The sequence below is a fragment of the Balaenoptera physalus genome (assembly GCF_965194825.1).
Source record: "Balaenoptera physalus genome assembly, chromosome: 14".
Taxonomy (NCBI): domain Eukaryota; kingdom Metazoa; phylum Chordata; class Mammalia; order Artiodactyla; family Balaenopteridae; genus Balaenoptera; species Balaenoptera physalus.
In genome coordinates, this window is record NC_138893.1 from 55,600,941 (window position 1) to 55,745,119 (window position 144,179).

At 37.5% G+C, this 144,179-nt stretch overlaps 2 protein-coding genes and 1 long non-coding RNA gene across 7 annotated transcripts in view; 2 read left to right on the plus strand and 1 right to left on the minus strand.

The window, feature by feature from the left end:
• Nucleotides 1–5,749: 5,749 nt before the first annotated feature.
• TBC1D12 (TBC1 domain family member 12) lies at nt 5,750–91,498 on the minus strand. 2 transcript variants are annotated; one of them, XM_082423682.1, is made up of 13 exons: nt 90,377–91,496; nt 51,822–51,945; nt 30,975–31,090; nt 26,215–26,297; nt 25,751–25,868; nt 24,414–24,520; nt 17,890–17,970; nt 14,878–14,966; nt 13,913–13,984; nt 11,169–11,297; nt 10,796–10,905; nt 8,412–8,670; nt 5,750–7,635 (listed from the first exon to the last, which is right to left on the minus strand). In XM_082423682.1, the coding sequence occupies exons 1-13, from the start codon at nt 91,321–91,323 to the stop codon at nt 7,567–7,569; spliced, it is 2,304 nt and encodes a 767-aa protein (XP_082279808.1). In that variant the 5' UTR covers nt 91,324–91,496; the 3' UTR covers nt 5,750–7,566. The 2 variants fall into 2 exon arrangements, with proteins under 2 accessions (XP_082279808.1, XP_082279809.1); XM_082423683.1 differs by lacking the exons at nt 5,750–7,635; nt 10,796–10,905 and having other exon boundaries at nt 8,514–8,670; nt 90,377–91,498.
• Nucleotides 51,952–58,983, plus strand: LOC309642412. Its single transcript, XR_014253174.1, has 2 exons — nt 51,952–56,809; nt 57,127–58,983. It is a non-coding gene; the product is annotated as an uncharacterized lncRNA (long non-coding RNA).
• Nucleotides 91,499–122,400: 30,902 nt separating the features above from the next.
• The window catches only part of NOC3L (NOC3 like DNA replication regulator), a 47,733-nt gene continuing 25,954 nt past the window's right edge, over nt 122,401–144,179 (plus strand). For all 4 annotated transcript variants that reach the window (XM_082423678.1, XM_082423677.1, XM_082423676.1 and 1 more), the window contains exons 1-13: nt 122,401–122,557; nt 123,545–123,752; nt 127,147–127,279; nt 128,033–128,190; nt 128,778–128,831; nt 130,654–130,784; nt 133,322–133,483; nt 134,244–134,337; nt 136,707–136,882; nt 137,290–137,418; nt 141,302–141,433; nt 143,063–143,143; nt 143,804–143,904. In XM_082423678.1, coding sequence (XP_082279804.1) covers nt 122,549–122,557; nt 123,545–123,752; nt 127,147–127,279; nt 128,033–128,190; nt 128,778–128,831; nt 130,654–130,784; nt 133,322–133,483; nt 134,244–134,337; nt 136,707–136,882; nt 137,290–137,418; nt 141,302–141,433; nt 143,063–143,143; nt 143,804–143,904 — 1,568 coding nt within the window. In that variant the 5' untranslated portion in view covers nt 122,401–122,548. The remainder of the gene's footprint in view (nt 122,558–123,544; nt 123,753–127,146; nt 127,280–128,032; nt 128,191–128,777; nt 128,832–130,653; nt 130,785–133,321; nt 133,484–134,243; nt 134,338–136,706; nt 136,883–137,289; nt 137,419–141,301; nt 141,434–143,062; nt 143,144–143,803; nt 143,905–144,179) is intronic.

Genomic DNA, 144,179 nt, shown 5'->3' on the forward strand with positions numbered 1-144,179 from the left:
CAATTTTATATACTCCACATCTATATTAGTTTATCATTTACACTTTTATTACAAAAATGATTTTTCCAAGTATATTGCAATAGTACATGTCATTTTACCTTAAATAAAATAATGGAAGTACTGTTTACTTAAACGTTCAAAGAATGAAACACTTTCAAAAAATTTTTATTTATTTATTTTTGGCTGCGTTGGGTCTTCGTTGAGCATGTGGGCTTTCTTCTCTAGTTGCGGTGAGCGGGGGCTACTCTTCGTTGCAGTGCGTGGCTTCTCTTGTTGCGGAGCACAGGCTCTAGGCACGCGGGCTTCAGTAGTTGTAGTACACGGGCTCCAGAGTGCAGACTCAGTAGTTGTGGCACACGGGCTTAGTTGCTCTGTGGCATGTGGGATCTTCCCGGATCAGGGTTCGAAACCGTGTCCCCTTCATTGGCAGGCGGATTCTTAACCACTGCGCCACCAGGGAAGCCCAGAACACTTTTTAAATTTTATTTATTTATTTATTTAATGTATTTATATTTTGGCTGCGTTGGGTTTTCCTTGCTGCATGCTGGCTTTCTCTAGTTGCGGCGAGCGGGGGCTACTGTTCGCTGCAGTGCGTGGGCTTCCCATTGTGGTGGCTTCTCTTGTTGTGGAGCATGGGCTTTAGGCGCACGGGCTTCAGTAGTTGTGGCACACGGGCTCAGTAGTTGTGGCTCGCAGGCTCTAGAGCACAGACTCAGTAGTTGTGGCGCACGGGCTTAGTTGCTCCGTAGCATGTGGGATCTTCCCGGACCAGGGCTTGAACCTGTGTCCCCTACATTGGCAGGCGGATTCCTAACCACTGTGCCACCAGGGAAGCCCCCAATGCACTTTTTGTAAAGCCAAATTTCCTTCTTGGAGTATTTTAGAAAATAAACCCAACTCACAGAATAAAATGCACAAAATAAAACCTCATTAATTGGAACCAAGAGAAGATCAATATGAATGGGAGAATGTTTATAAAGAAATGCAGTTTTGCTAACTTCCCAAGCCTTGTAACTTTACGTAGCCTATCAAAATATTAAGAGGCAGTGCTTGGCACATAATCAGGGCTTAACGAGTGCTCCTGCATTCATTCAAAGTACCAAGTAGGTCACTTCTTCTGCAATTACACTGTTAGTAAATAAGCAATATGTTTTTTATTGAAGTATAGTTGATTTACAGTGTTGTGTTAGTTTCAGATGTACAACAAAATGATTCAGTTATACATATATATGTATATATATATATATATTTTTCAGATTCTTTTCCATTATAGATTATAAGATATTCACTATAGTTCCCCATGCTATACAGTAGGTCCTAGTTGTTTATCCATTTTATATATAGTAGTGGGTATCTGTTAATCCCAAACTCCTAATTTATCCTCCCCCCTTCCCCCTTTGGTAACCATAAGTTTGTTTTCTATGTCTGTGAGTCTATTTCTGTTTTATAAATAAGTTCATTTGTATCACTTCTTTTAGATTCCACATATAAGTGATATCATGTATTTGTATTTCTCTGATTTACTTCACTTAGTATGATAATCTCTAGGTCCATCCATGTTGCTACAAATGGCATTATTTCATTCTTTTTTTATGGCTGAGTAATATTCCATTGTATACATATTCCACATCTTCTTTATCCATTCATCTGTCTATGGACATTTAGGTTGCTTCCATGTAAATAGGGCTGCTATGAACATTGGAGTGCATGTATCTTTTCAAATTAGAGTTTTCATCTTTTCTGAATATATGGCCAGGAGTGGGATTGCTGGATCACATGGTAATTCTATTTTTAGTTTTTTAAGGAACCTCCATACTGTTCTCCACAGCAGTTATATCAATTTACATTCCCACCAACAGTGTAGGAGGGTTCCCTCTTCTCCACACCTTCTCCAGCATTTATTATATGTAGACTTTTTGATGATGGCCATTCACACCTCATTGTAGTTTTGATTTGCATTTCTAGCAAACAATATTTTTAAAGGGCAAGGCTATCTTCTCTCTCTGAAGTGGCTAATTTCCCTGAAATTAAAAAAAAATTTTTTTAAATCTTTTTAAAAATTATTTTTCATTTTTACATGTTGTGAAACAGTGAAGTCCAAATTAATAGTTTTACCACTGTAGGGAAGCAAAATTTGTCACCCCAAAATGTGTGTCTTCGGCATGAGGATTAATTTAGCCTGATTATTTTTAAGAAACAGAAGACTCAGCAAGTTTTTCTTGTTACTGCCCCCTTTACTGCCAAAAAGAATTTTGACAAAGGGCCTGTTCTGGAATAGAGCTAAGAATATGGGCTAGGTGAGGTGGGGAACACTCGGCAGGGCCTAGAGATCAGAGTCCACTCAGTGTACTGCAAGGCCCAGCAAACATTTGTTTACCAAACATTTGCTTTTCATCTCCACATGCATTGCCTCCCCCTTTGAAGTCTCAAACCACTACCCCCAACATCCTCTTTTGTTTTCAGCTGAAGACAGTATTTAAGGTGAGCGTTTCAGTCATTTTGGTGAGTTACTCAGTTTTCCTGGTCCTCTCCCACAATACATGTTATTAAACTCTTGTCTTCTCCTGTTAATCTGTTAATGTGTCTCATGTCAATTTAATTCTTAAACCTGCCAGAAAAACTTAGAAGGGTATAGGAAAATTTCTTCCTCCCTGACACTACATTTGGAAATTCATATTTTGGACACTGCTTCGACAAAATCAAAATAATATGAATTCAATACAAAAATCACTTTTCCCCCCAGAGGTAAGACTTTGTTTTCTGACACTATATATGTCAGATAAACTATAAAACAATCGTGGCAAATTAAAATCTGATTTTCCATTGCTACCTCACATGATTTTTGCCTCTTTTATACCAAACTCTGCTGTCTGAATATGCTCATGAAATACAAAATAATTTTACCTTATCCAAACAAAAATAGGAAATGAAAAATCATAATAAACCATATGGCATTTTAAGACAAATTATTCCATGATTATATTCTTTAGTATTATACCCTCCAACAATGCAGACTCTAAAAAGTTGACTGTTCTAGATAAAAATAGCCTTAGTTCCTAAGCTACAATGAAAGCTGTTATCCTGAAGTCAGAAGCTCTGAAAATCTCAATGCCCTTTTGCCAATGCTACCTAACTTTTGTAGAGTCAAAAAATATACTCAAACCAAATCTGTTGTGTTTCTTTACAATAACAATGAAATATCAGAAAGGGAAAGTAAACAAAAAATCCCTTTTAAAATCTCATCAAAAAAATAAAATAAAATACTTAGGAATAAACCTGACCAAGGAGGTGAAAGACTTATATGCTGAGAACTATAAAACACTGATAAAGGAAACTGAAGATGATCAAAGAAACAGAAAAATATCCCATGCTCTTGGATTGGAAGAATTCATATAGTTAAAATGGCCATACTACCCAAAGCAATCTACAGTTTTAATGAGATCCCTATCAAATTACCCATGACATTTTTCACAGAATGAGAACAAATAATCCTAAAATTTATATGGAACCATAAAAGACACAGAATTGCCAAAGCAATCCTGAGGAAAACAAACAAAGCTGGAGGCAAAGTCCCAGACTTCAGACAACACTACAAGGCTACAGTAATCAAAACAGCATGGTATTGGCACAAAAACAGACACATGGATCAATGGAACAGAATAGAGAGCCCAGAAATAAACCCATACAACTATGGTCAATCTTTGACAAAGGAAGCAAGAATATACAATGGAGAAAAGACAGTCTCTTCAACAAGTGGCATTGGGAAAGTTGGACAGCTGCATGCAAATCAATGAAGTTAGAACACACCCTCACACCATACACAAAAATAAACTCAAAATAGCTTGAATACTTAAATATAAGACATGATACCATAAAACTCCTAGAAGAGAACATAGGCAAAACATTCTCTGACATAAATGGTACCAGTGTATTCTTAGGTCAGTCTCCCAAGGCACTAGAAATAAAAGCAAAAATAAACAAATGGGACCTAATCAAAACTTATAAGCTTTAGCACAGCAAAGGAAACCATTACCAAAACAAAAAGACAACCTACAGACTGGGAGAAGATATTTGCAAATGATTCGACCTACAAGGGCTTAATTTCCAAAATATACAAACATCTCATACAACTCAATAACAAAAAAACAAGCAACCAAACCAAAAAATGGGCAGAAGATCTAAAGAGACATTTCTCCAAAGAAGACATACAGATGGCCAAAAGGCACATGAAAAGATGCTCAACATCACTAATCATTAGAGAAATGCAAATCAAAACTACAATGCGGTATCACCTCACACCAGTCAGAATGACCATCATCATCAAAAAGTCTACAAATAGGGGACTTTCCGGGCAGTCCAGTGGTTAAGAATCTGCACTTCCACTTCGGGGGAACGGTTTCGATCCCTGGTTGGGGAACTAAGATCCCACATGCCACACAGTATGGCCAAAAAAAAAAAAAAAAGTCTACAAATAATAAATGCTGAAGAGGGTGTGGAGAAAAGGGAACCCTCCTACACTGTTGGTGGGAATGTAAATTGGTACAGCCACTCTGGAAAACAGTATGGAGGTTCCTTAAAAAACTAAAAACAGAGTTACCACATGATCCGGCAATCCCACTCCTGGACATAGATCTGGAGAAAACTCTAATTTGAAAAGATACATGCACCCCAATGTTCATAGCAGCACTATTCACAATAGCCAAGACATGGAAGCAACCTAAATGTCCATCAACATGTGAATGGATAAAGATGTGGTATATATACACAGTGGAATACTACTCAGACATAAAAAAGAATGAAATAATGCCATTTGCAGCAACATGGATGGACCTAGAAATTATCATACTACGTGAAGTCAGAAAGAGAAAGACAAATACTGTATGATACCACTTATATGTGGAATCTAAAATATGACACAAATGAACTTATTTACAAAACAGAAACAGACTCACAGACATAGAGAACAGACTTGTGGTTACCAAAGAGGAAAAGCCAGGGGGTGGGGGTGGCGGATAAATTAGGAGTTTGGGATTAGCAGATATAAACTACTATATATAAAACAGATAAACAACAAGGACCTGCTGTATAGCACAGGGAACTATATTCAGTATCTTGTAACAAGCTATAATGGAAAAGAATATGAAAAATATATATATATGTGTATGTATGTATAACTGAATTGAATCACCTTGCTCTACACCAGAAACTAACAAACATTGTAAATCAACTATACTTCAATTAAAAATATATATACTCAAACCAACAACATTATATGAAGGTCATCACTGCAAAAGAAATCAGCAAAAACTATGACTATGTTCTCTGACTTTAGAAAACTATGCTAGTTGCTGGAGTCTTCCAGTAGCATTTAAATAATACAATGTAGACCTGCGCTAAAAGGACAATGAAGTGAGAAATACTGATTAAGTAGACAAACAAATAAAACACCATATTAAATTTCACATTATCTTGAGGCTTTTAGGAAAGTTATTTTTTAATTGAATATATACTTTAACCAAAAAAACTGTCATACAACTGACCATGCGAATAATGAGTAACTCCATACTGCCTGTGTAAGAGGTTCAAGGGCAAAGACAGTAACAATATTTTAGCTGCCAGTACTGTCAGTCTCAAGAGGCTAAAGGCCCAGTGCATCCCAGGAAGAGAAATTTGGCAAAAAAGTTTATTCCCTTTTTATCTCCACATGTAGTTAAATATCCCCAAAATAATGAAGACTCACTTCAAGTAATTACTCTGTTTACGAGTTTTATTTACACAGTAATTGTTAATAGTGGTTTTTAATAAATTCCTTGTATTTACATTTTATATACACATTTATACTTGAAAGGTAAAAGAAACTGTACAATAATAAAAATGAGAAAAAGAAATACAGTAACTTAGGTCCAACTCTGGAAACAAATACACAAAAGTAAGATTAAGTTTAGGCAGGTAGTATAACCTCAATGAGATTACTGCCAGGGGTTACATTCCCTTTATCAGGGCCACCAATACCAAGGAAGTAGTTACCAGAGTTAAAATGTCATTCTAAAACCTGTTAAGACCCTGGGTACTCCCTCAATATTTTATTACACTACTAGTTTCCACTAAGCAAGCTCCTAGGAGAGGAGTTAACTTCTGAGGGTTCCATTAGTGGTCCCTAGGCTAGAATGACCCACGGGGTAAAAATACATAGGTACCGTCTGGTCCCATACTCCTAAAGAGGCAGGTGCTACACTAACAAGGTTCTCAGGCTTGTTAGTTTGAAGACTATATACCACTAACAGAAATAGTGTGCTTAATTGTTGTTTCAAACCTAATTGCAACATAAAAGCACATTATAAATCTAATTATTAACCAAATACCTTTTTATATAGATATCACTCATGATATTCAAGTGATTTACTTTAGGTTTAAGAATTAAACATATTATAATAAATTTAATGGCAATTTACCAATAATTAATCATTCCTTTATCCACTATATCATCAAAGTTACTCATTAGAAAAAAATTAATTTTACCTTTTACTCTTATTTCCTTTGATTAGAAAATTATACACAGTGTTTTACAAGTCATGGACTTGGCTACATATTAAGATTTCCAATTTCAAACTGGAATTAACAAATTTTGTTTCTACAATGAAAGAATTTTAACTAACATATTTAAAGTCTTGCCAAGTAGCATTCTAATTAAGAACTCTCAAAATTCATTACTTTTTACTCTTACCAGTGAAAAACCTCATTTATATTTATGGACTTACTCCCCCCAAAAAGCCTTCAGTCCATTAAAGTGCAAAGAAATTTCCTTCTACCAGTTAGCTTTCTTAAATTACTAGATGAACAATTTCTTAGACTAGAAACAGAGAGGATAAAATGCTCTGAGTGATAGGAATTCCTTGAGAAAATGAAACAATTTCCTTTCAAAAACAAATAGACATGATACTGTGGAAAAACACCTACACAAATGCTAAACAATCTCCTACCAATATTTCCAGTTCCCAGATAACCTAAATTTGCCCCAACCTGTGAGTGAAGATAAACAACTTCAGTGACGTAAATAATTTATAATCAACATTGCTTATTCTTGGTCTATAATATCTTCAAAAGTTTGGAACTGGAGATAATATCTGTACTCAGGTGTTTATTTCCAATAGTATTTTGGAAGTTAAAGTAGTATTTAACAATCCTGTTCTGACCTCCAAAGTGCTAATTGTCATGCTCCTCTTTTATGCTAAATGTTAAAAAAGAAAAGATGTAAAAATTTGAACTATCTCCAAAGCTGTTAAAAAAATTTATTGCATTAAACTGTTCACTCCAAATTACGGAGTATGAACTAGCCATTTAAACTTTTTTCTTTGTAAAATGGCTCTCCCTATAAAATACTTTTTTATTAATACTGTCAATAGGTACTCATTTACTTCAGCCATGGAATTCAAAATCAGCGGTTTTCCAAGTCTTGATTCTTTTAGCTTTCTTCAACATTTTCTTCCATGCTTTTTACATAGGAAACAAAATACTTTTATCAAAAACATTTTTTTAATATTGCAATTAGTCTGTTAATTTTGAAGATTAGCTTTTCAGAGCTGGACTATTATTCTTGTCTCCTTCTTTAATATCCTTCATCACAGATGCAAAGACCTGGAAATTATATAAAGTAAACATTAATCCTCAAAAAAACTACCATGCAGATTAAAGAGATTTTAAAAACTATAGTTTATTAACATGAAAAAGCTTTAGTATACATAACTCTGTCCCCTGAAAGACTGCCATTCTCAAATCCTCTTGTTTGTTTCAACCCAACTTTATGATATATAGTTAGATTCCAGTTTTCATCACTTGCCAAATATTATAAAATTACTGTTAGGTAACAAAACATCCTCTGGACCAATATTCTTATATTTTCATTTTCATAAGCAATAAAACTTGAGAGCTTATAATGCCTACTGGCTATCATTCATGGAGCAAGTGTTAACACTATTTTTTATGTCATTTAACTTTCGACTGCCAATGTATTTGCTTCCCTAACAAGACTAAGCATCTAAAAAGTCAGGATCATACATTATATTCTTTTTATTGCAAACCCTTAGTACACATCAGGTATTTAAAACAATTGTTGTCTATCTGAAATACCAAGGTAATTATACAGTTGCCCTGGCAAATACATGACTATTGTAGGCTGTACTTCACTAAATTCATAAAATATTACTGGACTTACATAAAGATAAAGCCATAAGTCTGGAGAGGTGAAAGCGGAGCAATTCATTTTTTTTTTTCAAAGTCAAAAATTATTTTTGTAAGTTTTTTAAAAATTTAAGCACTAACATTTGAGAAATACATGACTTTTTTTTTTTTTTTTTTTACAAGAAATAAACTGTTTTTATACATCTATTACAAGTAGGAAAATGTCACTCTACCTGAGTCCATTTTTTGGTACTATTCTGCATCTGAATGGCTGCAATACAGGTGAACAGCTTTTCTGATGTGATATCTTCTGGCAATTTAGTTAGAAACTGTGCTATATGAATAAAGTCCATCTGTAGGAGAATATCTTCATATAATCGGAGGATTCCTAATCCAGTCCTAAATAAAAATTCCTCCCCATCTCTGCAAAATACATCCCAGACTCGACAGGCCAGATCAAGTGGTAGTGATCTGCTATATAGTGTGAAGATCCTAAAATTAGGGGAAAAAGTCATTGGAATTTTTCATTCATTTATTCATTCACTCATTAAGTATCTATATATAAAAAGAACAGTGCTTAACTAGGGTGAAAAAGGCAAATAAGATATGGCTCCTTCGCTCAAAGAACGTGAGTAGTTGGAAATGAAGTAATAAATAACAAAAGTATGTGAATTTACAACCTTACATTGAGATATGGCCTAATACAAACTAGAGTGGCAGAAACACCTCATGGTTAAGGGTATGGGCTCTGAAATCAGAACACCTGAGTTTGAATCTTAGATTCGCAACTTACTGGTTGTGTTACCTTGAGTAAGATACTCATCCTTGCTGTGCCTCAGTTTCCTCATTAGTAAACAAAATAAAATTACCTAACTCTCAGAATTGTTTTGAAAATTAAAGGAGTTAATAAATGTAAAGTATTTTGAATAGTGCCAGGCACATAAGAAATGCTCAATAAAAGTTACTTCTTACTACTGTATGAGGAAACCAAGTACCATCTTTTAGTAACCTAAATACAAAACCATAAATTCTGACTTTCCTCTTTTCTCTTTCCACAAACATCCACTCTTTTGTTTTCCCTTCACCAAACTTTACTTACTACTTCTTTTGGAGCATGTATACCCTCCAATAGAATCACCAAAATGGTTTTTCACATCCTTTCTGATAATGTTTGATCATGTAAGTCTTTATCCAGTGGTACTCTGGGGTAGCACTCTGGTTGAGGAAGGAGGGAGAATAGGTGCTAGAGAACTTCTCTTGATGTTGCCTTGGCAAAGAAGGTACACATTTTTACACAGACTGTGTTTATCTGAGGTACTGCTGATGAAACGTGTGTGAACAAGGGAACTAAAGGCTCTCCCGCTAAAAAATGAAAAAAATTCCCTTTAGCACTGCCACTCATTTATTCCTCTTTTTTCTTGCACCACTGATCCTGGGATTCATATGTTATAAGCTCAACAGAGGCAGTGAAACAAAAATCCGTGTCTACTTCTTAAGTTATAAACATATATTTAATTGCATAACAAAAAACATACTCTTGGTAGTACAGAGAATACTAATTCACTGTTCAAAATGAGGAAGGGTACCAGTAGTGCCTAGGGAATTTCTAGCATACAGTACTACTCAGTACTAATTCCATCCCGCTCCCTTTATCAACTGTGATCCTGCTGTGCCTCATGCTCACAGTCCTTAAGAGGGACAGTTGAGTTTTTTCCCCCTTCTTTACAGATTTGATCTTGGTCCCTTGCGTCCCATATTATAAAACCCTTCTCCCCATGATCTTGGGTCCTACTCAAAGGAATTCTAATGTTCCTAATGGGAATGGAAGAGAATACACTGAAAAATAACTTAGTTTTTTTTTAAAGCCTAAATAAAAGAAACCTCAAACAACTGGAAAGATATTTGATCAATGCCATTATTAATTTATTTTTCCATACTAAAACAGTATCATTTATATGAAACCCACTGATGTTTAATGATTAGGATTTAAGGTTTAAATATTTCACATGTACTCCTAACAGTCTATCTTAAGATCAAATGCTCCATCTCTTGGGCAAAGTTCACCCCCCTCTCTGTAATCGATTTTACTGCTCACCAGAGTCCTAGGCAAAATTTCCAACTTCAAACAGAAGAGCTAGAATTGTAAAGGTGAAAAAAAGACATTAGCACCTAAATAAGGCATCATTACTCGGTCAGAAAGCTGGATAAGGCCTTGGAAAAAAAACAAAGCCCTCGATAAAGAAACACTATCATAACTATCATAAACCCTTGGTGTTAAGAATATTAAAGGAACAGCAACTAACTCTTTCTGAGAGCTCACTATGTACCGGGCATTGAATGAGATAATCCATGCAAAACACTCTCAGTACAACTCAAGATACAGATATTATTATTCCCATTTTATAGTTAGGAAACTGAGACACAAACTGAGGGATTCTGACTTCAACCCAGAGTCCATGCTCTTAATCAAATGCCTCCCCACAAAGATGTGAGAGTTTCTCTACATGCAAGCGAAGAGTTTTTTATATGTATGATCCTGTGCATGAAATTTACTCTCGGCAAAAAGTTACACTTTGTTTCCTTTTAATAATTATATTTTACATATGTTATGACTTACCAGTCTATCAAGTATATGTCTGGTGTAAGACTGTAAGATTTGAAATGAAGAAACAGTTTGGAGAGATTTTCTTCAAAAAATACTTCAAACGTTGCAAAATATCTCAACATCTAAAGATAGAAATTTCAACAAAATTATTTAAGAGTATACTCTAGAAATAGAGAAAATAAATCCTTAATCGTAATAGAAAATCTTGCTTAACACCTCTGAGTCTTTTCATCAAGCATTCATAGAACTATAATAATTCAATGAAAAGCTTATTTTAGATCAGATTATCTTAGTCTTCTAATTACTGTTTTTCACTCTAAAAGGGCATTCAGACTATAGAAACTGACAGTCAAAGAAAAACACAATTCATTCCAAATGTCCATACCATGCTGTGATCCACACGAAAAAAGGCTAACTGGCATGGCTTATTCAGGAGATTTGCAAATGCAATGAAGGCATCTGCCTCTTCCAAGTTGAGAATGAGAACTGCTGCTATGAAGGACATCCCTTGGACCTTCAAAGGAAAAGAAATTAATCAAAATGTGCTTACAATAATAAATCTATACAGTTTATTTTATTGTATTGTATTCCTGAAAAATTACAAAGTGACATTACAAAGTAGAATTAACCAAGTTTTAAAATTTCTTTTTATCTTCCAACAAAGGTAAATACAGAGAACCACTAAAAATTATGAATCTCCCTAATTTTACTTTTCTTTCTTGCTCATGTGGTTTAAAAAGTATTAGGGAAAATTTTGGAAAAAAGAAAAAAGTATCAGCTTTTACTTGCTACAAAAGTCTATCTCAGTATCCTACCTAGTTTTCATTTTCTCTCAGTCTGAAGTATTTCAGAGTATAAACTCACAAAATTTAATGAAAATTAGGTGACTGTCTTCATTGTTATAACACATCTGTCTGAGGTAGAAAGTGAAGAACTAGGAGCAAAAGAGATCTATGAGAAGTGCCGCTGAAATTCCAAGAAAGAAGAGACTATGGGGGTTAGGATAGTGGGGCTGGATTCCCGGAAGAGCAGCTGGAAAAATGAGGAAAAACCATTCTAAGAGGGAAAAGACACGTCAGCAAAGACATATAGGGTCAGCACAGTTGGAGCAAGCGATTTATAATGGGATTAATGGGAAAAATTAGAAAAAGTAGGATGCATTTACAAATTATGAAAGGTCTTCAGTAAAAGGCTAAGCTATACAGATGTTTGCTTGTGAGTTATGAGCAGCTATTGCACATTTTTTAGCAGATAAGTAATTGGAAACTGCTGTTGTAAAAATATTCATTCTTTCATTAAAAAAACAGTTTACAGAGCACTTCTGATAGAGATTTGTACAACAGACTTACACAGAGAGACCAGGAGAACAAATAAAAGAGCAATACAGATTGGTGTCCTTGGTTATTTTAAATATAACTGGAATGTGAACCATTACCAACTTTTTACAAGATATACTGAAGAAATTCCACAGATAAAACTTCTGTGTGATTTACTTATAGATTAAGTATGTATTATTCATTAATGCAGTTAAAAACCTATTTTATCAAACCACATCATGAAATATGTATTCCAATATAGTTTATACTACTCTTATCACATATTATAAAACAAGTCTGATTTGACTGGCTGGCTTGCCAGTGAGGCTTGTCATCACCAGTTAGGTTCTAAGGTGGTCATTTTACATAAATACAATGAGCCAATAAATCTGTGTATTCTGTAGAGTATTAACGAAGAACTTGTTCATATATTTTTCTTTAAATGATGATGACATATATAAACTCATTACAGTGTTAAAATTCTACTGGCTACACTTTTTAAAAGAAGCATGAATTTTATTTTAAAATACCAATATTTAACAAGTGCTAAAAATTAAATCCTTTACAATTAAACTTACAATAAAAAAATTTAAATGAATGTCAACTTAAAAATGTGAAGGGGTTACATAATGTCTTTCCAGTTCTATTACAGAACACATGAGCAAGAGGGATTCTCTGTTCAAATTTTACTTCCTTCATATGGACATATCCTTTAATACTACAACCTGCCGCATACCCAAACCTTCACTCCCCCTCAACCCACGCCATACTTTTTCCATAGCACTTATCACCTTTTAATGTAACATATGATTTACTTATTTGTTGTTATTTATTGTCTGTCTCTTCCTTCTAAATTATAAGCATCAAAACGGGAAGAATCTTTCTTTTGTTCACTGAGGTGAACAAAATGCCTAGAACAAAGCCCGGCATACAGCAATAAGCACACAATAAATATTTGTTAAGTGGATCAATAAACAAATATACAAATGAACATGCAACAAAATAGGGTAAATTGTACCACACAGCCACCCTATTGTGAGATCTCTAAAATTCTTCTTTTTAAGACAAAGGCAAGAAGATGAAGGTTTAATGATTTCTAGTTAAACATGACAAATTGAACATACAGTTTTCTTTGTTCCCTCCCAAATCCAACTAAAATAACAGTAAATAAAATGATAAATATTAACTTAGGAGGACGAAAAGAATGGAAAGTAATATAAACAGTAGATAAAAGATGTCAACAGCATTTTAGAAATTTTAATTTAACTAAATGGAGAATGTTGAAACTAAACTATGTGCAGAGGAGGAAGCCAATGAGCAGCAAGCCAATTCAGCCACAAAATCTGGAAAGCTCAGGAAGTGAGGTTATCAGGTTCCTCTAAAATTGAAAGGTAGGGCTAAAACTAGGATTGGCTGAAAATCTGTGAAAGGAGCAAATCCCCTCCTCTATCCTGTATGGACAGGTATCTATCTACCTTTCCCTCAACCCAGCAGAACATAAGAGGTTTATCTCTGAAGGGACAGTCAGGAAAAGGAGAGTTAGGGAGAAGGCAAGAAGGCACCACAGCAGGAACAATAAATAAAAGTTTACAAATTGAATGGTAAAATCCCCAGCTGCTCTCCGAGAAAGCTGGCTATCAGTCTCATAAGCCTCTGGTAGGAGATGGGAAGATTCCTCTCCGGGTAAGTTAATATGACCAAGAAAAAAAAACATAAAGATACCGACATTTGGGAGCTAATACAACATAAGATACTATGAGATAAGAGAGATAAAATGTTTATATTCAAAAAACAGACTGAAACAAATACTTACATAACCAACATCAGGTCTGTAACATGTATATGCCCCTAATATACTATGTAAGACATCATGATATGGGCCACCCTTAGAGGAGAGAAAAATGAAATGTCAAGCTATACAAATAATTGTCTCTAAGTTAATTCTCAAAAAACATGTTAATAAACTTTACATTTCCTAAATGACTAGTTTTAGTCAGTATACTTTATCACTCCACAAAGATGTTTTCTAAAGTATGAATAAAAAAAATTATGAAAAACCAAAAAAGCCAAATAAACTCACTTGATGGATGGATACAAGCTATGTAGTTTGCGTGCAATTTTAAAGATGTCTAAATTTGGTACAATAAAATTATAATGAAAATAGATTCTTTCATTTGCTATAATACAGTTTCAGCAAGAGAAAACCATCAAGCTACACGAAATTAAGTTTACTAATAATTTTAATCTTAATGGTAAAATTTTTAATCTCATTTTATCAATATAAAGATAGAAGAATTCCATGAATAAAGACTTGAGTCATATAGATATATAAAATGTAATCATTTCTCTCCTCATAAAATATAAACAACTTCATAACAGCCTCTGCACAAAAAATAAACTGTTTCTTCCTATTTCGATAGTACTATAATTCTGAAAAATTTTAAAGTTTTGGAACAAACTTCTTTATCTTTTAACAATTTACTAGGCAAAAATGTTAAAATTTAAATATTTTACAGAATAGAAAGTAAAACAAAGAAATTCACTTCAGTGGAAACTCATCAAGTACCTTTATGTGCTATGCTAACTGCAATGCATTCAATCAGTGGAATAAAATAACAGAAATGCCTTTACTATTTTCCTACTAGTTTTACATTTTTTATATAAAGGTCTACAATTTTTATAGTTTTGCCTTTTAAAAAATAATAGCTATGCATTTAGAGAATTTGTTCCCTTGGATTAAAAAAAAAAAGTTGTTACAAGCTGGTTAGAAACCCTTACCTTCTGAAAGATGTAGAGAGATGGAAATGTACGGGATATGTCCAACTTAATTAATTCCAGACTGGCCTCCCGATCAGCAACAGATACACCTGCATTTGCCAGTTAGATAAAATTGAAATGATTACTTGACTATACCAAGTTCAATCTTACCAACACAGAATGATCACACAGCATATATGTTACTTAAGGAAAGTTAAAAGCTGAATAATTAAGAAATTTAAAGAAATGCCATATAGCTTTTGCTGGAATTTAGAGCCTCTAATATGAAGAAAGTATCTATACATTTATCAGAAAGTTGTTTTTTTTTTTTTTAATTTATTTTTATTTATTTATGGCTGTGTTGGGTCTTCGTTTCTGCGCGAGGGCTTTCCCTAGTTGCGGCAAGCGGGGGCCACTCTTCATCGCGGTGCGCGGGCCTCTCACTATCGCGGCCTCTCATGTTGCGGAGCACAGGCTCCAGACGCGCAGGCTCAGTAATTGCGGCTCACGGGCCCAGTTACTCCGTGGCATGTGGGATCCTCCCAGACCAGGGCTCGAGCCCGTGTCCCCTGCATTGACAGGCAGATTCTCAACCACTGTGCCACCAGGGAAGCCCTATCAGAAAGTTTTATGGTGAAAGATTTCTGCTTCTAGGTTTCATAGAAGGTAGGGGAAGACTACTGCTCCCACAATAAAAACTAGGAAAAAGGACGAATTTCAAATACCACTTGTTTTAAAAAAGGCATAAGAGGGAATTCCCGGGTGGTCCAGTGGTTAGGACTCCATGTTCTCACTGCTGAGGGCCAGGAAAGCGGTCTAAAGGATTTAAATCCCAGAAAGAGACGAGCCTTCCCTTTCCTAGGTGAGTGGATACCAGTGGCCATTTTTCTTCCTAGGGGCATCTGCCAAGTCTCAGAATGGGCTCAGGATTGAGCCTCCAGAGACAAAGGTACTCTGCTTAGGGAAAGAGAAACCAGAAGAGCTTTTCATGGCCACATAAGACTGATGTGACAGAAAGGATCTGGAGGGGCCTGAATGTATATTTGGTTTTACCCTGTGGGACTTTTGCTGAGTGCTAGTGTAGTGCAGAAGGCCAAGCTGGAAAGACATAATGAAATCACTCATAAGCACATGGCCCTTGGGAGAATGTCTCATTGAAGAGGGGAGCCTGTAGTCAAAATAGGACAGTTCTTCCTATCAACAAATTTGAAACCCAAGATTAACTAAGTCTATCTAAAGCTGGAATCTTGCCCAACCTAGCTCAGTTACTAACTGAATTGAGGCAATAACCCAATGGCCTAACAGAAAAGAGCATAATTCCTCTGAGGGGAAACACCAGCTTCAATTTATACCTTTTTTATTTATAATAACTGACATACAATTTAAATTTTTAAGATATGCAAAGAATCAGGAAAATATGACGTATGATCAAGGGAAAAACCAGCCAATAGAAGCAGACCTGCAGATGATCCAGGAATGGAATTAAACAAGAATATTAACTGCTATAAATATGTTAAAGAAAATAGAGAAAATGATTGAGGAAATGTGTGGGATGGAAAGATAAAGAATTTCCCCAGAAAAATAGAATCTATAAAAAGAACCAGGTAGACATTCTAGAATTATAAAGTGTAATTTCTGAAATTAAAGATATATATTGGATAAATAGGATATATTTAATAGACTGGATATAAAATAAGAGAGGGTTCATGAACTTGATTACAAAAATCATCTAAACTGACACACAGAAAGAAAACAAATTTAAAAAAATAGTATAAGAGACTTATGGGACACTGTTAAATGGTCTAACATACACGTAATTGAAGTCCTAGAAGGAGAGGAAAGATGAGGCAGAAGTAATATTTGAAAAGATAATGGCCAAAAAAGTTTAATGACAACTACAAATTATAAACACCCAGGAAATAAGAAATCAGTAATTTAAACAGTTCTTCTGATTGAAGCAATTCTTCATTTACATTTAATTTCTACTAAAATATAACTTTTACCATTTATTAATCATGAGAAAATGTCTCTGAAGTAAATGCTCATAATTTTAATTCTTACGCTTCCAATATTTCATAAAAGTGAGTTTAAAACTCAGGCTGAGGCCCTGCCAATTAAAACTTCTTACATCTTCTTCCTTGCACTTTTAGTTTCCCACAAATAGCTGACATAGCTAACAGGTCTTGGGATGATACTTACACGAACCCTTCTGCAAATCAAATCTTCTTTCTAACCTTGTTTAGTCAATTTTCCCCACCATACTGTTCACTTTTCTAAATTAGAAAAAAGAGTATTCAAGGAATTTAAGAGTTGTTTACATACTCATGAAAACCACTATGAGATATGCACCATTTCTCTACCCTAAACCATGCTCATTTTTAGAGTTTTACTTATAGGGAAGAGAAAAAGTTGCTTCTTATGAAGTAGAAAGAAAAGTGACTGGCAGATAAACAGCTCCCCATTATTCAAGGACAAGAAATATTTAAATAAATTTACCTAAATTTAATAAACTATGATGACAGGAAAAAAAAGTGTTCCTGTTTTCGCCAAAATGATCAGGAGAAAAACTGATGAGAGTGGAGGGAAAGATGAGGTCTATGCGTGAAATGAACAAAGGTTAAGGCACAATAAGAATTATAAATAATACATTAGGGAGTGAATGAAAGTCAGTGAGAGTCAGGGGAGACAACAGGTCACAAGTGAGGTGTGCAGATCATCTATCTTTAAGTTAAGAGTTGGCCTAAAAATACTGCACCCCATTAGTCTTACTGTTATGATTAAATCCTGGACTCTGGGGTCCAACAACCTGGGTTTACATTACAGCTTCACTGTTCCCAAGTTAAATACTCTGAGCCTCAGTTTCCTCTTATATCATTCAGTATAATACCATCTACTTAAAGGGTTATAACATTAAAGGAGATAATGTATGTGAAGAATTACTACAGTTCCTGATACATTGTAAAAATCACACTAGTATCTCAGCGACTGGATTTTGAGAAATTTTTATTAACCACAACAACAAAAAAATCACACCTTCTACATCATTCTCTGAATTTGTTTCACTGAAGCTTTTCCACCGTTCCTTTGCTCTTGAGAGGAAGATTTCATAAAGTTCTGGGGGAAAAAAAGAACAAAAATTCATAAATAATAGGAAAGAAATTTATTCTCTTATTTTCTATTTTTACTCTTACTTAAAAATAAAGAGAAAAAATCCTATTATAAGGTCAGATTTTTCTTATGTAGCAGGCATCAAAAATGTGGCAAATTGAAGTACCTGATTCTATCAAAACTATTCATTACTCAACCAGAAAGACAGCAAAGAAAATACTGCAGAGTGGTCATCCAAATAGCTACAATATAGAATGAATGTTAAGAGGCAGGAAGAGATGCTTCTGCTGAAGAAGTATCACTGTAGAATAGCAGAGACATGATTTTCTTGGAGTCAGTCAGATCTAGATTCAAATTCCAGCTCTGCCACTTACTACCTGTGGGACTTCAAGAAAGGTACTTGATCACTCTGGAACTTGGCTTTCTTCATCTGTAAACCGGAGAAAAACACCACCTACTCATGGGGTTACTGATGATTAAATAATTTACATACAGCTCCTGACACCTTACAGACCCTCAGTAAATGCAAATGCTACTTCTTGCTTTCCTTCTCTCTTGAAACTGGTTTCTCCATTATGATATTGCTGTCTAAGGCTACCTAAGCTATCCAAAGCTACCAAACTTCACACATTTCGCCAGAAGGGCTACATACAAAAATCTCAACCCCTATCTTTTTACTTTAATTGTCCAATCACTTTTTGAGACTACCACTCTGTGCTTCCATATACAGCATCTCATTAAAACTTCAAGAACAAAAGAAATTGAAAATTTTTCTCAATTCTTAAATTTTAATTGTTTCTACTTTCTATTATAGATATTTAAAAATACATAAAAATAGTAAATTTCCATGACAAAACAGCAAAAAGTACTTCTTGCCAAATAACAACGTTTATATATTGCCCAAAATACCAAGAACATTTTTTACTTCAATTAATCTTTTTTAAAAAATGTATTTAGGGAATTCCCTGGTGGTCCATTGGTTAGAACTTGGCACTTTCACTGCTGAGGGTGTGGGTTCAATCCCTGGTTGGGGGACTAAGATACCACAAGCTGCACGGCACGGCCAAAAATTTATTTTTAATTAAAATATAAAAATAAAAAATGTATTTGTTTTTAAAGGTAATATATGAATGTGATTTTCTAAAAAATTCAAACAGTACAAAACAGTACAGAGTGAAAAATAAATTTCCTTCCCTCCAATGCACTTCGTGCTTACCAAAACTCTAAAGATAAAAATATGCAAACACAAGCATATACATATATATTTTCCTTTAAAAAAAAAGTGGCAACATATTACATGCATTGATTTGCATCTTGCTTTATCACATTGGAAGTTGGTCCATATTAGTAGACCTACCTACTTTAGGTTTGCGGGTTTTTTTTAACAACTGCACAGTATCCCAATGTATGACTGTACCATAGTAAGTATACATAATACTGGGTTGGCCAAAAAGTGCCTTTGGTTTTTAAGTAAAAATAAAAGACACATTTTTCATTTTCATCAAGAACTCTATTGAACAATGTATTCACCCTTTTGTTCCACTACCTTCTGCCATTTTTCAGGCATCTTCGTAATTCCATCTTCCCAAAACTTTTTATCTTTTTGAGCAAAGAACTGTTCCAGGTGCCTTTTACAGCCTTGGGAATTGAAATTTTTTCCATTAAGAGAATTTTGTAAAGACCGAAATAAATGGAAATCCAAAGGTGCAATGTCTGGTGAATACAGCGGATGAATCAGAACTTCCCAGCCAAGCTGTAACAGTTTTTGCCTGGTCATCAAAGAAACATGCGGTCTTGCATTAGCCTGATGGAAGACTATGCGTTTTCTGTTGACTAATTCTGGACGCTTTTCGCTGAGTACCACTTTCAGTTGGTCTAATTGGGAGCAGTACTTGCTGGAGTTAATCGTTTCGTTTTCCAGAAGAAGCACATAATGGAGGACTCCCTTCCAATCCCACCATATACACAACATCACCTTCTTTGGATGAAGACCGGCCTTTGGTGTGGTTGGTGATAGTTCATTTCACTTGCCCCATGATCTTTTCTGTTCTACATTATCGTATGGTATCCACTTTTCATCGCCTGTCACAATTTGTTTTAAAGGGAACTTTATTATGTATGTATGTATGTATGTATGGCTGGGTCTTCGTTGCTGTGTGGGCTTTCTTTAGTTGTGGTGAGCGGGGGCTACTCTTCGTCGCGGTGCGCGGGCTTCTCATTGCAGTGGCTTCTCTTGTTGCAGAGCACGGGCTTTAGTAGTTGTAGCTCACAGGCTCTAGAGCACAGGCTCAGTAGTTGTGGCGTACGGGCTTAGCTGCTCTGCAGCATGTGGGATCTTCCCAGACCAGGGCACGAACTTGTGTCCCCTGCATTGGCAGGCGGATTCTTAACCGCTGCGCCACCAGGAAACCCCCACAATTTGTTTTAAAAACATAACATTTTCATTACGTTTCAGTAGAGAATCGCATGTGGAAATACGGTCAAGGTTTTTTTTTTTTTAGCTTAACGTATGTGGAAACCAAACATTAAAGTGATTCACATAACCAAACTGGTGCAAATGATTTTCAATACTTGATTTGGATTTTTTGAGTATGTTGGCTATCTCCCTTGTGGTATAACATTCGATTGTTCTCAATTAATGTCTCAGTTTGATCGCTATCAACTTCAACTGGTCTACCTGACCGTGGAGCATCGTCCAGCGAGAAATCTCCAGCACGAAACTTCACAAACCACTTTTGACACGTTCGATCAATCAAAGCACCTTCTCCATACACTGAACAAATCTCTTTTTGCCATTTCGGTTGCATTTTTACCTTTCTTGAAATAATAAAGCATAATATGCTGAAAATGTTGGTTTTTTTCTTCCATCTTCAATATTAAAATGGCTACACAAAAATTCACCAATTTTGATAAGTCTTTTTTAAAATGCACGCTGATATGACAGCTGTCACATACACTCTAACAAAAGTGTTTTGAATGAAGTTAAAGACAACTAAGTGCTACGAGCCATCTTACAGATAAAAACGAACGAATCTTTTGGCTAACCCAATATATATACTAACAAGAACCAGATCATTATAAAATTGCTGACTTTTACATTTCAAATAGACTCTTACTATTCTGATCCCTTCTCCCTTCTGTTTACTTCTTGTTACTACTCATGGTTTGGAAAGAAGAATTTTAAAAAGAACAAAAAACTTAAAATTTCTATTATTTGTGCCCAACTCCATCAATGTTTTGATATAAGATGTAGATATAATCTTAAAATTTAGATATATAATTTTTTTTCAATTCTTAAACTGAGGTTTGCACTTTTTCATTTCAAACTGATTCCAAGCTAGGAATTCCAGTTTCACTGTTCTACTCAAACTTCAAAACTGTCTTGGAAAAAGAAAGGCTCACCAAATAAATACATCACTTTTGAAAGTCACAAAATTGATCCAATAATAAAAATGTAGCAATGCATTTCCAAACATCAAAAGATATCTCTTGGGGCTTCCCTGGTGGCGCAGTGGTTGAGAATCTGCCTGCCAATGCAGGGGACACGGGTTCGAGCCCTGGTCTGGGAAGATCCCACATGCCGTGGAGCAACTAGGCCCGTGAGCCACAACTACTGAGCCTGAGCATCTGGAGCCTGTGCTCCGCAACAAGACAGGCCGCGATAGTGAGAGGTCCGTGCACCGTGATGAAGAGTGGCCCCCGCTTGCCGAAACTAGAGAAAGCCCTTGCACAGAAACGAAGACCCAACACAGCTAAAAATAAATAAATAAATAAATAAATAAATAAATAAATAAATAAAAATAAAGGAATTCCTTAAAAAAAAAAAAAAAGATATCTCTTCAGGGAAGAGTTACAGTGCTCATCTATAATAAGATGACCTGCATCTCAGTTCAATTCCATGCTTGACTGGGCATGTCACACATTTTATTCTGTATGTACAAACGTAGAGCTTGAAGCAGACTAAAGAAGTATCTTGGATTTGAGCATAGAATACTTTGAGATCAGTGTATGTTTCACTTTCTTGTTTTCTGACAGTAATGATACTGTATGCATTCTCAGTAAATTTCACTTTCACTATAATTTGATATTCATCATCACAAATAACTGTTAGAACACTACTTTGAGATAGCTGATTATCTTATCCCCATTTACAGATGAAGAAAACTAAGACCTCTAGATGTTAAGTAATTTGCCCAAGGTCATAAACCTAATACATAGTGGAACCAAGATTTGAACCATATTTGACTGACTTTAGAACCCCTATTCTTAGTTACTATTCTCTAATGGTTATAAATTTCATGATTAAAACAAATACAACAGGAAAAGAGTCAAACTATTAGAGCCCCTAAAAGTAAACAAAGTTATCAAAACTAAATTTACTTCCACTGAAATTTAGCTTTCTTCCCACCACTGATGAAAAAGAAGAGAATGAGTACCCATTTCACTCCTGAATACATAACTGTTTAGTAGAGAGAAGCTAAAATGACTTTGAAAATAAATGATCCAGTTATTTTACAAACCTTACAAATTTCAAGCTTAAAAAATAACTTTTTGATTAGAGAATCACAAAAGATTAATACCAACTTAACCAATGTTTTAATGTCTAAGTTGTCAGGATACCTAAAAGTGTAAAGCCAAAGTTCTCAAAAAAAACCCCAAAACTGCAAACAAAACTTCAAATAGCCACCAATACTTCTTCATCTCACCTATATGCAAAACTGATTCCTAAGACTTTAACCAATACAATACCTTTTCTAGGCTTAATTTAAAACTCAATTCTTGCTCTAAATTCTGATTTTTTAATTAAAAAAAAAGTCAAGTTAAAATGACATGTTCATTATAGGATTTTTGTGAAAATCAATTTTATAAACCATACATGATCATGCTATTCAAAGCTGGCATCACTTTTAAGACTAAAGATAAACATTTAGATTTTTGTTATAAATTCTGTACAACTATATATAATGCTGATTGCTGTAATGAATATCCTTGTAGAAAAGCTTTTGAAACCAGTCGTGATTATTTACTTAAAGTGTTAGAACTGGAATTAATGCATCAAAGGTTACATTTTTTGATGCTTTTGGTAAATATTTCTAAATTATTTTCAGTCATACTCTATGTGGGTAATTTTCATTAATTTTAATCACTTTTGAGGAGTAAAAAAACAGGTACCTTGATTTTTTTTATTTTTTATTTTATTTTATTTTTTGGCTGCACCGCACGCATGTGGGATTTTAGTTCCCTGACCAGGGATTGAACCTGCACCCCATATATTGGAACCTTGGAGTCTTAACCACTGGACCACCAGGGAAGTCCCGATGTTGTTTTAATATATATGTCTTTGATTTAGCGATCACTAGGAAAATGGTTAAATAAATTATACTACAGCCAAACCGTGGAATACAGTGCAGCTACAGTACATATAAGTGCCCCTTTTATGCACTGACATAGAGGGATGTTCGGATGGTTTGTGGGAAAAAAAAAATAAAAGGAAGAAAAAGAGAAGGCTTAAAAATTATCATATGTAGATGTACACTTTTTTATGTGCATAGAAAAAAGATCTGGAAGAACATACACCAAATTGCTAACTGGTACCTAGAGTAGGATCAAGAGCAGAAGTTTGGGTGGAAGAGGGGGACGAAACATGCAGTTTGTACTTTACTATTGTTTGACTTTTTTTCAATAAATATGTAAATAAAAAATTTTAAGTAACAATGTATTATTTATATTATTATACTAGAGTCCCTAAGTCTTTCTGTGGTACCTTTATCTGGCATTATCATTATCACTCAGACCATTTAGTATCTTTTATTACTAATTATTTTACCCTACTGATAATATCCTTATTGTATGTAATTTTTTTTAGTTCATCAAAACTACACTACATTTTACTCCTATCTACATTTTACTCCTATGCATCAAGGTTTTAAGAAATTTAAGAAAATAAAAACAATGAGAATCTTACTTCTTTTTGTTTTTTAAACTTTAAAATTTTTAAATAAAAAATTCAAAATGACTGGTTTGGGTAGAAAGATAGGAAAAGAAATTTCTAGCTTTCCCTCAATATTTATGGCTTTTTGAAAAAAGAGGAAACTTTTCCACAGCTATTTTATTTTTCCTTGTATATGTTTATTCACCTATTGGTACCTAGACCCAGAAGTTTTTGAAGTTACCTACAGTTAAGATATTTAGATGTCAAGATTATTATTGATGGTTGTAAACTAAAGGAAAACCCACAAACCTTATTTATATAATATGAAATATAGTAACTTACTTATTAAATCTTATCAGGTTTTAGAAGGGGGTAGGGAATGAAGCATGCTCTTAAAATGACATATATGGTATATGGCCATATATGGCCTTTTCAAATGACCAATCTACTAATCTGCTTTGGAAGGCTGAAGATGGCTGTTTGCATGTGTGGGAGTAACTGAATATAGAATACAAACCAGGAGTGATATTTAGTTCATTTCCTACAGCTAGACTCCAAACTTTCCCACGGACACTAGGGGGCAATCCCTGCCACCACAATTCTCGAACTCTTCTTGTACTACGCCTAGAATTAAAGGGGGAGAAAAAAAGGAGAAAGTTACATTTTATACCAAAAACACTAGTTGCATGATGGTTTATCTAGTCTATGACCAAGTGACTTAATGATTTTTCAGAACATAGAGAGTTAAGTATGTGATGCACTCTTTTCTTGGGTTCATGTATGCAGGCAAAAAAAGCCTAAAAATATATAGCAATTTAAAGGGAACTGCCTTCTACAACTGCCGCTTATACTAAGAATACAATGAGAGAATCAGAAATATGGGGACAATTATGAAAAAAGAAGATAAAAGGAACATAAAAATGCATTGTCAATTCAGTACCAAAAACAAAATCACAACATATTTACTATGTGTAAAGCCCTAGTCTTTGAGAGGCAGCACAGTCTACTGAAAGAAGTGTGGGCTTTAAAATCAGATAGACTTGAGTTCAAATCTGGTTAACCGTTCATTAATTGTACAACCCTGGGCAAATCACTTAACCTCTCTGACTTTGAGCTTCCCTATAAAATAAATGGGAGTAAAGGTTATAAGAATCAAATGTGATTACTTGTATAAAGAGCCTAATATAGTATCTGTCACACTGTGACAATATTCAACAAATTCCCAATGCACATCCTACACTGGCATTGCAGAAGACATCTCCTACCGTCCAGTCTAGAGGAAAAATAAGGTATGTATAAAAATACTGTCAAAAAATAAAAGGCAAAGTAAGGCAAGAAGTGTATTAGTCTCAAAGTATAATGAGACATTACAGAAGGGAAAGATCATATGTATCTTACTATCTTGATTATGAGAGAAGCATATTAGAAGTCACTTTAATATTTAACATTTAATAAGTGCATATTACAATGAATGTACATATTTAACATTTTCTTTGCCAAAAAACCTGCTATTACATCAATAGTGCATCTTGCAATAGATGGTATGTTAGAATTAAGAAAATATGGTAACTGAGGAAATTAGAAGTTTCATGGATCAACTAATATTTCAGATGGGACTCAAATGATAGGTAAAATTCTGACAGGCACAGAGGGTGGTCAGTAAGGGAAGTAGGCATTAGAGACTGAGGGATTTACAAAAGCAAAGCACAGAGATAAGCATGAAAATTTTCGAACATTGGTTAATAGTATAATTTAGTCAAAACATAAGATACATGCTGGAAGTCATAAAAATACAAAATTGGAAACGAGATCTTTGGAGACAGACTGAAATTCAGGAAAAGTCTGCTTACTTACATTACTTCCCAGTTGGGTAGTACTTCATTGATCCAAATTACCATTGCACTTGCAATATTTTCTTCCTGTTTAAATCGTTCTTTCATTATTTTTTTTCTTTTATGTGCTTCTTTAATTTCTGTTTTAAACAAGTAAAAATTATTTCATGAATAGATTCATGAATAATATCTTCATTTATAAATTAAGATACTAGTAGTCCCAGGTTTATGACACAATTACAGAGTCTCTCATAGACAGTCTGCTGCCTTTCTCCTCATAATAGTTTTGTAAAAGTACTTACAGAAAAACTGTGATTCTAGAATGATATTTTATTTCTCTTTAAGAACAAATTTAGTTAGAAAAATAAGAAATCAGCATCATCTTAAAGACAGGCTTGGTCAATTTCACCATCTTCCATCCTACTGAAATTAATTTCCTATTGATACCAATAAATTAAATATACCAATTGGAGTTAAATTTTATACCTCGTTTTTTAGCCTCAGCCACCATCTCATCATATTCTTGTCGGTGACGTAAAGCTTCTTCCACAGATTTGGCAGGAAGATTTCTGAGGAAAAACAAGTTTTACATCAACTTTTAAAAGACTAACTTAAGTTTATTGACTTCTTTTCTTTTTATAGCTGGATACAAAGAATTTCTAACCCAACCTTCACATTTCATACATTAAGAAAGTCTAAGGTTGAAAAGAACTCTGCATCTTAGAAAAGAATCAGAATCCAGGTTGCTAATATTTGTTATACATATGTGTGTATATAAATTTATATATCATATATATTTGTTTATATATCATTTAAACATGTCCAATTTTAGCCAATAATCCTAGGTTATTTGTTAAACCCACTTACTATAGTTTTTTTTTTTTAGTCGACTTTTTTTTTTTTAATATTTATTTATTTATTTGGCTGGGTCAGGTCTTAGTTGCAGCCTGAGGGATCTATTTCCCTGACCAGGGATCGAACCCAGGCCCCTTGCATTGGGAACGTGGAGTCTTAACCACTGGACCACCAGGGAAATCCCTAGTCAACGTTTTTGAGGTATAATTTCACACAACAAAACGGAAAAACATATTTTAAGAGTACTGTTTGTTGAGTTTTGACAAATTTATATACCTGTGCAAACAACACACCAATCAAGATATAGAATGTTCCTATCATTCCAGAAAGTTTCTTTTTGACTCCTTTACACTTAATACTTACCTACCTCCTACCTTAAGCAATCACATATCTGATTTCTATCACTACAGATTAGTCAGCTGCCTTTAAAGAATTTTGTATAGATTCTTTTGTACCTGACTTCTTTTGCTCAGCATATATATATATATATATATATGTATTTTTTTTTTTTACGTTTTTATTGGAGTATAATTGCTTTACAATGGTGTGTTAGTTCCTGCTTTATAACAAAGCGAATCAGTTATACATATACATATATCCCCATATCTCTTTCCTCTGCGTCTCCCTCCCTCCCACGTTCCCTATCCCACCCTTCTAGCTGGTCACAAAGCACCGAGCTGATCTCCCTGTGCTATGTGACTGCTTCCCACTAGCTATCTATTTTACATTTGGTAGTGTATATATGTCCATATATACACTACCACTCTCTCACTTTGTCCCAGCCTACCCTTCCCCCTCCCCATGTCCTCAAGTCCATTCTCCAGTAGGTCTGTGTCTTTATTCCCGTCTTGCCCCTAGGTTCTTCATGACCATTTTTTTTTTTTTTTTTTAGATTCCATATATATGTGTTAGCATATGGTATTTGTTTTTCTCTTTCTGACTTACTTCACTCTGTATGACAGACTCTAGGTCCATCCACCTCACTACAAATAACTCAATTTCGTTTCTTTTTATGGCTCAGCATATTTTTGATATTCATCCACATTGTTCTGTGTATTAGTAATGTATTCCTTTTAATTGGTGAATAATGTTCCATTTATTTATGTGGATGGACATTTAGACTGTTTCCAGTTAGGTGCTACTATGAATAAAAACTACTCTAAATATTCAAGTGTGGCTGTCTACATTCATTTCTCTTGGTAAATACCTAAGAGCAGAATTCCTAGATCATAATGTAAGTGTAGGTATATTTTTATAACAAAATGCTTTCCACTTTACTAGAGTTTTAAGATACCATTCTGAATAAAAATTTGATAATCAGTTACTTGCATATACCATATTTTGGTTTATAAAATCAAAGGCTTCACAGAGGCAGTGATTTAGATACATGACTACGCAAGAAGAAACACATTTGAATATTACCATATCTAAATATCATAATAAGGTCCAGTTTTTGGAATTAGATTTTTAAATTATTTTCAACAGGCTAGGTGGAAAAGGTATGTGACAAACTTTCAAATTATACATTCTACTTCTTCTCTTCTTGAGTTAGTCAGATTCCTCAGGTATGTTGTAGCAGGGAGGAATAAAGGTTAAGATTTCTGCTTCAGGCCATAATGGAAAAAGAGAGTCAGGTTTATCCTCTTGTCTTAATTAATTAGAAAAATGAGTTAAATATATTAAACAACATTTTTTAAGATAATTGGACAACAGGCAGCACAAGACAGTGGTCCTTATGAGAAAGGAAATAAACAAGGAAACCCTGCAAGTGCCTGACCTTACAGCCTGTCTCCAGGTCTCAGTGGTAGGAGAGAGTGCCAAAACAGAGCCCACCGGTCTTGCTGAGTAGAGGAAATAGAGTTTGAAGTTGGGGAGTCCAAGACAGACAGAATTTGCATAACAGAGTACCAGAGAGAAGGGAGCTGCAGAGGCTTTGCCTGAACACTGATCTATGCACACGTGTGATTAAACTATGGTGGCCAGGGAAAGAAACACAAGAAATAGGCAGAACAATCTGAAAAATCACACTGGACTGACCCGTCAAAGTAGAAAGACCTCCTAATAGACAGGGTATCAGATAGAGTCCTTAGGGTATTGCCTCAGTAGTAAGGATAAATTAGCCCTAAAGGCTGTTCTGGAAGCACTCTAACAATGCTTATATCAAAAGGATCAAACCAATTCCAAATAACTTAATTGCATACCAAACCAAAAAAATATTTAAAGTAATACAAGAAAGTCCAATATCCAACCATGTAGAAATACAACAGCTGGTATCCAATAAAAATTACCAGGGATGTAAAGAATCAGGAAAATACACTATAATGAGAAGAAAAATCAATCAGCAGAAATAGTGCAGAAATGTCAGATAACAGGATTATAAATCAAGGACGATAAAACTGCTGTTATAAACATACTCAAGAAGGTAGAAGAAAGCAGGAGCATGATAAGAGAAACTTAAGATCCAAATCAAATGTCTACAGATGAAAATTTCTAAAATGATAAATTCAAAAAATGGGATTGACAGCAAATTATATACTGCAGAAGAAAAAAATATAAGTGAACTTTAAGATATAATAATATAAAACTATACAAAATGAAACAGAGAGAAAGAATACCCCTCCAAAAACACAAATGAGCTATGGGACATGGAAAAATATCAAGTAACATGTTTAATGGACATTTCAGAAGAAAGGAGGGAGGGCAGAACAAAAAACTGTTGAAGAAACTAAGGCTAAAATTTTTCCAAAATCGACACAAAACTATAAATGCACAGACACATTAAGCTCAATGAACCCCAAACAGATGGAACATGAGAAAACCACACCAAAGCAACCATAATCTAATTTATGAAAATCACATAAAGGAAAGTCTTAAAAGCATTCAGAAAGTAAAAGAATTCACTGAAGGCTGAAGAAGTCAACAAAGACATGAAAGAAAGGAAAAAGCCTTACTCTTAAAGAATTATGTAGGTGAGGGACTTCCCTGGTGGTCCAGTGGTAAAGAATCCGCCTTCCAGGAACTTCCCTGGTGGCACAGCGGTTAAGAATCTGCCTGCCAATGCAGGGGACACAGGTTCGATCCCTGGTCCGGGAAGATCCCACAGTCCGCGGAGCAACTAAGCCTGTGTGCCACAACTATTCAAGCTCCCGCACCTAGAGCCCATACTCCGCAACAAGAGAAGCCACCATAATGAGAAACCCGCATACCGCAATGAAGAGTAGCCCCGGCTCGCCTCAACTAGAGAAAGCTGGCACGCAGCAACAAAGACCCGATGCAGCCAAAAATAAATAAATAAATAAATTTATTTTTTAAAAAAAGAATCCACCTTCCAATGCAGGAGATACAGGTTCGATCCCTGGTCAGGGAATTAAGATCCCACATGCCGCAGGGCAAGTAAGCCTGTGCACCACAACTAGAGAGCCCGCGCACTGCAACTACCAAGCCCGTGCGCTCTGGAGCCCGCATGCCACAATGAAGAACCTGCGTGCTGCAACAAAAGATCACACGTGCCACAACTAAGACCCGACGCAGCTAAATAAATAAATAAATACTTAAAAAAAGAATATATTCTTAACAGTAAACCAACTGGTTGACAGTCAGTAGTTGCGTGGCATAAAAGGCAAAAAGGACAAATACATCATAAGTGCATATTAAATGTCAAGAAAGGAAAAATAACTGCTCTATCATGTGACGATAAGGCGGGGGGGTGTGTATTGGCAAAATAAGTGAAAAGGATTAAGCAGAACAAACTTCCAGTTATATAATAAATAAGTCACAGCGATGGAATATACAGCATAAGGAATATGGTCAATAATATTGCAATAACTTTGTATCGGGAGGGATGGTTACTAGACTTACTGTGATCATTTCACAATGTATGTAAATGTCAAATCATTATGTAGTAGTATGAGTAGACAAAAATATACTTATGCAGCGACTTTTCCAATTTTCAGTTTGTATTATTAAATCTGTATCATTAAAGATATTATGCTATAATACAGAATATATACAATTCATACATTAATTTGGTAAAAAGATGAGGTAGACAAAAACGTCACTTTTTTTTCCCCTGAAACAATACTGTACATCAACTATGTTTCAATTAAAAAAAAAAAGATAAGGCAGAGGAAGGTTGAAATAGGAACAGATATAAAAAGCCAAGATTTTATGTTTCATACACTGGGTCACAGAGATTCTAGAAAATATGCATAAAGCTTGGAGATCAACAATTCTTCCCTATTAGTGTTAGGATTCATCTCTGGGATTAAAAATAATTTTCTCTAACAAACCCCATTTCTTTAATTTCTTGGTATCTTTTAAATGAAATAGTAATAAGAAAAATTAAAGTTTAAAATTCAAACAGTGTGCCTGATGATCACTAAAATACTTACGATGGTCGATCCTCAAGAATCAGGGCAGTGGTAGAGAGTGGCTCAAATTCAAAATTCTTTCGTCTTGAAGACTGAGGTGGTGGTTTACAGGTTCTCCCTGTTCGTGCTTCATATTCCTAGAGTAGACAAAAATATACATATGCAGCAACTAACTTTTCCAATTTGCAGTTTGCATTATTAAATCTGTATCATTAAAGATATTATGCTATAATAAGGAATATATACAATTCATACATTAATTTGGTAAAAAGATCAGGTAGACAAAAAAAGTCACTTTTTTCCCCCTGAAGCAATATAAACTATGAATTTATATTATATGTAAAGTATGAAAGTATGTTAAAAGAGGAGAAGATATAAATGTACTAGATTAATTAGCTAAGGTTTTAGAAAGATATTCCTGCTTACTTTCTATGGTATCAGTTATCCAAGTCCAGCTTTTAATAATCTACAGCAGATAAGCCTACTTTCTAAACCTTCAGCCAAGATCAATGATGGAAATGTTGACACAAGAAATAGGTAATCCTGCTGCAATGCTCTGAAGATTTCTCTCAAGGGTGACACTGAACCTCTAATCAAACACTGGTTTTGGATTTCAACCTACTCTGAATCTAACTACTATAAATTTACCTACTTACTCTAAATTGAAACAATAATTCACCAACATATCTTATCCAAAAATACAGCCAAAGACTGTCAAATACTTCACTAAAATTAAAAGACTGTTACTACAGTATTTTTCTCATTCAACTGAATTGATAATTCTCTTAAAAGAAGTGAAGTTAATTTAACATGATATGTTTTTGGTGAACACATTTAAATTTCCACATTTGAGCATTTTTTTCATAAATGTTCACAAGCTTCTGAAATTTATTTCTAGAAATTTGCGAAGGATCAGTAACAAGATTATGGTTTGTAATTTCCAGAACCCACATTTTCCCTGTTCTAAAAAAAAAGTCAAGCTAGTGTTTGATCATCTCCAGATAATGAATATATTTGCCATGACATTCTCAAAGATTACTCAGTGATTTCATGAGATCTGCGAGCCCACTGGCTTCTAGAGAAGACATTAATTTAAATGAAGAAAATTAAATGCACTTAAAGTGGTCAAATGTTTCACTTACTAACTAGCTGCTTTCCTACCATGGCCTATAATTCTTTTAATATTGTTATCTCTTCTAACTCAAAGACTGTTTCTCCCTACTGAATCTGACAGTTGCAAAATATGAACTGATGATTCCATCCCTCTTAAAAATCTGATAATCTTGTTGAAGATTCATCTTATTTGATATCACGTTAAAAAACAGTTTATGTTGTCTTAGTCATTTTCTATAAACTTCAAGCTTACTTTATGGTTCCTGCCACTGTTTATAATGGTTTGTACTATTGTTTTATAACTGTCTTTAGTTTTACATCTCTCCTTCCACCTACTAAATCTATGCTGTTAATCTGAGAGTTCCTTTGCATGACTGCATTGGATTTTTAGAGACTTCTTCTCAAATTATTTAGAACTGTGTACTTTCATTTTTATTAATTCCCATTTCAAAGAACTGCATAGCCTTTCAGTGTCAAAAGCCATGGGGTCACTCATTTCTTTTTCTCTTTCGAAATTTTCTTTCCTAATATCTAGGATACACATGTAATTATGATCAATGTTTCTTTTCTTCATTACAAACTCAAGTGTAACAAATCCCCGTTTCTGCTAATGTTTTTCTTATTAAAAACCATAGATGCTAAATACATATGAGGTTTGTTATCACTTAAACAGCACTTTGTCTTCCTACAGTGTGACCAGGTCTCACTGCCAGATAGAATGCAATGAATACTATCCAATAAAGCATGTTCCATGCAAACAAATGCCAGTACATAGATAGCAAAATAAAACCTTTTTCTTTTTGAATTTTATTTATTTTTTTATACAGCAGGTTCTTATTAGTTATCTATTTTATACATATTAGTGTGTATATGTCAATCCCAATCTCCCAATTCATCCCACCACCCCCCCAAAACTTCTAAATCAATATATTAATAACAGCTAGCATTTACTGTCACAATGTACCATGCATTGTTTTAAACACTTAACACATTTAATCCTTGAAACAACCTTGTGAGGCACCTAACTCACAGCAGAGGAAACTGAGGCACAAAGATGTGCAGTCACTTGCCAAAGGTCATAAATTGCAGGCAGGGTAGGCTCCAGAGCTTGGCTTTTTAACGATCTATTATCTTAACTATGTATTAGCAGACAGTCAAGTAACTATCTATGACAATTTAAAATAATGAGACAGATGAAACCATTCAGTGAGAGGCTGATGGAGAACTTTAAAGTGGGAAGATCAAGCTAACAATACCTCAATCACTGATCCATCTAAACATTATTTTAAAAGACCACCAGATAGTATGTGTTTCCTGATGCAATATGAAATACATAGCATCATTCTTGAAGTATTCTTGCCAAAAGAAAAATCAAACAAATATGATTAAGCCTATAGAACTGTACTCTCTGATATGGCAGTCAAAAGAAGTGATAACCAAATAAGTCATATATGCTCAAGTTTACATAGAAAAATATCAAGGAATTTGAACTATAAGGGGTTTTCCTCTGGAGGGTTAGACTAGAAATGAAGTGCATTTGTCTTACTTTAAATTATTCAGTACTGTTTGACTTTTCTTACAAGAAATAAAGTAGTTTGTTTGTAAGAGAGATCATTTTACAGTCACGGTGGATAACTCACAAAGATTTTACTGAAGAGTTGGGATCAGAACTGGGGCAAAAATGATAGGTATTAATTACATAGACAGAAGGGATTGGACAGAACATGCCAGGGGGAGCAAGCAAAGGCATGGATTAGGGAAACACATTAATCTCACTGAATATGAAAAAGGATGAGAAATAAAGTATAGGCTAAATTATGGGGCCTTTCACGGGCAAAAATATTTGGAATTCATGATGAACAAAATGGAGAGCCACTGAAAGTCTGAACAAAAAATGAAAAGTCTTTTATTAAAAATTAACTAAATAAGTACACATTTAATATGAAAGGCAAGACAAAAGCAAGTACATAAATATCATTTATTTATGTATCTACCTTACAAATGAGCTTTATACAGAATTGTCACTCAAATATTTTTCACATGAGAGAGGAAAGAAGTTGTATTCTAGTATTTCCTATCACAGATGCTTAGCATAAAAATGCTTTAAATTTCTAGAGAATAATCATTTTAAAAGCTTAAAACATGACATCAATCCATACTTATCTGAAAGTAGGATAGATTTATACATATTTAATGACTTAAATATTTGCCAAATAACTTAAGATGCTCTTTTAACATGATTAAAATTACAAATTATATTAGAAATAGTAAAATATTAAATATCAGTACTTTCAAAAATAATCACAAAGTGATATCAAATACATTTAGGCAAATGTATCAGACCACAGGACTAATATTCCATATATTTAGCTAACTGTGGTCTCTATTTGACCAAGAGGCTCACAGCACCAATCAGAGACTCCACTTCTCTACTACTCTCTCAGCTATGCCCTCCTCCATGTGTGGGCTTCATCTGGAGGTTGGCTTGCTGCTCAGAGAAATGACTGTAGCAAAGCCAGTTGTCACATCCTCATAGCATAACTTTCAAAGATCCTCTAGTTGCTCTTCTAATAATAACTCTCACAAAATACAAAGAAAGCATCTTTCCTGGAAGGTCCCAGGAAACACCCCATTCAACACGCAATCACAATGACCTGAAAAATAAGCTTTATCAATGAGTTAAAGTTAATTAGGGCTTATCCCTATAGGTGAGGAAAATCACATAATTCTTAAATGAGTCGAAGGCAATAGAGAGAGAAAATAGTGTTCAAGTTATTGATAAGTAGTTGATATACATAATAAGACTTCATTTAAAAATACAACCAAATAATATCTCATGGGAGAAATTCCTGAAGTCATTTTCACTTTAAATCCATGTGGGTCATGTCATAAAAATCCCTTGTATATTCCTTCCATAGAAGTTTAATAAGGAACAAAAAATTGATAATTTTATAAGTTATAAAGAAACTTTACAATATTAAAAAGCAATTGGAAATATCATAGTCCAAGGAAATCAGTAAATAATGCTAGCTATAGCAAATCACCATTTGAAAATATCACATCGATCTACCTCATTTCCTGCCAACAAAGGTCAGTTGTTGTTGTTTGGTTGTTTTTTTTTTTTTTGGCCATGTCGCGCGGCATGTGTGGTCTTAGTTTCCCAACCAGAGATTGAACCCAGGCCCTCGGCAGTGAAAGCGCACAGTACTAACCTCTGGACCGCCAGGGAATTCCAAAGGTCAGTTTTTTTTTTTTTTTTTTTTTCCAAAGGTCAGTTTTAACTGACTTATTTTCATGAGTTGTTGGGAGCTACCTACCAAAGGTTAAGAGGCATTTAGTTTTTCTTTTAACTTAGGGAACGTATTTTTATGGGGTATTGTAATGAAGCCTGTTTATTTTTTTAATTTAACTTATTCTTCATCTTTCACTCAAAATATTGTTCTATGGAATGTTTACTTTAACTGGGGTAACTAGAATAGAAGATGAAACCAGCGCTAGGGGCAGGCTGGCAAATATCTGTAGGATAATTTATTCTAGTTACTGTAAGAAAATTTGAGTCAAACAGGCAATTAATTCTAAGTCTGATCAAAAGATGGTAGGCAATTGCTGTCATCTCCACAAGCATAAAGTAGAAAAAATTACTTACAATTCCAAGGCAAAGAAATACTGGATTCACATAAACGAAAAAGATGTTTTTCCTCAAAATAATCTCTTAGAAAAGAGAAAGCACATTTGCTTAACAACATCTAATTTTATGGGTGCTTTCTCTCTATTAATTTGAACAGCAAAGCACTATTTGGAGAAGGTGCATTATCCTGAAACTATCTCAGTCAACACTAGTTTGGAAGGTGATTTTTTTTTAAAATAATTTTTTAAAATAAATTTATTTATTTTAGGCTGCATTGGGTCTTCATTGCTGCGCACAGGCTTTCTCTAGTTGTGGCAAGTGGGGGCTACTCTTCGTTGCGCCGCGCAGGCTTCTCACTGCTGTGACTTCTCGTTTCAGAGCACGGGCTCTAGGCACGCGGGCTTCAGTAGTTGTGGCACGTGGGCTCACTAGTTGTGGCTTGCGGGCTCTAGAGCACAGGCTCAGTAGTGTGGTGCACGGGCTTGGTTGCTCCGTGGCATGTGGGATCTTCCCGGACCAGGGCTCGAACCCACGTGCCCTGTATTGGCAGGCAGATTCTTAACCACTGCGCCACCAGGGAAGCCCCTGGAAGGTGATTTTTTTTTTTAATAGGTTTTTTTGTTGTGGCTTTGTTAAATTGGAGAAGGAAAGGAAGAAAATGGACACAAAGTAATGAAGGATTCCCGGAGGTATAACCATTCAATTGCAAACTATCATAAAGAGCCTTTTAAACATTACCTTAAAGAACAATATAGTAAGAGATCAGGTTGTAGAGATCATAATTTTATACTTATAGAACAAATAAAAGAAAAAATGTAATGCATCTGGAAACTTGTGGCTTGAGACAAAATTTTAGTAACAAGATAATACACTTAAAAAGCACTATATCTCCTACAACTTTGACGAAAGTGAAGATGATGTGCTCTGGGGTTAAAGACCACAAAAGTGGTCAGTGATGCTGAACGTACTGACATCAAAGATGTATGCAAACAGATCTGAATAAAAAGACACTATTTCTTAATATATTATTATATATGTGAATTGAATATGTAATTAGAAACAAGTAAGTATTTGGTTTTCATCTACATTCCTAAAACTAATATATACATGTTGGACAAAAAAATTCTTCAGAAAGATAGGTAGATTCCCACTTGGTGGACTGGGTAATTCATACCAACTTTCTTGCTGAAAACAACCTCTGGGATCCCAAAGGGGTAACAAACAAGGTGAGCCTATCGATCATCCCATTAGTATGCATGGGGGCAGTTCTGGACATCCAGGGCAGGAAGGGAAAACTTGAAGAAAGCCTGGCTGTTAGTTGGAATGGTCAAGGGGGGCCAGAATTTGTGGGCCAGAGTAGCAGAAAAGCACTCCATTGAGAAAGAGCTCCAGAAATCTGCACAGGAGTCCTCTTGAGTCTTCAGCTGAATACCAAACTGCACATGTGTAAGGCGAAATACTACAAGGCTGGGCAAAAAACAACTTCCGGGGAAAGAACAATTACTGTGGAGTGGTAAGCAAAACAGTTTCCAGAGCTCACCCACGGCTGAGAAGTATTCATATTCCCACCAACCAGAATGGAAAGTCTTCACTGATTACACAGGATATTCAGGAGAGACATGAATGTTCAGACTCACCTGAAACTATGCAAGTCAGAAGACAATGGAAAAACCTTTAAATTGCTGGAAGAAAAAAAATAATAAAATAATGGGGGAAAAAGCCTGTTGATTTAGGACCCTATACCAAAAAAAATATGTATCTTTGAAAAATAAAAGCACAATAGAAATGTTTTCAGACAAACAAAACCTGAGAGAATCTGTTGTCAGTGGACCTGCTCTATATTTTAAAGGAAATCTTTCAGGCAGAAAGAATACATCATATGAAAACACGAATCTACACAAAGAAATAAAAAGCACCAAAAATAGTAAATATGGAAAACATTTTAGAAAAGACATAAATAAGAGACAAAAACATACAAGTCATTTTTAAAAGGATATCTGACTACTTAAAGCAAAAATAATACCAGTGTACTGAGGGGCTTACAGCACAAAATCAGAAGGGAGAGAAAGGCAGTATACTGTTGTAAGGTTATTACATTATGCTCAAAGTGGTATAACATTATTTGAGCATAGATTGTGATAAAGATAAATATCATAAGCCCTACTGCAGCAGTTCTCAACAGTGTCCCAGAGATGGTTTCATGAGGTTTGCAAAGTCAAAACTATAGTCCTAATAGTGCTAATAGTTTGTCAATGTGTTGACATTAGCACTAATTTTGCTAAAGCAATATTGAATAAAACTGTTGATGCCTTAGCACAAATCAAGGCAGAGACACCAAACTGTACTACTAATCACTGTGTTCTTCATGACATGCACTCACAGTTTAAAAAAAAAAAGAGGGGGGGAGGGGAGAAGGGATGGCCAATTTCACTTTTTAAGTGAATTAATAAATATTTCATTCTTTCAGTTTTAATTCTGGGTACAGCAGTAATTGACAGACAATCCCCATAAACAAGAACTCTTTAAGATCCTTCATACCCAGAATCCAAAGCAGTTGTAAAAATAAAACGTTTGAGAACTGTTGGCCAAGAACAACCACTGAAAAACTAAAACAAAGGTATATTGAATAAGCTAACAGTGGAGTTAAAATGGAGTACTAAAAAACTCATTTAATCCAAAAGAGGGCAGGAAATGAGATAAAAAGAAACAAAGACCAGATGGGACAATTTGAAAAGAAATAGCAAGATAGTAAATTTAAAACAAGTCATACCAATAAATGACACTCCATTTAAAAAGAAGAGAGTATTAGACTGCCTACATAGACCCAAATATATGCTACATACAAAAAAACCACTTTAAATATGAAGATGGATAAAAAGTAAATGGATAGAAGAATAAATATCATGTAAACACTAAGTGAAAGCAAGCTTCAGTGGCTAAATTAAAGTTAGACAAAAACTTCATAATAAGAACCATTACCAGGGCAAAAAAGACATTACATTAATGGTAAAAAGGTCGATTCATCTAGAAGACATAAATACGAAGCTTCAAAACAAAAAGAGAAAAAAAAGAGCAAAAGGAGAAATAGCCAAGTAGATTATGGTGGACATTTTATTACTCCTCTCTCAGTAATTCACAGAACAAATAGAAAATCAGCAAAATCATACAAGACTTGAACAACACTGTCATCTAACATGACCTAACTGACATTTATACAACACTAACCCAACATCAGCAGAACATACACATTCTTTTCAAGGACACAAGGAACATTCCCTAAGACAAGCTATATCTAGGACATAAAACAAGTCTCAATATATTGAAAAAGACTAAAATTTCATAATGTATACTGTATGAGCATAATGGAATTAAATTAGAAATTATCTACAGAAACATCTGGGAAAATTCTAAAATATTTGAAAATTAAAACAACACATTTCCAAAGAATCATGACAAAAGAAATAACAGAGAAAACATTTTGAATCGAATGAAAATGAAAATTCTGAAACTTGTAAAATGCAGCTAAAGCATAGTTAGAGGGAAATGTATAGCTTAATCCACATATTAAAAAGATAAAAGGTCTAAAATCAATGATCCATCTTAAAAATCTAGAAAAAACAAATTCGAACCAAGAGGAAAGTAAATAATAAAGAGCAAAAATAAATGCGACAGAAACAGAGAAAGAGGTAAAAATCAGTGAAACAATAGAGGTACACGTTTTTAAAGATCAGTAAAACTGATAACTTCTGGCAAAACTGATCAAGAAAAAAAGACAAATTACTAAAATCAGGAATGTATGAGAGATAATCTGTATCCATTATCACATAACCAGTAGACATTAAAAGGATAAAAAGAGAATATTATTAACAATTTTTTTCCCAATAAGTCCAACAACAGAGGTGAAATGTAAAAATCTCTTAAAAGACATAAGTTAACCAAGTCTGACTCAAGAAAAAATAGAAACAAAAATAAACTCAAAATGGGTTAAAGACCTAAATGTAAGGCCAGACCCTATAAAATTCTTGGAGGAAAACATAGGCAGAGGGCTTCCCTGGTGGCGCAGTGGTTGAGAATCTGCCTGCCAATGCAGGGGACACGGGTTTGAGCCCTAGTCTGGGAAGATCCCACATGCCGCGGAGCAACTAGGCCCGTGAGCCACAACTACTGAGCCTGCGCGTCTGGAGCTTGTGCTCTGCAACAAGAGAGGCCGCGACAGTGAGAGGCCCGCGCACCGCGATGAAGAGTGGCCCCCGCTTGCCGCAACTGGAGAAAGCCCTCACACAGAAACAAAGACCCAACACAGCCAAAAATAAAAATATACAAATAAATAAATAAATAAAATTAAAAAACAAAAACAAAAACATAGGCAGAACACTCTATGACATAAATCACAGCAAGATCTTTTTTGACCCACCTCCTAGAGAAATGGAAATAAAAATAAACAAATGGGACCTAATGAAACTTAAAAGCTTTTGCACAGCAAAGGAAACCATAAACAAGATGAAAAGACTACCCTCAGAATGGGAGAAAATATTTGCAAACGAAGCAACTGACAAAGGATTAATCTCCAAAATATACAAGCAGCTCATGCAGCTCAATATCAAAAAACAGACAACCCAATCCAAAAATGGGCAGAAGACCTAAATAGACATTTCTCCAAAGAAGACATACAGATGGCCAACACATGAAAAGATGCTCAACATCACTAAACATTAGAGAAATGCAAATCAAAACCACAATGAGGTATCACCTCACATGGGTCAGAATGGCCATCATCAACAAATCTAGAAACAATAAATGCTGGAGAGGGTGTAGAGAAAAGGGAACCCTCCTGCACTGTTGGTGGGAATGTAAATTGACAGCCACTATGGAGAACACTATGGAGGTTCCTTAAAAAACTAAAAATAGAACTACCATATGACCCAGCAATTGCACTCCTGGGCATATACCCAGAGAAAACCATAATTCAAAAAGATACACATGTACCACAATGTTCATTGTAGCACAGTTTACAATAGCCAGGACATGCAAACAACCTAAATGTCCATCGACAGATGAGTGGATAAAGAAGATGTGGCACATATATACAATGGAATATTACCCAGCCATAAAAAGGAACAAAATTGAGTTACTTGTAGTGAGGTGGATGGACCTAGAGTCTGTCATACAGAGTGAAGTAAGTCAGAAAGAGAAAAACAAATACCGTATGCTAACGCAGATATATGGAATCTAAAAAAACAGTACTGATGAACCTAGTGGCAGGGCAGGAATAAAGACGCAGATGTAGAGAACAGACTTGAGGATGCAGGGTGGGGAATGGGAAGCTGGGACGAAGTGAGAGAGCAGCATTGACATATATACACTATCAAATGTGAAATGGATTGGTTAGTGGGAAGCTGCTGCATAGCACAGGCAGATCAACTCGACGCTTTGTGACGACCTAGAGGGCTGGGATAGGGAGGGTGGGAAGGAGGCTCAAGAGGGAGGGGATATGGGGATATATGTATACATATATTTGATGCACTTTGTTGTATAGCAGAAACTAACACAACATTGTAAAGCAATTATACTCCAATAAAGATGTGGGAAAAAAAAAGAAAAAATAGAAAATGTCATACCCCTATATCAATTAAAATATTAAATTTATAATTAAAAAGCTATTCAACAATAACAACGAAAACCCCTGCATACTTGTTTTTTTTAAAAATATTTATTTATTTATTTGGCTACGCCGGGTCTTAGTTGCGGCAGGCAGGAGCTTCATTGTAGCATGCAGTATCTTTTTTTTTTTTTTTTCAGTTGCAGCACATGGGATCTTCAGGATCTTCATTGTGGCATGCGGGATCTACTTCCCTGATCAGGGATCGAAATTGGGCCACCTGCATTAGGAGCGCGGAGTCTTAACCACTGGACCACCAGGGAAGTCTCCCCTGCATACGTGGTTTATGTCAGTAATTCTCAATTGGGGTAGACTTTGGCCCCAGGGAATATGTGGCAACATCTAGAGACATTTTTGGTTGCCACAACTGTGCGGGGATGCTACTGGCATCTACTGGGCAGAGGCCAGGGATGCTGCTAAATCCTTCACTGCACAGGAAAGGCCCCCAAGAGCAAAAATTACAAGACCTAAAATATCAATAGCGCTGAGGATGAGAAATCTTGGCTTAGATAATTTCACTGCCAAGTTTCATCAAACATTTAAGGAAAAAAAATACAAATTCTACACAAATTCTTTTAGAATGGAGACGAAGAAAAAACTCTCAATTCATTCAATGATTTCAGCATTATCCCAATACCAAAATCAGACAAAGATATTAAAAGAAAATTACAGACCAATATCTCAAATGAAAATGGAAGCAAAAATCCTCAACAAAGTATTAGTATTTCAACTTCTGTTTTCTGCTCCAGCATGCAAGAAGCTTAAAAGTTGCCAACCCATTCCAATAAGTAAAAAGCTGAACAAACTAAAAAAATCAACAACTCTTCTTAGATTCCTCAGAGAAATGAGGTCACAGGGCAAACTGCTGCCCCAAAATTAGAGAAATAGACAGGTGGATATAGAGAATCACAACTTATCAGAGCAGAAACCTATGAAGAAACCTCTGTGGGAATCAATGCCAGGGTAGGAAAACCTGAACTGTAATTGACAAACCTGAACTGTAATTGAGAGGCTCAATGTTGACAGGTCTGAGCGCTAAGACTCCAAGAGATCCCAGAACCACATACTTTTGCAAGTTTTACCTCCAGGAACTCTATCAGGTACTCACAGTGCATGTCAGAGAAAAATCTCCTTGTGCTTCCAGCAGTAGGAGGGGAAAAGGAACTTTCTTTTTTTAAAGATTTAATTTTATTTATTTTTGGCTGCGTTGGGTCTTCATTGCTGCGTGTGGGCTTTCTCTAGTTGCAGCGAGCAACTAGAGAGAAAATGGAGTAGAAGCAATATTTGAAGGAATGATAACCAGGAATTTCGATACATTAATGTCAACACCAAACCACAGATCATGAAGTGCAGAACACAAAATTTGGCAGGAAACATGCCCAAATAACTATACGTAGGCATATCATATTTAAACTGCAGAAAATCAAAGATTGAAAAAACATTCTTGAAAGAAGCCAGAGGTGAAAAAAATTCCTTCCCTATACAAAAGCAAAGATAACAATTACATTCAACTTCTCAGAAATCATACAAGCAAGGAGAGAGTACAGAGAAATATTTAAAGTGTTGAGGGAAAAAAGGCAAAACCCTCAAATTCTGTACCTTATGAAATTATCCTTCAAAAAAAAAGAAGAAAAAAAGACTTTTCCAAACAAACAAAAAATTGAGAGAATTTGTTGCCAATAGATCTGCCTTGCCAGATCTACTATAAGAAGCTCTTCAGAGAGAGGGAAAATGACACATCAGAAGCTTTTATCTACATCTAGAAAGAAAGAGCATCAGAAAGAAATACATGAAGGTGGAATAAAAATTTTATTTTTATTATTCTTAACTGATCCAACAGATAACAGTTTGTTCAAAATAATAACGATATATTCAGTTACATATGTTTGTGTGTGTGTGTGTGTGTGTGTGTGTGTGTGTGTGTATGTGTGAGAGCATGCTCATGTATAAGTGAAATGAATGACAGCAAAGACACAAGGGATGGAAGGAAGGAATTAGGAGTATTTTGTTATTATAAAGTACTTGCACTACACATGAAGTGGTAAATGTTATTTTAAAGTGGGCTTAGATTAGCTGTAAATGCATATTACAAACTCTAGGATGGAGGGAGGAAGGGAAGGAGAGAGGGAGAAGGAAAGCAGACACAAACTACAAATATCATAAATGAAAGAGGGGACCTCACTACAGATCTGATGTACGTTAAAGTAATATTATGAACAATCAGATGCCCATAAATTTGATAACTTAGATGAAATGGATAAATTCCTTAAAGACACAATCTGTTAAAACTCACAGAAGAAAGAGACAATCTGAACAGTCCTGTTATCTATTTAAAAAATTGAATCAACAATTATACCCCCAATAAAGCTGGAAAAAATGAAAGGAAGAAGGGAGAAAGGGAGGGAGAGAGGGAGGGAAGGAAGAAGGGAAAGAAGGAAGGAGGAAAGGAAAGGAATTGTGTTGATGATTAATTACCTTCCAAAAGAGAAAGCAGTTTGGCTCAGATGGCTTCACCAGTGAATTTTAAGAAACATTTAAGGAAGAAATTATACCAATTCCCTATGATCTCTTCCAGAAGACAGAAGCAGAAGAATACTTCCTAATTTAATCAATGAAGCCAGCATTACCCTAATATTAAAACAGGCAAAGACATTAAAAGAAAACTACAGAACAGTACCTCTCAGAAACATAGCTGCAAACATCCTCAATGAAATATTTGCAAATCGAATCAAATAATGTATAAAAAGGATTATAAACCATGACCAAGTGGGATTTATCCCATGTATGCAAGGCTGGCTCGACATCTGACAATCAATTAATGTAATCCATCACATCAATAAGCTAAGAAAGAAAAATCACAAGATCATATCAATACAGAAAAAGCATTTGACAAAATTAAACTCATTCATTGACAAAAACCCTCATTACAGAAGGAATATAAGGGTACTTCTCAACTTGATAAAGAACATCTACAAAATACCTATAGCTAATATTATATCTAATGGTGAGAAACTCGAAGTTTTCTACGATCAGGAACAAGGCAAGGATGTCCCCTCCCACCACTGCTTGTCAACATTGTATGGGAAGTCCTAGCTAATGCAACAAGACAAGACAAGGAAACACAAGGTATACTGATTGGAAAAGAAAACAATAAAACTGTTTTTGTTTTCAGATGCCATGACTTGTCTGTGTAGAAAATCTGAAAGAACAGTCAAAAAAATTCCTGTAACTAATAAGCAATTACAGCAAGGTTGCAGGATATTAGGAAAGTCAATTGCTTTCCTATATACCAGCTATAAATAAATGGAATTTCAAATTTAAAACACATTAATATTTCCATTAGCATCCCCCAAAATGAAATACTTAGATACAAATCTGACAAAATATATACAATATCTACATGAGGAAAATTACGAAACTCAGATAAAAGATACCAAAGAAGAACTAACTAAAGGAAGAGACAGTCCATGTTCATGGATAGGAAGAGTCAGTATTACCAAGATGTCAGTTCTTCCAAACTTGATCTACAAATTTAACACAATCCCAATCCAAATCCCAGCAAGTAACTTTGTGGATATTGACAAAGTGAGTCTAAAGTTTATATGTAGAGGCAAAAGACCCAGAATAGCAAACTCAGTATTGAAGAAGAAGAATAAAGTTGGAGGACTGACACTACCCGACTTCAAGACTTACTATAAAGCTACAGTAATCAATACAGAGCAGTGTTGACAAAAGACTAGACAAATAAGTCAATGGAACAGAACAGACAGCCCAGAAACAGTTCCACATAAACACAGTCAACTGATCTTTGACAAAGGAGCAGAGGCAATAAAATGGAGCAAAGGTAGTCTTTTCAACAAATGGCATGGAGCAAGTGGACATCCACATGCAAAAAAATGGATCTAGCCATAGAACTTACACTCTTCACAGATATTAACTCAAAATGGATTACAGACCTAAATGTAAAACAAAAAACTATAAAACTATAGAAGACAGGAGAAAACCTAGATTACTTTTGGTATGGTGATGACTTTATTTAGATACAACACCAAAGGCACAATCCATGAAAGAAATAATTGAGAAGCAGGGCTTGATAAAAATTAAAAACCTCTACTCTGTGAAAGACACTGTCAAGAGAATGAGAAAACCAGATATGGACTGGGAGGAAATACTTGCAAAAGATACATCTGGTAAAGGACTGTTATACTAAATATACAAAGAACTCTTAAAACTCTATTGAGTTCTGTTTTTATTATTATAAGAAAATGAATGATTCAATTAAAAATGGCAAAAGATCAGAAAAGACACCTCACTAAATAAGATATACAGATGACAAGTAAACATATGAAAATATGTTCTAATTAATGTTCATTCAGAATTACAAATTAAAACAATCAGATACCACTACACACCTATTAGAATGGTCAAAATTCGAAACACTGACAACACCAAATACTGGTGAAGATGTGGAACAACAGGAATGCTCATTCATTGCTGGTGGGAATGCAAAATGGTACAGTCACTTTGGAAGACAGATTGGCTGTTTCTTACAAAATTAAAATACCATATGATTCAGCAACCAGCCTCCTTGGTATTTACCCAAAAGAAGTGAAAACTTACACCCACAAAAATACTTACATACAGATGTTTATAGCAGCTTTATTCACTGTTGATAAAACTTGGAAGTAACCAAGATGTACTTCAAATTGTTTTCTACATATGATGTTTCAAATATTATATCCAGCACCCAAGCAAAGGTAACCAGGCACACACAGAGATAAAATAGCATCTGCTAACAAAAACTAGCAGAATCAATATTCAATATAAACAGACCTATAGAATTTCCAGACATTGGAATTATGAGACACAGGCTATAAAAACTATACTTACTATGTTTAAGGAGATAAAGGCCAAGCTTGAAATTTCAGCAGGGAACTGTAAACTGCAAAAAGTGATATAGCAGATTTGAAAAAGAAACAACCAGCAACACAAGAATTGAAAAACACAAAACTGACATTAAGAACTCAAAGTAAAGAGCTGAGGGATCTGTATTTTTAACACTTTCCCTACGTAATCCACTATGTTTGAGAACCAGAATCATAGACTACTACAATAAATCTTAATGTCCTTGTTTGCAAACCCACTCTTTTCTAATTTAACTTCTACAATGCTTCCAGAATTTTTCCAGTATATGAATTTGATGTCTCAGTGCCTTATTTAAAAGTATTTTGGTTAAAACCCAACTTTCTAACCTTGTGGCTAATGACCTTCACCATCTACCCTACTTCCCTGAAATACTGACCTAAAATTGAGCTAAACAAGTCTGGTGCATTCCTGCTCGTTCATTCAATTTTCTCTATCTGGAATGGCTTTCCCCATCTTGTCTACCTGGTCAACTCCTACTAGTATACTTCATAACACAGAAACTGCATGTCATCCTGAGCAGAATTAATCACTCTTTCATCTCTACTCTCGTACTTTGGTTCACAACTGTATTACAGCACTCACTACACTATATTAAAACCACATATGAACCTTCCCCCTCCTTCCTACAGTTATACTAGAATAACTGAAAGGCTAGGACTTATATTTATGTATTTCCCAAGAACCTGAACCATGCTTATGGTATTATTCACAGTCAATGTATGTTGAATAAATTACACATTCATTGAAATGAAAGCCAGACAATCTTCGAGAAGAATCTAGGACCAATTAAAGAATTTTGTCCTTCAAGTTCTACTAGAGAAAAGGTTTAGAGCTTGCTAACACGAGGTCACAGAGTAAGATGGTCACAGAATGATATCCTACCACATTCTGATGCCTTGAGCTCTGTATCTAAAGGGATTCACCAGAAAGAAGGTGTACTAGGAGGGAATGTGAGAAAAGATCAGTCTATCGGTTCAAACGGAGGGTGGCAGGAGTCTTTGAACAGCTTCTTGAAGTAAAATATGGGGTCTGGAGAGAAGAAAGAATAGAATAGGAGCTTCTCTTTTAAAGACAATGTAAAAGCCAAAATAGCCTGATGTGTATACAGAGTGACTGAACTTTTGAGTTTCAGTGGACAGTGAGAACACTCTTCCTAAAGGGGTTAGTGCTTTATTCTTTTCGTTTTCTTTACCTAATTTAACCTTCTTTCTTAAGGCTCATACTTCTCCCCTCTCCCCGAAGCACAGGCCCAGAGCTGTTATAAATTCAAGGTGACAATACATTAGGTAAATAAAGGTGAAAAAACATGCAAGTGTGTAACAGTTTTAAGGACTTATCAAAAACAAATTCTGAACTTAGTCCAGCCCCTCCACAATTTAACAACAATGAAGGAAGTAGTTCATTTATTGCAGTGCTCACTCAAATTTTACACCAAAGGTATCCATATTTAAGCATAACTAAAACCAACAAACTGTTTTCAAGTATCCTAATGCTACATACACCAATAAAGTCAGTAACCAGAAAATTAAGCTCTACACTTGCAAAGTGTTATATATTTACTGCTCACAAAGCACATGTATTCTAGTCCTTTCCACAGCGCTCTTGTTCCTGAAGTTAACAATTTCAAAATCAAAGGCTTAATTGAGCAGCGTGACCTATCCTACTTTTAGACAATTTGAAATGCTCAGATTAAGAAATCAGTTAGTGCCTTAAAACTTTTTTCCTTGCCTGCCAAAAGATATCTGAAAGTGATTCAACCACTCAACTAAAACATCACTCAGAAAAAGACATGAGTGATGAAAAACATGAAATATCATCTAAGTACTCCAATCTAATTTCCTCATAATGAAAAAGATGCCAATATAAAAACAGTGCCAAAAAAATCACTTTCTACTGAAAGACTGTCAGTTTGACATAAATAGAGTATACTCAATCTAGTATGCAATCATGTTACAATTATACATAACATGGCGCATTTGAAATAATTCTCACTTGCAGTTTGGAGGTCATAAGACAAACTACATAGCTGTATTCCAACTTCAGCCTATTAATTTAGAAAAACCAAAAACTTAGATCAACTGAACTACAATATAACTGAAATACTATTTATAATTAATAGATGCAATTTTTAACATGGCTCACCAACTGGTTCAAATGGCCACAAGCAGGAATTTCACACCTGCAAGAGAACACATGTGATAATCCTCATAAAATAATATTATGAATATTCATGTGATTTGGGAATTGACTGTCAAGTTAAATGCCAAACTTGAGTCGGTCTGACTTTGTTATTACTCTAAAATGATTTTTATGTTTCTTTACTGTTAACATGGAAAGCACTAAAACTGATCAGACCTTTAATAAAATTTACAAGAATAAAACTTTAAAAAATATTTAATCTACAAGTATCTTTCACTTTTGAACTTCATGTATCTCTGAAAATCCATAGGTACAAAACACATAAAAGTAAGGCAAAAAAAATTTATATATAGTAACATTTTGTTTGTGGAAAAAAATAACACCATATATGTAAAAATATACACACATGAAAATAATTGTGTTTTCCATACAAAAATTGAATTTTAAAAGGCCTAAAAATATGAAGGGAAAGTAAAATGAGACATATCACCCTATAATGTTTTATATTTTATAGAGAACATAATCATGTTATTTGTGCAATTAACAATAGAGGAAAAAGACTGTAAGTCAAACACTACTTTACTCTATAGTTTGGTTTATAATCTTATAGGTGTCTTTCCACTAGAAAAAAATTCTGGCCCCCAAACATATACTCATCCTTAAGAATATGGCAACTACTTTCTGAATATTTGCTTAATAAAATAATTATCCTATAAAATACTACTACTACTCTAATATTCTAACAAATTTTACTGTTTTGCCATTCAATAAGCAAGTGAGGCATCTTTAGGAAGGTCAAAGGAATCTATTTTTTCCTTAGTACTTCTAGCACTGCCTCACTGTTTCAGGCAGTTTTACACTGGAATACTAGTTATCTTCATTTTCTATAGCTTAAGACCTTATCCTAAAACATGACAGATGTGTCTTAACACTCTTCACGGCTTTACTCTTAACATCATTTTAAATTTCTGATTCCAAACATATAACACACATTTGAAAGGAGTAGATAGATGGTCAAGGATCTCAAATGTAGTTTTATATTGATAATATTTTACAGAGTTTAGAAATCAGGGCTGTAAAAAAATGTTTTCAAGTGGGAACAGAGACAGAAAGTTATAACTTTACCATTACCAATAAAAGAAAATCATGCCCACTTTTAAAATGACAATTGCAGTGAAGAGAACAGCAAAGTGAGACAAATGGGGAGTAAAGGACACGAACAGTAGGGAAAGAGAAAGCAGAAAAGGAGAGGCAGAAACATATTCCATCACATGGTGAAAGAGATACATATTTTTGAACATGGAAAACAGTCAGAGGAACAATGACTTCGCTATCCATCACAGCCCCCCAAAAACAAACAGAACCATGAAAAAGGCACCAAAATACACATTAGCACCTACACACAAATGGAAAACTCAAAAATTAAAAGAAGCAGCTGGGAGAAATCATCATGTGTAAAAGGTCAGAAAAGGCACAGAGGATAGAAACTGCATTTCAACTCACTCCTTCTTCCCATATGAAAATAAGAGTTGTTTTTTCCTGACCACTAATCAAATTTTCAAACAACATATATATAAAAAGGAGAGAGGAGGTGAGGCCTTGGCTTTCCAAAATGAAAACAGCAGATTAAAGGCACAGACATATCGGTAAACAGATAATTAACCACTAGTAATTTATTTAGAGTTCTATGGTAAGAAAATATCACAGAATGTTAGTTTACATAAAGATATTAAAGTATATGCACAAGTATATTTCAGGTAAACTATCATAAAGTCAAGAATACAAACCTTCAATAGCAAGACCACTGTTTTTGCCTCTAGAGGGCAAACTTGGTCTTCTGAAAGACTTCACGAAAAAAAGAGTTAAAATTTAAGATGTCCAGATAGCAAAGATGCCCAAACTTTCTTGGATTAACAGTAACCTTAGTGTCTCAGTAATTTTTTCTTGGTGCCCCCTAAACCAACAGAAATCCTTAAACATTCTGTTTACTAAGTAGCTATGTCCAACAATTAAGTAAAGATTTATGTCCTAGCACTTAGTAGCCACTTGAAAAAATAGTACACATAAATTAAAAGAAAAACGTTTTACTGCATTCTTAAATAACCACAATTAATTACTAATTGGGCATGTGTGCCTTTTGTGCACTGTACAATTTCACAAACCTTGAAATCAGATTGGACACCATCACCTTCATTTCCTGTGCCACACTGATTTTTGCACAGTATCTGATTTTTATCATAGCAAACTTGGAAAAACCAGATTCACAAGGATACGATGCCACAGAAAATAATATATTGCCATTTAATGTTGAAATTGTGTACTACCTCAAGCTATCAGTCTGCACCATATCCAGCAGATGTGTAGCGTCACTGAGTTTGCCACGGTTCCCCCCTGCGTTAGCTGCAGCACATGGGGTGCCCTAGGCACACAGCTTGGGAATCACAGCACTACAGTTTTAAGTCTCAGCAACATATAAACTGGTCACTATTTTAATTACTTGTAAATAAAATTAACTATAACAAATGCTTTTAAAGATCTAAAAATTATGTTCTCATTTACTTGGGAAAACAGTTTTTCTTTCGAGCAATAAAAAGAACACTATTAAATACTTAAAGGAAGGCAGTTTTTCCAATTTGAATGATGATTGTTGCTTTAATGTGATTATTTTTATAAATGCTGGATGTGCTAAATTTGATAAATTACAACTGGAAGGAGAGAAATAGGAAATTTATTATTTTATCTTCTGAGAAACAGCTTCTCTAAAATTAAAAATGCTACAAACTGATATAGTCTCACTGCATTCCAGTCTCACTTATCTCCTAGTACTGAGAAGCACAAGCTCAGGAGTCAAACAAGATCTGAAATTCTTAAGAACTCAAGAATATGCATATTAAAACAGATAACAGAAGAACTGGCTCCTAAATTACTAGAAACAGACTATATACCCGCCCGTCTCACAAAGTCCTTGGTTAAGACAGAAAACCAGAAAAGTGACCAAGGAAAGAGTTCGACCTCAAAATCTACTCAGTTTTCACTTTATGCTGCTTTATCAGTTCACAACTACCCATTATCCATAAAATCTGTGCCTCTGGCAAATGCTACCATGTTCAGCTAGAAGTCAAAGTCTGTGGTGACAATGGTTTGCTAAGGAAAAAAAAAAAGCTATCCAAGGAATAACTAGGAAACAAAATCAATGTTCTATGACTGTAAAGAATTTTCACAACTATAAAAGATAACTGAAAATATGTCATGCTTTAAAAAAAATTTAAAGTTACTACAAATATCTATAGTCCCAAAATTTTACATGTTAAAAAAAAAAAGGAATGAAAGTAGAATAAGGTTAATTATCTAGAAAAGAATATCTGAAAAGCAAGACAAACCACATGGCTACATTAGTACTTACCTGCTGAATGATTCTGGAAGTTTTCTGAAGATTCTCTCTGGGAGGGACTTTACCAAATAATTTCCAACCAGGAGCACTATGTACAACTGACTTGAGTTCCTTTGTCCTTTTCGGAAAAAGGTTTCTGAAACACAGAAAAGTTACATGAATTGTGTTTCTGGTAACCAGGGAACTACTTAATGATAATTTTTAAAGTACGCTTATCCTCAAGACAAATACAAAATACTTTTAAATAAAATTATTTCTACTACTTATACTACTGACTATTAGACTAACAAGACTCACTTAAGACTACCTGGCTTATAAAGAAATATTAGAAGAATCATCAACAGAGATATTACAGAGATAAACAAATTGGGAGAAAAATGACAGCTATAAATAAAATGTAAATATTTGCTTTGAGTTAGCTACAAAGTGTACTAGAATTGACTATACATATACTTGACAATAAAAGTCAAGAATCTGAGGACAAAAAAGTTAAAGAGAACTTATATAAAACAGGTAAAGGATTAAGTAATACAATCTTTGGGGAAAATACTATTTAATTATTCTCAGCAATAATTTGTTATTGCTTGAAATAAAAGGGTACCTACTGAGCCTCTATTCCTATAATATATGTATATGCAAATTGTTTTTCCTAGGACAGGTATGCACAAGAAAAGCTGACTGCAAAAGAGTCAATATGTAACCTAGTAAGAAACTATCTCTCACTGAAAATCTAAAAAAAAAAAAAAAAAAGAATCTGCACAAGGATCAAGGATTTTACCTATTATCTCCATTCCCTTACCAACCAAATTAAGTATCTATTGCACATGTAAGCAGGAATGATATTCAAAATATGTATACATCAATACAGCATGCCAGGGCACCATGGACCAATCAGAAAGGTACAATGAATCTAACTGAATATAAAGCCTTCATATAAGCTGTGATATAAATATTCATTAAGAAAATTTAAAATTTTCACATACAGTTACAAACAGTCACAAAGTATTTGAAAGCCCAAATAACTCAGGTTTTCAAAATATCATATAAATATATCTGTTCTTAAAAGTACATTATTGTGATAAGAAGGGGGTAAGCTTTTAACGCGTAACGTTAAGGCTATTCTTCGAGTTTAGAAAGGTATCAATGGACTCCTACAAAAGAATATGGGTTAATCAATAATAAATTAAAGAAACACTCTCATTTCCTTGGGTGTGCAATGGAAGTGAACTGATGACAATTTAGAGTAATTTCTGCTTAGGATACTCCAGAGGTTTCATCTCTGAGACCACATATAGCGACTCAATTCTCTATTTTATAAGATCTCTAAGTTGGAGGTTTTCAATAATGATTATACTGAGGACTGGTATATTTATAGTAAAATTTCAAGCCTCAAACGATGGCCTATTAATTTAAACACTATTTGATATCTTATGTGCTGCTCATCAATTTATTGCCTTGTAGCTCTATATTCACCTTGCAATATATGCTCTGTGACAACATGGAATTCCTTTGAGCATTTCTCCTTTTAAAATAAACATGAAGCTGTTAAGCTTACTCGATAGAGGGCACTGAAGGGACACCACAGAAGAAAGGGCCTCTGCTCTCCTGTGGCTTCCAGCTGATGCAGAGTGGGTTAGTGGTTTGGGTATGAGGATATCCAGTAGAATTCTGCTCAGTCACGTGCCCAGAACATTAAGTCCCTGAGCAAACTTACAGCCTCAGCAACTCAACCTGCAGATGGCTTTCCTGCAGTCTTATTAACATGTAAACTGGCACCCAAAGGCTTCCTGCCAGCACTGATGCACCAATTCCCTCTGTAAGCCCCACACAGCTCATTTGTACTCCCCAGACGGTTCTCATCAAGCCATGCTTCCTCCACAAGCCTCTATATGGCCTGCCTACACACCAAAGCTTTGCCATCCAACCATGCTAAACACAGGAGAAAAACTTTGTCACCATGGTTTATGCAAAGAATTCTTGAATGTGACATCGAGCTTAAACCTAAACATTCGCACATCAAAAGATACCACTGATGCAAAATAAAGCAGTAGAAAGATCTAGAATTCAGTCCCTCCACCAAAGTAAAAACTGAGACAGAAATAGCAATTGGAATCAACCATTTTAGAGCTACAGAACCTTATCAGACACTTACAACCACCAAGAGAGTGCGTGAAAGGAGAGGCTGTTGATCTTTCCTAAGTGAACAGCATGTGTGAACCAACTACCATCCCCCATTCCTCAGCTCCTCCCTCCTGTAGCAGTGGGGATAGCAGCCCACTGGCTCCAGGAGCAAGTTTCTGGAACAGGCAGCAGCAGCTTCCATTGGTGGTATCTATCAGAATATTAAAAGAGAACTCTTCTTGTCCCTTTTTTTGATCCAGACATTTAAGGAAATCTTTGTCAGGTCACCAGCTAACTGCAGCAATAACAGAACAGAAACTTGCAACCACACACAAAAAGGATTACACACTTTGCAAAAACAGTTTGGAAATAACACAAACAGATGACTCCAGCCCTTAATGAGCAAAAATCAGCAATCACTGAGAAGTGAGAGAACAGATTTACGTAGTTACCACATTATAATACTTAGAATGTCTAGGTCTCAACAAAAAAAATTACAATACATAGTAAGAAACAGCAAAGTATGGGCAATTCACAGGAAAAAGAATTTGGCAAAAACCATTCCCGAGGAAGCTGAGACAATGAGATTACTAGTCTAAGATGTTAAATCAGCTGTCATAAATATTCTTGATGAGCTGAAGGAAACCATGGACAAAGAACTAAAGGAAATCAAGGAGGGAAATGTAGAATAAAATGAGAATATCATTAAAGAGACAATTATACAAAGGAACCAAACAAATTCTGGAGCTGAAAAGTAGAATAAAATTAAAAATTCACTATAGGAGTTCAACATCAGATTACAGCAAGCAGAAGAAAAGATCAGCAAACATGAAGATAAGACAACTGAACTTATTGAACTTATCAATTATTCTTAATTGAATTCAGGAGCACAAAGAAAAAAGAATGAATAAAAATGAGCAGAGTCATGTACTATAAGAGTCCCAGAAGCAAAAGAGAAAAACAAAGGAGCAGAAAAAGTTTTGAAGAAATAATGGCTAAAAACTTCTCAAATATGATGAAAGATACAAATCTACACAACCAAGAAGCTCAACAAACTCCAAGCAGAATAAACTCAAGGAGCTATACACTGAGACACATTATGGTCAAACTGTCAAAAGACAAAGGGAGAATTTTGAAAGCATCAAGAGAGAAGCGACTATCAAAAACAAGGTATCCTCAATAAGATTAACACCCAATTTCTCATCAGACACCATGGGAGCCAGAAGGTGTCAGGCTGACATAAAGTTCTGAAAGGAAAAAAACTATCAACTGAGAATTCTACAGGCAGCAAATCTATCCTTCAAGAATGAAGGAGAAATGAAGATATTTCTAGATAAACAAAAGTTAAGGGAGCTCATTCCTAACAGATCTGCCCTACAAGAAATGTTAGGAGTTCTTCAGAGTGAAATGAAAAGTAACTCAAAGCCATAAGAAGAAATAACATTGGTAAAATTAACTACATAGGTAAATGTCAAAACCAGTATTATTGTACTTTTTTGTCTGTAACTCCACATTTTTCCTATGTGATTTAAGAGGTAAATGAATAAAATAACCTTTACAAATTTATGTTGTTGGGCACACAATGTATAAACATGTAATCTCTGACAATAACAATATAAAAAAGAAGGAACAGAGATGTACAGTAGCTTAGTGTTTGTACACTAATGAAACTAGCTTATATGCTAATGAAATGAATTTGGTATTATTCAAACTAGGTTGTCTTAAGTTTAACATGTTAATTGTAACCCCTAAAGTTACCACTAGTAACTTCAAAATATACATAAAAGAAGGGAATCAAAATGGTATACTAAAAAAACTCAACTAGGGCTTCCCTGGTGGGCGCAGTGGTTAAGAATCTGCCTGCCAATGAAGGGGACATGGGTTTGAGCTCTGGTCCAGGAAGATCCCACATGCCGCGGAGCAACTAAGCCCCTGTGACACAACTACTGAGCCTGTGCTCTAGAGCCCACGAGCCACAACTACTGAAGCCCACGTGCCTAGAGCCTGTGCTCTGCAACAAGAGAAGCTACCGCAATGAGAAGCCCGTGCACCGCAACAGAGTAGCCCCTCTCGCCACAACTAGAGGAAGCCTGAGCACAGCAACGAAGACCCAACACAGCCAAAAATAAAATAAATAAATAAATAAATAAATATATTAAAAAATTAAAAACTCAACTAAATACAAAAAGTGATAATGGAGAAATTGAGGAACATAAAACCGTATAAGACATACAGAAAACAAAGAGCTAAATGGCAGAAGTAAATCCTTTCTCATCAACAATGAATTTAAATATAAATTGATTAAACTCTCCTATTAAAAGGAGAGTGACTGGCAGACTGGATTAAAAACACTATATGGTGTCTTGTACAAGAGATTCATTTTGGATAAAAAAATACAAAGAGGTTGAAAGTAAAAGGATGGAAAATTATATTGAAAGCAAATAGTAACCAGAAGAGAGCTGGAGTGGCTATATTATTGTCATACAAAATAGATGTTAAGTCAAAAAGGTTACAAGAGGCAAAAGAGAACATTATATGCTGGGGGAAGAAAAGTTTAATCCAGTAAGAAGATGCAGCTATTATAAATATATGCACACCTAACAACAGAGCTCCAAAATATATGAAGAAAAATTGACGATACTGAAGGAAGAAACAGACAGTTCTACAATAATAACTGGAGACTTCAGTACCCTACTTTCAATAATAAAACAACCAGACAGACCAAAAAGGAAATAGAAGACTTAAACATTATAAATCAATTAGGCCTAACAGGTATACACAGAGCATCCCACTCAACAACAATAAAATACACATTCTCAAGGACACATGGAATATTTTCCAGGATGAACTATATGTTAATGCACAAATACTATAGTCAGGTTTTTTTTTTAATTTTTATTTACTTATTTATTTATATTTATTTATGGCTGTGCTGGGTCTTCGTTTCTGCGCGAGGGCTTCCTCCAGCTGCGGCAAGCAGGGGCCACCCCCCATCGCGGTGCGCGGGCCCCTCACTATCACGGCCTCTCTTGTTGCGGAGCACAGGCTCCAGACGCGCAGGCTCAGTCGTTGTGGCTCATGGGCCCAGTTGCTCCGCGGCATGTGGGATCTTCCCAGACCAGGGCTCGAACCTGCGCCCCCCGCATCGGCAGGCAGACTCTCAACCACTGCGCCACCAGGGAAGCCCTATAGTAAGTTTTAAAAAATTAAAATCACAGTATCTTTTCCAACCAGAATAAAATGAAACTATAAATCAATAACAGGAAGAAAACTGGAAAATTCACAAATATGTGGAAATGAAACAACATAGTCTTTTTTTTTTTTTTCCCCAGATTTTGGCCACACGCTGCAGCATGTGGGATCTTAGTTCCCCGACCAGGGAATCAAACCCACGCCTCCTGCATTGGAAGGCAGAGTCTTAACCAGTGGACTGCCAGGGAAGTCCCTAAACAACACAGTCTTAAATAACCAATAGGTCAATGAAGAAATCATAAATTAGAAAACACCTGAGATGAACTGAAATGGAAATACAACATAGCAAAACTTACAAGATACAGCAAAGGCAATGTTAAGAGGAAATTTTATAGCTGTGAACACCTACATTTAAAAAGAACCATACCTCATATCAATAATCTAACTGCACCCCTGAAAAAAACTAGAAAAAGAAGAGCAAACTAAACTTAAAGCTAGCAGAAGGAAGGAAATAATGAGGTTCAGAGTGGATAAAATGAAATAGAGAATTGAAAAACAATAGGAAAAAATTTTAAGCAAGTTCTTTGCAAAGATCAACAAAGTTGACAAACTTTTAGCTAGACTGACTGAGAAAAAAAGAGAAGATTCAAATTGCTAAAAGCAGAAATGAAAGTGGGACATTACTACGAATAAGTAGTATATATGAATACTATGAACAACTGTTCACAAACAAATCAAATAACTTAGGTGAAATGGAAAAATTCCTAGAAATATACACATACTACCAAAACTGACTCAAGAAACAGAAAATCTAAATGGACTTAAGGAGATTGACTCAACAATCAAAAACCTCCTAACAAAGAAAAGCTAAGGACCAGATGGCTTCACTGGTGAAATCTAACAAATACTGAAAGAAGAATACCAATTTTTCTCAAACTCTTCTAAAAAACTGAAGAGGAGAGGAGTTACTCAGTTTTCCTGGGTCTCTCCCATGTATACATATTATTAAATTTTTGTTTGATTTTCTGTTAATCTCATATGTCAATTTAATTCTTAGATCAGCCAAAGGAATTCAGAAAGGTAGAGGAAAATTTCTTCCTCCCCGACAGCTCCTTCAAGATTGTTTTAATGTTTTTCCCACTCATCTTTTGTATATTCTTTTTTTTTTTAAACTTATTTTATTATTTTGGCTGCGTTGGATCTTCGTTGCTGCCCATGGGCTTTTCTATTGCTGCGGGAGCAGGAGCTACTCTTCATTGCGGTGTGCGGGCTTCTCATTGCGGTGGCTTCTCTTGTTGTGGAGCACAGGCTCTAGGCACAAGGGCTCAGTAGTTGTGGCTCGCGGGCTCTAGACTGCAGGCTCAGTAGTTGTGGCTCACGGGCTTAGTTGCTCCGCGGCAGGTGGGATCTTCCCGGATCAGGGCTTGAACCTATGTCCCCTGCATTGGCAGGTGGATTCTTAACCACTGCGCCACCAGGGAAGCCCTGTATATTCTTGCTATGTTTATTTCTAGTATTTTATTTCTATTGATATTGAAAAATGGTACTTTCTCTTCCATATTATCTACTAATGGTTGCTGTACATATAATAGCTATTAACTTTTGTATTTTAACTTTATATCCTATTACTTTATTGAATTATCTTACTTTCCATTTATTCTCATGGATTATACGGGAACATAGTCATATTACCTGCAAATAAAAGGTTTTACTCTTTACAAGTCTTTCAATCTAATGTTGTCATTGTGCTAGCTAATACCTTCAGTACGATCTGAAAACAGTATGGTAAAAGTGGACTCATTTTCTCGTTAACTTTAAGGGAATCCCTCCAAAAAAAAAACAAAAACAGAAACAAAAACCCCCCCCCAAAAAAACTAAAGAGCAGAGAACACTTCCTAACTCATTCTATGAGGTCAGCATCACCCTGATACAAAGCCATACAAAGACACTAGAAAAAAGAAAACTACAGAACAAATTCCTCAAAAATCCTCACCAAATACCAACATACAGAATTCAGCAGCTATTATAAGGATTATACACCATGACCAAGTGGGACTTATCCCCAGAATGCAAGGGTAGCTCAACATATTAAAATTAATCAAGGTAATTCATCATAGTAATAGAATAATGGGTAAAACCATATGATCATCTCCATTGACGTAGAAAAAACATTTGACAAAATCTGACACTCTTTCATGACAAAAACACTCAATAAACCAGGAATAGGAGGGAACTTCCTCAACATGCTGAAGACCATATATGAAAAATCTATAGCTATCATCATACACAGTGATGAAGGACTGAAAGCTTTTCCCCTAAGATCAAGAACAAGGCAGGGATGTCCACTTTTGCCAATTCTACTCAACATAATAATAGAGCAATCATGCAAAAAAAGAATAAAAGGCAACCGAATTGGAAAGGAAGATGTAAAGTTATCTCTTTTCACAGATGACATGATCTTATATGTAGAAAATCTTAAAGAATTCACATCAAAAAACTGTTAAGAGCTAATTTGTGAATTCAGCAAGGCTGCAGAAACACACAAGATAGGGTTGTGTTTCTATACACTAGCATGAACAACCCAAAAAAGAAAATAAGAAAACAATTCCTTTTACAATAGCATCAAAAAGAATAAAATACTTAGTATTAAATTTAACCAAGGAAGTGAAAGATCTGTACACCAGAAACTATAAAACCCTTTAAAAAGAAATTGAACAAGACCTAAAAAAATGGAAAGCATCCCATGTTCATAGACTGGAAGACTTTATATTGTTAAGCTGACACTACTACTCAAAGCAATATACAGATTCAGTATAATACCTATCAAAATCCCAATAGCATTTTTTGCAAACATAGAAAAACCCATCCTAAAATTTATAAAGAATATCAATGGATCTCAAATAGTCAAAACAATCTTTAAAAGGAACACAAATTTGGAGTACTCACATTTCTTGATTTCAAAACTTACTACAAAGCTACAGTAATCAAAACCTTGTGGTACTGGCAAAAGGACAGACATACAGAATAACGGAATAAAATAACACAGAAATAAACTCTCACAAATGTGGTCAACTGATTGTCAACAAGGGTGCCAAGGCAATTTAATGGGGAAAGGACAGTCTTCGAAGAAATGGTGCTGAGAAAACTGGACATCCACATGCAAAAGAATGAAGTTGGATCCTTACCTTATAAACAAAAATTATCTCAAAATGTATCAAAGAACTAAATTTAAGTGCCAAAACTGTAAAATTCTTAGAAGAAAATGTATAGGCAACTCCTCATTACCTTGGATTCAGCAATGATTTCTTATTTAAGCATGGTACCAAAAGCACAGGCAACAAAAGAAAAAAATAAATTGGACTTCATTAAAATTAAAAATTTTGTGCATCAGAGGACACCATAAGAGAGTGAAAAGACAACTCACAGAACAGGAGAAAATAATTGCAAATCATATACTGGATAAGGGTCTAGTATCCAGAATATCCAAAGAGCTCTTACAACTTAAAAAAGAAGAAAATCCAATTAAAAAATGGGCAAAGGACTTGAATAGACATTTCTCCAAAGAAAATCTATAAATGGCCATTAAACACACTTGAAAAAATACTCTATTGAGTGTATTTATCAGTCATTAGGAAAATGCAAATCAAAACCACAATTAGGGACTTCCCTGGCAGTCCAGTGGTTAAGACTCCACTGGAGGGGGCACGGGTTCAATCTCTGGTTGGGGAACTAAGATCCCCCATGCCGCATGGTGCAGCAAAAAAAAAAAAAGGTGCTGCAAGGATTCAGGAAAACGGAACCCCTGGTGGGCATATAAAACGGTGCAGCCACTATGGAAAACATTTCCGCAGTTGCTCAAAATGTTAAACACAGAATTTCTACATGACCCAGCAATTCTACTACTAGGTATAGACCCAAAAGAACTGAAAACAGGTGTTCAAACAAAAACATGTACACCCATGTCCATTGCTGCATTATTCACAGTAGACAAAAAGTGAAAATAACCCAAGTGCCCATCAACAGATAACTGAATAAACAAAATGTGGCATATACTTATGTTATGGACTGAATTCTGTCTCCCCAAAATTCATATGTTGAAACTCTTAACTCTCAGTTCTTTAGAAGGTGACTGCATTTTGAGATATGGCCTTTAAAGAAGTAATTAAGTTTTATTCTATTATTATTTTTTTAATTAATTTATTTTATTTTATTTATTTTTGGCTGCGTTGGGTCTTCGTTGCTGTGCGTGGGTTTTCTCTAGTTGCGGCGAGCGGGGGCTACTCTTTGTTGCGGTGCGTGGGCTTCTCATTGCAGTGGCTTCTCTTGTTGCAGAGCACAGGCTCTAGGCACACAGGCTTCAGTAGTTGCGGCTCGTGGGCTCTAGAGCACAGGCTCAGTAGTTGTGGCCCACGGGCTTAGCTGCTCCGCTGCATGTGGGATCTTCCTGGACCAGGGCTCGAACCCGTGTCTCCTGCGTTGGCAGGTGGCTTCTTAACCATTGCACCACCAGGGAAGCCCAGTAATTAAGTTTTAATGAGATCATATGGGTAGCCTCTTCCAATCTGATTGGTGTACGTAAAAAAGAGGAAGAAACACCAGGGAGGTACAGCAAACAAAACAAGGTCATGTGAGGACACAGAGAGAAGGCAGCCATTCACAACTTAGCAGGAAGGCCTCAGAGAAAACTAAACCTCCAGACACTTTGATCTTAGACTTTCAGCCTCCAGAACTGTAAGAAATAAAATTTCTGTTGTTTAAGCCACCCAATCTCTGTATGTTGTTATGGCAGCCCCAGCAAAATAATACAGCATACAATAGAATATTATTCAGCCATAAAAAGAAATGAAGTTCTGATACATGTATGAATGAACCTTGAAAACATTGCACTAAATGAAATAAGCCAGATAAAAAGGAACTAATATTATATAATTCCACTTATGTAGTATATCTAGAATAGGCAAATTCAGAGCAAGAGAAAGTAGAATAGAAGTTACCAGGGGCTGGGAAAAAAGGGAGAATGAGGAGTTCTTGCTCAATGGGTATCTGTGTGGGATGATGAATAGTTCTGGAAATGGATAATGGTCATAGATGTACACACTGTGAGTGTACTTAATGCCACTGAATTGCACAGTTGTACATTAAAATATGGTTAAAATGATAAGTTGTATATTTTACAATTTAAAAAGGCATCATTAAGAAAGTAAGAAGATAAGCCAAAGATTGAGAGAAAATATTTGCACCACATATATCTGAGAAAAAACTTCTGTCCAGACAGTATAAAGAACTCTTACAGCTCCATAAGACAAACAACCCAGTTAAAAAATGGAAAGAGATCTGAATAGACAGTTTACCAAAGAAGATAATTTAAAAGCTAGTAAGTCACATGAAAAGTTGTTCAACATCATTAGTCATCAGGGAAATGCAAATCAAAACCACGAGATACCACTTCACACCTCAAAAATAGCTATAATAAAAAAACACAGACAATATGAAGTACGAAGAAAAACAACCCTTATACTCTGCTGGTGAGAATGTTAAATGGTGCAGCCATTTTGGAAAACAATTTGGCAGGGTTTTGTTTTTTTTTTAAGTTAAACATAAATTTACCATACAACCAAACAATTCCACTCCTAGGTATCTATCCAAGAGAAATGAAAACATAAATCCGCACAAAGGCTTGCACAGGAATGTTAACTGCAGCATTATTCATAATAGCCAAAATGTGAAGACAAGCTAATGTCCATTAACTACTGAATGTATAAACAAAATGTGATATATCCAGGTAATGAAACACTATTCGGCAATAAAAAGGAACGGGACGACTGGTACATGCTACAACGTGGATGAACTCAAAAATATTGTGCTCAATGAAAGAATTCAGATGTATAAGACTGTATGCTGTATAATTCTATTTATATGAACTGTGCAGAAATGGTTAATCTATAGAGACAGAAAGTAGATCAGTGGGGATGAGAATGGGAATTGACTGCAAATGGACACAAAGGATCTCTTTGGTGTGATGGAAATGTTCTACAACTACACTGTTGTACTGTGGTGATAGCTGCACGACTGTAAAAATTCAATGATAAATACTGAATTGTACACTTAATGGGTGAATTTTATGGTATGTAAACTATACTCCTACAAAGCTACTAATTAAAAGACTATTAGACTAACAATCAAACAGAGTATTAACACTGCCAAAAGTTGGTCTTCTGTCAAGTTCAGTAAAAAAGACAAAATTTCCAGGAGATTTAGCCCAAAAAAGACAACAGAAATAAATTAGGAACAAAGAAAAAGGTATAAAATCAGATACAGTAAAAAAAAAAAAAAAAAATTGTTTTTTTTTTTTTTTGGCTGTGTTGGGTCTTCATTGCTGTGCGCGGGATTTCTCTAGTTGTGGCAAGCGGGGGCTACTCTTCGTTGCGGTGCGCAGGCTTCTCATTGTGGTGGCTTCTCTTGTTGCAGAGCACGGGCTCTAGGCACACGGGCTTCAGCAGTTGCAGCATGCGGGCTCAGTAGTTGTGGCTCACAGGCTCTAGAGTGCAGGCTCAGTAGTTGTGGTGCACGGGCTTAGTTGCTCTGCGGCATGTGGGATCTTCCCGGACCAGGGCTCGAACCTGTGTCCCCTGCATTGGCAGGCGGATTCCCAACCCCTGTGCCACAAGGGAAGCCCTACAGTAAAAATTTTAAAGGCAAGAGAATACTATGAACAACTCTTTGCCAATAATTTAGAACATTCTGATAAAATGGACAGGTGTATGGAAAAATATGACTTACCAAAACAGACTCAGAAGAAATAGAAAATATCAGTAGTCCCAAACTATTTGAAAAACTGAAACAATAGTTAAAACCCCCTACCTCCCCCCCAAAAAATCAGGCATGAAAAGCTTTACATGAAAGTTCTACCAAATTTTTAAGATAGATATTGCACCAATATTGTATAAAATATTTTAGTGAATAAGAGAGAACAATCCTTAATTAAATTTGTAAAGCCAATGGCAAACACAGACAAGAATAGCTTAAGAGAGTAAAATTACAGAATAATCTAACTCATGAACATAGAAACAAAAGTCCTAAACAAAATATTGGCAAACTAAATATAATCTTGTATAACACAGATAAATACATCATGACTAGGTTGGATTTGCCTCAGGAATGCAAAGGTAGTCAAACATTACAAGGTCTTAAATGTTCTTCAATACATAAACAGAAAAGAGAGGAAAAACTGTATGATAACCTCAATAAATGCAGCTGAAAAAAAATGGTAAAATTAAATATTTCATTCATGATAGAAACTTTTGTAAAAGACCTAGAACTTCCTTAACTTAATAAAGGACACCTACTAAAAACCTACAGTAAATGTCATTCTTAATAAAATGCCAGAAACATATTCTTTTGAAATCAGGAATAAGACAAGGATGCCACTATCCCCACTTCTATTCAACACTGTCCTGAAAATCTTAGTGCAATAAGCAAGAAAGAGAAATAAAAGGTATAAGGATTGGAAAAGAAGAGCAAAAATCATCATTCACGAAAACATGAAAGTTTGTATTAAAGACTCAAGAATCTACCATCAAATTAGTTTAGCAAATTGTTAGCTGTAAGATCAAAAAACAAAACCCAATGGACGCAGCTAGAGATTATCATACTCAGTGAAGTCAGTCAGAAAGAGAAAGACAAATACCATATGATATCACTTATGTGTGGAATCTAAAATATGGCACAAATGAACCTATCTATGAAACAGACTCACAGACACGGAGAACAGACTTGAGGTTGCCAAAGGGGAGGAGGGGAGGGAGAGGGATGGACTGGGAATTTGGCGTTGGTAGATGCAAACTATTACATTTAGAATGGATAAACAACAAGGTCCTACTGTATAGCGCAGGGAACTATATCTAATCTCCTGGGATAAACCATAATGGCAAAGAATGTTAAAAATAAGAACGTCTCTATGTGTACAACTGAGTTACTGTGCTGTACAGCAGAGATTGGCACAGCACTGTAAATCAACCAAACTTCAATTTAAAAAAAACAAACCAATTTTGACTTTGTATCCATCAACAACAGCTAGGAATGAAAAAGTCCAAGGAGATACAATAGCAACAAGATATAAAGTATCTGGGAATAAGTCTAACTGAAGTTTTCTAAGACCGTTAGGGAGAAAAGATACAATCATCCTGAAACACATTTTTAAAAGACCTAATCAAATAGACAGCTTATATTTATAGAAAGGAAGATGCTATCATAAAACTATCAATTCTCCCCAAATTTATCTATAGATTCCATGCAATCCCCATCATAAGTCCAACAAGGTATTTGAAGAACTTGAAAAAACAATTTTAAAATTTATATTAAAGACTAAATGGCCAAAAATAGCCAAGATACTTTGAAGAAGAAAAGGGTAAGGCTGACTTACCCTACCAGATATTCAAATTTATTAAGACTATCATTTTTAAGATAGCATGGTATTGGCCCAGGGATAAAGAAACTGATCAATGGAAAAAAGAATACACAACTCAGAAACACACCCAAGCATAAATGGAAACAGGCAGTAATGCAGATCAGTGAGCAAAGGATAGATCATTTAATAAGTGGTGCTGGGACCTTTGGCTACCAATGTGGGGAAAAGGAAACTGGATCCCTACCACCTACCACACATAAGAGTCAGTTTTCAATGGATTAAATAGTTATAGCAAACATCTAGAAGTTTTAGAAATACAGGAGAATATTTTTATAATCTCACAGTAGAGAAGAATCTAAAAGCAAGACCAAAAAGCACTAATCATTTTTAAAAACTGGATAAAAATCACCAACATTAAAATTAAGGACTTCTGTTCAAAGGCACTATAGAGAAAGTATACAAATTTGGAGGAGAAACTCCAAAACACATAAATGACAAACGATTGGTATACTGAAAATATAAAGAACTCCAACTAATCATTTTCATAAAAGACAAACTAATAGAAAAACAGAAAAAAGCTATTGCACAAAGAGGGAAAACAAACAACAAATAAAGAAACTTATCGAAAGATATTGAGCCTCATTGGTAATAAGTGAGCTCACAAACCAAAACCAGAATAACATTTTATGTACACTGGACTGGCAAAAACTAAGAAATCTGATAATACCAAATTTAGATGGAAAGGAACACTGCGAGGAATTTACGTTGATGTAATCACATTTGTTCCAGTTGCATACACTACACTACAATCTAGGATTATACTTCTAGCTACAGACTCTACAGAAAGTTCTGGACAGTGCACTAGAAGACATATAAAAGAACATTCAAGGCAACACTGTTCAAAAGAGCAAAAACCTTTTAACAATTCAAAGACCCACTGACAGAAGAATAGAAAACTTAAGTTGTGCTGTATTAGTAAATGTAATATTATTCCACAGTGAAAATGAACCAAAGCTAAATCCATCAACATAGACGAATCTTAAAAACAATGCTGAGTTTAAAAACAAGGGCCGGGCGGTGGGGGTGGGGGACGGGACAAGATGCAGAGTTCACACAGTATATCATTTTTATAAAGCTCAAAAACAATAAAGTAATAACAAAAATAATGTGGCAAAAATTATTCCTTAAAACACCAAGGGAATTCAGGACAGTTGCTACCTTTTAGGGGTGAGCAGGATAGTAAGACACTCATAGGTAGTATATTAGATACTGTAATCACTACCAAACACATTCTCATTTGAAAAACTAGAGGCTATACATATCAATACTGTATATTATACCTCTATAAGTTACAGAACAGAACTCTTTAAAAATCACAACCAAGGGGCTTCCCTGGTGGCGCAGCGGTTAAGAATCCGCCTGCCAATGCAGGGGACACAGGTTTGAGCCCTGGTCCGGGGAGATCTCACATGCCGCGGAGCAACTAAGCCCGTGCACCACAACTACTGAGCCTGTGCTCTAGAGCCTGCAAGCCACAACTACTGAGCCCACATGCCACAATTACTGAAGCCCAAGTGCCTAGAGCCCGTGCTCCGCAACAAGAAAAGCCACCGCAATGAGAAGCCCGCACACCGCAACAAAGAGTAGCCCCCGCTCGCTGCAACTAGAGAAAGACCGCGCACAGCAATGAAGACCCAATGCAGCTATAAATAAATAAATAAATAAATAAATAAATAAAATCGTAGCCAAAATGCCAAATATACACAAATTTTTGAGTAAAGACTCTTAGAAATTATTCTGCATCGTTAAAAAAAAAGTTATGCATGTATGTATGTGTTTATGTGCAAAATTAATTTACAAGAATATTTTGGACTTCCAAAGTTAAAATCAAGGAATACTAACTACTTAAATCAAACAACAGTAGGTCTTTCAATGGATGTAGTTTCTGAAGAATCTTGCTATGACTGGCAGGGATACAAAGGAAAAAAGCAAAAAACAAATAGATGGCCTCCACAATAAAAAGTGTGGTTCCAATATGTATTATAGCACAATATTACAATGATGATAAGTTCAGAATGAAGTTTAAACTCTCATTAAGTCATAAAAACAAACCAAAGCTAAATACCTTATATTTACATATCCAGTAACTTTGGTTATTATAAGAGATTTCCATAAAAGAAATACGAACCCACAGGTATCCAATTGCAAAGAAAGGCCATCAGATAATGTTTCACATTAATTTCTTATGCCACTAAGAAATTTTGGATTGGGTTTTCAGGTTATCCCTTGCCACAAAAACTATTTATAATGTAGCTAAATGGCATATACATCTGCAATGAAAAATTTTAAATATTGTTACAAATACACAGAATTATCTTAAAACAGCATTACAGATCAAATGGGCTTCTACTCGTTAGCCTACAAAGAGAAATACCACTTTATTAAATCTGAAGGGGAAAACACAATGAAAAGGTACATAAATAGACTAAAAATGTGCCATACTCTGTCCTCCTTCTCATGCCCAATCCTTTGTCCCTTCTAATCCACCATCAGGGGACTGGGAAAGTTGAGGTCCCAATACAAATAAATATGCAGGACTAGATTCCTCACCATCACCTTTTCAAACCAAAGAGTCTCTCTCTCTCTCTCTCTCTCCCTCCCTCGTCCACCCCTTTTTCCTATCCCCCACCCCCCAAGACAGTCAAAGTTCTTAAATTTAAAGCAACACTAAAGGTTTCTTTGCAAAACAAACTAAATGTGTTCAAGCACCCACACCTGAAAGAGGACAATTCTTTTTCTTGAATTCTGGAGGTAGAGCTGGACTGTATGAATGAGATTTACACGGCAGTGTTGAGAGAGAGAGTCATTCATTCTGTCCGTTTCACGTTTCAGGGGAAGGGCAGGGCAGAGGGACACTCCTAGCTTCTCTTTTCCCCCTTATCCATCCCCAGTTGAGGGGATAAAATTCTGGTGACAGACATTGCTGCCAAACAGCAGAGAAGATACAGTCTGTTCTACTTTTCTAATACGCAGGTCATTTCCTCTGCACCCCTCTGCCCCCCACCTCCACAGGAAAGGCCTGCTGTGCTAGCGACTAGCTAGATACATTTAATTCAGCTGAAGAATCAGGAGGCACACTGCACCCAAAGGCATCTTTCAACCCAGATTTCATGAGTATGATGTTTTGAGGTCCTATTTGTCTGTGTCTATATCTTTTTCTCAACTGATTCCAAACCCAGATGGGCTGATAAACAGGTGTTCTCCCCAAACCCCAAAAGTCAAATTTTTATAAGTTGAAAGGTGTCTTATTGCTTCAGATATACTGGAAATATTAAAAACTATGTTTTCTTGTTCGGTTTTTTTTTTTTTTCATTCTGTGACACATTTTGTCAGTATATATAAGGAATAGGGAATGGTAGTGGTAATCCATCTTTCCCCCATTAAAGTCACTCTCCACTCCAATCAACACTATGTTCACATACATAACCATCTACACACATAGAGATACAAACACACTATCTTCCATTCTCTCCACTAACTTGTGTCCACCCTTCATAACAAAAAGAAATTGAGAAAATCTGTTGCACCAGCTGAGAAACAGCAGTTCAATGTTTCTCTATTGCTGAAAACATAAAGAAAAAAAGAGACACACCAAGAAAAAACTGATGCGGGGATTAGAAGAGAAAGAGGAAGGAAAAAAAAAGGCCAAGCCTTCTCTTTAGTGGTTTTTATAATAAAGGTTGATGAATGGCTCTTGATTGTTAATACTTGCTTCACTTATCTGTGTCTGTTTCATTTTTCTAAGATTTCTTCATTTCTTTTACCGCACTGAAAGAGTTACAGATGATATAAGAGAGTCAGACCACTTGCATACTACACCTTATTAAAGGATAAAGCTAACCAAAAAGGGGCAAAACTTATTCACACCATGTAAGTTCTCTGCTCATCATTTCTAAAGTAGAATCTCCAGTACTTGGGTCTTTAAGAATTGGCAAACCTACTTATATATCTGAGTAAAAGACATGTAAACTCCATATTTTCTCAGATTGTGGAATCTAACACAGCTACAGAAAACTCTGACTACCGAATCCTGAACCTTCTTACTGCCAATAATATTGTCACCTCTAACAAAACAAAACAAAACAAAACAAAAAAACACTGTTTTTGCCTAACATTTACATATATATAACTATTTTAACATTTTAGATTCATTAGATAAATTCTAATCATCACTTAAATGTAGTTGTACATTAAAAAGGGGTTAGAATACTTTTCCAAACAGGAAAAAATTCAACTTTAATCAAGAGAGTAAAATCAGCTTGAAAAACTAGAAATCATAATCTGATCTTCAAACTCTGTCTCAGCAGAAGTTGGACCTCTGAAAACACAGCAGCTTCCTGGACTTTGTACTTAAGTTTCCCCAAAGTATAACAGAAGGCCAAAAAGAAAACATTATCTAGTGAACATGGAATGCCACAGTGACTACATAATTAATTCAAAGAGGTATAAGTACTGTCTCTTTAAAACGCGGTACTTTGTCTACCCTTGAGTATTTTGGATTAAAGATCTGGCATGAAGATTACTTACATTCTTTCCAAACCTCAATCATTTTTCACTTGAAAAAGACTTTCAGCTGACTATAATGCAAAAAAAAAAAAAAAAAAAAAAAAAAGTGGTTTTTTTCCTTTGTTTTGTTTTTTGCCAGATAGGCTTTTTTATTAATTCCAAGAATTTTCTTTTTCGGGTCATTTATGGATTTTGTCTTTGTCATTATTACAAACCCTAAAAATCAAAAAATAATAGAGAATTTTATTTAATACACACTGCTTAATTAACCTAAGTATTGCCATAGATCAGGACTATCAGAAAAGGACAGAATTCAGTATCATTTATGCTTTGTCAAAAAACCCCAGAATTTCAATGCTGAAAGTAAGGTTATAATTTTTTTTAAGTACTTCAGAGCTCCCAGGGGCCTCAACTGTAACCAGGTCAAAGGTTCGTCATCAAGAATCAGTGAACCTGGGACTTCCCTGGTGGTGCAGTGGTTAAGAATCCGCCTGCCAGTGCAGGTGACATGGGTTCGAGCCCTGGTCCGAGAAGATCCCACATGCCGCAGAGCAACTAAGCCCATGCGCCACAACTGAGCCTGCGCTCTAGAGCCCGTGCGCCACAACTACTGAGCCCACGTACCACAACTACTGAAGCCCGTGCGCCTAGAGCCTGTGCTCTGCAACTAGAAGCCACTGCAATGAAAAGCCTGCGCACCACAACAAAGAGTAGCCCCTGCTCGCCGCAACTAGAGAAAGCCCATGCGCAGCAAGGAAAACCCAACGCAGCCAAAAAAAAAAAAAAAAAGAATCAATGAACCTACATGAACAGGGTAGAGGAGGTCCATGAGCCTCCTCAAACTGTATGCACAATTTGAAGTAAATGATGTACTCACGAACATTTTTCTTGGGCAACTGTCTATAGCTTTCATCAAATGCTCCAAGTATTCAGTGTGCCACCCCACCACTCTCAAGAAAGGTTCACGAGCCACTTCCCAAGGTCACATCAATAGTAAGTGTTGGAGCCAGATCTCTTCACACGGTTCCTCTTCTTTTTAATCACACTTACTTGTTCATGTCCTCCACAAAACAATCAAGACACAAGAGCTTCACAACTATGCCTATTCTCTTTCATCCTACACGTTGCCAAAATGCTTCTTGATATTCATTTAAACAGTTCAAATACATAAATTATTTTCTTCTTTCTCCTGTGTTCATGTCAGCAAGTTACCTTATGGTATATCTTATTTCTTTTAGTAAATAAGTTTCAGGCAATATCTTACTGATAGAAATCTTTTTATTCTTTTCTTGCATGGGAAAACACAATTGAATACAATTAAGGGGGGGAAAGGTAATTATAAAAATATTCTTGCTTTTCTGCTACATACAAATTACATCATGTATCAAAGGCCTCATGAAGAGGAACTCCGTTGCTTTAAGCCTAGTGTAGTACCTAAGACATTCAGAGGAAAGACAGAAACCACTAGAACAAAAGAGGAAGGATACAGTTAAGAACTTTTAGGAGAACATGAGCAGTAACAAGGAACAACATCAGCAAAATATGAGCAAAATATTCCAGTCACCAGGGGGTAAGACATCTTTTAACCTCTAAGAGAAAGTTTGGGGGACTTCCCTGGTAATTCAGCGGTTAGGAATCGGCGCTCTCACTGCCACAGCCCTGGGTTCAATCCCTGGTCAGGGAATTAAGACCCTGCAAGCTGCACAGCGTGACCAAAAAATAAAAAAAGAGAGAAAGCTGGGAAAGAAAAGCAAGATAACAGATAATGATGAATAAAATTAGCCACGTGTGAATACTTATCCACTAATGCCTCTCATATAAATAAAACTATGTTAGTGTTTTTGTTTACAATAAAAGATATCTTTTCATGTATTTAATCTTCATAATCAATACACAGTTTTGGGGGGGTGATAAAAATGTTCTAAAATTGTGGTGATGGTTGCGCAACTGTGAATTGAGTAAAATTCACTGAGTTGTACACTTTAAATGGATGAGTTGTATGGTATGTGAATTATATCTCAAAAAAGTTATTATTTTTTTAAGTGAAAAAAAATCAAAAGTGACAATATGTAAAGACCAAGTGGGATGTATTTCAAGAATGCAAGGCTCATTCAATACTCAAAAGTCAATCAATGAACACACCATTGTAAAGCAATTATACTCCAATTAAGACGTTTAAAAAAAAAATCAATGTAATTCACCATCTTAACAGTCTAAAGAAGAAAAAACACATGATCATATCAACTTATGCATTTAATAATATCCTAAATCCATTCTTGATTAAAAAAAATAAACAGAAAACTAGGAATAGAAGTTCTCTGGCCTAGTTAAGGGCATCTACAAAAATAACCTACGGCCAACATCATACTTAAATGTGAAAGACCAAATGTGTTGAAGATTGGAAACAAGAATGTCTGCTCTCATCACTCCCCTCAAAATCATAATGAAAATCCTAGCCAGTACAGTAAGGGAAGAAAAATAAGTGTTACAGATTGGAAAGGGAAAAATTAAATTTTCGCTATTTGCAGACAACACTATTGTCTACATAAGCAATCCCACAGAATCCACAGAAAAGCTCCCAGAGCTAGTAAGTAAGTTTACCAGGGTTACAGGATATAAGGAAAACAAAAATCAATCATATTTCTATATAGTACTAGCAGTGAATAATTAGAAACTGAAATTTAAAAAATTATTATTTACAATAGCTCCAAAAAATATTAAATATTTAGATATGAATCTAAGAAAACATGAGCAGGATGTGTATGCTGAAAGCTACAAAACTCTGATAAAGGAAATAAAAAAAGACCAAAATTATAAACAGAGAAATATACTGTGTTCCAGGTATGGAAGATTCAACACAGTAAAGATGTTAAGTCTCCCCAAGTTAATTAACAAAGATTATCTGTAAATATAGATAAGCTGATTCTAAAATTGATGTAGCAAGGCAAAGGAAGTAGAATAGCCAAAACAATTTTGAAAATTTATCTAGTTGTCATTTTCTGCATTAGAATGTGAGCTCTATGATGTTGCCAATGCATTAGACTGTGAGCTCTGTGTTCACCATTGTATCCCAGTGCTGTGCTTGCACACATAAACGAAAGTCTGCTAATTTGGGGGCTACAGAGAAAAAAATAACTGCTGTCCTCAAATTAGCTGTCTTATCCCTTCATGCCCGCTATAACAACAACAACAAAAAACACATAGATTTGCTGGTTTATAAACAAAAGAAACATCTTTCTCACAGTTATGGAGGCTGGGGAAGTTTAAGATCAAGGCACTGGCAGATTCACTGTCTGCTGAGAGACGGCTTCCTGGTTCACAGACCGTAGTCTTTTCACTGTGTCCTCACACGGCAGAAGGCACAAGAGAGCTCACTGGGCCTCTTTTATAAGGGCATTAATCCCATTCATGAGGTCTCCACACTCATGACCTAATAAGCACCTGCCACAGGCTCCACCTCCAAATAGTATCACGCTGGGGATCAGGTTTCAACATATGAATTTTAGGGGGGACACAAACATTCAGTCTATAACACTAGTCTAATGGAAGAGTGCAGTCTGGGGAGCTATTATTTCTATGAACCTTTCTCCCCATAAGCCACTTCTTCTATAAATCATTCTCTCATACTTTTCACTTTCTACCTTAAATACTGATCTGAATGCTACTTTTAAACTGTAAGTGCATTGAGAACAGGATTTGTATAACTTTCACAGTACCCTGCATATAAGGTATTTAAACACTCAGTAAATTTTTACTTTTTAAACTAACACAATAAAAATTGGCTGTCTTTATTTTGGCATACAGTCCTACAAGTTTTACCACATGTATAGATCTGTGCAACTACCACCACAGTCGAGGTAATGAACACTTGGATCACCCTGAAAAAACTCCATCATGTTACCTCTTTGTCGTTACCCCTCCCTCCACTGGCAACCTCTGTAAAGCACTGAAATGAGCCTGAAGATGGACTTACAAGCCAGATTCAGTGCCAGAGGAATAAATATTGCTTCCCTCATCTCATGCTCCCTGCTAGTATCAACATCGTAAGCATTTATGTTTGCAATGTGATCATCACTGGCTTTACCAGAAAGGCTTTATTCTAGCTCCTTCTTTTCCGGCTATACAGTCTGTGCTCAAATATTCTTGCTGAATGAACAAGGGAGGATTCAGACAAACAGAAAATTAGAGGAGGAGAATGACATGTATCTCATTATGGCTAGAATAAGCTTCAAAGCACAAGCAGAAAAGAATAGAGCATTTCATTTCTTGCCCCCAAATCCTTAACCCTCTCTAATATCCATGGAAAAGTTTTAATTTTTTATCCTAGCATTAAAGACTCTTTACAATTTGGACCCAAATTATTTTTCCAACATTATTTCCTACTACCCTTTTTACAACTAGGAGAAATACATGTGGCTTTAGCATACCTGCAACCCACTCCCCACTTCAACACTGCCTTTGCCCCAACCCTGACTGAAGCAGTAGCCCAAAGTGGCCATATTTGTATCTCATGGTCTTGACCCTCACTCAGTACTGATTAAATTGGACTGCTGATAAAACATGGACAAATTCATATGTAGGCTGAGACAATCAGATTCCCAGGATTTTTAAACAGAAGACTTAGAGATCGAGTCAAATGATGGTAAATGCCTGAACTGATAAATCGTGTGCAGTTGGGACAGCTGTATAGGGCTTTTGCAGGTAGAAACCATGCACTGAACAACCAAGAGGCAGAATAGAGATGAGAAAAACCAAGCATCCCCCGAAAGGCAGAGAAACCATTATTCCAGGTACTCTGTAGCCCGGGTATACTTTATTTTCTATCTTCAGAATGTGCACAAGATGCCTATTACATGCCTACAATAAACCCTCCTTCACTTAAGGTAGCTTAAGTTGGCTTCTGTTCCTTAAAACTAATTAACTCTAACATATTAGCCAAACTGTACTCTTTTTCACACATTCCCTACTTTCTTGCCTCTATGCTCTGGATAGCCACATACATCTTACCTTTTATAGTAAAAACTAAGTTGGTTACACATACTTAGAACTGTAATATACCAAATTTAAAACATTTCTAATATGGGGATATATGTATACATATAGCTGACTCACTTTGTTATACAGCAGCAACTAACACAACAATGTAAAGCAATTATACTCCAATAAAGATGTTAAAAAAAACAAAACATTTCTACTTTTGTACATCAAATGACACTATCAAGAAAGTATAAAGACAAGCCATAGAATAGGAGAAAATACGTAATTTGTTTCACTAATTAGAAAAGCAAAAGAAAATACTTACTTCACAAGTGGAAAAAGTATACTTCAAAACTGTCAACAGCATTAAGGCAATACTTATAAAGTTCAACATTTCTTTTACATTATAACACTGTCGGTTACAGATGCTGTATTATGGATTTTACCACAACCTATATAAGTTAGTCCTTTAAATATGGACTGTTTTGCAAACACCCTGTTAAAAAGAGTTGTAGGCTTCACCAAAATTGATACAGCTATACCTACTCAAAGATGACCAAATTCAAGGGTGACAGACCCCCAAGTCACTGACTTTATTTAATGCTTCAGAAGAGTACCAGAGGTGAAATAATTTATGCTTGTTTACACAAACCTCTACTATTTACACATTATGTGTCTAAATAATTTGCCTGGGCATGAATCTATTACATCTAGAATATTAGAGTACTTACTATAGTTAACATACAAGTGAACTTGCTTAGTTGGCTTCCTAATGTATTTCAGCTATGACTCCTCTCCAACGTTCAATTCTTCAGTCCTATCTTACATTGGCCCAACTGATTTCTCTCCAACAGAAACATCCCTCAGAGAAAGGTACCAAAAATACTTTGAGAAATGATACTATTACTCCCAGAGTGATCACTCCAAAGGTTCCAATCATTTGACTATGTAAGTTCTCGTACTTTTTAAAAAGTTTTTAATCCAATAAATCTTTGTGTTCCTATATATGGCTCCATATATATGGTTCATATATATGGCTCTATGTCTCTTTGCAAAGACAAAAGAGCAAAAAAGACATTTCAGGGCTTCCCTGGTGACGCAGTGGTTGAGAATGTGCCTGCTAATGCAGGGGACACGGGTTTGAGCTCTGGTCTGGGAAGATCCCACATGCCGCAGAGCAACTAGGCCCGTGAGCCACAACTACTGAGCCTGCGTGTCTGGAGCCTGTGCTCCGCAACAAGAGAGGCCACGATAGTGAGAGGCCCGCGCACCGCGATGAAGAGTGGCCCCCGCTTGCCACAACTAGAGAAAGCCCTCGCACAGAAACGAAGACCCAACACAGCCAAAAATAAAAAAATAAATAAATTAAAATAAAAAAAAAAGACATTTCATATCTGCAGAGAGTTGGCATCTTAGTAGAAAAGACACATACATACAAGTAACTATGGAAGTCTCAATACTTTGTCTTTACCTCATTCAATCCTCAAAAATGGGTGATGGGTATACTTCCTCCATCCACTTTTATGAAGCAATGTACAGAACTTGTGCATTGGACATACAGACTTAATTTTACCACTTTATTCTCTCAGGGTTTTCCCTGAAATCGTTTCTCTTCTGCTCCACAACAACTACAAACTACTAGGTATAAAATAAATAAGATACAAGTATGTAGTGTACAGTACAGGGAATATAGCCAATATTTTATAATAACTTTATTTATTTTTTGTAACTTTACTTATTTATCTACCTATTTTTGGCTGCGTCGGGTCCTGGTTGCTGCGTGCAGGCTTTCTTTAGTTGTGGCGAGAGGGGGCTACTCTTACTTGCGGTGCGGGGCTTCTCGTTGCGGTGGCTTCTCTTGTTGTGGAGCACAGGCTCTAGGTGCGCGGGCTTCAGTAGTGTGGCACACGGGCTCAGCAGTTGTGGTTCGCGGGCTCTAGAGCTCAGGCTCAGTAGTTGCGGCGCATGGGCTTAGTTGCTCCGCGGCATGTGGGATCTTCCCGGACCAGGGCTCGAACCCGTGTCTCCTGCATTGGCAGGCAGATTCTTAACCACTGCGCCACCAGCGAAGCCCTATAATAACTTTAAATGGAGTATAATCTATAAAAATATCAGATCACTATGTTGTACACCTGAAATTAGTATAATACTGTAAATCAACTATACTTGAATTTAGGGGGGAAAAAACTGGCCTAACAACTATTCTGGCTCTTTTCTCCCCTCATCAAATTCCTTACAAAACATGGTAGACATAATTTTTCACATCACTCTCCATTTTCGTATCATCTCACTTTTCTCAGAAACAAAAATCAGATTCACAGTTTACCTTCATTAAAGCTTCACAAAACAGCTACTGGTATAAGCATATGTCACTGAATTTGTTAGCTACCCCTTCTGACAGGGACTGAATTTAATGTTGTTTACATCAATAATCTGGATATCACACTTTAATAAAGAGCCTGACAAGTACAGGTAAACTACCACGAATGTATCCAAGCCCCAGTTTCTCAAGTCCCAAATCATCTGCTACACTGCTACAAGAGCCACTGTTCTAAAATGCAATCCTAAGCACGTTGCCCTTGTTTTAAAAACCCATCAAAGGGGCTTCCCTGGTGGCGCACTGGTTGAGAGTCTGCCTGCCAATGCAGGGAGCACGGGTTCGGGCCCTCGTCTGGGAGGATCCCACATGCCGCGGAGCGACTGGGCCCGTGGGCCACGGCTGCTGAGCCTGCGCGTCTGGAGCCTGTGCTCTGCAACGGGAGAGGCCGCGATGGTGAAGAGGCCCGCGCACCGCGATGAAGAGTGGCCCCCACTCGCCGCAACTGGAGAGGGCCCTCGCGCAGAGACGAGGACCCAACACAGCCAAAAATAAAAATAATAAATAAAAAATAAATAAAAAATTAAAAAAAAAACACACCAAAAAAACAACCCATCAAAGGTCCTACGGACTGCCACCTCTTACAGAATCAATTCAAAATGCTTAGTTCTGTCACACAAACTCCATAATTTAGCCCCAACCTTTGTGCCTCAGTTTTTGACACTCTACCTCACCAGCCCTAAGGTGAGGTCATACTTGTAAGTCTCTACAGTTCCAAAAGTGCTGTGCTATTTCATGTATAATTCTGCCTATGCTGTTGTATGCCTATACTGGCTTCACCCTCATTCCAATCCAAACCCTCCTCATTGGTATTAAAAAAACAACAACAAAAAAACCCCAAGCATTCATGTCTCATCTACTGTGAAGAGTTCCCTAACATCTCATCCCAAAGTTAATCACTCCTTCTTCAGTGCTGCTAAGGTACCCTTGCATTTTCTTTTATAACACTAATCAGGTAATATGGTTAAGTACTGATTTATATGACTCTCCCATCTTAAGTTTGTTAATAAAATATTTTTAATCTAATTTCCTTAATGCCTCATATATATATATATACACACACACACATATATATATTAAAAAAATAGGGCTCAATAGCATCTGTTGAAAGAATAAATGGTAAGAAAATCGTAAACTAATAAGAATTGTATATGCTTAGCTGGGAGGGTCCAAAAACAAAAAAAGATTCAGTAGCAATCTTATGAATTGTAATTATGTAAAAGAACTGACTTGTTCTTTGTGGCTTTAAAGGGCAAATTAGGACAAGGAACATTACAAAGAGATACACTGTGCTCTGACATAAAGAAACTTCTAACAATTAATACTCTCAATAGGCTGCATTGAGGAAATTGAGCTCCTTGTTAGTGAAAAAATTGAAGCAGAGGCTAAACCACATCTATTAGGTGCCTAAACTCTCTAACAATAAAGAGGCAGACACTTAGCGCTAGGGTTGTTGTTGTTATTTTTGTTTTGTTGACATTTTGCTCCTCTGACCTAGAAGTACTTCCTGAATTGAAGGTATACATGATAGAACCTATCTTCCAGCAGCATAGTTGAAATACCTCTCCTGACCAAGGTGACTACTGTCTTTTTTTCCACTGGGTGTTATGATGTTTCCATCAAATGGACAACTAAATCAAAAGATTTTGGTGGTCTCATACAAGAGCAAAACAATCTTACCTCTTCATTAAAATGCGTAGCTAGTTATTATTTTAATCAAGAACATTTTATAGTGGTTATCTTCTAAAATTTTTTCTTCATGCAGTATAATTCTCAGTTATTTTATTAGTATAACCAATTTTGAAAGTTAATCCCTGTCCTAGTACTGTATTCTCGACAGCATTAATGTGCTTCTGGAAGTATATCACAAAGATGGACGTCACCCTCTAGTTATATGTGCAGTTATCGTGCTGGTTACCCTATGTAATAACTGTGTATCAAAAGCTTTATTTTATTAGTCTTTAGATAACAAATTTTGGTGCTCAACACCCAATTAAGAATCACAACAAACCTTCTGTTTTCCAAACAACACCCAACACCCATTGGTACTAATTTTAGGTAGCACCAATGAAGTTAAAAAGTCAATTCAGCAGGGGTGGGATGAGGAGTGTCAAGGACCATGTAAGAAAAAAAGCAACTTAAATTTTATCACTTTTCAAAAACACAGAAACTACTTATTCAATTGAGACCTTTTACTGATTTAAAACTTTAATAACTTACTTCAAAACTTAAATTTCTACACAATATATCTTCCTGATAATGAACAATTTTCTTCTCATGGGTGAGAGATTTAAATTGTTTGCTAGATTTACCATGGTGCTTGTAGGAGAAGTTTGCCTTTTAGCACTTGAACTCAAGTAAGAATACATTCTGTAATACTGTATATTGCATTTATCTTACACTTTGATACATGTACTTTTCAATACATAAATCTATCATACTAACAACCTAAACTTTTAAAGTCTAAATTAAACCTGATATACACAACCTGTCATTAAAAAATATTTCTGTTGCACGATATAACCTGTTAAGAAGCCATGAGGGGATGGGGATATTAGGGAAGTTAAGAAGAAGAGGCACAGCAGCTATCTTTAAGAAGTTGCCAGAAACATCCACAAAGGTATTGAAGTAAGCAGAATAGAAAAATAAATATGTAAATAATCTGTGGCAATACTCTGAAGCCCACAGGCCAAAGTACAGAGCTAACTTCCAGCTAACATTTATTCTCTCCAGCAATTTTTCTCTATACAAACCTCTTCAAACTCATTCTCTAACAGAACCTCCACACCCTCCCAATTTTATCTTCTTTCTTACCACCTTAACTGGTATAGTACAGAAACAAAGTATTTATCTTTAGTTTTATTTTATATTCCCTGTCCTGCTTTTAGAAAGCAGGTAATGAGCATTTTATGTTTTTCTAATAATGACAACAAAAACTAATAAACTGTTATAGTCTTTGAATAACTTTTCCCTGGGACAGCAACAGAAAAGTATTTCCCATCCTTGACTAGAAAATGACTACAAACAGTCTAGATGAAAACCAGATTTGGAAATTCTAAATAATGCCCAGTGTATGATGGGTAGTTGTATATTACAGTATTGGGGAAAATATGAGAACACAGCACAGAATTTGATTTCGAAACTATCATGTTCAGTTCCAAACCTAAAATGTTTTAATCTGTGTGAGGTTAGAGACAGGCAGAAGGAAGTATTTTTTAACCAAGAAATGTATCCCAAAGTAAAATTCATATTAAAAAGAAACTGAAAAGCAAAATTCAAAGGTAAATTAAACGCATTACCAAGTTTACTCTCAAACTAGCTCTAAGTAGGAACGTAACTTATAGCTTGGTTTCCTAGGTAAACTTCTCTTAATTGCAGGAAAGAGCCTGCTGAAAACCCAGACAGTCACATGGTTTTTCCTCTTTCTTGTTTTGGCCACAGAAATAAGAAGTGCAAGAAAGGCTGAAGCAGCAAATTCTGGAGGGGAATAAGCCATGTACAACATGCAGCATTTTTTCTTAAAGGCATGGAGAAGAATTACAACTACCCAGCAGAAGGACAGAAAATTAATACCCTTTTTGATAAACTATAAATAAGGAGAAGTAAAGTTATGACTCCATGTTGAAGAGACCTGAGTAAGGTTTTGTGAGTTAAAAGTTTTTCACAGAACATGTAAGCATGGCTATCTAAACTACATAAAATGAAAGTAAAAGACCTTCCCCACTAATAAAAAGGAAACTAAGATTTAATTAGGCAGAGACAGTTTCTTAACCTAGTGAAAGTTAGCAAAATACTTCTACATTTGTTTTTATACCTGTTCTCTACTATATCTCTATTTATACTCATCAATTACATAGTACCTAAACATGACCCAATTTTAAATCAATAAAGCAATCTAAACTATAAATGTTATGTTGTACCTTCTTTCAGTTATTACCTGAGGAGACCTGCCTACCAATAATTTCAGCTGATACTTGAACAACGCAGGGACTATGGGGACCTACCCTCCACACAGACAAAAATCCCAGTATAATTTTACAGTCTGCCCTCCTTACCTGTGGTTCTGCATCCAGGGAGTCAATCAACAGAGGACGGTGTAGGACTGTAGTATTTACTCTTGAAAAAAATCCACATATAAGTGGACCCACGCAGTTCAAACCTCTGTTTTTCAAGGGTCAAATGTATTTCATTAATTCTAGTCTGGGAACCACCTGCATCAGAATCACTTGAGAATCTCTGTTAAATATCTGGATTCGTACCGGGCCCCACCCAAGACCTACTAAATCAAAAAGAGGGCTCAAGGAATGTGCATTCCTAACGCCCCCCCCCCCAGCCCACACCACAGGTGATTTTTAACACTAACTTTTAATGATTACCATCCTAGGGTCTAAGCAACTAGCAACCACCACTCCCTGGGGACAACATTTAGTGTAGCTAACAGGGTTCCTAGGAATAAATAAGCCACCTCAGAAAGGACTGGCTTTCCCTTTCTGAATAATACATTCATAGATGGGTAACAACTGTATCACCTCAAAATCTCCAATTGTTTTCACTTTTCCTCAAAGATTTCCTACCACAAAATACTAAGTATGAAATGTATGAGTAAGCCAAGTTAAACATTTCATGAATTTAAACTTACAAAGTTGTCTCTGCCTGTCGTAAAAGTTCCTTAATACAATAAAAGATGCAAACATTTTTAATCTTTCTCAACATTCTCTCCTTTCAGTTTCTTCTCAGATCTGCTTTTTAGGCGAAGCTTCACTACTTCTGGAAATTTTATATCACTACACCAGAGTCCATTTTGACACCCATCCAATCCCAACACAAATTATTTTAAAATCTGCTACACAAACTGTGCAGTGTTTCTTCAGGGAGTACACAAAAAATTCATTCCAGTCTCTCCCTTTCTTTAAACCAGTTGATTTCAGTGATGAAGTTGGGGAAGGGACTGTGGAGGTCATCCGTGGTATGAATAACATTTGAATCCTCACTGTAACCAGATAATAAATACAAGGCCCTTAGTATATTATCTTATTTAACCCTCATGACAATCCCATGAGATAGGTATCACTATTACCCCCATTTTATGGATGAGTTGCCTAAGGTCCAGAGAGGTCAAGTAACTTGTCCATAATTACACAGCTAGTAAGCTTATTTAAAGCCAGGCAGTCCAACTCCACAACCAGCATCTTTGACCACTACATTATATCCTACAGTTTGAAGATGCCACCTGCCAAAAGCAAGTCCCCTGAGTCCAACTAAGTAGGGGTTGTGGATTCTGGAGAATCCAATTTTTTTTTAATGTGCTTTTAGGTGATTTTGAAGTACAACAAAGGCTAGGAACAGTCCTCCGAAGTGGAACACTGGCAAACTTTGAGAAATAACTCATGGTCTGGAAGTTAAAAGTCTCAAATTCCAGTTCATTGATTAACTAGAATTTACTTATTACCCTATTCCTACTCCAAAGAAATTTTAAAGAAAAAAAAAATCTAGAATTTTCTAAAGAAAAAAAATGAGAGCTGCTGGTCTGTCCTCTCTGCATATGGGAAACTAAACAAAGATCACTGATGTTTAGCACGATTACTCTGAGGCAGAGTTAGACCTTTCCCGAAGAAAATGTTCAAGGTAGAATCTAGAGCTGAAGGGGATATTTCTATCTCTGGCAACCTTCTCATTTTACAGATGAAAAAACATGCTGTTTTTTTAAGCATCCTCTTTAACTTGGTTCACATTTGTAGTATTTAGCCAACAAATATTTGAGGTGTACAACAGTGAATGCAAGAGAATTGTGCAATATCACAGTGTATTGGAGCTGAAAGGGACTCTGAATCTCCTAATTTCACAGATGGGTAAACTGAAGTCTAGAAATTTAATGATTTGCCCAAGATCACACAATTATTTAATGGTAGAAGAAAAGACACTACCCAGGACAAAAGCCAAGTTTCTTATTTCTCAAGACAACAGTATTTTCACTACACCAAAAGCTATGTTTTTGTTCATAAACTTCTTATAATTCACAGAAATCAATGTATTAGCTCCAAACCCTGGCAATCATATCTATGTCTAGTTCTGATTTTTTTAAATTAATTAACTATCTGACTCTGGGCAAATGAGTATAAAATAAAAAAATAAACCTTACCCTTTAGGTCACAGGAATATTTCAAAAATCAAAAAAAACTTATAGGGCTTCCCTGGTGGCACAGGGGTTAAGAATCTGCCTGCCAACGCAGGGTACACAGGTTCGAGCCCTGGTCCGGGAAGATCCCACATGCCGTGGAGCAACTAAGCCGGTGCGCCACAACTACTGAGCCTGCGCTCTAGAGCCCGTGAGCCACAACTACTGAGCCCACGTGCCACAACTACTGAAGCCCACGTGCCTAGAGCCTGTGCTCCACAACAAGAGAAGCCACCGCAATGAGAAGCCCGCGCACCGCAAGGAAGAGTAGCCCCCGCTCACAGCAACTAGAGAAAGCCCGCGCGCAGCAACAAAGACGCAACGCAACCAAAAAGAAAGAAATAAAATTTAAAAAAACCAAAAAAACCAAAAAACTTATATAACAAATAGTTATTGGTTGTTAAATCTAGTAAATGTTGCTCCAAATAGTCTGAACTGAAAAGCTTTAAAAACCATTGCTCTAGATCACCTGAGGAACAACCCATTACCATGTCTAACTCATTTCCAATACTAAATTAATACCACCTTACTAGGTGATGGCTAGCAAATAAAAGTTGTGACAAATGTACCACAGTTATGTGATGCTGCCAACAGGGGAACTGGGTGAGGGGTATGCCAGAACTCTCTGTAGTACTTTTGCAACTTTTCTGTAAATATAAAACTATTCTTAAACAAAAAGTATTTTAAAAAATAAAAAGTAAATCTCTATGCCCATTTTGAACAGTTCAGAAAATTTCTACCGAACAAGTTAACTCCAAGTTAATATTAGAACAATAGCCTGCTTTGCTTATTGGGGCTTAGTGTTAAAATGTTAATTTAGCTTAGCACTTCGAAATAATGTGTTTGGGGACTTCCCTGGTGGCGCAGAGGTTGAGAATCCGCCTGCCAACACAGGGGACACCGGTTCGAGCCCTGGTCTGGGAGGATCTCACATGCCGCAGAGCAGCTAAGCCCGTGCGCCACAACTACTGAGCCTGCACTCTAGAGCCCACAAGCCACAACTACTGAAGCCCGCGTGCCTGGAGCCCGTGCTCCGCAACAAGAAGCCACCGCAATGAGAAGCCCGCGCACCGCAACAAAGAGTAGCCCCCGCTCACCGCAACTAGAGAAAGCCGGCATGCAGCAATGAAGACCCAACGCAGCCAAAAATAAATAAATAAATTAATTAAAAACAAAAACAAAAAACAAAATAATATGTTTGGGTGATTAAAACTAACTTAGTCCCCCAAAATTGGAGTTTCCCAGTACTTTCTAGCTAATTTATATTCAGATGATCACATCTCTAACCATGAAGTCCTTGAACCAATGCTGGATTGCCAATTGTTTAGTACAGATATCTAGGGCCTTGCGGTTGGTTGGTTTCTTTAAGAAAATACTGGATCTGAGAGGGGAAAAAGGGTCAGAAACAGGGGAAAGATACAAAAGACTCTTCAGCCATTAGCTCCTCAATCTAATATTATAATGGGTAGCTTCACAACACTAAAATCCTAAAGGACCCTTATTTTTATTCTAGAGCAACTGATTACACATTCTTTCCAGCTTTTCTAAAATTTTAAACACTGTAATTATATTAATATACAGTTATTAATATATAAGTAATGTCCAAGAGAGTTTCATTAATGAGACAAATACTTTAGCCTTTATATTTACAATCTCTTGTAGTAACAAAAATTCAATGTTTACAGCAAGATATTTCTTCATTCTCCTTATAATCATACCACACCTGTTTTAAAGAACTGCTTGTTTTGGGGAGCTATAAAAATCTCTTAAAACTTATCAGAAGTTGGATATTTTGCCTTTTCTTTATTGAGATGTTAAAGAAGGGAGTTTTTGAGAAACTGGTCTTAAAACTGTAGTTAAACAAATAAAGGAGCCCTATCTGTCGGAGGTCAATGATGGCTCAGGTGAATAATGATTTCATCAACTAGTGTTCACCAACTAAATTCTGAGTAGGAGAGAAAATTTCGTTGTTTCTGAGAAGCTTAAGAAAAATTATAACTTAGAAAGTTTTTATTCTCAATATCATCACAAAAAGTATATTCTCAACAATTTTCCTATTGGGGAGATTGGAGACTGCCTATATATGAAAAGAAATCACTAAATGAGCCTTTCTAGTCTTCCCTGCTCAGCTACTCATAATAAAAAGAGCTCCGTGAAAATAATTTTGTGCAACAATGTTTAGAAAGTTTCAGAGTCGATAATTACTGGGAAAGCTACATGAATCTCTATGTTCCAGAATCTATAAAATCAATCTATAAAGGTCTATATAGATTCCACAATATATAAAGTCTATCTTTTCAGATAAAAGAAAAAAAACCTTCAGTATTTTTTCCCCTACCTTAGCTATGCCCTTTTAAGCCACTGAATTCTTATGATTCATCTTGAAAATTTTGTAAAAAACTATCAACACTACCAGGAGACACAGATAGATACTTGCGTGTTTCTAAACAACAGTAACTCTGCCAGTGCAATCCAAACAAGCCTCAAAAGTATTAAACAGCTTTTTAAAAATGTTTATTTTATATTAGAATATAGTTGATTAACAATGTTGTGTTAGTTTCAGGTACAGCAAAGTGATTTAGTTATACACATACATGTATCTACCCTTTTTCAAATTCTTTTCCCAATTAGGTTACTACAGAATATTGAGCAGATTTCCCTATGCTATACAGTAGGTCCTTGTTGGTTATCTATTTTAAATATAGCAGAGTGTACTTGTCAATCCCAAACCCCCAATCTATCTATTTAAAAGGTTTTTAAAAATACACCTATTAAGAGTGTATCGACTTAAAGAATAAACCATTCTAGTCTGAAAACAATTAAGACATGAATTTGCTTAACGGACACATAAAAATGGTTTAAAGCTACTTCACTTTCAAAACAGAGTAATAAACAGATCCTTGGGCTTCCCTGGTGGCGCAGTGGTTGAGAATCTGCCTGCCAATGCAGGGCACACGGGTTCGAGCCCTGGTCTGGGAAGGTCCCACATGCCACGGAGCAACTGAGCCCGTGAGCCACAATTACTGAGTCTGCGCGTCTGGAGCCTGTGCTCCGCAACAAGAGAGGCCACGATAGTGAGAGGCCCGCGCACCGCGATGAAGAGTGGCCCCCGCTCGCCGCAACTAGAGAAAGTCCTCGCACAGAAACAAAGACCCAACACAGCTAAAAATAATTAATTAATTAATTAATTAATTTAAAAAAAAAAAGATCTTTAAGAAACAAAGGCTAGCCTGAAAACACAAGAGATTTGCTTCTTAGCTTTCATCTTCTTCTCACTGCTAAGTTGGTGACAGTGGCAGTAGTGGTACTCACTTAGCATTTCAAAACTTTTATAGACAGGAAAGGGCCAAGGATCTAAAGGAATGTTACTTCTAGGGCTCCCGTAATCAAGTCACCATAAACACAGAGAGATGCCCGTCTGAAGCTAGGGCAAGCCCCCAACAGGGACTGAAATAGAACTCACCTCATCTAGAAGGGAGGGCAAGCAGGAGATGATGAGAGCTGTCCCATCCTGGACCAAATTCCTTTTTCTCCTACATGATTTCTACCCTACTCAATGAAGCTCCTGTCAATGATGTGTCTTGATTGAACATATTTTTGTAGTAATAGATATACTGCTATAAAATGGTCCCCTCTCTTTACTTGTAAAAGGTTAAAACAAACATGAAACTATTCTTTCAAACTATTTCTGTTATAGATTTTTTGCCCAGTTAAGAGAAAGAGAGGAAGTGGAAAGGAGAAGGGAATGATGGAGATAATCAGGCGGGAAAGAAAAGAGTCACAGGTGAACAGAAGTTATAATCAAATTCCTGGACTGAAAATCAGAAATCCTGTTTCTAATCCCAGCTCTGCTACTAGCTAACTAAACTACTCTCTGTAGACAGTGAGACTCCTCACCAAAAAATGAAGTGAGGTAAGGGGCTGCACCAAGAACAGGAATACATCCTAGAACAAGATATCCCCAAAGGAAGGCCTCATCTGGGTTTCAGAATTGAGAATGACAACTGTGCACAGGAAGAAAAAACACTCTTAGGTTGTAGGAACAAGGGAAATTTCTGATTGTTCTCTTCGGGGATGGACGATTTGTTCAAAATTACACTACCTAGAGAAGAGTAAAAACGGAGAGTCCATGCAAATTGTCACTTCAACACAATCTGAATGGGATTCTTCATACTAGCACTAGGTACTGTAGATTCAGAAATGAACATCACAGTCTCTGCCTTTAAGGTGTTCAGAATCCAGTTAAGGGTTTGACTAAATGTTACGAGAAAAATTATGCCTCTGTGTGATTGTGCTCTTTCCCAAGAATGTTAAATGAAGGAAGCAATGATGCTTAGAATCTTGACATTCAGATCTCAAAAATGAAGCTTACATAAATTAACTTCAGGGGACCTAAGTTTACTGACTTCCTACCCAGTGCTCTGCTACACGTGAAAAGCATATCATATGAATGTCAACTACCATGCTAATTAAAGTCCTATCAGTCTACAGGTTAAAGAAATTTTCTAAATTATAGAAAAATTCCTGCCTGCTGTCAATGTGAAAGCCTCTTATAACAGATTTGCCTTGTTATTGTTTGAATATTGCAATACATATATAATGTATCTGTCTTCAAACTTAATCCCCACTAGCCTGCACTCCACCTCCAAGTCAGGGACCATTGCACAAACCATCTCTATTCCCAATGGGTGGCACAGAGCAAGTACTCTGGGTATACTGGTTGAATTAGTGCTCTCCACAGCCCCTTTCAGGTGTAAAACTGCCTGAAAGGGCTTCCCTGGTGGCACAGTGGCTAAGAACCCGCCTGCCATTGCAGGGGACACGGGTTCGAGCCCTGGTCTGGGAAGATCCCACATGCCGCGGAGCAACTAAGTCCGTGTGCCACAACTACTGAGCCTGCGCTCTACAGCCCGTGAGCCACAACTACTGAGCTCGCGTGCCACAACTACTGAAGCCTGTGCGCCTAGAGCCCATGCTCCACAGCAAGAGAAGCCACCGCAATGAGAAGCCCACGCACGTCAACCAAGAGTAGCCCCCGCTCACGGCAACTAGAGAAAGTCCCCGCGCAGTAACAAAGACCCAACGCAGCAATAAATGAATAAATAGATAGATAGATAGATAGATAGATAGATAGCACTTAAGGTATGTTAAGTTTTTTAACTTGTGACCTTGTGGAACTTTTGGGTGTTTATTGGTCAAGTTTTGATGTCAGCTGTCAGGCAGTTTTATTTATTTATTTATTATTTTTGGCTGCGGTGGGTCTTCATTATGGCGTGCAGGCTTCTCATTGTGGTGGCTTCTCTTGCAGAACACGGGCTCTAGGCACGCGGGCTTCAGTAGTTGTGGCACGCAGGCTCAGTAGTTGTGGCTGGCGGGCTCTAGAACGCAGACTCGGTAGTTGTGGCGCATCGGCTTCGCTGCTCCGCAGCATGTGGGATCTCCCCCCGCCAGGGCTCGAACCCGTGTCCCCTACATTGGCAGGCGGATTCCTAACCACTGCACCACCAGGGAAGCCCCCTTAAGTGCATTTAAAATATTGCCACTACAAGCTTTAAGTATATCTTTGCAATTGTAGGCACAAATACAGATCTCACTACTATATATGTTGTCCTATGAGTAACACATAATTAGGATTTCCCAATCTTGATTTAAACAACTTCATAATTTACTTGTAAATTTACGCAAGCAGGAAAAATAAAAGTTAATAAAGTAGAAAAAGGAGTAAGAAATATTAATCAAAAAACTGTGCCTGTGAGTCTACAAATATGCACACTAACTGTATAATCCTCTAAAACTTGAGTCGCATTCCTTATTTCTTTTACTTCTGGTTTTTGTCAAGATCCCTGAAAAGGGAACAAAAACACAAGAGAAAGGAGAAAGAACTCTGAAAGGGAGAGTTTTACAAGTTGGGAATACTTTCCTGTTTTCCTAGAGACTTAAAAAAAAAATAAGCGTGTCAAAACCTGACCCCAAAATTGCTTTTTCATTAATGTACATTAAGATGAGTATTTTCTAACGACATATTTATCCCTATCAAAGTCCCACTCTGAAACCTTTAGTGTCCAGCACCGTAATTTAATTTCAAGAATAGCAGGTCAAATCACATATTCAACACCATAAAAAATTAAAAAGATGCTGAAAAAAAGTAGAGGCCTATCTGGTAAAAGTAAAGAGGGATTTTCTACATAAAGCGCCATAGTAATTTGGCTTTAAAGGCCGCGATCAAATTCTAAACACCAAACTGACGGCATTTTAATAACGGCCACTGAAACAAGCTGTTAAAGGCTATGAAACACAACCACCTCTACTTTTAAGAATTCCCAAACTACTTGAATGGGTTTAGACTCCACGCAAATAGCTCTGCAAAATGACTTCCCTTTCTCTTTCACAACCGCACCCGTACACACACACCGCACCGCACCGCCACCCGCCCCTAATCCTTTGTAGTACATGGGGACGAGGAAGGTGGTCTGTTTTTCCGGAAGAGAGAAAACTGTAGGTAAGGCACTAGCACGCCGGCCTGAAAACACAGAAACCAGGTGTGAATGGCAGGTAGAGCGTCCAGCGGACAGGGGAACAGAAAGATTGGCTCCCCGCGCTCACAACTTCTCCGATACACAATGCAGACCTAGTTCCTCTTCCCCCGGTGAAAAATCAAAGCTCAATCCGGACGCCAGCGAGAGCCTCCACGCCGCTCTACGCCAGCTCCCGGCCCGAGCCCTCCCCGAACCCCGGCGCAGTCTGCGCTGTACCTGGCGAAGAAGTCGGCGAAGCCGCCGCTCCGTCGAGCCCAAGCCGAGGTCCCCACGGGGCCCTGCTCCGCGGCAGGCGAGGGCACCGGCGGCCCCGACGGCGGCAGGTGGTCGCGGGCGCTCTGGAGGCGGCTCACCTCGAATGTGTTCCGAGAGTTCAAGTGAACGTCGGATAAAACGAGGCGCGACTCGGCGCCGGCGCCTCCGCTAGTCCTCTCGGCCGAGGTGACCGGCGACGCGCCCTCCTCGGGACCCCCGGGGCCGGCTCCCGGCTGCTCCAAGTCCTCGCTGCCACTGCCGCTGCTGGCCAGGCTGCCCCCCGAGCCGCTGCCCGCGTCCTCGGGTCTCTCGGCGTCCGCCGCCGCCAGGCAGCAGCTTCGCAGCGGGTCCTCGAGCGGCGCGGCCCAGTCGGACGGGCTGCCCGCGCCGTCCGCGCCCTCGTCGCCAGGCCCCTCCGGGCGGAGGCGGCGGTGGCGCGGCTCCCGGCCGCCGGCGCGGGCCAGGTCGCGATAGTCCGGGCCCGGCAGAAAGCCCGAGTCCCCGTTCGTCATGCCTCCGTGCCGCGCCGCGCGGGCATCCGCCGCCTCCGCGCCGCGGTGCTTGGAGACCGCGTCCGGCGAGCAGGCGTCCGAGTGCGGGGCTGCCGAGCGCGGCAGAACGCGGGGCTGGCCGGCGGGGAGCGGACAGTAGCACAGCCCGGGCTCCAGCTGCCCCCCGGTCGCCGCGAGATAACGCCTAAGGAGCTGCTGAGGCGGCGGCGTCTCCTCCTCCTCTTCTTCCTCCTCCTCCTCCTCCTCCTCCGGAGTCTCCACAGCGCCGGCGCCTCCGCCAAAGCCGCCCGTGGCCCGAATCATCTTCCCGTCCAGGCCTGCGGGCTCAGGCACCGGCACAGGGAGCAACTTCGGGTTTCTTCCCGAGCAGGCTCCGGCATCCTCCGGACCCACCATCTGGGGCCGGGTGAGCGCCACCCGAGGAGGCGGCGGAAGCTCCCCCGCACGGGCTCAGTCCGGGAAGAGCCCTGAGTGCTGGGGCAGCAGCGGCTGCCGCCGCAGCGTTCCCAGACCCGCCCCTCCCTCCCGGGAATTCGGGCTTTTGCGGGAGGGCGGGCACCCGCCTGGGCTAGCGCACGCGCAAAAGCCAGACCGGTCAAGCCCCGACCTGGAGATTCCATGAACCATAGAGACGGTAGCTAGAGAGACGCGCTCCGTGACACTCCAACTGCCAATCTGGAATCCGGCGTCTGGATGACGGAGGCTGGTTGGCCCACGCGGAACGTGACGGTCCTTACAGAAGCACGGGTATGGCTCGCTTAGCAAAAATTCACTTGACGTACTTAATTTATGGGAGTAGAATACAGTATGTTAGATGTAAGTCCTTCCAGCTCTAATTGGTCGCTAGTCGACTTTACGCTTTTATATCCACCGCTCCATTGCCACAATTAAGGGTTTCTTGGCCTCAGGTCAAAACTCTTCCTTCTCCACTTCATCTTCCCCAATACTACCAGAGTTATCTTTCTTATCTAGGACCACGTTTCATCACATCGCCCCCTCTTAAAGATTTCCATTATCACTTAAGGAGAAAGAGGAAGTAGAGTCAGGCAGAGAGGGTTATTGAAATAATTCCAGCACCCCACGAAAATGGATTAAAATGGGGTGATAATCAGTGAGTGGAAATGAAGTGTAGAAATCAGATGTGATAACTGATACGATATAAGGAGTGACTGAAGAGGGAGGAACCAGCCAAATTACTACAAAACTCTTGAGACAAACTGATGTGGTTTGAAGAAATAAGGATTTGGATTGGAAATAACTTGATTAATAGGAGAAATATATCTGGTAGATATAAGAAAGAAAGTAATAAGTAATATTTATACTTATAAGTATAAGTAAGTAATAAGTAAGTAATAAGAAGAAAGTAAGAATATCCAGTATATAGAGTTCTAAATCTTGGGTTAGGGCTTCGGTTTAGAGACGCAGATTGAAGAGTCATCTGCATAATGCAACTAGGTGAGTCATGAGTAGCATCATCTAGGAAGAAAGACTAAAGATGGAGGTGGGGCAGAGACTCAAAGGTGTCGCTATTTCAGGATGGACAAATAAGCTGTATTGCGAGGGATTAAAGAGGCACTAGTTGTGGATAAAATGAACTGGCAAATATAGACAGCTCATTCTAGAAGTATGTCAATGAAAGGACAGCAGTAGGAGAATGGAGAATTAGAGGAAGCAGCACTGTCAAGCGTTTAAAATATATATACACACACAAAAGAGTGAATGTAACCTATATATGAGAACTAAAATGTGTAAATAAAATGGTCATCCATGTACCTAGCACCCAGTTTAAGAAACGTCAAGTGTCTTTTATAATGAGCATTTTTCAAGGCCCTAAGTAAAGACTAAGTGGCAAGGGCATGGTTAGCAATACATTTAGTATCAAGATCTTTCAGAAGAAATGACCTCCACGACACAGGTGGAAAAGCTAATATAGGAAAAGAGAAAATATTTGCAATTCATATATATGATAAGGGTCTACTATCCAGAATATATAAAGAACTCAACTACAAGAAGACAAACAACCCAATTTAAAAATGAGTAAAGGGGCTTCCCTGGTGGCGCAGTGGTTAAGAATCCACCTGCCAATGCAGGAGACACGGGATCCAGCCCTGGTCCAGGAAGATCCCACATGCCGCGGAGCAACTAAGCCCATGCGCCACAACTACTGAGCCTGCGCTCTAGAGCCCGCAAGCCACAACTACTGAGCCCACATGCCACAACTACTGAAGCCCGCGAGCCTAGAGCCCGTGCTCTGCAACAAGAGAAGCCACCTCAATGAGAAGCCCGTGCACCGCAACGAAGAGTAGCCCCCGCTCACCGCAACTAGAGAAAAGCCCGCGCGCAGCAACGGAGACCCAACGCAGCCAAAAATAAATAAATAAAAATGAGTAAAGGACTTGACCAGACATTTCTCTGAAAGGAGATATGCTAATAGCTGTTAATAAGCATATGAAATGATGCTCAACATAATTAAGCACCAGGGAAATGCAAATCAAAACCTCAGTGAGATAGCACTCACACCCACTAGGAGGACTATAATCAAAAAAGCAGAAAATAACAGGTGTTGTAGAGGATGTGGAGAAAGTGGAACCCTCACACATTGCTGGTAGAAATGTAAAATGGCATAGCTGCTGTGGAAAATGTTTGGTTGTTCCTCAGTAACATAGAATTACCATATGACCCAGCAATTCTACCCTAGGTATATACTCAAAAGAATTGAAAACAGATGTTCAAACAAAAACTTGTACATGAATGTTCACAGCTGCACTATTCATAAAAACCAAAAGATGGAAGCAACCAAAATGTCCGTCAATAGAGGAGTGGATAAACAGATTGTAATATATACACACAACATACTATTACTCAGCCATAAAAAGGAAGTAAGTACCGGTACATGCTACAAAGTGGATGAATCTCAAAAACATTATGCTAGGGCTTCCCTGGTGGCGCAGTGGTTGAGAATCTGCCTGCCAATGCAGGCGACACGGGTTCGAACCCTGGTCTGGGAAGATCCCACATGCCGTGGAGTAACTGGGCCCGTGAGCCACAATTACTGAGCCTGCGCGTCTGGAGGCTGTACTCCGCAACAAGAGAAGCCGCGATAGTGAGAGGCCCGCGCACCGCGACGAAGAGTGGCCCCCACTTGCCGCAACTAGAGAAAGCCCTCGCACAGAAACGAAGACCCAACACAGCCATAAATAAATAAAATTTAAAAAAAAAACACAAAACATTATGCTAAGTAAAAGAAGCCTGACACAAAAGGTCACATATTATATAATTCCATTTATATGAACTGTCCAGAATAGGTAAATCCATAGAGAAAGAAAGCAGATTGGAGATTGTCAGTGGCTGGGGAAAGGGGAAAAATAGGGCAGGAATGCCTCATGGATATGGGGTTTTCTTTTGTGTGATGAACATGTTTTAGAACAAGATACACGTGGCGGTTGCATGACATTGTGAATGTACTAAATGCCATTGAATTGCACTTTTTTTTTTAGTTTATTTTTGGCTGCGTTGGGTCTTCATTGCTGCTCATGGGCGTTCTCTAGTTGCTGCGAGCGGGGGCTACTCTTCGATGTGGTTCGCGGGCTTTTCATTGCGATGGCTTCTATTGTTGCAGAGCACAGGCTCTAGGTGCGCGGGCTTCAGTAGTTGCAGCACGCAGGCTCGGTAGTCGTGGCCCGCGGGCTCTAGAGCGCAGGCTCAGTAGTTGTGGTGCACGGGCTTAGTTGCTCAGCGGCATGTGGGATCTTCCCGGACCAGGGCTCGAACCCGTGTCCCCTGCATTGGCAGGCGGATTCTTAACCACTGTGCCACCAGGCAAGTCCCAAATTGCACGTTTTTTTGTTGTTGTTGTTTATTTAAGACCCATTTATTCTCTAGTTCTGCCCACATGGAGACACCCTCCTTGAAAAGGCGTTAAATCCTTCCGTTCACTGCAATGCCTTGTGCTGAAAACACGTGTTCCAAGGTTTCAACTATGAGATCCACATTCTTAAAGCACTGATTCTTAAACCTCATCTAGATTTTTCCCCATGGATGGGGGGAGATGACCCAAACACAGCGAAGAACAGTTCAGGACTGTGGGCTCTGCTTGCCCAGAAGACTTTGCAGCTCCCCTGACCACCCAGCTGGAGCCAGGATTAGGACCCTGAGACGAGGGGCACCTGCTGTGCTGCTGCCACCGCCACCGGCCCCCAACTCCTGTCCTCTTCACTAGGCTGGCTGTCACCTCTAGTTTCCCTGGACTTTGGGGATTCCAGACGGTCTCTTCTCACACTTCTGTGTCACGCCTGCTGCCTCAGCACTGCTGATCCACACCAAGGGGCAAAAGCACACAGAACTGCTTTCAACACACCAATGTTCCCCACAAAAGTTATTTGATAAGCCCGCAGGTTCTTTTTCAGCAGAGGAGATTCCCAAGGCCATGACCTCCCCCGGCTCCCCAGTGCCCTTGCCGGCAGACTGGACGTCCGTCGCCACCGTGCTGAGTCGCGCACACCCCCCTGGCTCCACTCCGGCGCGCTCTCCTGGAGAACTGAGGACGGTGCCCTGGGCTCATCAGCAGGATCTGTCCTGAAGCCAGTCCTAGAGTGACAAGAGCCACACCTGCAGGTCTATTCCACTGACCAGCCGCACAGGACCGAGATGGGCCCATGGACCTCGGTCTGGATTGTGTTGGCTGGTCATTCTTGCCTAGGTTCACAGGCCAACCGCCAGTGTCCTTCCTTTCCTGCTCATCACTGCACCAGCGGCTCACTCCTACCTGCTGCTGTCACACGCCTGGCAACCTCGTGTTCCGGGGCCAGCCAAGAAAGAACTGAGACCCCAGCAGGCCCCTGGTTCCCAGCAGGCAAACTCCCCATTAAACTACTGCTGCCTAGCCATGTTCTCGAGGCTTCAGAGCTGGGAAAGTGCAGAGAGCATAGCAAGCCGCGGCGCTCCCAGCCCCGGACCCAAGATGCTCCGCGGAGGCGCCGGAACCTCGCCGCACCCCGCCCGCCGCAACACAAGCGACCTCTGCGCCCGCCTCTCCCGCGGACCCGGGTGCGCCTCCGGGCTCCGCGACCCAGGACGGAAGCGCAGGGCGCGGGGCTCGGCCGGCGGCGGGCGCTGGGGCGGGCGCTGGGGCGGGCGGGGACCCGGGCTCTGGCCCCAAGGCCGCGCGGACCCGCCAGCCCCACCTCTGTCCCCGCCGCCTGGAAAAAGCTAAAATTGCACGTTTTTAAATGGCTTTATTTTGTGTGAATTTGACCCCAATAAAAAAATTTAAGTTAATGTAGGAGATACCTAGACATAAGTATAGTTGTACGATGGTAAAGATGAGGGTATCTAAGAGAATCTAATCTCAATCGTTTGTCTTTTCAACCTTTTTCCTCTATACCTAGAGAATTTATCCTTGCAATTTTCTTCCTGCTGTCAAAACTTCCCTAACTTGTTAACTTATTTTTTTCAAGCAACCACTCTATTTCTTCCTCTATGAAATCATACTCTTTATAAAATACAGTTTCTTCTAATTGTTTGTTTTGTTCAACTCCTTTCTCTCCCACGGTCAGTAGAAGCAGGTTTTATGAACCATAATAGCCCATACAACCCTTCTATTTTATCAGTGCAGACTTCAAAATTGACACATATTTATATTTTGTAACTTTGTCTACAGTAATATGTATTGCATAATAAACAATGTTAGTGGTTCTTCTTAGTGATTAGTGGTTATATGTCCCACTTTCAACAATAAAAGTTTCTGACTTATCTGATAAGTAGTATCATATCCTATCTTACAAAGAAAAAAACAAAAATCTGCTTTCAAGGTGTAGCATATCCTTTCTGTGGTCCTTAAGGGTTTGACATCAAAAAACTTTTGTTACCATGTTACGTTACTACAACTCAGGCATAAATAATATATCCTGGTACAGTCCTATAAATCAGATGAAATCATTATGATGAGAAGGCATATTCTTAATCTCTGCTGTAAAATATTAATTAATATTAATTAATATTAAATATGAAAAACTATTGGTATACCTGGATTCTTACATTTCTGAGAAATTTGACTTTCACAGAAATTCTCAAAACACACGTAATTAGGGTTTCCCTGGTGGCACAGTGGTTAAGAATCTGCCTGCTAATGCAGGGACACGGGTTTGAGCCTGGTCTGGGAAGATCCCGCATGCTACGGAGCAACTAAGCCCATGCGCCACAACTACTGAGCCTGCACTCTAGAGCCCATGAGCCACAACTACTGAGCCCACGTGCCACTATTACTGAAGCCCGCGCACCTAAAGCCCGTGCTCTGCAACAAGAGAAGCCACTGCAATGAGAAGCCTGCGCACTGCAACGAAGAGTAGCCCCCACTTGCCGCAGCTAGAGAAAAGCTCGTGCGCAGCAACGAAGACCCAACGCAGCCAAACATAAAATAAATAAAAATTTTTTAAAAAAGAATTTCCTTCCTTTTAAAAAAACCCCACATATTTAGTCATATTCTATGTGTATGACCCAATTCTCGTTATTGAAGAGTGAAGAATGGTATCACTATCCCATATTATTATTTTGCTACAGTTGTACTCAAGGAGAGTACAAAGGCCTCCAAAAAAGACCTCAAAGCTCCTTTCTTTAATCATCATTTTTTTTCTTGTTACACTGGATTTCCAAATAGCATTCAAAAGCTTAACCTTCTATCATGTTAAATCACCATCATCAACACCCACATACACTTTTTCTCACTTAGCTGCACATTAGCAGCAACATTTAGGGAGGTTTTTTTTTTTTAAATGCTGATGTCTGGGCCACACCCAAGACAAATTCAGTCAATATCTCTGGAGGAGGAGCCCTTACATTGGTATTAAAAGCCACTAAAATCATTCTAATTTATAGCCAAGGTTGGAAAATGCTGCCTTATAGCTACAACCTATCTCTCTCCTTCCCTGAACAAGACAGCTTCTTTAAAAAGATGTTTACACATTGTGCACCTCCAGATGTGATACCCTGAGAAGGATACAGTGTGGCCGAGGATGTACAACCTCAGTCTAATCACACAAAATCATCAGATGAACTTGAAATGAGGAAAATTCTATTTTAAAAAATGAAATGGGGGGGACTCTATTCTTCAAAAAAAGGCAGTATCATAGAAGACAAAGAAAAGCTGTGGACAGGCTTGAGATTAAATATAACAATATGACAAGTACATGCAATACCTGCCCCTAAACTGGGTTTTATATTAGGTAGAGAAAAGGAAAACATTCTATGAAGGACTTTATTAGATCATCTGACACAACTGTCATAAGCACAGTGGAATTTTTTTTCCATAAATTTATTTATTTATTTAATTTATTTTTGGCTGCGTTGGGTCTTTGTTGCTGCCCGCGGGCTTTCTCTAGTTGCAGCGAGCAGGGGCTGCTCTTTGTTGTGGTGCATAGGCTGTAGGCGCACGGGCTCAGTAGTTGTGACTCGCAGGCTCTAGAGCGCAGGCTCAGGCTCAGGCTCAGTAGTTGTGGTGCACGGACTTAGTTGCTCCGCGGCCTGTGGGATCTTACCGGACCAGGGATTGAACCCGTGCCCCTTGTATTGGCAGGCGGATTCTTAACCACTGCGCCACCAGGGAAGTCGCAGCACAGTGTATTAAGTAAAGGTGTCAATGTAAAAATTGATATTTATAATTAATAATTGCTATATTCTGTTAGAAAATATTTCTGCTCTTAGGAAATGTACACTGGAGTATTTGCGATAAAAGGCCATGATATACGTAATTTACCCTCAAATGATTTAGAAAAAAAAATTATGCATGCACACACATACACACAGAACAAGGGATAAAGTAAATGGGATAAAATGTTAACAGTGGGATAAACAACAAGGTCCTATTGCATAGCACAGGGAACTCTATTCAATATCCTGTGATAAACCATAATGGAAAAGAATGTGAAAAAGAATAAATATATGGACAACCAAGTCACTTTGCTTAACACAACATTGTAAACTATACTTAAATAAAATTTTTTCAAATGTTAACAGTAGACAAATCTGGGAAAGATATATGTGTTCCTTGTACTATTTTAATGTTTATAACTTTTTGTAAGTTTATATCCAAAAAATACCGTTTTAAAGATGTCTCTATTTTCTCACTCGTCACCTCCCACCCCCGCCCCAATTTACTCCATTCTAGCTTCTGTCCACAGTTCTTTACCCTCATCAATGACTTCCCTGTCCCTAATTTAAGGGAAAAATGTCAGTCTCCATCTTGCTTGATTTTTCTGTTAATCACTCCCTCCATTTTGAAACATTCTTTCACCCGGCTTTCAACCTTTTAAAAGAAACACTCTTTTTCCTCAGTTTTCATTATTCTATTGTTGCCATACTTAGTTTTCCTCCTATCTCTTTGGCCACTACTTCTCAGTCTCCTCAAGGGAAGAGCGAATTCTTCCTTTTTAGCTGAAATTTCCTAATGGAATAGTTCTGAACCCTCTTTTCTTCTTATTCAACCCCCTTTACCCTCGGCAATCCCATGATTTAGATGATCATCTATAAACTGAGGACTCTTGAATTTGTTATCTACAGGTCCAACATTATAATCCAAATGCCTTCTTGATATTTACATGGAGATATTTTTAGACATCATAAACATAACATGACTAAAATGAGTCTTTCCTAGTTTTCTTCCAGCATTCTCCATCTTAATACATACCACCGCCCTCCACTCAGTTTCTCCAGGTCCTATATGTCAACTGTGTACCCAATATATCTGCTTGGTAGTCTCAAAGTCACCTTGATCCCAATATGTCCAAGTCTAAACTCATAATTGCCTTCTCCAAATCTGCTCCTATTATAATATTCCATATCTCACCAAATGACAGTACTTTAGTTCACACACCTAAAACCCAAGAGTCATCCTTGATACCTCCCTCTTTCTTATCCTCTTATCCAGGTGTAGTGGGTTGAATTGTGTCCCCCCAAAAGATAAATACAAGTCCTAACCGCAAGTACCTGTGAATGTGACTGTATTTAGAAAAGGGTCTTTGTAGATATAATTAAGATAAGGCTCCCAAAATGAGATAATCCTGGATTAGACATACTCCCTCCCCTAACAGAGCTAATAAATAGGTGTGATGGATGTCGCTGTAAAAGAAAAAAGAGGAGTGCTCACTCCGGCAGCACACACACTAAAACTGGAACGATACGGAGCAGATCAGCACGGCCCCTGCGCAAGCATGACATGCAAATTCATGAAGTGTTCCATATTTTGGGGAGGGATAAATTAGGAGTTCGGGTTTAACATATACGAACTACTGTATATAAAATAGATAATCAACAAGGACCTACTGTATAGCACAAGGAACTCTACTTAATATTCTGTAATAAACTACATGGGAAAAGAATCTGAAAAAGAATGAATATATGTCTATGTATAACTGAATCACTTAGCGGTACACCTGAAACTAATACAACATTGTAAATCAACTATACTCCAATATAAAATAAAATTTAAATTTAAAAAAATCAAGCAGTGATAATAGTGGGGGAAAAAAAGAAAGAAGAAGAGAAGACATGGAGTGTCTCCATGTGGAGACATGGAGACTGGGAAGAAGGCCATGTGAAGATGGAGGAAGAGATTGGAGTGAGGCATCTATAAGCCAAAGGAACACAAAGGATTGCTGATGGTGCCATCAATTAGGAGAGAGGCATGAAGTGAATTCTCTTGCAGAGCCTTCAGAAGAAACCAACTCTGCCAACATCTTGATTTCAGACTTCTGGTCTCCAGAATTGTGAGAGAATAAATTTATGTTGTTTTAAACCACCAAATCTGTGGTAATTTGTTATCACAGCCTTAGAAGGCTAATGTACCAACTAGTCACTAAAGTCTGTTTGTTTTACCCTCCTAAATATCTTTTTTTTAATTATATAATACAATGTTATCCACTGTAGTTCACCATGTTTTACATTAGATCTTCTGAAATTAGACAGCTGAGAGACCCTTACAAACTTTCAGCTATAAGATGGATAAGGTCTAAGGATCTAATGTAAATATCCTCTAAATGTACTCACTTCACACTCTGTCTACCCACTCAGACTAAGTTACTATCATCTCTTTCCTGGGTGACAGAATTACCCTCCAACTGGTCTCTCCACATTCACTTGGGGCCACATTCAAACATTTTCCCATGCTGCAGCCAAAGTACATTTTTTTTTAAGATTTATTTTTTTTATGTGGACCATTTTTAAAGTCTTTATTGAATTTGTTACAGTATTGCTTCTGTTTTATGTTTTGGTTTTTTGGCTGTGAGGCATGTGGGTTCTTAGCTCCCCAACCAGGGATCGAACCCGCACCCCCTGCATTGGAAGGCGAAGTCTTAACCACTGGACAGGCAGGGAAGTCCCGCCGGAGTACTTTTTTTTTTTGATGATGGAGTGGAGGGAACTTTAATTTTTATTTATTTATTTATTTATTTATGGCTGTGTTCGGTCTTCGTTTCTGTGCGAGGGCTTTCTCTAGTTGCGGCAAGTGGGGGCCAATCTTCATCGCGGTGCGCGGGCCTCTCACTATCGCGGCCTCTCTTGTTGCGGAGCACAGGCTCCAGACGCACAGGCTCAGTAGTTGTGGCTCACGGGCCTTGTTGCTCCGCAGCATGTGGGATCTTCCCAGACCAGGGCTCGAACCCGTGTCCCCTGCATTGGCAGGCAGATTCTCAACCACTGCGCCACCAGGGAAGCCCCGGAGCACTTTTTAATAAACACATATCTGATCATGTCACTGCCCTGCTTTTTTAGTCACCTTCATATTAACCTTTCAGCCTTTTAAAAGAAACACTTTTTCCTTAGGTTTCATTTCTCTATTGTCTCCATTTTTTTCTCCTGGATTTTGGCTGTTTCTTCTAAGTACTCTTTGGGAGGATTCCTCTTCCTTAATCCAAATGTAAGTGGCTTCCTATTCTCTTAAGGCCACAGACAAAATCTTTTTCATGGCCTACAAAGCTCTTCATGGTCTGTCTACTTGTCTAGTCTCCCCTCCCACTTCTCTCCTAAACTCCCTGAACTTCAGTTGCGTTGGTCTTCTTTTTGTCATAGTTACTACAAAGCTCTTTGTGCAAGCTTCTATATCTAGGTTGTTCTCCATGATGACCTGGGTCTGTGTTATGCTGATTTTTATCTACCTCTCCAATCTCATCTCTCATTTCCTTTCTCCTCACTCATCATTTTTCAGACACATCAACTTTTCCATGTTTCTGAAATTATGTGCTCAGCCCCTTCTCCTTAAGGGTCTTTGTGCATGTTGGTCCCCCTGCCTAGAAGACTCTTCCCCACCTTGTTAACCTGATTAACTCCTATGCTTTTTCAGGACTCAGTTTTAATGTCACCTCCTCAGAGAAGCCTTCTCTGATCTCCGCTCCAATTGTTTAGACTCTAGTTATATGCTTTCATAGCACCTTTTCTCTTTGTAGTCAGTATCACAGCTATAATTTTATATGTATATATATATAAATATATTTGGTTGGCGTTTGTACAAACACACACACACACACACACACACTACACTACAAGCTCTACGAGGGGAGGGAGTATGACTGTTTTGTTCACCTTCTTAGCAATAGTATCAACCACAGTGCCAAGCACATAGTAGCAATAAACATTTATTAAAAGAATACATGGGGCTTCCCTGGTGGCTCAGTGGTTGAGAATCTGCCTGCCAATGCAGGGGACACGGGTTCGAGCCCTGGTCTGGGAAGATCCCACATGCCGCAGAGCAGCTGGGCCCGTGAGCCACAATTACTGAGCCTGCGCGTCTGGAGCCTGTGCTCTGCAACAAGAGGCCGCGATAGTGAGAGGGCCGCGCACCGCGATGAAGATTGGCCCCCGCTTGCCACAACTAGAGAAAGCCCTCGCACAGAAACGAAGACCCAACACAGCCATAAAAATAAAGGAATTCCTTAAAAAAAAAAAAAAAAAAAGAATACATGAATAAATGGGTGAATAAAACTACACTCTTAAACACATGCAATTTCATTGTCCACGGATGAACGTTTAACCTAAAGATGGTTCGTTTTGTATGAGTATGCACTAGTGAAACCTAAAATAACTATAGGTTGTCCTCACTATATACAGATCTGAAAACTGAGTCTTTGATGACAAACTGACTAAACAAAATTGTGGTATGTCCATTTGAAAATTGGCTGACAAGATGTGGAATAAATTTGGTATCAAAATCCAAAAAAAAGTTCTGTGAAACAATCTTCTGTGTGACTATGTGACTTGGATTGCTGCTGAAATCATCCTCAACTTCCACAAATAATTTAAATTCCATGCATGCCTGGTAAAGCCTCAGCCGGTAAGAGAAGGTGACTAGGACTAAGGTTGTGGGTTATAGTTAGATAACAAGTATTGAGAAGATGTGTACTGCAGATTAACCAGAAGGGTAAGACATGTGGGGAATGAATGATAGTAAGATCACAAAGCAGCTGCTGTTTGGTAAACCACAGCGGGCCAGCCACAAACCAAGAGACTGATGAGATGCTCTAGAAATGCATACTGATCCTTTGGGGAAGCAAACTGATACCACATATCAAGAGGCACTGCAATCCTACTCCTGGGAATCTGTCAAAAGGAAATAATTCAGGAGAGTAAAATAAAAGCTATACAAAGATGCCTGTAACAAAATGTTTAATAGTTAAAAATTAGAAATTACTTAAATTGTCAATAATATGGGAAGTGTAGGAAAAACTAGGTGTATCAGTGAAATATTATGAAGATAATTAAAATGATAGAAATACAGAAATATGGGGAAATTTTACAAAATAATATTAAATAAAAGGTAGAGATACACAATTGCATATCATAATTATGACATATAAAATCTGCATCTCTAGCTTGATAATGGTCAAAAAGGATAGATATGAAAAGAGAATGATGGAGTTTTTTGGATTTTTATACTTCTCCTTTTTATGATATTTTTAAATTGATTAAATGGCAATTCTTTAAAAGAAGAGTCTGAAAAGCACTTCCAAATACATGTCATAGCTATGAACTGTGAAGAAGCAAGAGTTGCAAACATTTTTTATGCTGCAAGAGGGCATTCAGCTACATTTGGAGAAAAAAGCATCTACAAGCCTACATTTAAAGACTATGCACAGACTTACAAAAACAATGACCTGTTCTGCAAATAGTTGGTACTGCTATAATCAAATGAGAGGTTTTACATAAATTCACTATAAGGAGGACTAACATTTGTTAAGTGTTAGTATTTTCAGAAATGTTTGGGGCCAGACCTGAAGTAGGTTAAATATTTCTCTTTTTTTCAGTGATGTCTGTATGTTGATAACAAAAGTATAACAGGAAGTCATTTTGCAATAAAACATAAGCAGAAAAACTTTTAAAAAGCCACAATCCCTCTACCCAGCACTAATCAAATTCAATATTAATTGAATACTCTTTTATAGATGATTTAATTTGCTGTGTTGTTTCCTAATCTGTGGATGAAATAAAAGCTTATTTAACCAACCCCATTATTGGACATTTTGATGTCTTCCAATTGTTTACTGTTATAAACACTGGTGCAGTTTGATTCATTGTATATAAATATCTGTACATATCTTTGGCTATTTTCTCAGGAAAATTTATCAGAAATGGAATAATAGGGGAAATCATATAAATATACATTTTATTTTTTAATTAGACTTGAAAGCCAAAGATTTTGCTTTCCTTTATATGTTTTTTTCCTATGTCCAATTAAATCTCCTTTCTACCCATTAAATTCTCATCCATTATCCAAAACCCAGCTTTGGGACTTCCATGGTGGCACAGTGGTTAGGAATCTGCCTGCCAATGCAGGGGATACGGGTTCGAGCCCTGGTCCAGGAAGATCCCACATGCCGCGGAGCAACTAAGCCTGTGCACCACAACTGCTGAAGCCCGTGCGCTGCAACTACTGAAGCCCACGTGCCACAACTACTGAAGCCCACCTACCTAGAGCCCGTGCTCTGCAACAAGAGAAGCCACCACAATGAGAAGCCCGTGCACCGCAACGAAGAGTAGCCCCTGCTCGCTGCAGCTAGAGAAAGCTCGCCGCAGCAACGAAGACCCAATGCAGCCAAAAATAAATAAATAAATAAAGGTACACAAAACCCAGCTATAAGCTCTATTTTTCAAGACAATTTCAGTGAGTACTCCAATGCCCACTGATCTCCCACATCTTGTACTTTTACTTATTTTGAAATAATTTGAGACTTACAAAAATTTGCAAAAACAGCACAAGGTATTTCCATATGCTCTTCATTTAGATTCCCCAAATATTAATATCTAACGTAACCACAATACAATTATCAAAATAATGAAACATTGCTATCATACTATTACCTAATCTATAGACCTTACTTAAATATGGCATTATGTCCCACTAATGTCCTTGATCTGGTGCAGGATCAATCATTCCTTTTAGTTTTCATGTCTCCTTCTACCCCTGCAATGCAGGGCAGTTTCTCAGTCTTTCTTTGTCTTTCATGACCTCAGGGCTAACTATCCAGTTGCACAGGGCCCTGCCCTGCACATTTGATTTAATGCTCTGTTATTGTTGTCTTGAAATTCTTCATCATTTTTAAAGTAATTTTGAAAATTTCACATTTGAATTTTACCAGGGCTCTGTAAATTATGTAGCTGACTCTGAATGACCTTGACACTTTTGAAGAAGACTGGCCAGTTGTTTTATAAGATCTCTCAGTTTAGGTTTGGTTTCATTGTTTCCTCATAATTCAATTCAGGTTATACATTTTTAGTAAGAATACTACCTAAGTGATGTTGTGTCCTCATGCATTGTAGCAGGAGGCGCATAATACTGGTTTATCCCAATACTTGTGATATTAACTTTAATAACTTAGTCAAGATGATGCCTTCCAGTTTTCTGCACTGTGAAGTCACTATTTGGTCCTTTGATACACATTTTCAAATTGCTTTGTGAAAAGGTTGTACAGTTTTACATTCCCTACCAGCATTGTGTGTAAGTGCCCATCTTCCTGAAACCTCACCAAAGATAGATAATATCTCTTTAAAAAACTCCCCAACTTTATATCAGTAAAAGGACTTCTCTTAATTATTTCAAACTACTTTTCTTTGAAAAGTACTACTGGACTTTCCTGGTGGCACAGTGGTTAAGAATCCGCCTGCCAATGCAGGGGACATGGGTTCGAGCCCTGGTCCGGGAAGGTCCCACATGCCGTGGAGCAGCTAAGCCTGTGGGCCACAACTACTGAGCCCACGTGCCACAACTACTGAAGCCCACATGCCTAGAGCCCATGCTCCACAACAAGAGAAGCCACCGCAATGAGAAGCCCATGCACCACAATGAAGAGTAGCCCCCACTTGCCGCAACTAGAGAAAGCCCAAGCGCAGCAATGAAGACCCAATGCAGTCATAAATAAATAAATAAATACATTTATTAAAAAAAAAAAAAGAAAGAAAAGTACTACTAATGAAGCTGGACCTCCCTCCCCCACCCCACCCCACTCCCATATTAGCCATTTACATTTCTTCTTTTGAGACTAAGTCAAAAATTTCTTTGTCCAACCTGCTTGTAGTCCACCTTAGTGATTAGATAATCCTAAGAAATATTTGTGAGTTGAAAGGGGATCATGGAGAAGTATACAGATTATGGGCACAGGGTTTTAAATGTTTAGGAAAAGTAAAAAGAAACCTCCTTTAGAAGATGACAATTATCTTTAGTATACAACGGTGTGTTGTAAATTCCTGAAGGGGAATGTGATAAACTGGCTCTGGATCTAGGCTACTGGGGGAGAGGAGAACCCCAGTGGCTTGCTCACAATGGATGTGTGAAGGATAAAAGGGATACAGGAGAAAATAGAATTCAATAGAAGATTCTAGGATGCTCTGTTGGAGAGCAGTGGGGATGAGGTAACCATAAAACAGAAAACCTCTGATAACTGAGTTATTCTGGTGATCCAGCTGGCATGACTTTGTCAAATCAAGTACTTGCATAACCTATGACCCAGCAATTCCACTCCTGGTTATACCCTTCAAAAGAATTTCTCACTCGTCCCTAAGAGGATATGTTAGAGGACGCTCATTAAAGTGTGCGAGTGTTGTTGTTGCTGTTCTTGTGTGAGGTGGAAAAGAATTGGAGACAATCCTGAATTGGAGTAAATATATAATAACCAAGATGAAGAACTATGTAACAAATAGTAACAACAGATTAGATATATACAGAGCATGATTAGTATACACAGATATACACAGAACAACTATGTTAAAAACAGTGCCAAGTGAAAAAGAAATGAGAATAATAATACAATATCATTTACATAAGTTAATAACATACATACAAAACACATATGCCTTTTTCAAGAACATGAATTTTTAAAATCTGTATTAAAATGGTTGCATATGGAAGAGAGAAAGGAATTGCTAAAAGGGGATAAAACTGAGTATACTGATAAATAAAAAATGTAACAGGGGACTTCCCTGGTGGTGCAGTGGTTAAAAATCCACCTGCCAATGCAGGGGACACGGATTCGAGCCCTGGTCTGGGAAGATCCCACATGCTGCAGAGAAACTAAGCCCACACACGCCACAACTACTGAGCCTGTGCTCTAGAGCCCGCAAGGCACAACTACTGAGCCCACGTGCCACAACTACTGAAGCCCGCGTGGCTAGAGCCCGTGCTCCACAGCAAGAGAAGCCACCGCAACGAGAAGCCCACACAGCACAATGAAGAGTAGCCCCCGCTCACTGTAACTAGAGAAAGCCCGTGTGCAGCAACGAAGACCGAACGCAGCCAAAAATAAATAAATAAATAAAATTTTTTAAAATCTTAAAAAAAAATGTAACAGAGTTTTTGCATGGATGAATGATGATAATGTGTTAAGAACTGAGGAAGGTGTTAACTCTCTGCATTCAAAGAAGAAGAAAGAAGGGAAGGAAGGAAAGAAAGAAAAGAAAGAATGGAAGAAAGTAAGAAGAAAAAAAGAAAAAGCAAGAGAGCAGCAAACTGACCAGTAATAAGCCTCTGCTCCCTTGGATCACAGGGCTTTGCATATGCTGTTTCCATTTGCTAAAAATTCTAATCACGACCACCACCACCACACACACACACACACACACACACACACACACACACACACACAGAGTTAATTCCTCTTTCCTTCAGATCTCAGCTCAGTCATCATTTCTTTAGTAAAAGCCTCCTATGACCTCTCTGATGAGGCCACATCCCCCTATTATTAATATAATAGGTCTTAAAACTGTATACTCTCTTTTTTGGCACTAATTACAACCAAACGTTTTAGAATTAGAAAACTTTACATTTATTTGTGTGGTTCTTTGATTAATATCTGCTTCCCACTGGTAGACCAAAGCCCAACAAGGGCAGGGATGGTATTTCTCATTCTCATGCCCTGACACTGGCTGATAGAGAGTAAGAGGCCAGTTAACATTTGTTACATAAGTGAATTAATAAAAGGGTAAATGAATGAACTGACAAGAATAAAGATTGGAAAAGAGAAAGTGGAAGAACTATGAAAATACCCTCACAGAAGGTCTTGAAATTATTTACCATAAAGAAGGAAGGACTGTTTCTTAATTTTACCACACCTTTTGCATGCCAGGTGCTATACACCATCTCACTAACAGGTAAGTATTGTTATCCCCATTTTATTTTTTTATTTTTTATTTATTTATTTTTGGCTTCATTGGGTCTTCATTGCTGCGTGTGGGCTTTCTCTAGTTGTGCTGAGCAGGGGCTACTCTTCGCTGTGGTGTGTGGGCTTCTCGTTGTGGTGGCTTCTCTTGTTGTGGAGCACAGGCTCTAGGCATGCGGGCTTTAGTAGCTGTGGCACACGGGCTCAGTAGTTGTGGCTCATGGGCTCTAGAGCGCAGGCTCAGTAGTTGGGGTGCACGGGCTTAGTTGCTCTGTGGCATGTGGGATATTCCCGGACCGGGGCTCGAACCCGTGTCCCCTACATTGGCAGGTGGGTTCTTAACCACTGTGCCACCAGGGAAACCCCCCATTTTAAAAGGTAGTAAAAACTAAGTCTTTCTGCCCTTAATGTTCATGCTTTTTTCCATATACCATTTAGGATGTGGGGATTGAGAGAAATTGGAAAAGGGGAATATTCACCAAGAGTGCTGAATAGAAGGGAAAGGAAAAAAGAGATGGAGAGAAAACAAGGGTTTAGCAGAATGCAAGGGGATACTAAGCTAAAAAGGGAGATGGCTACCAAAACACTACTTTTGACCTAAAGCCAAAAGTGATTGATCTGAAAACAGTTCACCCTTGGGATGGAGAGTAAGAATAGGCTGAACTAGAGGAGAAGCAAGAAGAACTACAATTCTACAGCCTATGGAAGGAAAACCACATTCACAGAAAGATAGACAAAATGAAAAGGCAGAGGACTCTGTACCAGATGAAGGAACAAGATAAAATCCCAGAAAAGCAACTAAATGAAGTGGAGATAGGCAACCTTCCAGAAAAAGAATTCAGAATAATGATAGTGAAGATGATCCAGGACCACAGAAAAACAATGGAGGCAAAGATCGAGAAGATGCAAGAAATGTTTAAAAAAGACTTAGAAGAATTAAAGAACAAACAAACAGAGATGAACAATACAATAACTGAAATGAAAAATACACTATAAAGAATCAGTAGCAGAATAACTGAGGCAGAAGAACGAATAAGTGACCTGGAAGACGGAATGGTGGAATTCACTGCTGTGGAACAGAATAAAGAAAAAAGAATGAAAAGAAATGAAGACAGCCTAAGAGACCTCTGGGACAACATTAAATGCAACAATGTTCGCATTATAGGGGTCCCAGAAGGAGAAGAGAAAGGACCAGAGAAAATATTTGAAGAGATTATAGTCGAAAACTTCCCTAACATGGGAGAGGAAATAGCCACCCAAGTCCAGGAAGTGCAGAGAGTCCCAGGCAGGATAAACCCAAGAAGAAACACGCCGAGACACATAGTAATCAAATTGACAAAAATTAAAGACAAAGAAAAATTATTGACAGTAACAAGGGAAAAACGACAAAAAACATACAAGGGAACTCCCATAAGGTTAACAGCTGATTTCTCAGCAGAAACTCTACAAGCCAGAAGGGAGTGGCATGATATACTTAAAGTGATGAAAGGGAAGAACCTACAACCAAGATTACTCTACCTGGCAAGGATCTCATTCAGATTTGATGGAGAAATCAAAAGCTTTACAGACAAGCAAAAGCTAAGAGAATTCAGCACCACCAAACCGGCTATACAACAAATGCTACAGGAACTTCTCTAAGTGGGAAACAAAGGGAAGAAAAGGACCTACAAAAACAAACCCATAACAATTAAGAAAATGGTAATAGGAACATACATATCAATAATTACCTTAAATATGAATGGATTAAATGCTCCAGTCAAAAGACACAGGCTTGCTGAATGGATACAAAAACAAGACCCATCTATATGCTGTCTACAAGAGACCCACTTCAGACCTAGGGACACATACAGACTGAAAGCGAAGGGATGGAAAAAGATATTCCATGCAAACGGAAATCAAAAGAAAGCTGGAGTAGCAATACTCATATCAGATAAAATAGACTTTAAAATAAAGAATGTTACAAGAGACAAGGAAGGACACTACATAATAATCAAGGGATCAATCCAAGAAGAAGATATAACAATTATAAATATATATGCACCCAACATAGAAGCACCTCAATACATAAGGCGACTGCTAAGAACTATAAAAGAGGAGATCGACAGTAACACAATAATACTGGGGGACTTTAACACCTCACTTACACCAATGGTCAGATCATCCAGACAGAAAATTAATAAGGAAACACAAGCTTTAAATGACACAATAGACCAGATAGATTTAATTGATATGTATAGCACATTCCATCCAAAAACAGCAGATTACAATTTCTTCTCAAGTGCACACGGAACATTCTCCAGGATAGATCACAAATCAAGCCTTGGTAAATTTAAGAAAATTAAAATCATATCAAGCATCTTTTCTGACCACAACACTATGATATTAGAAGTCAATTACAGGGAAAACATGTAAAAAACACAAACACATGGAGGTTAAACAATACGTTACTAAATAACTAAGAGATCACTGAAAAAGTCAAAGAGGAAATAAAAAAATACCTAGAGACAAATTACAACGAAAACACGATGATCCAAAACCTATGGGACACAGCAAAAGCAGTTCTAAGAGGGAAGTTTATAGCAATACAACCTACCTCAAGAAACAAGAAAAATCTCAAATAAACAATCTAATCTTACACCTAAAGGAACTAGAGAAAGAAGAACAAACAAAACCCAAAGTTAGCAGAAGGAAAGAAATCATAAAGATCAGAGCAGAAATAAATGAAATAGAAACAAAGAAAACAATAGCAAAGATCAATAAAACTAAAAGCTGGTTCTTTGAGAAGATAAACAAAATTGATAAACCTTTAGCCAGACTCATCAAGAAAAAGAGGGAGAGGACTCAAATCAATAAAAAGTAGAAATAAAAGAGGAGAAGTTACAACGGACACTGCAGAAATACAAATCATCCTAAGAGACTACTACAAGCAACTATGCCAATAAAATGGACAACCTGGAAGAAATGGACAAATTCTTAGAAAGGTATAACCTTCCAAGACTGAACCACGAAGAAATAGAAAATATGAACAGACCAATCACAAGTGATGAAATTGAAACTGTGATTAAAAATATTCCAACAAACAAAAGTCCAGGACCAGATGGCTTCACAGGTGAATTCTATCAAGCATTTAGAGAAGAGCTAACACCAATCCTTCTCAAACTCTTCCAAAAATTGCAGAGGAAGGAACACCCCCAAACTCATGCTATGAAGCCATCATCACCCTGATACCAAAACCAGACAAAGATACTACACAAAAAGAAAATTACAGACCAATATCACTGATGAATATAGATGCAAAAATCCTCAACAAAATACTAGCAAACAGAATCCAACAAAACATTAAAAGGATCATACACCATGATCAAGTGGGATATATCCCAGGGATGCAAGGATTCTTCAATATACGCAAATCAATCAATGTGATACACCATGTTAACAAATTGAAGAATAAAAACCATATGATCATCTCAATAGATGCAGAAAAAGCTTTTGACAAAATTCAACACCCATTTATGATAAAAACTCTCCAGAAAGTGGGCATAGAGGGAACCTACCTCAACATAATAAAGGCCATATACGACAAACCCACAGCAAATATCATTCTCAATGGTGAAAAACTGAAAGCATTTCCTCTAAGATCAGGAACGAGACAAGGATGTCCACTATTGCCACTATTATTCAACATAGTTTTGGAAGTCCTAGCCATGGCAATCAGAGAAGAAAAAGAAATAAAAGGAATCCAAATTGGAAAAGAAGAAGTAAAACTGTCACTGTTTGCAGATGACATGATACTATACATAGAGAATCCTAAAGATGCCACCAGAAAACTACTAGAGCTAATCAATGAATTTGGTAAAGTTGCAGGATACAAAATTAATGCACAGAAATCTCTTGCATTCCTATAGACTAACAATGAAAGATCAGAAAGAGAAATTAAGGAAACAATCCCATTCACCATTGCAACAAAAAGAATAAAATACCTAGGAATAAACCTACCTAAGGAGGTAAAAGACCTGTACTCAGAAAACTATAAGACACTGATGAAAGAAATCAAAGATGACACAAACAGATGGAGAGATATACCATGTTCTTGGATTGAGAGAATCAATATTGTGAAAATGACTATGCTACCCAAAGCAATCTACAGATTCAATGCAATCTCTATCAAATTACCAGTGGCATTTTTTACAGAAGTAGAACAAAAAATCTTAAAATTTGTATGCAGACACAAAAGACCCGAATAGCCAAAGCGGTCTTGAGGGAAAAAAATGGAGCTGGAGGAATCAGACTCCCTGACTTCAGACTATACTACAGAGCTACAGTAATCAAGACAATATGGTACTGGCACAAAAACAGAAATATAGATCAATGGAACAGGATAGAAAGCTCAGAGATAAACCCACGCACCTATGGTCAACTAATCTATGACAAAGGAGGTAAGGATATACAGTGGAGAAAAGACAGTCTCTTCAATAAGTGGTGCTGGGAAAACTGGACAGCTACATGTAAAAGAAGGAAATTATAACACTCCCTAACACCATACACAAAAATAAACTCAAAATGGATTAGAGACCTAAATGTAAGACTGGACACTATAAAACTCTTAGAGGAAAACATAGGAAGAACACTCTTTGACATAAATCACAGCAAGATCTTTTTTAATCCACCTCCTGGAGTAATGGAAATAAAAACAAAAATATACAAATGGGACCTAATGAAACTTAAAAGCTTTTGAAAAGCAAAGGAAACTACAAACAAGACGGAAAGACGACCCTCAGAATGGGAGAAAATATTTGCAAATGAATCAATGGACAAAGGATTAATCTCCAAAATATATAAACAGCTCATGTAGCTCAATATTAGAAAAACAAACAACCCAATGCAAAAACGGGCAGAAGACCTAAATAGACACTTCTCCAAAGAAGACATACAGATGGCCAAGAAGCACATGAAAAGCTGCTCAACATCACTAATTATTAGAGAAATGCAAATCAAAACTACTATGAGGTATCACCTCACACCAGTTAGAAGGGGCATCATCAGAAAATCTACAAACAACAAATGCTGGAGAGGGTGTGGAGAAAAGGGAACCCTCTTGCACTGTTGGTGGGAATGTAAATGGATACAGCCACTATGGAGAACAGTATGGAGGTTCCTTAAAAAACTAAAAATAGAATTACCATATGACCCAGCAATCCCACTACTGGGTATATACCCAGAGAAAACCATAATTCAAAAAGACACATGCACCCCAATGTTCATTGCAGCACTACTTACAATAGCCAGGTCATGGAAGCAACCTAAATGCCCATTGACAGATGAATGGATAAAGAAGTTGTGGTACATATATACAGTAGAATATTACTCAGCTATAAAAAGGAACAAAATTGGGTCATTTGTAGAGACGTGGATGGGTCTAGAGACTGTCATACAGAGTGAAGTAAGTCAGAAAGAGAAAAACAAATATCGTATATTAATGCATATATGTGGAACCTAGAAAAATGGTACAGATGAACTGGTCTGCAGGGCAGAAATAGAGACACAGATGTAGAGAACAAACATATGGACACCAAGGGGGGGAAGTGGCGGGGGGGTGGGTGGCGGTGTGATGAATTGGGAGATTGGGATTGACATATATACACTAATATGTATAAAATAGATAACTAATAAGAACCTGCTGTATAAAAAAATAAATAAAATAAAAGTCAAAAATTCAAAAAAAAGAAAAAAAGAATAGGCTGAACTAATATTATGCAGTGCCATCCTGAGATTTAAAATCTAGATGCATGGGTCTCACATTTCAAGTGTCTTTAGGGACCAGTAAGGCTGATGGATATCAGACAACAGGAAGTAGTGAGGCCTGTGGGGGAACCAAGACTGAATACTGAGTGTATGCCCCACCTAAAGGCATTAAAAAAATCAGTGAAAAATATCACACACGCACACACAATTTTAACCAAACAAAACTATTCCTCTGGCACAGTCTGGCCCATGAGCCTCTAGTTTGTGCCCCTGTGACTGCTCTAAATTCTAGAGAAAAGAGCTGACCATGTCAAAGAAATAAGTAACAGAAAACATCCAGAAGAGCCATAGTAATCAAAATCTACAACAAGCAAATGGGGTATATAAATTTATACCTAGAATTCATCTTAATTCATCAGTTAAATTTAATCCAAAAAAACAGTAAATATTTATTGATTATTTGTAGATAAAAAGTAATGACCTAAGTGTCTGGGGTTAAGAGATGGAATATGTTACTACTTCTGTACTTTGGTATTTAGTTCTCAGTTCAGGTCCTACAAGGTTTTATGAATGGGCAGTTACACAGGTTACAGGTTACAAAATAACCTTTATTGTCTGCTCAGTAGAAAAATCAGTCCCTCATGCTGTCCATGATTTAAATCTCACCTACATGTGCATTCAGCATTAATCCTATCATAGTCATGTAATGTCCTGTATTCTAAAATTGTCTCTTGTCTATCTATATAAAAATTCTGACTTCTTTAGTCTTGGGTGATAATAACTTGTGTTTTAATTCCAGTGCCTACTCAGGTCCCAGTAAAGATGCTCAATAAATGTTCATTGAACCCAAAACTAATGTTTTTGAAATATGTCCACAAATTTTTTTATATTTTCTCTTCAAAAAAGTGAACTCTGGGCATTCCCTGGCAGTCCAGTGGTTAGAAATCCACGCTTTCACTGCTGAGGGCACAGGTTCAATCCCTGGTTGGGGAACTAAGATCCCACAAGACACACGGCGCAGCCAAAAAAAAAAAAAAAAGTGAACTCTAACTCCCCTATCATTAGGAGTGGTCTGAATTAAGTGACTCACTTTTAAGAAACTGAACAGTGGAAGTGATGACTTCCAAGACTAGATCTTAAAAAGGCATTAGAGTTTTCCTCTTGCTCTCTTGGATAACTTGCTCTGGGGGAAGCCAGTTGCTGTGTCATGAAGACATTCAAGCAGCCCTATGGTAGTGAGAAACTGAAGCTTCCTGCCAACAGCCAGTAAGGAACTGATGCTTCTTGCCAAGAGCCATATGAGTGAGCCATCTTAGAAGTCAATCCTTGAGCCTCAGTAAAGTCTTCATACGACTGCAGCCTTGACCAACAGCTAGATTGCAACTTCCAGAACCAGAACCATCCTGATAAACCACTCCTAAACTCCAAACCCACGGACACTGTGTGAAATAATAAATGTTTATTATTGTTTTAAGTTGTTAACTTTTAGGGTAATTTGTTAAGCAGAAATAGGTAACTCGGGGCTTCCCTGGTGGCGCAGTGGTTGAGAATCTGCCTGCCAATGCAGGGGACACGGGTTCGAGCCCTAGTCTGGGAAGATCCCACATGCCGCGGAGCAACTAGGCCCGTGAGCCACAACTACTGACCCTGCGCGTCTGGAGCCTGTGGTCCGCAACGAGAGGCCGCAATAGTGAGAGGCCCATGCACCGTGATGAAGAGTGGCCCCCGCTTGCCACAACTAGAGAAAGCCCTCGCACAGAAACGAAGACCCAACACAGCCAAAGATAAAACTAAAAAAAAAAAAAAAAAAAAAAAAAAAAAGAAATAGATAACTCATACGCCTACTGAAATTATCATCATGTTATGACATACACACGTCTTATGTCTAAAACCTAGCTGTTTTGGAGCCTCTTTCACTTACCCCCTTCCCCGCCTCCACTTCCCATTTTTGCCACCTCCAGAAGCCACCCATTCCTCTTTTTCTGGAAAAGTCCTAAACAGAATATTAAAAAGTCATTTTGCTCCTAATGGGCCCAAGAGAGGGACTGCTCAGGGTCAGATCTTTATCTTCTTTCTGATGTGACAGATGTTGGAGGAGATATTTTGGATCATCCAGACCTCTCATCAATCTATTCATAAATATCCACTTAGTTCAGTTATGTATCCATTTATTCACCCGAGAGGATTTTAATTATAATCAGCAGCGTCAGCCTGGAGAATGAAGGAAAGCAATCAGAAGCATAAATGCCACCTAAACAGGTCTTCGGAGTGTATGTGGATATGCCCATAAGTGGAAGTATTTTCAGACTTGTGACCAGGGGAAGGACTTGACCTTTGGTGATAGATGGAGTAGAAAATATTACAATAAGCAGGGGCAGCATTGTGAGAGGTGTGAAAATGATATACAGGATACCTTAGATGTTTCATTCTATAGTCTCTTCCCTGCTCAGCATACTTCCCAGCAGCTTTAGCATAGAGGCTGAGACAATGTGTCCTTGTTTTACAGAATATTGTTTTACAGAGAGCTCCTAGCAGAGTCTGGTACAGAGAGGAGAGTGAGCAACTATTGCTGCCAAAGAGAGTATCAGAAACTGGACATGACTTTGTGCATGGAATCTACTTCCCCTTCCCCACAGATTTTGGAAAGCAATGAATAAATAAAGAGTGGATCTGAACAGCCAATGCAAGTAAAGAAAGAGGAAACGTCAGGTCTTAGAAGTTTAATTTATCAACAAAAGTCTTAAATAGAAAAGAACATATATCACAACCCTAGGAAAATCCCTCATTGTTTCCTGATCTATAATATTGCAGATTAGAGAAAAAAAGCTTAAGATATTTGATCTCTTTTGAAGACCACTCCCACTGGTGGGACTGGCATCTTATTACGTTTCCCACCTGATATAACACCGACTTGACTACACTATAATATCTAATCCTCAGATTTATTAACTTTAAAATGGAGCCAATATTTATCTCATAAGATTATTGAGGATAAAGTAAGATAATTATATTTAGGGAAATATAAAAAGTGCTTCATAAGTGATAATTGTCTTAGGTTGGGGGTCCTCGAATTTGACCCTGAGTCAAGGTGTTATGAGTTGAATTGTGTGCCCCACAAAAGATATTAAAATTCGCATCCCTAGTACCTATAAACGTGACCTTATTTGGAAATAGGGTCTTTGCACATGTAATTAAGTTGTGATATGGTCATCAGAGTGGGTCCTTGATCCAATATAACCAGTGTTCTTATATGAGGGGAAGACGGCCACGTGAAGACACAGAGACATGGGGAGACTGCTATGTAAAGATGGAGGCAGAGAATGGAGTGATGCATTTACAAACCAAAGAATGCCATGGATTGCCAGCCATCACCAGAAGCTAGGAGAGATGCATGGAATAGATTTTTCCTCAGAGCCCTGAAGAGGAACCAGTTGCACCAACACCTTTACTGTATTTCCAACTTCTGGCCTCCAGAACTGTGAGAGAATAAATTTCTGTTGTTTTAAGCCACACAATTTATGGTACTTTGTTACAGCAGCTCCAGGAAACTAATACACAAGGATTTGAGAGTAGGTGGTTTATCTTGAAGGAGAGACCTGGAACCACTGATAGCAGAGTGGGGAAGTGAGACTGGAAAGAGAAGGCCAGTAACAGAGTGGGCTGATGGGTAGGTTACCTCTGCAGGTGGGGCTCAACCCTTTTGTAGACTCCTGGAGACAACGTGGAAGATGCCTCAGAGCTGTCCTGCTTCTCAGGAGTGAGGACATCGGTATACTTACTAGTATAAATGTCGGTATATTAGTGTTCTATGGCCGCTGTAACAAATCACCACAAATTTGGTGGCTGAAAACAACAGAAATTTATTCTCTCACAGGTCTAGGGGCCAGAAGTCCGAAATCAGTATCCCTGGAATCATGCAGTCAGCAGGGCCACCCTCCCTCTAGAGGCTCTAGGGGAGAATCTGCTCCTTGCCTCTTCCCCCTTCTGATGGCTGCTGGCACTCCTTGACTTGTTGCTACATCACTACACTCTCTGCCTCTGTGGCAACAATGCCTCCTCCTCTTCTGTGTGAAATCTCTCTCTGCCTAGCTCGTAAGAACACATGTGATTGCATTTAGGGCCCACCTGGACCCTCAAGAGTAATCTCCCCATCTCAAGATCCTTAATCATACCTTTGGCTCTACAACATAAAATTCAACAGTGTCAGGGCCTGATATCTTCAGAGGACATTTTCCAGCCTACCACAGTTGGTGTATGTATATATCCTTCAGCTTCCATTTGTCATTGGTTGAAGGCTGCTCTCAGGGGTGTAAATTCCTTGGCACTTCTGGCCTGTCCTGCAGAGGTTGAGAAAAACTCCTCAGGTGAAAAGTTGCAAGCCCTTGCAGAGGACTTTTTTCCGGCATGTACGGAGGAAGTGCTGAGAGGATGTCAATGAGATGACAACAACAATATCTGCTACGTTATCTTATTTTTTGTTATTATTTAGGTTTTTGGTTAATTTTAAATTGAATAATCATTAGTTCTAATTATGGTTATTAGCTATTTTAGCCTAATTTTCTGATGACACACAATATAAATTATTTGCACTATCTGAACTTAGAAAATATTATCCCACCTATCTGAACTTTGTCATTTCTACAAGGGTCCACTTAAATATACATTGCTCTGTCCTTTCCTCCAAAGCAGCTTTCTTTAATCGTTTTTTTTTTTAGCACCTGTGCAATCTCTTATTAATCTCTATTTGATCATGCATAATTATCTTTCTCAACTATATGTATATATTCCTCAACTATATTTTAGCATTGATGAAGGTAGAGGAATGGCATGTATATTTTCAAATTCTTGATGTTGGGATTTTGGAGACTTATAATTATAATCTGGTACCCTTAGTAATTTTTCATAAGGAAATACGAAGCATCTACTTTGAACCTATTACGTGCTTTTAGTTTCTTCAAGGTCCCTTGTTGTAACATATAAATTATCTTGTAGGACAGGAAACTCTGAAGCCTTACTGTACTATGTCCACTTAGTGACAATTTTCAAACCAGTTTGTTTATAGAAAACAGAACTGTAATATGGTGAATGGCCGAGAAATCCCTGGCTTATTTCTAAAGATCTCTAGAATATCAGGATTCTGGCTATGGGTAAATGAATGAAATAGGCAATGTTGGAAGAGGTCCAAGTGAAAAATATAGTTTCATTTTGAACATGGTGATTTGAAGTTCCATGGTTATCTTCTGGAGATGTCCAGGAGGTAGGTGGTTACAAGACTGAAGCTTGAGGGAGAGGTATGGACCGGATGAAAGATTTAGGAATCTCTTTGCATTAGGTAGATGGATGAGATCACACCAGAAGAGCAAGTAGAACATAAAGAGAAGTAGAAAAGTGGGCCTGGGACTTCCCTGGTGGTGCAGTGGTAAAGAATCCGCCTGCCAATGCAGGGGACATGGGTTCGAGCCCTGGTCCGGGAAGATCCCACATGCCACGGAGCAACTAAGCCTGTGCGCCACAACTACTGAGCCTGCACTCTAGAGACCACGAGCCACACTACTGAGCCCGTAAGCCACAACTACTGAAGCCCGCGCACCTAGAGCCCGTACTCCGCGATAAGAGAAGCCACTGCAATGAGAAGCCCACGCACTGCAATGAAGAGTAGCCCCCACTTGCCACGGCTAGAGAAAGCCCGCACGCAGCAATGAAGATCCAACGCAGCCATAAATAAATAAATTAATTAATTTTTAATAAAACTTAATAATTGTGTCTGAGATAGATAAAAAAAAAACAAAGTGGGCCAACAGTGGAACCCTGAGAGTCACCTACATTGAAGAGGCAGGAGGAAGAAAGAATGGAAGTTGGAGGAGAAGCTGGGGAAGAGGCTGTTAAGGGAGCCAAGGAAGTCGAAATTCTAATGTGAGAAAGGAAAAATGCAGCAGAGAGATCTAATAAGGTTAAAAAAGAAAAAAAAAGATGTAATTCAGTGCACACTTAAAAAAATTTCACAACAACTTGGAGGTTCTTGGTGATCTTAATGAGAGTAGTTTCAGTGGAATGTTATGGGCAGAGTCTCAAAAGGGCTCACAGGAATCTCTGGGTACAATACCTGTGAAGCTAGTTTGGGGTAGTCCAGTGACCCCTCTTAGCCCAAGTGTCCAAGAAAAATATGGAAGATCCAAGAGGATCTAGAGCCCAAACGGAGCTTAGCAGTGATTTGAGTGAATGGGAAATGATACAAAGCTGGGGACGACATAACTGAGAAACCAGAAGATCACGTTAGTAAGAATCATGTAAACTTCCATTTGTTAAGTTTGCGTTTAAATAATAGATTGCTCAAAATCAAGATGGGAGAGATTTAGCTTGGCAACAACTGCTTAAAAATGATCCAAAGATTTTTAGTTGATTATAAACTTACAACGGGCCAAGAGTATGACTTAATTCTTAAAAAGGCTAGCACAGGCTTGGGCTGTGATAATAGAGAAGAGGAAGTAGAGATAAAACTAGTGTTTGCATTTTTTGTTTTTGTTTTTTTCTAAGTAAAGACAAACAGGGAAGGAGGAAAATAAAACAGCAATTAAAAGGAGATGGAGTCATTAGGAAAAAAATTAAGGATGGAAGAGATTTCAGTATATTTATTGGCCAAGGGGAAACATCCATTAGGGAGAGAAAGAATACAGGAGAAAAGGGATAATTAGTGATACATGGAGTCGGATGAAGCTGGGAGAAGTTGGTTTTGAACTGAAATGGGGATACCTCACCCTTGGAGAGACTGGACAGAAGGCTGAAAGGATGGGAGTGACCACAGATAAGCTGTTATGTTTGGGAGGGAATTCAGACACTTGGGAAGAGCACAGGATAATGTTCTCAATTTGCTTGATGAAGTAATATTCCAGTGGGACAGGTTCTGCTGTTTCTGAGAGTGTGTGTAAAGAAGACAGAGCAATGGGGAAATTGGGGAAGTTGGAAGGGAGGGTAAGAAGAGTTCTGGATAGAATGGGATTCTTGATCTTTGAAGGGGGATCCAGAAATTGGCAGGTTTCCTCTCAGTCTCTATAAGACCAACACCCACTAGGGAGCTCAGATTCTTTGGAGCCTCTGCTGGCTTTTCCCTTCTGGCTCGGGACTGCTAGGCCAGACTCTGTCAGGGATGTGCTCAGAATCACAGACTTAAAAAAAAAAATCTGAAGTGGAATTTTAAAATTTATTCATGAAAAAAAAGCCTTTGAGAGACAATCATTTTGAAAAACATACTCTTATTCTTGCAATGCCTAAATCTTCCTGTTAAAACTCATGACTGGCGGAATTACTAAGCAGACAGTAGAATTTACAGAAAAGTAACAGTTGTAAGATACTGAAATGCAGATGACTCTCACTGATATAACTCTTAATCAGACAGTGGTTGAAATTAAGGCAAAAAGTGTTTCAAAATAAAATATTAGGAATCATGGACTTTTCAATATCCTGGTTGTTATATCACAGCTTTGCAAGATGTTACCTTTGGGAGAAACTGGCTAAAGGATATATGGGATCTCTATTATATTTTATAACTGCATAGAAATCTACAATTGTCTCAAAATAAAAAATTTAATTAAAAAAAAAAGAATCATAGACTTTTGAGTGCAGAAGGTCATAAGAAATCATTAGCCATTCCACAAACGCGCTCAGAGAGCTTGTCGAGGGCCAGGCGAGGGGCGGGTACTACACGAAAGGAATAAGCTCTTCTCTGTCCTCACGACTTTACGGGAGGAAAGCTGACTACAAAATTCAGCATCTATAAAAGAAAGATGAGACGAGCTACATCCTACAACAAGCTAAACATGAGGAGAGGTACAAAATGCAGGCAGGTGATTGAAAAAATCAAGTCCTCTCGTTCTGAGGGGAGAAGCCCGATTTCCTGAAGAATTTCAAAGAAACAGGGCAGGAGTCAAAGATTCAGAGACCCTGTAAAGTGAACCCCACCCGAGGACCATTCACCTTTGGCGATTCGCTGTTCTGTGCGTGCTCATGCGCGTGCACGCCGGGACGCCGCCGGCCCAGGGACGCGAGAACGTCACCGCGAAAGGGCGCGTGCCCGCTCCTGTCTACGGAAGTCCCGCCCCCATTTCCGGCGGCGGAGGGTGGGAAGGGGCTAGGGGCAGCTTCCGGCTAGAGCAGTGTCGCTGGTTTCGCACGTGTGTTTCACCTTCGGGATTCTTGGATTACCCCTGCCCCTGGTGAATTTGTCGGGCCTGGGTTCCCCTGCAGATTTAAGGATGAAGGTGGTAAGTGTCCTTAGAAGCCCGATCCCCGCGGCTTATGGCCCCTTTGGCTCACAGAATCGCTCCCTGGTGTAGCCTTTCTGCGGCCCTTGTATGGGGGGCGGTGGCCTAGATTAGGGGGTCCCTCCTGGCTCTAAGCGCTGTCAGCTTCCCCGCCCTTAGACCTGGCTCCTTTTTCATCGCCCGCTGTGCGCGCTTGGCTTCAAGGGACCGCACTGAGACTAGCACGGAGTCTTGAGTTCATACATAGGATGTCAGATTTGAAGGGTTCTACAAGACCATCTTCTGAACCCGTTATTTCACAGATGAGAAGCAGGGTCCTGCCTTCAATGAGCTTATGAGTTGTGGGACCTGAGATAAGTCCATTTTTTTCTTCCTAAAGGGTAGGAGATAGAAAAGCGAGTAATTTCTGAGTGAGAGGTCACCAGCAAGAGAGTTGTAATCCACATACCCAAATTCAGTTTTGCTTTCCTTAATTTAAGGGTGTTTGACAAATCACATAAACTCTTTCAGCCGTAGCTTCCCCAGTAATATGAGGATAACAGCTGTCGCTACTTAACTAGGCTGTTGGAGGTAATGTGTTAGAGCACTTTGTGAACAGTAAAGTGATATGTAAACGTCAGTTATTGCGAAAGAGAGCCAGCGTTTTGCTCTTAGTATGCCAAACTACAGGCGTTAAGCTAGCCTTGAATAACCGTTTACCACTAGCTTGGTGGTTCTTCACCTTTTTTGGAGTCTTAGACTCCTTTGAACAGCTGTGGATTCTGGTCACAGGAAGACCCTCCCGTTGAATAACTGATGATCTAGTGCCATTCTGTAGGATTAATGCCATAGTGTGGTTTTAGCTTTTATATCCAAGACCCATGGCTGTGAGACATTAAAATTGTGGAATTGGTCTAATGAAATTTTATAATCAATTCTCTTTAACCTGATTTTAAAAATAATTTAAATTTCTGGGTATGCAGTGCTTCTTCTGTTGTCGTTTTCTAGAGAAGAAATAAAAAACAGGTCCCAAGCTTTCGGAAGTTGCTAAAAACTAGTAAAGTCAAACTTGAAAACAAGCTAAAAAACAAACAATATAAACAACAAAGCACTCTCAAGAAGTACCGAAAAGAACAGAGGAAACTAAGGCAAGCTGTAAAAGATGCTGTGTCTAAGAAACCTATTCCATTGGAGGACCCAAAGGAAAAACGACCAGGTAATTGTGAAAACATTCATGTGCTCCAGTTTCCATTGATTTGTTTTAAAATGTTCTTCATGGACTAGCTTTGCTTTCTAGTAATCACTCTTCTTATTCTCAGGTCTTCCTAAGAGTAGGTAAGGATCGTAGTCCTATATGCTTTATCACAGTTAGTATGAGAAAACATTTCAGTACAGTATTCACAGTGAGAAAGAGCTAGCCTCTCCTTTCAGTTTGTCTAGAAAGCAGATCTGAAGATACAATACATACTTGGGAAAACAGACTGAGAGTAGCAATGTAAATAATTGTTGGGCATGTCAGTGCTGCCACTTTGCCATTCACTGGCAGTTAGCTAAGGTAAGAACATTGCTTTTCTCTGGTGCATTCTTCACAGTGTTGCTAAGTTTCACTTAGTTTTCTAAACTTCTGGCTTTCTTTTCACTTGGAAACTTGGAGTGAAATTGAGCTGTAATTGTCAGGGTTATTCTTTTGTAAACCTGTTCAAAAACTCCCAAGTACTCAAAAAACAAGTAAGGAATATGACCATTTTGAGTTAGACCAGTTTTTCTACAGGGTTACTCATACTTTCAGGGAATTCATATTTGGCTATATCTGACTATTCATTCTTCCCATGCCCATCTCATTCTCTTGTCCTGACCTATTTAGTTTGATCCCTTGGCAACACGTTATTGTTATGTATAAAAGGTCATGGGACTGGAAGTCAGAAAACTTGAACTTTTAATTTTGTTGCTTACTAGCAGTGTGGCCTTAGTCCATCACTTAATCTCCAGGTACTTCATCTATAAAAAAAAAAATGCATTGGTTGACTTAGATGTTTTTAAAGATCTATCTAAATTTCAGAAGAATTTAAAAAGCATGATGTGTTAGTAATTACATTTTAAAAATAGAAACAAAAGATTTCTTCATTCTTATATGTTGAGCATCTAAATGAAGTCTCTCAGGCAGTTGGGTATAAGAGTATAATGTTCAAGTGAAAGATCTGGGTTAGAGAGAATAGTTTTGGGGATTATCAGCATGTAGATGGTAATAAAAGTCTTAGGCTTGGGTAAAATCACCATGGAGACAGTGTAACATGAAAATAAGAGAACCTAGAACAGAATTTTAAGGAACCCCAGCATTTAAGAAATGCGTGGAGGAACCTGTAATGTGGTTTGAGGAGGAGCCAGAGAATTAGGAAGAAAACTTGAATTGTACAGTGTCTTAGAAATCAAAAGAAGTGTGTTTCAAGAAAGAAGGAAACTCTTTATGTTCTAACATGAAATAGTCTATAAAATAAATTTTTATTTTAAAAAACAAGAAGAAAAGTAGTGTGTAGTGGAGCTTTCACCCACATGAAATTACAGGTTATCACCACATGTAAGATAGGCTTACACCAGTTGAGTAAAAAATAGTATGTACTCATAGACTCATATGTGAACTATCAGGAAGAATTAGGAAAAAAAAAAAAAAAAAGAAAGAAAGAAATGGACTTTCCTTTGACCCAACAATCCCACTGCTAGGAATTCATCCTATGATTATTTGAAAAAAAATTTCCAAGAGTATATATGCCCAAGCATATTCATTGCAATGCTGTTAATAATAGCAAAAAACAAAAAAAGAAAGATCACCATCAAAAACTGAAGATAATCAAAATGTCCATCAACAAGGAATTGTTGTAATAAATGATATAAATGTACACAGTACTATACAGCTGTTAAGACTGAGGTAGAGGGGACTTCCCTAGTGATCCAACGGTTGGGACTCTGTGCTCCCAATGCAGGGGGCCTGGGTTCGACCCTTGGGCAGGGAACTAGATCCCACATGCCGCAACTAAGAGCCCACATGCCGCAACTAAAGGTCCCGCATGCCGCAATGAAGATCCCACATGCCACAACTAAGACCCAGTGCAGCCAAATAAATGAATGAATGAATGAATGAATGAGGTAGAGCCATGTTCTAGCTATATGATCTACAAGATCTATGCAGCAAATGATATAATTATCATCACTTCCTCCTTTTTTTTTTTTTTTTAGCAGTTGCATATTTTTGTCTTATATGTAAATTTAACCAGTTTAAAATGTATTTTAAATTTTGGCAAGATATTGATGTGTTGCTTGCTGGAAGATGACCATCTTAAAATGGTAAGATGAAGAGATTAATAGATTGGAGAGGTTGAAGATTCAGGGGAGAGGGGGCTTCAATGGTACAACAAGGCAAGAGAAGGCAAGAGTTTTTGGGATCCAGAGCACAGGAGGAGAGGTGTCTCTTCCAATGTTATGGGATGGAAAAAGGAAAAGATGGATGCCAATGCTGTTGAATTCATCATGGGAAACTGAAGGAGTTTCTAGCTTATAGCTTTTCTTAGGGCCATAGGAAGCTAGGTCCTCTGATGATTATGAAGTGAGGTAGGTGATGGGGTTAGAAGTGTGATAAAGGTAGGAGATTTGAAAAGGTACTCTTGGGAAGAGAGAAAGTTGACCAGGGAAATAAACTAATTGCTGGTCAGTTTTGAGCATTGACAGGCTCATCGGTGCAGCATGTGCGTTTACATAGCTCTGCTTAGGAGAGTCAGTAGCGTTAGGAACAATTATAAGTTCCATTGGGAAAGGTGCTAAGATTGTCTTGTTCACGGTTGGATCCTCAGCACTTAGAACAGTGCTTGGTACTTAGTGGACATTCATTTTTTACTACAAAAAAAAGAGAAAGAAACAGAGAAAGAGAACGAGGGACAGAGAGAGAAATTAGAATGATCTGTAGTTGGAGTTTTGTTTGATGTGAGTGCCTAAAATGCCGAAGAGAAAGTAATTGAGGATATTGACAAGGCGGTGTTTGAAGTGATAACCATGCAATCTAAGTGACGAAGTAAAGATAGAACACATTGGTAGATAGAAAGTAGAGTGGCCAAAGGATTAATTGAATGTCTGTATATTTGGTCAAGAAGTGTAGTAGTGGAAGTAACTGAATGAGAGCTAGAAAGACAAAAGGTTCTGGTCAGAGAGTGGAGTCAGCACCAAGGTTTGGGATGTGGCCCTTGGAGCAGGTGGCTGAAGTGGAATGGAAGTGAAAGTCTTTGGAGATCAGACAGACTAAGGGGCTAAGTCATTGATTGGCTCTCAGATGCTCTGAAGGACATTGCAGAATGTGTGGACACATTTATTTTTTGGTTGTTACAGTGACCTAAGAATGCTCCTGGCATTTAGATTTCAGGGGTCAGAGATGCTGGCATTTGGCCTAGCCCAGGACACCCAAGTACAACAAAGAATTGTCCTGCCCAGTGTGTCAGTAGTGCTCCCGTTCAGAAACATTGGGCTAAGGTGTTAGTAAAGCACACGCTTTTCCTATCATAGACACAGAAATGCAGCGTTCTACATTCCTAATACTTGTTTCTGATTTTTTGTTGTTGTTGGAACAGGTAAAAGGATTGAGAGGGAAGAGGAAGAAGAGGAGGAAGCCCTTCCTTTAGATATGATGGATGAAGATGACTTACAGTTAATGAAGGATTTAGGGCAAAGAGCATCTTTTCTAACGAGAGATCTTTCTTCTAGGTAATACTTCATTTAGATTATAGTCATTCGCATCCTTTCAGTGCTAAAAACTTGGTTCTGAATTTTACTTAGGTGGTTAGTGCAAGATGCTGCTCATCTCTGAACACAGTGTTTACAAAGAGTAAACCCTATTCAGTCTATTTCCTAAATAAGGTTAGTTCATAAATAAAACCAGCTGATCTTATTTAGTGTATATCTTTATTTCTTTTGAGTCTGAATAGTGAAGTGGAGTGAATGGGTGAAGTATGCTGTTCTCTATTTGAGGCAGAGCAGTCCCAAGTTCTTTACGGCCGTGTTACCCGTGTCTCAGTCCTTGTTACCCTATTAGGTACATATTATTCCCTTTTACAGAGAGGAGACTAATGCTTTCCCATTGTCATAAGTAGTGGATCTGAAATTTAAACTTAGATACTTTTAAGTCCAAAGTCCATGCTATGTTGTGACAGTTTTGGGGAAAGTAAAATAGCATGATGTCACCCTTGGCTCTTGGAATATTCTTCGAAGAAAAATCTGCTGTAACTTTCACCTTTATTTTGCCTCTAAAGGGAAAACTAAGTGTAGCCATAGTTTGAGTCTTTATGGTTGGCCATACAATTCATTTATTCATTTGCTATACAAATGCCTGGTCTAGATGTTAATATCTATATGCCTATTAAAGGTTTGGTTAGTGGTTTATTTTTCTGTGCTTTTAAAATGATAGGTCTCTAGGTTATTTTTTTAATATATTAAAACTAAATTTTTTTTTTCCTGCAGTGAGCCTGTTCACGCCAGGAAGCGGAAGCATGAGCATGTTATAGATAAATATGAAAAAATACCAAGAACTCTGCAAACTGCACCAGAGAAGGAACTGATTCACTTACTTCCTATTAAAGATAAAAGTGGTATAATCCCACAGACCAGAGAGAAACCAGGTGATCAGCCCATGTATTAGTTAAAATTTTAGTTCCTTACTAATAATCACGTTCAAAATTTTTTCATTCAAAATTTATTTTATTTTGACTTTTACCCATATTACAAAAGGGGATAGCTACAGTTAGTCATAGAGCAAACTTGATGATTTTGGCCAGAAATACAGATGATTATCTCAGGTGCCCATTGTACTATGAGTACAGCTGAAGCCACAAGGTTAAGGTGATTCTTTTCAGAGTATTTCATTCTGTTGTTTCTAAAATTAGAGCATATTAGTCATCCTTTTTTAGCCTTTTTTTCCTTACATGTATTTTTTGTGAAATAAAACACACACAAAAGTCTAGAAATCAAAGATGTGAAGTTATGTGGTATATCACCAAAAACACACCCATAAAACTACCATCCGGGCAAGAAAGAAGTACTGCCAGCACCCAGAAACTTCCCTATACTTCCCTAAATCACTAATTGCTCCCTCCTGACAAAAGTAACTATTTTCCTGAGTTTTAAGGTAGTCACTTCCCTGGTTTTCCTTGTGGTTTTACCACTTATGTATATTATCACATTTTTAATATGCATATTTTCCCTATAGTTATTGACAGTAACCAAGATGAAGAGGATCAAGAAGAGATGGAACCTGAAGAAGGTAATGGGATGCATCTTTCTAATTACCAAATTGTTAATTGAGAATTACATTTTTTTACTTAATAGTGCATTAATTTTACATAAAATCTGGAATGTGCGTTTTGGAGTACTGGTCATTTCAAGGTCATTTTGAACATTTTCCCACATTTTGAAAGTCTTACCTTGTGTAATTTGAGTCTTTTAAAATAAAAATAAATAAATACATTTATTTATTTATTAATTTTTGGCTGCGTTGGGTCTTCGTTGCTGCACACAGGTTTTCTCTAGTTGCGGCGAGCGGGGGCTACTCTTCGTTGTGCACGGGCTTCTCATTGCAGTGGCTTCTCTCGTGTGAAGCATGGGCTCTAGGCGCGCAGGCTTCAGTAGTTGTGGCATGTGGGCTCAGTAGTTGTGGCTCGTGGGCTCTAGAGTGCAGGCTCAGTAGCTGTGGCGCACGGACTTAGTTGCTCTGCGGCATGTGGGATCTTCCTGGACCAGGGCTCAAACATGTGTCCCCTGCATTGGCAGGTGGATTCTCAACCACTGCACCACCAGGGAAGCCCTGTAATTTGATTCTTTGTTGCTTTTATTATGGAAAATTTTATTCAGTTATGTTTGTGATGTCTAGGTATGCATGAAGAATCTTATAAATTGTTACTGTTTTGAATTCTTTTTAATTGTAAATGAAGGACCTGACTACAAATAACTATTCACTTTTTAGCTTAAATTATAAAAATGATTCTGTGGTACAAAATTATTTTGGTTCTTTCTTAGAGCAATTATACTTTATGTATGTCTGCTTTACATAACTAAATGTGGGTTCTAATAGCTAGAACAGTTCTAATCAAAGTTAAACTGAAAGAACGTATTTTATTGGTTGAAACTATATTGGTTTGGAATTTGTGATAGAACAAGCCAGTTAAATTTTACTTTCTCTTAGCAAACCATATTAGTGTAAATGAGATTACAGGTCAACTGTTAACTGTTTTTAGGCATCCTTCATCAGCTCATTACAGATTATGCTTGTGTGTTTACTAAATCTAATTCCCTGTGAATTTCTTAAGGTGGATGTGTTTTGTGTAGCTCAAAGGACTGTATAGAGTTGAAAACAAAGGAGCATGTACTTTTTAAAGAACTAAATGAGATTGCTCTTTTCCTTAATTAGTATGAATTATTGTGGGTTTATTAGCACAGTAGTTAAAAATGTGAACTCTTAAGTCAGACTGCCTGGGTTTGAATCCCATTTCTGCCAGGGATATGAGCTTAGGCAAGTTACTTTCTCTTTGCCACAGTTTATCTACAGAATTGGGCTAATGATAGTACTTGTCTCATGTGATTGTTGAGAGGGTGATATGTAGTAATCTTGGCCCATAGCAAGTGCTTGATAAAAGTTAGCTATCATGATTATTTGTTTTTTATAAATTTATTTATTTTATTTATTATTTTTGGCTGCTATGGGTCTTCGTTGCTGTGTGTGGGCTTTTTCTAGTTGCAGGGAGCGGGGGCTACTTTTCGTTGCGGTGCATGGGCTTCTCATCGTGGTGGCTTCTCTTGTTGTGGAGCACAGGCTCTAGGCGCGCGGGCTCAGTATTTGTGGCTCGTGGGCTCTAGAGCACAGGCTCAGTAGTTGTGGCGCATGGACTTAGTTGCTCTGCAGCACGTGGGATCTTCCTGGATCAGGGCTCGAACCCGTGTCCCCTCCATTGGCAGGCGGGTTCTTAACCACTGCACCACCAGAGAAGTCCTGATTATTTGTTACTACAAGAAAATTATTATATTAATTAAGGTTCTTGGATACTTGTAAATAAAGACATGTTTAAGAGGGGAAACCTAATCTGTTTCAGAGATCATTGAAGAACCCATTGAAGAGCTGACATTAGAAGAACATTTAATTGAGAGGAAGAAGAAACTACAGGAGAAGAAAATGCGTATCGCAGCCTTGGCATCTGCCATATTATCAGATCCAGAAAGTAATGTAAGTATAATTAATTTCCTTAGGCTTTTCATATTATATGGTGTAACAGTCTAATCTTTTAATATTCTCTTGTTAGCTATATGCACACACAGAAAGGAAGATCATTAACAAAATGTAGTAACCGAGTTAGGATAAGAGTACACAGGACCTTAGCCTAATCCAAATCTGTAGTCTTAGAAAAGTTACTTAAACATTCTGAGTCTTACTTTCTTCATCTCTGAATGAAGATATTGGACTTAATGTTGTAACTCTAAAAGTGGTTAAGTGTAAAAATTAACAGTACTAGGGAGGAGGAACCAACTTGCAAATTGCTTGACTGATCTATAGAGTTATTAAGGAAGGTGTTACACAAAAGCCAATGAGATTAGTTCAGGAATACTTGTAAGTGGAAAAAAAATTTTTTTTTAATTTATTTACTTATTTATTTATTTTTGGCTGCGTTGGGTCTTTGTTGATGTGCGTGGACTCTCTCTAGCTGCAGCGAGTGGGGACTACTCTTCATTGCAGTGTGCAGGCTTCTCATTACGGTGGCTTCTCTTGTTGCAGAGCACGGGCTCTAGGCGCGCGGGCTTCAGTAGTTGTGGCACGTGGGCTCAGTAGCTCCGTGGCATGTGGGATCTTCCCAGACCAGGGCTCGAACCCTTGTCCCCTGCATTGGCAGGCGGATTCTTAACCACTGCGCCACCAGGGTAGTCTGGAAAAAGTCTATCTGGTTTAAATGTAGTAGACTGAAGAGTTACAATGAATTATCAGTGAGCCATGGGCATGGGGGTAAAGGTGGTGATAGTTATAACATGTGGGCTCAAAAAACCTGAGGTTCAATCTTGGCTCTTTTAAGTACTATCTGTTAGACTTTGGGAAAGTCGTTTTACCCAAGCTCATTTTCTTCATCTCTAAAAAGAGGATGGTACTTTTTTTTTTTTTTGGCTGTGCTACGCAGCATGTGGGATCTTAATTCCCTGACCAGGGATCGAACCTGTGCCCCTGCAGTGCAAGTGTGGAGTCTTAACCACTGGACTGCCAGGGAAATCCAGATGGTACCTATTTTAAAACTGTTGTGAGGATTAAATGATAAAATATACATGAAGTCATTTAAGGGGTACTATTATTCTTTTTAGCTTGGTGTCCCCAGCATCCTACTGTGATGAGTATTTGTTTATTGAATGATAAAATAGATTATTTACATTTATAGAAAAAAAATTCATATGGTATGCTTTGCTGTAGTACTTGTCCTTTTCTAATAAAGTGAGGGGAAAGGTCTGGAGCAGAATTGGGGAGGGGAATTTGGAATATTTCTCACCAGTATGATCTCATATAATCAGTATAAAACCATAGAGACAAGAGCTATTGATCTCATTTTACAGTTGAAAAATTAAGGCTTACAGATTCAAGTTGTTTCATATTTTAACAGCTACTAGATTGGAACCCAGGTCTTCTAACTCTGGATCCTCATGCTTATTTCATACAAGTTAGGGTTGCCAATAGGTGGTGGCATATTTGTCCTCTCACCACTATATGGCAAACATTTTTGACCAACCAGCGCATTCTCAAGATAGCAAAGCACTCCAGCAGGCAGTGGTAGTTCATCCAGTCAAGCACATTTGTTGAAGTCAGTTTTTCACTTCTTCATCACATAATGCAAATGATCTTTATATGAGTCTTGTTGAAACTAAAGTTAATGTGGATACATTATATTTAATTCCTGATTAGTGCATGTATAGGTGATTAATATACTTGATTGATGTATGTAACATTTTAATATATTTCAAAAAGTGTTTTTAGGGAAATAGGACACACATGTTTTAGGAAAACCCAGTGCCATTTGCAGCAACATGGATGGACCTAGAGATTATCAGACTAAGTGAAGTAAGTCAGACAGAGAAAGACAAATCTATGACATCACTTATGTGTGGAATCTTAAAAAATGATACAAATTGACCTTATTTTAAAAATAGAAGTAGACTCAGTCATAGAAAACAAACTTATGGTTACCAAAGGGGAAAGGGGCAGGGGAGAGATAAATTAGGAATTTGGGATTAACAGGTATAGATTACTGTATATAAAGTAGATAAACAACACGGACCTGTATAGCACAGGGAACTATGTCAATATCTTGTAATAACCTATAATGAAAAAGAATCTGAAAAAGAATATATGTTTTTATATATATATATAAAACAATCACTTTGCTGTACAACTGAAGCATTGTAAATCAACTATACTTCAGTTAAAAAAAGTAGCATCTTAAATAAAAAGAAAACCCAATAAAAAAAGAATTTCTAAAAATAGGTAGATTAATAAATTTATACTTTTTAAAGTATATTTTTTCTAACTGCTTATTTAACAAAAATATGGTGAACTTATAGCTTTAGTGATATATCTTTTGTAAATGTGAGCAGTGTCTGTAGTTGTGTGTGGCTGGAATAGACTGTGAGCCATTGTGTGAATTCCACTTATTGTGCCAGATGTGAGGCTGTTGTCTTTTGTTTATAATTGTCTTGCCATTTCTCCAGCCGTGTGAGTTATTTCTTTAACAGATTAAAAAATTGAAAGAATTACGTTCCATGCTGATGGAACAGGATCCTGACGTGGCTGTTACTGTTCGAAAGTTGGTGATAGTTTCTCTGATGGAGTTATTTAAAGACATTACTCCTTCTTATAAAATACGACCCCTAACAGAGGCAGAAAAATCTACCAAGGTAATGCTGGATATAATTTTTTTTTTTAACATCTTTATTGGAATATAATTGCTTTACAATGTTGTGTTAGTTTCTGCTGTATAACAGAATGAATCAGCTATATGCATACATATATCCCTATATCTCCTCCCTTTTGTGTCTTCCTCCCACCATCCCTATCCCACCCCTCTAGGTGGTCACAAAGCACTGAGCTGACCTCCCTGTGCTATGCAGCTGCTTTCCACTAGCTATCTGTTTTACATTTGGTAGTGTGTATATGTCAGTGCTACTCTCTCACTTCATCCCAGCTTACCCTTCTCCCTCCCTGTGTCCTCAAGTCCATTCTCTACATCTGCATCTTTATTCCTGTCCTATCCCTAGGTTCATCAGTACCATTTTTTTGTAGATTCCATATATATGTGTTAGCATACGGTATTTGTTTTTCTCTTTCTGACTTACTTCACTCTGTATGACAGACTCTGGGTCCATCCACCTCACTACAAATAACTCAATTTTGTTTCTTTTTATGTCTGAATAGTATTCCATTGTATATATGTGCCACATCTTCTTTATCCATTCATCTGTTGATGGACACTTAGGTTGCTTCCATGTCCTGGCTATTGTAAATAGTAATGCTGGGTATAATTACTACACAAAATAAGCTGAAAATTTTGCATACCTAGAGATGGGAGAAATAGTGGGGACACTCATATTTTGTGCTAATTTAAAAATGGATTTCAGTATTTTGATTTAAGAAAATCATCTTTTTTGGTCCTTTTAGATCCGCAAAGAAACCCAAAAGTTAAGAGAATTTGAAGAAGGCCTGGTTAGCCAATATAAATTTTACTTGGAAAATCTGGAGCAAGTGGTTAAAGGTATATTAAAAATATCTTAAAAGTATGTAACACACTTAACTTTGATCAGGAATGTGAATTCTATATTCTGTCCTGTGTGTTGAGAGTCATATAGTGTATGGTCAGGAGCAGAGTCTATAGAGTCAGACTTCCGGGTTCAAATTCTGGTTCACCTCTTAATACCTAGGTGGTGGGCAAAGGACTTAATCTCTCTGTGCCTCAGTTTTTCCTGTCTATAAAATGGGAATAAGGATAGTACTTTACCTCATAGGATTGTTGTGAGTAGTGAATTAATTTATAGATATAAAGTAGAATTATAGTGCCTATACTAGGCACTGTGCTTTATCAGCTATCAGTATTAGTATTATTGTTGCTGCAGTTCTTTACCTAGTAAGTAGTTGTATGTTTCTTGAATTCACGAATGGCTGGAATTTATTCTACTGTGTTTTTTTTTGAGGTTTTTTTTTTTTAACATCTTTATTGGAGTATAATTGCTTTACAGTGTTGTGTTAGTTTCTGCTGTATAATAAAGTGAATCAGCTATATGCATACATATACCCCCATATCCCCTCCCTCTTGTGTCTCCCTCCCACCCTCCTTATCCCACCCCTCTAGGTGGTCGCAAAGGACCGAGCTGATCTCCCTGTGCCATGCAGCTGCTTCCCACTAGCTATCTATTTTACATTTGGTAGATGAACTTAGGGGCAGGACAGGAATAAAGGCACAGACATAGAGAATGGACTTGAGGACAAGGGGAGGGGGAAGGGTAGGCTGGGACGAAGTGAGAGAGTAGCACTTACCTATATATTCTACTGGTTTTTATTTGAAGCGGGTAGTCGGGGGAGAAAGATAATGCAAACTGGTTGTAATGAGTGCCTTGAAAATGGACTTAACATTATCGGGATGATAAACTCTTCTATCAAACTCTGTTCTCTTTCTCTTCGTTCAGAAGAGGAAGGACATGGGAGACATTCAGGCATGAATGGGGAAGAGATTTCATTGCCAAGGCGAGGTGCTTTCACCTGACTCAGTTGGGCTCCTTTACTCGGTGCTGGGTCTAAGGATCACCCAGCTGCTAGCTCAGCTGCAACAGAGCTACTTAATCTGTCGGCCAAGTAACGACATGGAGGTGGGGTGGGTGGCATGGGTATTGCTTCTGTGCTCTGGCATCCCGACTGGAACCTACATACTAGCATTTATTTATTTACCTATTTATCTCCCTGTCTGTCTGTCTATCTATTATAATGTCTTCAAGATTCATCTTGCTGTAGCATGTGTCAATATTATCTTCCCTTTTTAAGGCTGAATAATATCCCATTGTATGTATACACTACATTTTGTGTATCCATTCACCCATCCATTATAAAGTCTTGTCAGTTTTAAGTAAATAGAAGGTATCATTCTTACTTAATGGTGAATACAGTCTGAGGAAAAATCACATATATGAGAAGCAAGTTTAAAACAAAGGCACTAGGGAATTCCCTGGCTGTCCAGTGGTTAGGACTCCACGCTTCCACTGCAGGGGACACGGGTTTTATCCCTGGTTGGGGAACTAAGATCCCGCATGCTGCACAGCACAGCCAAAAAAACAAAATAAATAATAAAATAAAATAAAATGAAGCAAAGGCACTGTCTTCTATATTGTCTTTCTCATCTCTGGTTGTGTATGATGTAGGAGGAGGTCTTGAACCTATCTAGAAAAAAATCAGCGTATTTTCATATTCTCATATTCAAGATACTGTGTTACAGTAACAGAATATGTATGTAGAAGTTTCTAGAAAAGAGGTACTGTGAATCATCAATTATTTTGAAGGAGAAATTAAACTTTTTTTGGACCTCCTGGGTAAAGATACTACAGTGAGCATCAGCAAGAAGCCAGGGGAAATGATGCCTATGGAAAGCCAAGATTCTTGTAATTGTGGTTAGTCAGAGGGTGGATGATGGTAGGCAAATTTAATGGTAACATCTGTACGTGTGTCTAAGTGTAGACAAGGATGATAGTAGGCAAATTTAATGGTAACATCTGTACTTGTGTCTAAGTGTAGACAAGGATGATGGTAGGCAAATTTAATGGTAACATCTCTACGTGTGTCTAAGTGTAGACAAGGATGATGGTAGGCAAATTTAATGGTAACATCTGTACTTGTGTCTAAGTGTAGACAAGGATGTGGTAGGCATATTTAATGGTAACATCTGTACTTGTGTCTAAGTGTAGACAAGGATGATGGTAGGCAAATTTAACGGTAACATCTGTACTTGTGTCTAAGTGTAGACAGCTCATATTTAAGAAGTCACGTGGTATGTTGATTTTTCATATTACTGCTTATTACTGTAAAACTAATTGAAATTTTAGCCAATGAGTAAAGTAACTACAGTTATCTCTTGATTAGACTGGAAGCAAAGGAAGCTGAAGAAAAGTAATGTGGTTTCCTTAAAGGCCTACAAGGGACTGGCAGAGGTGGCTGTGAAGAGCCTGTGTGAGCTGCTGGTGGCCCTGCCTCATTTCAACTTCCACAACAACATCATTGTACTGGTTGTCCCTCTCATGAATGACATGTCAAAATTGGTGGGTTGCTTTTGTTGCTGTTGTCCTTAACAAAAAATCATAGACCATGTGATTATTTTTTTTCTCTCTCTCAAAATTCTTTTGGCGCTATTATTTATTGCTAAAATGGGGTCCTTTGTTAAATACTGTCTCTTCAAGAAAATTGTTTGAGCGTAAGCTTGGTGAAGTGGTTCTGAATAGGAGGTGGTTTTGCCCTCTTCTTCAGGCTGTCTGCACACATTTTGATTGTCACGACTATGGTGGTGGAGGATTGTTGCTGCTGGCTTCTGGTGGATAAAGGTCAGGGAGGCTTCTAAACATCCTCCAATGCACAGGACAGGGCCCCACAACAACGAATTATCTGGCCCCAAATGTCAATACTGCTGAGGCTGAGAAACACTGGTTTAGTGTAACATTTTATTTTTCAGATATCTGAAATGTGTTGTGAAGCAGTAAAGAAACTCTTTAAACAAGATAAATTAGGCCAAGCATCACTGGGTGTGATTAAAGTGATTTCTGGTTTTGTGAAAGGCAGAAATTATGAAGTTAGGCCAGAGGTAAGCCTTTTTTTTCTCACTTTGTATTGTGTTTGTTTTTAAATTATGAAGTTAATTTTCAGTTGTTATGAGGAATTTATTTTTTATAGATGTGTAAAGTATAAAGTGAAAGTGCTCCCCAGAAGTAACTGCTCATAACAGTTTGGCTTGTATCCTTCTAGATGTTTTTCTATGCAGATAGAGACATACTTTGTATTTTAAAATTAAAAAATGGGTTTATACTTTGGAAACTATTCTGGAGCTGTTTTCACTTAATGTATTGTGGACTAATGTATAGGGCTATCCCATTCTTTTTAACGTCTGCTGTAGTATTCCATTACGTGAGTAATATATAGTCCCTACTTGATGGATGGCTGAGTTGTTTCTAGATTTTTGCTGTTACAGTCAGCATAGAAAAGAATGTTTTGGCCACGTTATTTTTTCACACTTGTGTGAGTATTCTGTGAGTTAAATTTCTAAACTGTGGATACTGGATCCAACAGTATACACATTTAAATATTTGAGAGCTCATGCCAAATTGTCCTCCAAAAACATTTGATCACTTGTGTTCCTGTTAGTGATAGGAGTGTCGTTTCCCCACAACCTACCCAGTGTTGAATATTTTTACTCTTTAATCTTTGTTAGTCTGGTAGGTAAAAAATTACATAAATTAATGTATATTACTTTGTTTACACATTTTTATTAGTGAGGTTTTACTTCGTTTCATACATTTATTAGTCATTTGAATTTTTTGCCTGTTTGTATTGTTTGCCAGTTTTTCTCCTCAGGTATTTGACTTTCTTAAAGACATGTAATAATTTTTAAAATGTGCCTATATTTGAATAAATATGAGCCATGTACTAGGCACTGTTCTAGGTCCTGGAGATAAAGTAGTGAACAAAAGAAACAAAAGCTCTGTGTGTTTGTTGAGCTTAAGTTACATAGTAAGGATAGTAAGTCTCTGTTGCAAATATAAGTTGCAAATATTTATTTGTTGCTCTGTCCTTTAATTTTGTGCTGTTGTCTTTTTGCTTTATAGAAGTTTTACATTTTAATTACTTATTTTACAGAATTGATTTTTTTTATATTCAAGAATATCAAGTATCTTGCCATTTTCTTTTATGTGCTTAAGTGAAGTTTTATAGTTTTCTTCATTTGGGTCTTAGATATTTTCATTAAGTTTTAGTCATATAGTTTTGATTGTTAAGCTGATTTTTTTTTTTACTGTTTTATTTCCTAATTTTGAAGTCTTCTTCCTTTGCCGTCAAATTCTTTTCATCCCTTGTAGCTGATAACTTTAGTTGAACTGCTAAAATTACAAATATTGGGCTTAAGTATTACTCAGAATTTTAGAGTAATCAGGGAATAAGACTTGAACATGAAATTGGCCATAGGGAAACACTTTCATTTTAATGATGCTAGAATATAAACTGCTTTCTTTACTTTCTTGGTATTTGTTTGTTTGCTTGGTGTCTATATACTTTGTTCAGTGATGTGATTTTTTTAAGGGGTACAATGTGATGATTTAATATATGTATATACTGTGAAATGATTACTGCAATCAAGTTAATTGACACATCCATCACCTCTCATAGTTACCTTTTTTTTGTGGTGAGAATACTTAAGATCTACTCTCTTAGCAAATTTCAGGTCTATGATACAGTATTATTACCCAGAACTTATTCACCTTATAACTGAAAGCTTGTATCCTTTGACCAGGATTTCCTAATTTCCTCCATCCCCTGGCAAGCACCATTCTACTCTCTGGTTCTGTGGGTGCGACTTTCTGAGATCATACAGTATTGATCTTTCTGTGTCTGGCTCATTTCACTTAGCATGATGTCCTGCACGTTCATCCATGTTATCAAAGATGACAGGACCCTCTTTTTAAGGCTGAATAACATTCCATTGTATGTATATCCCACATTTGCTTTATTCCGGCAGGCACGTAGATTGGTTCCATATCTTGGCTTTTGTGAACAGTGCTGCAGTGAACATGGGTGTGCAGATATCTCTTTGAGATACTGATTTAATTTCCTTTGGATATATACCCAGAAGGGGGATTGCTGGATCGTATGATAATTGTATTTTTAATTTTTTGAGGAGCCTCCATACTGTTCCATAACGGCTGTGTCAATTTACATTCCCACCAACAGTGTACAAGGGTTCCCTTTTCTTCACAACCTCATTAACACTTGTTATTTCTTGTCTTTTTCATAATAGCCATTCTAATAGGTGTTAGGTGGTATTTCACTGTGGTTATGATTTGCATGTCCATGATGATTAGTGCTGTTGAGCATCTTTTCATTTACCTGTTGGTCATTTGTTGTTTGTCTTCTTTGGAAAAAATGTGTTTTTAGGTCCTTTGTTCTTTTTCAAGCCAGGTTATTTGTTTTTTGCTGTGAGTTGTTTTGAGTTCCTCAGTATTTTTGATATTACCCCTTATCAGATACATGATTTGCAGATATTTTCTGCCATTCCATAGGTTGCCTTTGCATCTTGTCGCTGGTTTCCTTTGCGTGTGGAAGGTTTTTAGTTTAATGTAGTCTCACTTGTTTGTTTTTGCTTTTGTTGTCTGTGCTTTTGGTGTCATATCTAGAAAATTAATGCTCAGACCAATGTCAAGGAGCTTTGCCTCTATGTTTTCTCTTCTAGGAGTTTTATGGTTTCAGGTCTTACATTTAAGTCTTTAATCCATTTTGAATTAATGTTTATGACTGGTAAGATAAGGGTCCAGTTTCATTCTTCTGTATGTGGATATCCAATTTTCCTAACACCATTTATTGAAGAGACTGTTCTTTCCCTATTGTGTATTCTTGGTTCCCTTACCAAAGATTAGTTGACCATGTGCCGCATTCTTTGACTTGGAGTTATTTTTCATTTGTGGGTGATATTTTATGAGCACATAGAATACCTACAGAATACTCAAATCTTTCTGAGACCTAGAGTGACTTCAGGTTCATTGTTTATGCTTTTAGTTCTTCCTTGTTTTCATTATATGCTTTAAATGAAGTTCTCAGTTTTCTTCCAAATGTACATATTGGAACCTCAAAAGAATACAAACCTGTAGTTCTTTTTTCCTCCAAGAATGATGCTGTGACTGCAGGTCAGTAGAGTGGTTTCTTCCCCAGAAAATGTAGGATTTTAAACCCCTTTTGTCTTTGTGTTTGGATGGTTGCTGTAGCACACAATACATCAGTTTCTAAATTAGTTTCTGAACTTTTTTGAATGGCTTAAGGCAATAGTACATGTGGTCCCTGGACCAGCATCAGCTGGTGATAAGAAACACAAATTCTGGGGCCCCTCTGCAGACCTGCTGAATCAGAAGCTCTGGGGATGGGGTCTAGCTTTTTGTGCTTTAACAAGCCCTCCAGGTGATTGTGATGTTTGCTAAAGTTGGAGACTCATTGGCCTGAAGAAAAATAAGTGGTCTTAATAACACTAGTCTTCATGTTATTTTTTTTGTTGGGAAAAAAAGATTAGAACTGTTAACTGCAAAACTGAATCTGGTTTGGGAATTTAAAGCTGGTTTAGAAATGTCTAATAAATATTCTCTTCTCCCATACTGGTCCAAACCTTTTTCTGACCTGTCTACTCTTTGTAATCCTATCTACCAGTGCAGGTAGTGTTCTCTCTTCCTTGTTCTTATTCCACTGCAAAGTAATATTATGTGTATTTAGCCAAATACTAGTGTCCTTTCATAGACAAAAGTTACCGAATACGTTTAACAAAAAGATAATAGAACTTTGTGTAAAATGTGATAAAAGATGTTTCAAAGTTTTTTGTTTTTTTTGGGTTTTTTGGCATGAAGGAAGGAATAACACTGTTGAATGCTTATTCTGTTTAAAGTATTTGAGGGCAATATAAATATTAAGCTGTGTATTTGTGTTTTCTTCAATAATAGATGTTAAAAACATTCTTGTGCCTAAGGATCAAAGAAGTAGAAGTGAAAAAAGATACAGAGGATATTAATAAACAAAAAAAGTTCATGACTTTCAAGGAAAAGAGAAAAACTCTATCAAGAATGCAGAGAAAGGTTTGATTGATTTCCTTTTTTGTTTTAATTGATTTTTGATTAAAATCATAGGCACAGGTAAAAATCATAGTTAAGTCATAAATATAAATATTTTAAAATCGGATATTTAGAGAATTTTATTTTCCCCAGTTATTGCAAAGAAATGTTTTGTTAAATCAACTTAAACAGACAGTTCATTAGCAAAGAGAGCAGTAGATGAAAAGGTTTTCTTGCCCTGCTGGCTTTTTTTTTTCTTTTGGCCACACCGCACCACTCGGCATGTGGGATCTAAGTTCCCCGACCAGGGATCTAACCCGCGCCCCTTGTGTTGGAAGCATGGAGTCTTAACCACTGGACCACCAGGGAAGTCCCCATGCTGGCTTTTGAGATCCTCTTAGATTCATCGTGATAACACAGATTCCTTCCTTAACAGAAAGGATGCATTCATGTGAAGTTGGCAACAAAGTAGGTTTTAGTCGAATCTCCTTTCTCTGTTGGTTTGTATTTGAAAACTAGGTTGAAATTCCAGGCTTTTGTTTATTTACTATGAGACTTTGGAAACATTTTTTTAATATTCTGAGAAATGGAGCTAATAATAGCACCTACTTTGCAAGGTGATTGTGCAGTTTAAATATAATGACATAGGAAAAGCACTTAGAGTGTGCAGCGCTGGGCACACTTTATACACATTAGTTACCACCACCACCATTATTATGATCACTTCTCAAAACATTTCTAAACAGTTTATTAGGGTTATCAAATGGGTTATAAAAACAAAGGAAAAAATAATTTCCAGGGATATCCATCTTTGAATGTGTCTAATAACTTTTGAAAACAAGACAGGAATATCAAAATAGACTTAATGATTGTTAACAAATGAAGGTAAATATTTAAATTATTTATACCATACTATCTTAATATAAGTTGGATGTGCCTGTTAGGAACAGCATGTATGTGGCTACAGTGGGGAAACAAAGACCAAATAAGCAGCTCTTTAACAACTTCATGTGAGGGAAGGAAACGCCATTCCTCAGTCGGTCCCCAGTGTCTCAGGCAGCTTAGCAACCATTGTTTGCTGCTCTAACAGCATAAGGGAGTGGAAAAAAATTGGTTTTCTGTTGAATTTCTGTATAGTATCTGGTTTTATGCATTGTATGTAAATGAGTTTGGGAAGCATTGTTGATGACTGGTTTCCACATTATAGATGATTTAACAATAAGAATTATTTCTGGGCTCAGCATGTCCTTCCTTCCTTTCTTTTTTTTTTTTTTTTTTGAAAAAATTTAATTTAAATTACAGAAAACTACAAAGAGTAGTATAATATATCCCATGTGTTTACCATTTCGGTTGAGCAAATATTAATATACTTCAGTTTCTTTCTTGAAAAGAAAGAAACCATTGGTGATAGAGTTGGAGTCCCTTTGTCCCTTCTCCAGTCCCATTCTTCTCCCTTCCTCCTAGGAGGCAGCCACTGTCATAAATTTGGTTTATGGGTGCTTCTTATCCATTTTTTAAATTTTTGCTTATATTTGTATCTGTAGACGGTCTGTGGTATTATTGTGTGTGTTTCATAATATTGACATAATGCCTCTCTGAAGCTAGCTTTTTCATTCAGTGGTATACTCTTTTTTTTTTTTAATCTATTTTCAGTGGAAGAAAGCAGAAGAGAAACTAGAGAGAGAGCTTCGGGAGGCAGAAGCTTCGGAGAGTTCTGAGAAAAAACTTAAACTGGTAGGCAGTTTCACGTTTTCTTATGCTTTTAAAATGTTTTGTTAAATGATTTCAACTAGAGATTTATTGCTTCAACTTGTGGTTGTATGACTTTGGTTTATTTCATGAGGCTTAGATACATGATGTGTAAGAAATGATAATGTGATCGATGATACTAGTTTTAGGAAATCACAGGATGTGTATCTTCATTCTGCTTTGTTGAAGCTCTTAGGATTGAGTAGTGGGGAGTGATGGGAAAGCACAGAAAAGGTTGAGTTTTTTTTTTTTTTTTTTAAATTTTTATTTATTATTTATTTATTATGTTTATTTTTGGCTGTGTTGGGTCTTCGTTTCTGTGTGAGGGCTTTCTCCAGTTGCGGCGAGCGGGGGCCACTCTTCATCGCGGTGTGCGGGCCTCTCACTATCGCGGCCTCTCTTGTTGCGGAGCAGAGGCTCCAGACGCTCAGGCTCAGTAGTTGTGGCTCACGGGCCCAGTTGCTCCGCGGCATGTGGGATCTTCCCAGACCAGGGCTCGAACCCGTGTCCCCTGCATTGGCAGGCAGATTCTCAACCACTGCGCCACCAGGGAAGCCCCAAAGGTTGAGTTTTGAAAGCTGTGGTTGTGGTAACTCGGGAGAAAGTATACTAGGTTATACTGAAGTCATTTTGTCTGTTCTGCAGCACACGGAGACTCTGAATATCGTGTTTGTGACCTACTTCAGAATATTGAAGAAGGCCCAGAGGTCACCTCTCCTGCCAGCAGTTCTGGAAGGTCTTGCCAAGTAAGGGAGGTGTAGGTTGAAGCCTTTTAGATTCTTTCTAAATAAATAAGACTGAGGTAACCATGAATTTTAAACAGGGTACACTAATGATGACCCGGTGTCCTTCTTAGTTCTCATTCCTTTTTTATTTGTCACCAGCTTTTCCTTGAAACTGTTCATAACACTGCACTTTTTTGGTTTTCTCATCTCAAACCTTTTATTTTAAAAATCTCCTTCACTAACTCTTTCCTCCTACTTATTACTTAGTTCTCGCTGTCCCTAGGGTTCATCCCTCA

Excerpts from the sequence above, each read along its gene's own strand:
- TBC1D12 (XM_082423682.1), bottom strand. The coding sequence starts at position 91,323 with ATGGTGGGTCCGGAGGATGCCGGAGCCTGCTCGGGAAGAAACCCGAAG. Across the intron at positions 26,298-30,974 it reads ATTCTTGAGGATCGACCATC|AAATCTTCCTGCCAAATCTG; the intron begins GTAAGTATTTTA and ends GTTTTTCCTCAG. Across the intron at positions 7,636-8,411 it reads GTACCAAAAAATGGACTCAG|GTCTTTGCATCTGTGATGAA; the intron begins GTAGAGTGACAT and ends TATAATTTCCAG.